Source organism: Lycium ferocissimum, chromosome 10 (genome assembly GCF_029784015.1).
Source record: "Lycium ferocissimum isolate CSIRO_LF1 chromosome 10, AGI_CSIRO_Lferr_CH_V1, whole genome shotgun sequence".
NCBI lineage: Eukaryota > Viridiplantae > Streptophyta > Magnoliopsida > Solanales > Solanaceae > Lycium > Lycium ferocissimum.
The window spans coordinates 22,891,646-23,035,824 of NC_081351.1; the positions used below are offsets into that span (position 1 = coordinate 22,891,646).

General features: G+C 33.7%; 8 protein-coding genes, 1 long non-coding RNA gene and 1 pseudogene across 10 annotated transcripts in view; 5 read left to right on the top strand and 5 right to left on the bottom strand.

The window, feature by feature from the left end:
- The first annotated feature begins 23,827 nt into the window (after positions 1-23,827).
- On the top strand, positions 23,828-26,681 carry LOC132032851 (protein PLANT CADMIUM RESISTANCE 2-like). The gene is made up of 4 exons (XM_059422621.1): positions 23,828-24,070; positions 24,703-24,774; positions 25,502-25,714; positions 26,445-26,681. The coding sequence occupies exons 1-4, from the start codon at positions 23,941-23,943 to the stop codon at positions 26,519-26,521; spliced, it is 492 nt and encodes a 163-aa protein (XP_059278604.1). The 5' UTR covers positions 23,828-23,940; the 3' UTR covers positions 26,522-26,681.
- On the bottom strand, positions 23,908-24,339 carry LOC132032852 (uncharacterized). Its single transcript, XR_009408609.1, has 2 exons — positions 24,152-24,339; positions 23,908-24,114 (listed from the first exon to the last, which is right to left on the bottom strand). It is a non-coding gene; the product is annotated as an uncharacterized LOC132032852 (long non-coding RNA).
- Positions 26,682-30,367: 3,686 nt separating the features above from the next.
- On the top strand, positions 30,368-32,433 carry LOC132032853 (protein PLANT CADMIUM RESISTANCE 2-like). The gene is made up of 4 exons (XM_059422622.1): positions 30,368-30,627; positions 31,252-31,323; positions 31,459-31,671; positions 32,274-32,433. The coding sequence occupies exons 1-4, from the start codon at positions 30,486-30,488 to the stop codon at positions 32,348-32,350; spliced, it is 504 nt and encodes a 167-aa protein (XP_059278605.1). The 5' UTR covers positions 30,368-30,485; the 3' UTR covers positions 32,351-32,433.
- Positions 32,434-48,943: 16,510 nt separating this feature from the next.
- On the top strand, positions 48,944-53,893 carry LOC132032855 (uncharacterized). Its single transcript, XM_059422625.1, has 2 exons — positions 48,944-49,323; positions 53,604-53,893. The coding sequence occupies exons 1-2, from the start codon at positions 49,084-49,086 to the stop codon at positions 53,757-53,759; spliced, it is 396 nt and encodes a 131-aa protein (XP_059278608.1). The 5' UTR covers positions 48,944-49,083; the 3' UTR covers positions 53,760-53,893.
- An 813-nt stretch (positions 53,894-54,706) lies between these two features.
- LOC132032854 (F-box protein SKIP28) lies at positions 54,707-58,508 on the top strand. Its single transcript, XM_059422624.1, has 3 exons — positions 54,707-55,217; positions 56,383-56,741; positions 57,882-58,508. Exons 1-3 carry the CDS (start codon positions 54,846-54,848, stop codon positions 58,138-58,140), a joined length of 990 nt encoding a protein of 329 aa, XP_059278607.1. The 5' UTR covers positions 54,707-54,845; the 3' UTR covers positions 58,141-58,508.
- A 12,232-nt stretch (positions 58,509-70,740) lies between these two features.
- Positions 70,741-75,952, bottom strand: LOC132032856 (protein TIFY 6B-like). 2 transcript variants are annotated; one of them, XM_059422627.1, is made up of 7 exons: positions 75,651-75,952; positions 73,722-73,819; positions 73,060-73,166; positions 72,454-72,544; positions 71,822-72,134; positions 71,527-71,584; positions 70,741-71,168 (listed from the first exon to the last, which is right to left on the bottom strand). In XM_059422627.1, the coding sequence occupies exons 1-7, from the start codon at positions 75,733-75,735 to the stop codon at positions 71,036-71,038; spliced, it is 885 nt and encodes a 294-aa protein (XP_059278610.1). In that variant the 5' UTR covers positions 75,736-75,952; the 3' UTR covers positions 70,741-71,035. The 2 variants fall into 2 exon arrangements, with proteins under 2 accessions (XP_059278610.1, XP_059278609.1); XM_059422626.1 differs by having other exon boundaries at positions 73,060-73,238; positions 75,651-75,950.
- A 25,358-nt stretch (positions 75,953-101,310) lies between these two features.
- Positions 101,311-110,645, bottom strand: LOC132032857 (plant UBX domain-containing protein 2). The gene is made up of 3 exons (XM_059422628.1): positions 109,493-110,645; positions 102,890-103,168; positions 101,311-101,832 (listed from the first exon to the last, which is right to left on the bottom strand). Exons 1-3 carry the CDS (start codon positions 110,405-110,407, stop codon positions 101,578-101,580), a joined length of 1,449 nt encoding a protein of 482 aa, XP_059278611.1. The 5' UTR covers positions 110,408-110,645; the 3' UTR covers positions 101,311-101,577.
- Positions 110,646-114,302: 3,657 nt separating this feature from the next.
- On the bottom strand, positions 114,303-116,673 carry LOC132035210 (probable inactive receptor kinase RLK902). Its single transcript, XM_059425492.1, has 2 exons — positions 115,770-116,673; positions 114,303-115,036 (listed from the first exon to the last, which is right to left on the bottom strand). The coding sequence occupies exons 1-2, from the start codon at positions 116,113-116,115 to the stop codon at positions 114,462-114,464; spliced, it is 921 nt and encodes a 306-aa protein (XP_059281475.1). The 5' UTR covers positions 116,116-116,673; the 3' UTR covers positions 114,303-114,461.
- A 6,043-nt stretch (positions 116,674-122,716) lies between these two features.
- The window catches only part of LOC132035211 (uncharacterized), a 44,430-nt gene continuing 22,967 nt past the window's right edge, over positions 122,717-144,179 (top strand). The window contains exon 1 of the mRNA XM_059425493.1: positions 122,717-123,164. Within this exon, the coding sequence (XP_059281476.1) occupies positions 123,075-123,164 (90 nt within the window). The 5' untranslated portion in view covers positions 122,717-123,074. The remainder of the gene's footprint in view (positions 123,165-144,179) is intronic.
- LOC132032992 (uncharacterized) lies at positions 130,844-137,260 on the bottom strand (annotated as a pseudogene).

The following is a 144,179-nucleotide window of genomic DNA, read 5'->3' on the forward strand; positions in this document are numbered from 1 at the left end:
ATTTTTGAAATTTGTGTGCAAGGCGGAAGAGGTGTTCCTACTAATGATTTGTGTTGTTAATAAAAGAAAATGTGTTTCATTTATAACAAATTCCATCTTCCCAACTAAAACTAATTTTGATGTTTTTATTTTGTGTAATTGGTATTTTTCAGATGAAATTTACTTAAATCTAATTTAAATTTTTATTTTTATTTTTAACGCTCCTTTAACCTTAAATAAGTTATATTGAAAATATATAATATTATACATTACTTAGAAGTATCATGAATAAACCAAAATTACGAATTAACCCAAGTATAAGTTATTTGTAAGTGTTTCCTTAATCCTCACAGTAAAGATGGAATGATATATAAATTTGTTATATGAACTTGCTAATATTTTTAAGACCGCACGAAGTGTGGAGAAATTCACCAGTTTTAAGGAAACAGTGAGAAGAAGGTATAGATAAGGGAAAAATGGGTTTTGGATGAGGGTTGGTGAGTGGGTGTGGGTATAAAGATATGAATTTATTTTATTGTGAGCCCCACGTCTATATGGCATAAAATAATTAATTAATATTGTCATATATAGTTGAGTGATTTTATGAGATAATAGGTCAAAATTGAGTGATTTTATTGATATGTAGCAAAGTTTAATGACTTTACTACATAATTTCTCAAAGTTCAATGACCTCTTGAGATATTTACCCTTTCAATACCCATATAGAGCGACCCAAAAAATGATCATTAAGTCAAAGCTGACATTTTTATTTTGTTTGATTTGGGCATTTTTTTAAAAATATCAAACTAAATTGACATATATACATATATTTGCACCGTCTCACTCTCTCTTCTGTATTTGAACAAGGGTTTTGCTCTTAGAGATATAGCTTCTCTCTCTCTTTTTTTTAAATCAAAGTTTTTTGTTTGAATTTCTCTTGGGCTGCTGGTCTTCCTTGTTAGATTGTTTTTGAAACTCTTTTATTTCATTCTCTGATGCATACATGTATGTTTAAAAGTTTTTTAGTCAAAGTTTTTGGTTATTGAACACATAATCTAAAAGTTCATGTAAATTTTCCTTTACTCCCAATGAAAGAAAGAGCATTTGAAAAAAATAGTATCGGCATGTGAAAGCCAAAGAATAATGTTTAAAATGGATTATCATTCTCATCTCCAACCAACAGCTTTCCTTCATGTACCCATTTTTTCTAATTTTTTATATTTCTAGAAAATCGATCTCCAAATTGTATTAGTGTTACATGGTTGAAGAAAGGGGGTTTTCCTATAAGGAAAATTGAGACTCCTTTATACAGAATATACCACATATCAGTGTTACATGTATCAGGGTTTCTGGAAAAAAAAATTAAGAGTACCTTGTCGATACCCATTTTTCTAATGCTTAAAAGTACCTTTAATTTTTTATATTGCTAGAAAATTGATCTCAAGAATGCATATCTTCAATGTTTGTGGAAAAAAGGGAAAACTCGCTGGTGAAAGGGTTTCCTTACAAGGAAAATTGAGACTCCTTTACGTTTCACCTGCATTTGCAATTTTTTGGTAATAGAAATCATATTACCAAAAATAATATGTTTTGTTTGTGGTTAGTTTGGACTCCACATATATTAATATGTTTAGCGATCTTATTTCGGCAATAAATAATATGTTTAGCTTAAATGGTTACAACATGTTACTGAATGAAAAACAAGCAATTCTCTGCCAGGAGAACTTACTCACTATTAATGAAAAACAGCATAAAACTTATAGAGACTAGTAGCCTGTTTGGCCAAGCTTATTTTTCTCCAAAAGTATTTATTTTTTTCAAAAAGTGCTTATTTTAAAAAATGTGAGGTGTTTGATCAAGCATTTGAGAGAAAATAAGTACCTTGGGGAGTAGCGTAAAGCAGTTTTTCAGAAGCTAAAAAATGTAATTTTTGCCCATAAGCACTTTTTTGAAAAGCACTTTTGAGAAAAATACACTTAAAAGCAATTTTTAAAAGTTTGGTCAAACGCTAATTGCTGCTCAAAAATATTTTTTTAAATTAATTGACCAAACACAAACTGCTTCTCACAAAAAAATATTTTTTTAAAAAGCACTTTTCAAAATAAGTTGATTTTAGAAGATAGGCCAAACAAGCTATAAGTATTGTTTCTAAATTATTTGTTCAAAATATATTTCAGTGTTCGATAAAACTGTAATTTAAATAATTTGCCTAATTATTTGTGATGCATGGATTAGCTTCAGGAAATGGGCAATTCGCAGGAATGCCCCTTATTCAGGGTGGTCTTTAATTTTTGCCCCTCAAATTGCTGGTCTTTAATTTTTGCCCTTTGCCTAGAATACCCTGAGGTATTGGGTTCGAACCTCGGCTTAGGCATAAAAAGAATTTAAATAAAATTTGGCAAGGCAAGGCTTTTGGAAAAGTCTACCTTATGCGGCATAGGTTGCCTTAATGCATAACTAAAATTCTCCCGAATCCGGCAAAGATTGCCTTATAAGGCAGACTTTTAGTTATGCCTTAAGACAACCTATGCCAGATCCGGCAGAACTTTTACTTATGCCATAAGGCAACCTATGCCGCACAAGGCAGACTTTTCCCAAAGCCTTAACTTGCAATTTTTTTTTTACTAAGAGGGGGGTCGAACGGTATTTTCGATCACTTTTTTAAGCGAAGGGAAAAAAATTAAAGATCAGCAATTTGTGGGGCAAAAAATTAAAGGGAAAACTGCGGATATATACATGTTAAGAAGATATATTTACGAAACATGACGATAGTTTTCCTTATTTACAAAACATAACGATATTTTACGAAACATGACAGATTTTCATATATTTTTCATTTTTTTATTTTATTTTCAGAAAATATTTTTTTTAAAAAATAATTTCATTTTTAAAAAATATTTTTAAAAAATTATTTTAAACATAAAAAAAAATTATATTTTTTTGCTCAAAGGCTTAAAAAATTACCTCAAATTTTTGTGTACGGAAGCTGTATGAAAAATGTATGAAATGTGTATGTGTAAGTGAAATTTTTAATATAGTTTTTCATACACAAAATGTGAATGAAATTTTAAGTCTTAAGCGAGATATACACATTTCATACCATTCTCATACATAAAACTTTGAGCATAATATTTAGGCCTTGATCGAGATCTACACATTTCATACACAAAATTTGAGCGAATTTTTTAAGTCTTGAGCAAGATATACCCATTTCATACACTAAAATTTAAGAGATTATTTTTAGTCTTGAATAATGTATCAAAGTTGTATACAATATTCTTGTAGTTGTATTAATTTTAGAGAAATCTAGCATGAACTTTATACACGAAAATGTGAGCGAAATTCTAAGCTTTGAGCGAGATACAAATTTCATACCGTTTTCATAAATACAATTTCGAGCGGATTTTTTAAGCCTTGAACGAGATATACATATTTCATACAGTTTTCATACACAAATTTTTGAGCGAAAAAAATAAAAATAAAAAAAATATTTTTTTAAAAAAAATTAAATAAAAAAATATATTTTTTAAAAAGTATGTTTGTTATAGGGTTTGTAATGTTATGTTTTATAAATAGAAAACTATCGTTTATTTTGTAAATATTTCTCCTTAATATGAATATATACGTATTTTACCCAAAATTAAAGACCACCCCAAAAGAAGGACAATCCGTGCAAAAAAATGTCAGGAAATCCTCCCCAGAAAGATGACTTGAATTACGGGCCCCAAAATTCAATTTTTTGACCCAACACCAAACCCACCCAATACTAGGTAACAAGTACACATCTTACAATTATCATAGAAGGTGAAGGATAGTAAAGAAGTAATACACTTTTTTTATCATAAGCAATCAACAACCAATGTTTGCGAGGACAAGAGCAATATTTAAATATCTCAACATTTTTTTTTTAAAGAAAGAGCAATACATATATCACACTGAACAAGTCAACATTTTGTTGAACTTCTGGAGCCATTGCTATCCCTTTGTTTTGGTTCTCCATATTTCCCTTCCAACCTATATATATGTTGTAAAACAAGAACCATAAGTATCTTAACAATTTTAGCTAAAAAGAAGAAATTTTGTACCCTTTGTTATTTTATATATGACAATGTTTGACCGAATAAGCAATTTAAGATAGGCAAAAAGACTTCTCATACGCACATATAAAAAATATTCCTAAATTTTATAGTATTAAACATGGCATGGCATTGTTTTTTTATTTATTTATTTAAAAGGATATTATTAAATGTAAAATGAGAAGTTTAAAGTTATATAAAAATGAAAAAAGTGTCATTAATTTTTTTAAATAAATGTTAATAATGTCATATAAAAAGGAAGATAAAGGTTAACTTTTTTGTTGCTGTTGTTTTTTTGGTCAAGGAATATTTACACCAACAAACGTTATGGCCAGAGGTTTCGTGTTTGAGTTCTGGAAATGGAGTCGCCTTTGATATGGTTTCGCACACACCTCCTCTCCCCACGCAAATTCGTATATATGTTTGTGTGTGTGTTGAATCCCTTTGGCTTTTTCATGTGTCCCCTTGACTTTTTCATGTGTTTATTTTTTTATATTTAATTTAACTTATATGTTCCGTCACTGTGTGTGTATATAAGTAACCCTCCATCCTTAACTACAGTTCTCGATGGAGTTCGAGTCCTTAAAAAGGAGTAGCCTTTGGCAGAACATACTTTATACCTCCAAAAAGGTAGATTTTTCCAACGCGAATGCAAATTAATCGGGCCCCAAACGGATATTGAACACGGAATAAGAAACAAACATAAAAGAGGAATATTTGTTTACCACTATACATGTCAAATCCACGGTGTTTAAGCTCACGGTACTCTTGGCACAAAGCACAACTTTCACAGCAGAAATGAAGCAAACAATCCCCACAAGAGCTTTCTGGCAAATTGTATTGTTTCCTCATCTTTGTACGATAAAAGCATGAATAGATGCATCCACATCCAGTTAATGATTGTATCAAAAAATACAGAGCTCCACTTGCACCGCAAGCTGAAATCAATATCGATCACACGTCACAATTGTTTTTGTCCAAAAAAAATAAAAATAAAGAAAAGGTTAAAAATTTACTCCCTACATCTCAATTTATATGAGGTTGACTTATTGATTTGGAGTCAAATAACTTTTTCTTTGGCTACGATTTTCTCCACTCTTTTAAAATTGTAATCAAAGAAAATAAGTCTCAACTAAAATAACTTTAATGTTGTTTTGCAAAGAGTTCCTTGTCCACGATCTCTGCAATCTGTCCAAATGTAATACATGGACAAAAACAAGTTATGCAACCTGAAAAAATTTAAAAAAAAAATTAAAAGAGAAGAATAATTCAATAATAAAATGGTAACAAAACCATGCAAAAGAAAACAGTTACTCCTCTCGAACTTGTATTTCATAGTTTGATTGGGAATTAAATTTAAGAAATAAAAATAGCTTTTAAATTTTGTGATTTAAAATATATACCATGTCATAATATTTGTGTGCACGGTTCAAAAGAAATTTCATTGAGTAAACGTGAAATATGAGTTATTCTGAAACTTGGACATTCATTGAGGATGTTTAACTTTCCTTGTGGAAAAAAAATTAATAAGAAAATAGTGTCATGCTCAGTATAACAGGTGTTCAACATACCTATCTTCTGTTAATGACTTTGCTACTGACAGGGCGGAGCCACGTTAGCTCCTTCATCTTTGTATTTTAAAGTTAAAATTATTTTATTATGTATATAGTAAATGTTGAATCGTATTTACCTTTTAGAATTTTTTGACATCCGTCACTAGCTACTATACTTAATTGTTAACGAAATATACAAAGATACATAGCTATTGTACAAAATTAACACAAAAGAACTTAAAAAAAGAACAACGTACAGTTTGGGACATCAGAGCAACAGTCACAAAGTCCAGTGGATCAAGTTTCGGGATGATTAGCTTGTAACTGGCCTGGCACGGGGATGCCGGTCGTTGTTTTTTGGCCATAAATTGGAGCTGAGGGGTTCTGCATGACTTAAAAACTTAAATGTTTTCTTTAAAAAAAAATGCTTAAATTCAAAGACAGCAAAGAGAAAAAAATGAAATGAAAGGCACAAAAAAGTAGTATGTAGTTTTTGTGAAAGATATGCAAATTATCAGCTGTATTTATAGTGGAAAAAGAAGGGGGCAAAAAAAGTATTATATGAAGAAAGGGTCAAAAAAGGATGTTAGTGACTTGGTTTTGAGTGTTCGGTTGTCAACAAATTAATCAATTACTTACAAATGTTCTTTAGCGTGTTATTTGTGCAACTTGTTCGATCTCCATTTTTTTTTTTTTTTTTTTTTTGTAATTTTAGGGCAACTTGTTTGAGTCTTTTTTTTTTTTTGGGGGGGGGGGGGGGGTGTAAAGGTTTCCATAATGGGAGTTTATTTCATGTTAGATCAAAAAGGATATAGAGAGGTGGATATAGCCTTTAAACCTCAAGAATTACAAATCGTGTGAAAACCACTCATTTCAATCGAAACACAAAATAAACCAGAAGGTCTCTCCTTTAACAAAATATGAAAGAGCCCTTCTTGACTCGAATTCGTATTTCGAAGAACCTTTTGTTAAATGGACGTTCTAACTCAATAGCTTTGTGTGGAGGGTTTCCCAAGCCATAGAAGGAATCCAAGTATCTCGACCATCTCCAAAATTTCATCTTCACCCCCCCCCCCCCGCCACCGCACGCCCAAACAAATTCGGATACGTGAACAATTGATCTCCATCTCCGAGGGCCCAAGGTCGGTGACTTCGCTTTAATACTATGTTAAATTAACTCAATAGAAGATAGCTCAAAGGAAGATAGGCCCGCCTTACCATATAAAGAGTCCAGGATTAAGGCCGGACGAGATCCTTGGACTCCTATCCTCCTTCCTTTGAGCTAGCTTTTAAGGTTAAATTGGGCCCAAGATCCATTTAACACTTTTGATGTCATTCTTCAAAGTAGATATAATCTGAGTGGGCGTGCAAATTTATAGCCTCGTTGAAGAAAGAATCTCTTTTAATTTGTAGCTTCTATCAAGTTTGCTAGTAGATCAACCATAGTGTTGCGTTCGTAGTGTTGCCTTCACGAACATTGTGGATGAATTGGAATTGATCTTGGAATTTCATAGTCGAGTTTTGTCTGATGTCATCTTTTACTCACATTGCAGACAGTCGTGACCATTAATAAGATTTAGGGTGTGTACTTTACGAAGGAAAATGTTTTCAGGAGAATATGTGGATATCTTATTAACTTTTTTGTGTTCGGTACTTAAGCAAAAAAACATTATAATCTAGACAAATACTATAGGATGGTGCCCCTGGGTGGGTTGGAGTAGGGGGTGGGGTGGAGATGAGGTGTTTTTGAGGTCTCGGGAGGAGACAATCAATATGAAATGTGATTTGTAGGACTGATAACGTCCAAATACACTCCTCAAAGAGAAAGTGTACACGGTCGTATGCAATATATTTACCCAACTATGAGTCGGGGTCGAATCCCACAGAGAACAATATATAGGCGATTAAGAAAAGTATGAAATTTTCACTAACTAAGCTAAAGCCAAACGATGGATAATATTTTGGGTTTTTGAGAAAGATTATGACTAATGCAAAAATATAAACTAACCTAGAAAGCGATAAAATGATCAATGGCCACAAGTTCGGATACAAGGAAATTACACTCAAGTAACGATCCAATGTATTTCACGATATCACAACTAAGAGCGGATTTATGTTAATAGATAATGATTTCTAAAATCTCATTGAAAGTTTTCCAACCAAATCAATGAATTTCACTCTAAGCTTTTCCAAAGAGTGTGATATTAGGCACAATCAATTTACCTCAAGTAACTATCCTCTTCCGAGCTAGTTATAGATGGATTTAATGACCCAAATTCTTGTTAATCAATCTTTCCCAACCCTAGATTTCCTCTTCCAAGCTCAATCTAAGTAAATGGGTGAGTCCTTTAGCTAATCCCTTTGAAACATTCAAGAACGAGATTAATTAAATCAACAAAGACCCACTTCAATAGCAATAAAAATCATTCAATACATAAGCAAAACAAGAGTTTCAATACAACACTTTAATCATAGAATATTTCCATAAACAAGATTCAAGTGAAGAAAGTAAATACTACACACTTAGATATACAACACAAAACAAGAATTGAAGAAAGGATTAAGAAATATCTCATTGAAGTTCTTCCAATCTTCTCCTCCAAAGTGCAGAAACCTAGCCTCAAAACTTGCAAAATGACCAAAGATGATAATGTTTTTGCCCTAGCCTCTCTTTTGGATCAATTTTTCCAAGTCCAAAGAAATGTCAAAATCTGCCCCCATATTTCTGTTTTTGCAATTCTGCGTTTTTGCAAAACTGTCCACTTTTGACAGTTTTGCAAATCTGTCCTGTTTTGGCAAAACTGTCCAGTTTTGACAGTTTTGCAAAAATGTCCATTTTGGCCTCTTTTTGACTTTCTTTTCACGTTTCCGATTACTCATTTCAGCTACTTGGCTTGTTTTGCTCTATTTTGTTCCATTTTGGTCTATTTTGATCCATTTTGCTCATGCATCTTTTCCTACAAAACAACATAAAAACACAAAAAAGGAGTCACTTCGAATATGTTTTCGACTCATCAAAAAAAAGTCTTTGCTTGTCCTCAAGCAAACTAAAACAAAAATTAGGATCCATTTTAAGCACAAAAACATGAGTACCAATAATTAGGCTACAAAGAGTTTCAAAAAAATTTCAAGAATGCAATAGCTATTTAAAACCATCAAGCAACAACACTCAAGCCTCAATGAGTGATCAAAACCACTAGCTTTTTGTGAAAGAAAATTTTTATGCAAATATATTCATATGCCCTCACAAGAAAGAAAGTCCCAAAATCACTATATTCAAAAACGACACAAAGGACAAATACGCAAAGTCATTATATAACAAAATCACACCATAAGCTTGCCCTTATTTTCAATCATCACTAACTCAAGAACATTCGGTTGGAGATCACATAGGGACTTTTAGTGAGCTTAGGGAAGGGTAGGATAAGTATTTGGGATACAAGTGACTACGTCCTCCTTGGCTTTCCTCTTCATTTCAAAACAACACTCCTTCCTTTGCATACTAGTTTCCCCAATTATTCCAACTTCTTTTATAAAGTTCCAAAATATAATGTGTTCTTATTGTCCTCGTGCACATAATCAAAACAAAACATAAAAAAAAATAGAAGGAAATTTGTGCAACTTGTGCGAGTCGATGATGTCACCCGCAATTTTTTTTTTTTTTTTTTTTTTTTACAAAGATACATTTTTTTGCACAAAAAGTTTGCAAACTTTTTGTATTTTTCAAAGTCTTTCTTTTGACTTTTCCACAACACCAACTTTCACCACTCTCAAGCAACACTAACACCCCCAACTTAGGCTTTTGACCTCAAATTTACAATTTCATGTTCAAGGAGGGAAAGGTTCAAAAGAGAGACTTTTCAGCAAAAAGGGTAAAGGCTTGTAATGTGGCCAAAGAAAAGGTTATAAGCTCAAATGGGGTTACTAGTGATATTATTTATTGGTAGGCAAAAAGGCTAAGAGAGGCTTTTTCAAACATCACAAAGATAGCCCAAGGTCATCTCTCCAACCAATATGATCAAAATTAACATTGAAAGAAAAGGGCAAGTTCTAGATGATAAAAGTAAACACAAGATTTATTCAACAAACACTCACACACATGGCATATGAACTAGTCAAGATGGATCAATTTCACTTCCCAAGCAAGAACAACACAATATCTCATAATCCAAAGTCAACACAACTAGAGGTAAAGAGTCACCACAATGAGCCAAAAAGTTGTCACAAAGATCATTCTTTCCTATGCACCTTGCTTTTTAACTTTCACAACAACTTGGAGAGGTATTCACATTTCAATTTCACATGCAAGAGACTAACTCTATTAGTACCAAATAAGCCAAGCGTTTTCACATTTTCCCTCAAGGAGAACCTACACCTAAACTTCTAAGAAAGAAAGTAAAACAATAAGAGCGACTAATCCACAACATGTCAAAAGAACAAAATTTTGTTCTAGTTTTAAAATATAATGTGTTACCGCATGCCACCCCAACTATCGTTGTTCTCGCTGCACATAATCAAAACAAAACAGAAAGAAAAAAAAAAAAAAATTTTTTTTTTTTTTTTTTTTTTTTTTTTTTTTTTTTTTGTAGGATTTTCGCGAAGCAGGCACGACCTGCGAGTTTGTCACCGGATGCGACGCCACATGCGATTCGCATGTATGACATGCGAATCGCATGTTATGACACCGTAAAAAAATACTCGTCCGGTATCCGATATGCTCAAAATAACTCCAAAAAAAATCTCGAAACTTTGCATTAGTCAAAAACCATAAACTAAACTATTCTAAGAAATAAAATTTCAAAAAACGATTTAAAAATTTTAAAACGATGGGTTGCCTCCACCAAGCGCTTAAGTTAACGTCGCGGCACGAGGTTACCTTTACCACTTTTCCTTCCATTTGGAAGATATGAATTTGCGCCAACTTTGAATCAAGATTCCGTGATGATGCTCGTGAGGCGGTGGTAGGAAAGCAAAGAGGCCACTCTCGGTGTCGCATTTTGCACTTCTTGGCCCTTAAGTGAGGCATGCCATTTTGTCTTCTTGGCATAGCAAACTTCAAAATGAAAACGCTTTGATCTTCATCTCCAAAATTCTCCATTGGCTCGGTTAGTTCAACTTCCATATCATCAACCAAGCACAATGTTGAAAAATGGTTGGAATGAGGTCCAACGTGCTCAAATTCCAAATTTGCATGAATTTTGACATCCTCACCCAAAAATGAACTAGAGTCTTCAAAAACCATTTCATGAACTTTTATGCAACTCTAGTATCATTTCTTCAATCTTGGCATCATTCACTATTTTCCGCAATTCACCATTAGCTCATCAAAATCAATCTTGACCTCTTCTTCATTGGAAACCAACTCAAAACTACAATCCATGGCCCTTTGATATTGAGCATCACATGCCTCAATCTTTGCATTCAATTCGGCCTCCAATTTTTGATAGTAATTTCAAGTAGCTCCACTTCTTGACTTTGCTCAACATGTATTTTGTAAATTCTTCCATTCCATGAAATGCCTTCACGGTGATTTCCATAGGCTTCAAGTTGTTGAGCTTGATTCATTAGCCAATCTTGGCTCAATATTTCCATTTTGTCAAGATTTTCTTCATTGTGAGAGTCGTCCAACTCTTGTAAAAATCCATCCATGGTAGATATACCTTTTGGATAGTTTCATCGTCTCCATGTTGAACTTCTTCCCACAATTTGGTCAAGATTTGCCCATATTGTTCATTCCTCCCCATTATGCTTTTCAAAAATTTCCTCAACTTCTTCTTTTTTTGAGAATTAGAGATTTCTTCTTCAAGATTATGCTCTTCTTCTTCAAGTTGAACCATTTCTTCAATTTCACAACTTTCGTTGTCACAAGAATCTGCCCATCTTTTAAATTTGAAATCTCTTCTTCAACCAATTCATTTTGAGGAGTAGAAATTTCCATGACAATTGAGGAATTGGCATCCTCAAGTGAATCATTCATTCTTTTCATAGCTTTCTCCATTTTCTAAAATGGATTCGGACGAGTTTTCGCTCTTCCTCCATTTTAGCCTCTCGATCTAAGTATGTTTGGAGTATTGCCATGATGCCTTCATATCCGCACTTTGTCCTTCATTTGTCATGTCGTTGTCCCCAAGTCAAACCTAAAAGCACAACAAGATTTTTTAGAACAACTTGGGGGGAAGCTTAAATGGGACAATCACCCCAATGTCCACCTTGACCACCACATATATTACAAATACTCTCATCATAGGATTGAGACGGGCACACATCTCTCTCCGGGAGCATATTCACAATCTTGCCAAAAGTGGGGTCCTCACAATATGGAGTGGGTCATCAAAATATGGACAACTACCATCCGACCAACTTTCATTATATGATGCCATTGTTTTTTTTTTTTTTTTTTTATTTAAAAATAAAACTAAAAAGCGGATTAGTTTTGTGAAGGTATAAAAAATCGGATTTCTGATGTTTTCGGGAGCTTTTGGTAGCAAGAATAGATGCTTTTGCAGACTTTTTGCTTTTTTTTTTTTTTTTTTTAAAAAGATAAAATAAAAGCAAAGAAAGTTTGAACAAAAGCAAGTTAGCTTAAATCCCAAACTAACCCAAATACGCCAAAGTAGAACGGCGCCATTTTTGGTAACGTCCAAATACACTCCTCAAAGAGAAAGTGCAATATATTTACCCAACTATGAGTGGGTCGAATCCCACAGAACAATATATAGGCGATTAAGAAAAGTATGAAATTTTCACTAACTAAGCTAAAGCCAAACGATGGATAATATTTTGGGTTTTTGAGAAAGATTATGACTAATGCAAAAATATAAACTAACCTAGAAAGCGATAAAATGATCAATGGCCACAAGTTTTACAAGGTCAAGTAACGATCCAATGTATTTCGATATCACAACTAAGAGCGGATTTATGTTAATAGATAATGATTTCTAAAATCTCATTGAAAGTTTTCCAACCAAATCAATTTCACTCTAAGCTTTTCCAAGCCTTAGAGTGTGATATTAGGCACAATCAATTTAACCTCAAGCAACTATCCTCTTCCGAGCTCAAGTTATTAGATGGATTTAATGACCCAAATTCTTGTTAATCAATCTTTCCCAACCTAGATTTCCTCTTCCAAGCTCAATCTAAGTAAATGGGTGATCCTAGGGTTAGCTAATCCCTTTGGAAACATTCAAGAACGAGATTAATTAAATCAACAAAGACCCACTTCAATAGCAATAAAAATCATTCAATACATAAGCAAAACAAGAGTTTCAATACAACACTTTAATCATAGAATATTTCCATAAACAAGATTCAAGTGAAGAAAGTAAATACTACACACTTAGATATACAACACAAAACAAGAAATCAAGAAAAACATTATAAGTTCTTCCAATCTTCTCCTCCAAAGTGTAGAGAAAAGCCTCCAAAACTTGCAAAATGACCAAAGATGATAATGTTTTTGCCCTAGCCTCTCTTTTGTATCCCCAATTTTTCCAAGTCCAAAGAAATGTCAAAATCTGCCCCCATATTTCTGTTTTTGCAATTTGTTTTTGCAAAACTGTCCACTTTTGACAGTTTTGCAAATCTGTCCCTGTTTTGGCAAAACTGTCCAGTTTTGACAGTTTTGCAAAAATGTCCATTTTGGCCTCTTTTTGACTTTCTTTTTCACTTGGTTTCTTCCGATTACTCATTCAGCTACTTGGCTTGTTTTGCTCTATTTTGTTCCATTTTGGTCTATTTTGATCCATTTTGCTCTTTTAGGCATCTTTTCCTACAAAACAACATAAAAACACAAAAAGTAACAACAAAAGTGCTTAAGGAGTCACAAAAGCTTAAGGAATTAGCGTCGAATATCGCGTAATTTCACGACTCATCAAGGACTTGTTTTTTCTCCTTTCATTAGAAAAGTCATTTTCCTCATTTTAACTAAACGTAGAATCTTGAATATCAGAGAAAAAAGTATCTATTATAAAGATAAATCTCAGACGAGACATAATTTGCTTTTAATATATACTTATAAAAGAAGCCATTGATTTTTGTATATCGTTTGACATCATTTGTCACCTAAGGTAATTTAGCAGAAAATTGCCCTAGCAAATGATCATTTTTTTATTTATTTTAAAATTTATGGACCTTTTATTATACTGTTCTAAACGTTTTTTATTTTTTGAACAAATTAAAAGTCGTGTGAGAAAATGTTAGGTTGAGAAAAATTAAATATGAATAAATATCAAACCCAAGTCTAAGTTATCCGAAACGACGGCAGACGATTGTGTATGAGATTGAGAACACCAACATGACACTCTCTTAAGTCTTAACCCTACTAACAAACTAGTGTGCAATGATGAGCGGCTTGAGCAATTCAATTTTTAATTTTCTAAGGACTATATTCGTACAAGTTTTAAGATTTTTTTTTAAAAAAAATTGAACCTATAAAAGGGATGTTCGCATAAATCAGCCAGAATTGAGGGAGACGTTTTTTTAATGGCCAAAACAGAATTTTCTAAATATAGTTGAGTTGGTACAAGATATAGTCAAGCCAATGATATTTCTACTACGTATTTTTTAAGTTTTTTTATGGCCAAACAAAATTTTCTATATATAATAATGACTTGGTGTACAAGATATAGTCAAGCCAATGATTTTTCTACTACGTATTTTATAAGTTCACTCTTAGTAGGAAAATTCGTTGGTGTCTACAATAAGATTTTTTCCAGTCCGCTCCTTTTTAAAATTTTCCATAAGGAAAAATTTGGAATACAAATGCTAATTAAAAAAGAAATGGCACAAAACCTTAAAAAAAATGGAAAAATAGAGTTCAATGGGTAATGCAAGATAACCTTGATGGTGGAATTAATTAGAATGATCGTTATGACTTCTTTGATATTTCAGGAAGGGCGTTGAGGCAGGGGCGAATTTACACACTAAATTTGGGGCACGTGAACCCATAGTCTCTCCGTAAAATTAGACATTTATGTATATATTTTTTAAAATTGGTATAATATTATCCGCTAGAACCCATGTTACAAGAAAGCTAAATGGTGCACTTGGTCACTACAAAAAAAAAGAGAGTAATTTGCGGAGGTTGAAAGTTGTAATTCGCGGATGTTTTAGCCTCCACTAGTTGCTAGAAGAGGCTAAAACCTCTGAATTACAACTTTCAACCTCTGCAAATTACCCATTTTTTTGTAGTGGTTGAAGGTTGAGTTATTTCCTTGGAGGATTAGGGATCAATTTCCATTTAATACATTTTTTTCCTTTTTTTAGTGCTGAACTCATGTTCTAGAAATCCTAGATTCGCCTCTACGTTGAGTTTAACGTACGCTATCTGAACCAATGTGCTAAAATTTGGACTGCAAATTCTGTGAGAGTCACCGTCATACTTTTTAGCATTTGTGTGTGAGCAAGAATTGCTTGCCATTTGGAACATAGGAACCCAAGGAAAATAATGTAGGGAAAGATAATGCCAGCTATTTTAACTTAAAGAGTAGGTTACTACAACAACAACAAAATACCCAGTGAAATCCCACAAAGTGGGTCCGGGGAGAATAGCGTGTACGCAGACCTTACCTCTACCTTGGGAGGCAGAGAGATTGTTTTCGATAGACCCTCGGCATAAAGATCCGTTATTTATAAAAGCAAATATCGATATAAGTAATCTTGAATATGCCATTAAAAATGAATGTGGAGTGGTTTGCCGGACCTTCTATGGATTCGATACTTACCTGCTAAATCTTTGAAAATCATGTCACATTGTCACTTTGAATCTTATAGCTAGCTAGTTCCCCTTTTATTTTCCTCATAACTGTGTAATAGAAGAAGGAACTTTAGCTTCAATTGGCATTTTTCACAAAATTCAACGGTTTTGTGCTGGCAGTACAAGCCATTTTTACCCACACTATGAGAATTGCTAATTCTATATTGAGGCTCATTACCCAAAATTATGCAAGAAACACAAAATAAGATGACCTTTTTTTTTCTTAATAAAATAATGGCACAATACATAAACATGCCCTCAAACTTGGCCACTCAGCTGACAAGTATGTCCTCCAACTTTAGGTACAAATAGAGTGGAAAGAAGTTCCTAAAATTAAGGTAATCGGATCAAGGGAGATTTTTGTTACGACGTTTTCTCCTAACTATTTCTAAGTCTTCTTTTTCCTATTTTTTTTTTCACAGTTTGTTTATCTCTTCTAAATTGAATTTAATTTTGGTCTCAACTCAATAAAATACTACAAATTCTAAAGGTGGACGTCACAATTAAATTTCAAACAGTATAGGTCAGAAATTATAACGTAGTTTACCTAACGATTGTCTTAAACTCTTAGCTAATACAATCCTTCAACAGAAAACTATAGTTATTATTTATAAATCTTAGTTTGATAGAAAAATATAATTATTAATTTCAAATATGTTATTGCGTTATTTTCACACATTTATGACTACAAATAAGAGGGAGTTAGCAGGCACCAGGTCAACATGTCTACTTAGGATTTAGGGATAATTTGGTCAATTGAGTTAGATAAGAGTAATATAATTGGCTGAAAAATAATATTGCTGAAACTGCTATATAAATTTAAAATGTGTTTGACTAATTTGCCCATTTGCTTATGTCTCATCATAGAAGAAACTAGAAGCACAGTGCTGTCACGGGGTCATTTTTGGTCTTCAGTAATTTCAAGGCTTCAGGAATATTGTAACATCTTGCTCCATGAATGTATTTTTCACAGCTGACCAAGAAAACCGTTAAATTACTTCTTACTAGCCGAAAAGTTGTTTTTCCATTTCAAATCTGCTAAAAGTCAATTTTTCCTGTATCCGACTAATAGCCATTTCATACACATGTTTACTACTTCAGCTCAAATCAATAGTAGTTCTTGCCATATACTTTATTAGGGATAAGAAAACAAAACTAATTCAAATCAATATATGTTTGACACACCTTAGTACAATAAACTTATTTAAAAGGAATAATTACCCCCTAAATTTGTGTCATCTCATATGGGAGAGTGACATATCGTGCTTTTGCCACATGTGTATTTATTTGTTTTCTTTTTTTTTTTTTTTAATTTTTTCAGCTTACGTGTCAATTTTTTTTAAAATAAAAATAAAAAACTGAATTTTCATTAAAAAAAAATGAGTTTTAAAACCCGTCTTTTTTTTTTAATTTGAAAATTTGATTTTTTTAAACCCATTTAAAAAAAAAAAAAAAACTAAAAACATGGATTAAAAAACTGAATTTTCTTTTAAAAAAAGGATTTTTAAAACCCTTTTAAAAAAAAAATTGAAAATTTGTTTTTTTTTTAAAACCCGCTTTTGAAAAGAAAAAAACACTCAAAAATGATTTTTTTTTAAATATGGAAAAATGGATTTGTTAAAAATATAGAAAACTTGATTATTTTTTTAAAATGTCTTAAAAAATCTTGATTTTCATGATTTCATTTTCTTAGGACACTTTTATTTTTCAAATAAAATGAGGAAAAGTGTTTTTCTTGCCAAAATGTGAAAAAAAGCGAATTTTTATAAAATTTTGAAAAAATTAATTATTTTCTTAACATGTGGAAAACCCGTTTTTAAAACTAAACGTGGAAGACTAGATTTATTTTCAAATTTTTAAGAAAATGCAGATTTTTAAGGAAAAAAAATTAAGTTTTCCCCTTTTTTATGTTTCTACTCTCTCAAAGAGAGTGAAACACACTCTCTTTGCCACATCGGCATTGAGGGGGTAATTATTCCGTTTTAAATAAGTTTAGGGGGGTAATAGGGCCCAGGGAAAGGTAAGGTGTGTCGTAGCAAATTCGGGTATAGTTCAGGGGGGTAATGGTGCCTTATCCCTACTTTATTACTTTAAGTATTTATTTGAAAAGTAAGAAAACAAAACTAATTCAAATCAATATATGTTAATGTGAGTTTTATTATTGTTTTTCATTTTACAATAGTATTTCAAAGGAAAAATAGACTTCTAAAATTTGTGTCATAACAGCTATGTGATTATCAGGCTTTTGAAACCTTTAATGTTAAATATATCATAATATTTATTTGATAATAATAAATTTGTTATCCAAAATAATATTAAAACATAAATATTGTATCTTGCTTAAGACAATTTGAATCTAGTCATTTTATAAAGGGCAATAGGAAATTTTTAAACTTAGTTATTTTTATACAAAAGTTAAAGTTTAATTTGGACCCATGCTAAAGCAACTAGTGTAGTAATAGGCTGCGTGGCTGCTTTGAAATATCAAAACTATACACTCAAACAAGTTGCCCCAAATTACTAAAATATAAAATAAAAAGAGAATAAGTTACACAAACTTTACGTTGCGATTTTTTATTTTTTATTTTTGATTGAGCGAAAATTCGAACTCAAAACCAAAAAATTTTTAGCGAAGGATAAAAATTAAAGACCACCAATTTAAGGGACAAAAATTAAAGACCATGCCTTTGAAGGAAAATCATGCAAATGACCCGCTTTGAAATGTCGGGCCTAGCGCCACTAGCGTAAATTGTAATAAGGGCAAAGGGTCAAAAATACCTCTCTACTTTGAAAAAAAGGCTAAAGATATCCTCCGAATTTATTTCGGTAAAGCAAAAAACCCCTCCAACTCTCTTAAAGTTTTCAAATATACCCCTATCTTGACGGAAATTATCCCCCAAAATAACCAATCATTTTTAAACTTGCTCATCATTTAAACCCGACCGTTAACTAAATAATAACCCATAAGATCCCTTATTCCCCCAATACGTAGGTTTGAAGTTTGAGGGAATTAGGGGAATAATGCAGGATCTTATGGGTTATTATTTAGTTTGGTTGGGTTTAAATGATTTAAACGGGTTACAAAAAAAATGATTTCAAGTTATTTTGGGGGATAATTTCCGTCTTTTCATTGATATTTGAAAATTTTAATGATGAGAGGGTATTTTTTATCCAAAATAAGTTTGGAGGATATTTTTAGCCCTTTTTTCAAAATAGAGGGGTATTTTTTACCCTTTTCCCTTGTAATAATAGGCTGCGTGGCTGCTTTAAAGTGTCAAAACTATACACTCAAACAATTTGCCCCAAATTACTAAAATATAAAATAAAAAGAGCAAAAGTTGCACAAATAATAAGTAATTCATTTATTGACCGTAGACCCAAAACCAAGTCACTTGACATACTTTGTTGACTAATATCAAATCCGCATGTGAGACAACGTATTTCTACACATATAATAACGCAATCTATATATAATATAAAGTTAGGCATAGATAAGGTGATATGGCACCTCTCTATGACCGCTATTCCTATTTGTCTTTTTTCTCCTTTTTTTTGAATTTTCTCCTCAATTTGAAATAATTTATTTGCTACATATGTAAAGCAAAAAACCAACAGCAACTCTCTTAATCATACCTTTTCCTTTAATGCTCTTCAGTTTCGCCCAGCTTAACCAACACCAACATTCATAGTGTCAAGAATGGTTATTACCGTTACGACCTTCCATAATCCGTATTTATGGACCATTACAATCCTTCATAATAATGCATATTTATATCACATTTACATACTTACAACAATGCAGAACGTTAAGAATTTATTTATAATTAGAGGTGAAAACTAACAAACCGCATCATGCTCCCTACATTGGCTTATTCTCCGTCCAATCATATTTCTTCTACAATCCTCCTTTTCATTGAGAAGATGTAAAATTAAGCTTTTGGGTAACTTTTGGCTTCACCGCAGCCTATATTTTTCTTTTCTTTCTACTACTGAATAGTATTTACTTTTTTTTTTTTTTTTTTTGGTATATACTGAATATTTACCACACTTATCTGTCTTTTCTTAATACAATAGAATGCCTCTTTATTGTTCTATGGTTCTAGCTATCTTGGTCACCTCTCTCCCCCCTTCAATTTTGTGCCATTTCATTTTTCTTCAATTTAACATATTCAAAAACTAGCTGGAGACTTTTCACTCATGATTTTTTTTAATAGCAAGGTTAATTCATAATTGATTTTGCTCTTTTATGGTTAATGACTTTGGTACGAGGGTCACAATATTTTTGCTTACGCTTTTAGTTTTGATGGCTACAGTTAGTCGCCACTATTGTCATAATAACTAGCTATATGAATTATATATATATAGGTGTGTCAATGTGTATATGTTCTGTCCTTTTATTGACCATGCATGTTTTCCTTTGGGAATGGCGAAAGCTTTGTTATTTGTTCTTGTGATTATCGAAAGCTTGGAATTCTTCGGAAATGAATTTTTTTCTTTCTTCTTTTCATGTTTTTGAAATTGGAAAGTTCTCTCGTTTGGTTCAAGGTATAAGGTGGGTTATCCAGAAAGCAAATATTATAATGACGATATTTGGTATAAGGTATAAAATAATGAAATTTATCTTTATCCCAGGAAAAATTGTGTATTTGAAAGGGTTTTTTTCTAATATTGATGCAATTCTTTTTTTATGTGGATTATTTTATATGGATATCTTTTAGATGGTATAAAATAATCCACTCAAATGGGAAAATTAATAGAGATGGGATTATAATTGGTTTTCCTAGCAACCAGTGACATGACATCCAACAAAGTTAATTCATACAATTTTTTTCTTATTCCAGGAAAAAACTGACAATGCAACATGCCACCAAATGGGTATAGTCATATATTTAGCAGCGGTCAAGGGAGTTGAGGAGAGGGAAACAGTGGTAAGAACAAGGATGGCAATTCTATCATAGCTTATGACAAATGAATGTGTCGATGTATGAATCGTAATATATGGATGTCCATTAGAAAACGGTAATCTTACACATTTTTTCCATGAATCACACATATCAAATGAGGCAATTGTTGCATTTACCATCATAATAATATGGGTTTACATTCAATATTTTCCCCTCTTCCTGGACTTTTTTAGTCCAGATATTAGGTGGTTGTAGTCGAATATATGTTTTTGAACTTGTATGATTCATTAGCTTCCTTAATCTTCTATCTTTTCATAATCTTCTATCTTGTCATTTAATTTTAGATATGTAAACTTAAATATGTAATATCATATTTATATTGATATCATTTTTACATGCCTACTGTCAAATAATTTATATAGAATGTTAAGAAAATCATGAAGTTATGTTTCTCAAACCTAATATGAACAAAAATTAATTAGTTTAGTTTAGGTCCATGTATATGTGCTAAATAAAAGCGCCAGAAGTTGATAAATGAAGGTTCTAAGAATAACATTTGAAACAAATCAATGAGACTAACAGATATGTAGTAAGATGTATGAAGTTGGGTAATATTACTTCAGCCTTGATAATTTGCTGAAATTTCATTAACGAGCAACTTTGTAGGGATAAACCTGTCTTACGAAAATCATAACAAAACATATTATTTCCATACAAGTCTATTATAGAATCATGAAGGTTTTGTGTTTGATATATATTTTGCATTAAAAAAAAATGACGTTTAAATATTTGAGAAAGAATGATCTACTTTATGAAAAATATTTATTTTAAAGCGTAACACTCATGTGTTATGACTACAATATATACAAGACCAACAACAACAATAAATATACCCGGTAATCCCACAAGAACTATAAATTTACATATTAAAGAATAGTTCGTCAAAGAGTATCACCTCGGCCTCACCAATTGGAGGTATTAGAGATATGTGACAATACAAACTTCTGTAGATTTTACTTCTTATAATTGTAAAGGACACATGCTATTAAAGTTGATATTTCACTAGTTATATATAAAAGCTTAGCAACCTTATCCACATTCTCAACACGCTTTGGCAACCCTGCAACTCAGCAGCCACGCACACTGAATTTAGAAACAATTTTAGTAATATAAAAAAGTTGGATTTTTAGTGCATAATTTCTAAGTACGTTTGTGACTAACTATATTTAATATTCAATTAATTGAAATGTGGATTTTGTCCGTGTACGAATGAGTTCATACTAATCTATTAGATCGTTTTGACTATGAATCTTCAGACTGATAGAATTAAGGCCTCGCACTGATTAATTAAGTCTAAATCCATTGCCTTAATATTTTTAATATATTAGTATAATCAAAGTTTGATAAACCTATTTTTTTCTCATTTCGATCTTTATCTCCTCTCTTTTTTAGCATACTAGTTACTGGGCTAATAATATTTCATTTTTTTTTTTTAATCACATTAGACTTTTCTCTCATAATAAATCTCAAACACAGTTAATCATCCGCTCCATTTTAATTAGTCACCTTGTAAAAATCAATGTTCTAAAAGGCAATTTTAGGTGAACGATATTCAAGGCTAGAAGTACTGCGAGTCTACAATTTTGGGCGTATGCCTAGGCGTTAGGCAGATTTTTAATTTGAGACATAAGCCCAGAAGACTTCTCCAAATGAAAATTTTAAGTTGCTAAACAAATTTTAATTCAAATCGAAACACTACATTCGCACTTATTCAGGAAGATTACTTGTTTAAACTTTAAGACCATTTTTTCACTAAACTTTTCTAATTATGTAACGACAAAAATGTACTCCCTCCGTTTCAATTTATATGAACCCATTTAACTGGACACGACATTTAAGAAAGAGGGGAGACTTTTGAAACTTGTGGTTTAAAATAAGCCTTGAAAATTTGTGTGGCTGTAAATCATTCATAAAGTGAACTTGTTTCCAAATTAGGAAAGATGTCATTCATTTTGGCACGGATTAAAAAGGAAATAGGTTCAAACAAATTGAAACAGAGGAAGTAGTTTACAAGAGTATATTAAATTAGGTTCGGATAGACGATCAATCGGATGTATTAACTGTTAACTCACATGTCAGCTGGTGATATAAGAAAAAGTTGACTAAATGCATTAAAATGGACAAAACTAAAGAAAAGGATAAGAAACTCAGCAATAATTAGTGATGTAAAAGAATCGAAAAAATGTTATTTTAAATACCAACGAATTTCCTACTAAGATTGAACATATAAAATACGTAGTAGAGAAACCATTGACTTGACTATATTTTGTACCAAGTCATTGTATTTAGTTAGTTTTTTTTTTTTTTTTTGTGCGGCCACTAAAAAAGTGACGTCTTCCTCAATTCTATCTGGTTTATCCTTTTTTCGATTTTCATTTAAATTTTTTTTTTATTCTTAAACGTTGTGTAAATATAGTCTTAAAAGTGACTCATCTAATATTTACTCATACATTTTTCAATCCAACAAATAAATTATTAGATTGTTGTCTATAAATGTATAATTCTCCACTTTGCCATTTCTAAGTAAGTTTCATCTCAAATCAATGTGAGTAAAAGATAAGTTAGGGAAAAGCTGATTATTTCGAAAAGTCTAAGTTTCATCTCAAATCAATGTGAGTAAAAGATAAGTTAGGGAAAATCTGATTATTTTCAAAAAGTCATTTAGCAAATGGTTAAAAATACATGTCAGGAAAAAAAAATATGCTTGGCCCTTTCCACAAACAACAAAGGAAGTTTTCTTTTCTTTTCTTTGGTTCTTCGCGGATTGTTGGATATCCATTTTAAAGCTCCGATTAATATGAATTCGTACTGCGTAAAACCCAGTAGAGAATAAACCGCTCATGCCAAGATTATTTTCATTTCAAGACTAGAAACTGAAGTCTTGAATTAAGGGTGGAGGAATATTATCTATCTCACCACAACCTAAAATGTATATGAATATAGTAGAAAGAAGTTCCTAAAATTAAGGTAATCCTCAAGGGAGATTTTTAGAAAATGATTTTTCTCCTAATTATTTCTAAGTCTTCTTTTTCCTATTTTTTTTCTTAGTTTATTTATCTCTTCTAAATTGAATTTAATATTGGTCTCAACTCAATAAAATACTACAAATTCTAAAGGTCAGAAATTATAACGTAGTTTACCTAACGGTTGTCTTAAGCTCTTAGCTAATACAATCCTTCAACAGAAAACTATAGTTATTCTTTATAAATCTCAGTTTGATAGAAAAATAAAATTACTAATTTTAAATATGTTATTACGTTATTTTCACACATGTAGTAATAGGCTGCGTGGCTGCTTTGAAATGTCAAAACTATACACTCAAACAAGTTGCGCCAAAATTGCAAAAATTTAATAAATAAAAAGAGAACAAGTTGCACATGTTTCAGTAATTCATTTATTTCTGACCGTAGGTAGACCCAAAACCAAGTCACTTGACATCCTTTGTTGACTCTTCCTTCATACAGCAAGTTTTATTTCACTATAAATGCCAACGATAATTTGCATTTCTTTCACAAAAACTACATATTTCTTTGTGTCTTTCATTTCATCATTTTCTCTCGTTGTTGTCTTTAAATTTAAAATATTTTATTAAAAAAAACTCAAGTTTTCAAGTTATGAATCCCTCAGCTCCAGTTTACGGTGAAAAACCGATGACCGGCATCCCTGTTCCGGGCCAGTTTCAAGCTAATCATCCCGGAACTTGGTCCACTGGACTCTGTGACTGTTTCTCCGATTTCTCAAACTGTACGTTGTTTCTTTTACTCTGCTCTATTTCAATTTATATGACACTATTTTTTTAATGCTCTATTTCAATTTATATGACACTATTTTTTTAATTAGTAAGTGGGAGTTTTGGAATATCAATAAAGTTGTTTTCACGTAATTTATAAGTTACGGGTTTGAACCGTAGAATTAGTTTTTGATACTTGCGTCAGAGTAGATTATTTACATCATGGCTCTCTAGAATATGGTCCTTCGCCGCACCCTACCAGGATGCATGATTCGTGCACTGAATTGTCCTTTTAATTTATATTAGTCCGTTAAACAAGATGTTACATTTTAATATTTGGAGATAATTTAACTATAAATTTTGCATTTTATCTTTAAAGAGAAGATTCGGGTTTTAAAAGTCGTTTTTAATTCTTAAACTCTTTCCTAATCAAAATATTGTACAAATTTGAATTGGAGCTATTTTTTGTCCGTTTGCGTGATTTATTTCTTCTTTTTGGTTTTTAACATAGTGGTTAGTTCTGACTTTGGTTCCGATTGATTCAAATTTGGCCCGAAATAGATAATTTATTTCCATGTATGGTGATGTTATTATTGGAATTCTTTTCTTTAATTTTGGTTTATTAACCTTGTTTTATTTTTTGCAGGTTGCATAACTTGCTGGTGTCCATGTATTACATTTGGACAGATTTCAGAGATTGTGGACAAAGGAACTGTTTGTAAGCAACAATAAATTTAACCAGCCGAACATATAGTAGTAACAATTAATTATTTTGTTTATCGTTTTTAAAAATGGAAAATGTGAATTTATCCTCATTATTATTAATTTCCAAGTTACTTCTGTTATATTTTTAAAAATAATTATATTTGAATTTTATGCACTAACTATATAAGAAATAGTTTCACAGCAAAGTTAATTGAAAGACAATTACAGGTCACACTCTATAATATTCATTGATTGATAATCTCAAAAAGGACAAATAATCTACTATTATCCATATGAAACTACACCGTAAAAATTCTTTATATATTAGTACATATAACTTAAATTCTCTTAAATTATACCTTATATAATGTGCTTCACTTCTCATTTCCTGTAGCATGTTTATTCTTTTATTGTATAGTACTAAAATTCATTAATTTATTTGACCTTACTTTATAGTATTATTAGAGCTCTTACATACCAGTTTGGACAAACCCAATAGCTCTATTAGTCGAAACATTATATTTGTATTAAAAAAACTCACTAAATATGTATGAAATTAAATCCAGAATTAATCCAGCTACTAATACTTGATGTCGACACTATCATACGAAACTCATAAAATTCAAATCTCAACTTCGTCTCTAATTGTATAGTCCTCGAGTTATATTTTATGATACTTTAATTTCTTTATACTTTTTTTCCCCACAAAAATGATAGTGACGTGTGAGTTTTTCTTGCAGCTTGTGCGGCAAGTGGAGCTTTGTATTTCTTATTAGAAGTATTAACAGGCTGTGGATGCATGTATTCATGTTTCTATCGTACAAAGATGAGGAAACAATACAATTTGCCAGAGAGCCCTTGTGGGGACTGTTTGCTTCATTTTTGCTGTGAATGTTGTGCCTTGTGCCAGGAGTATCGTGAGCTCAAACACCGTGGATATGACATGTCAATTGGTAAATAATATTTCCCCTTTTTTGTTTGTTTCTCACCCGATACCCAGCATCTGCGTTGGCCCGATCGACTAATAGATTTATCCGGGATGTCCATTTTGTGGAGGGTGAGGTGCTCCCTCTCAAAGACAACTGACTCTATTTTTAGTACCCCCGCGAACTCGAGACCCTAGTTAGAAATGTGGAGTCTTGCCACCCCACACACCAAAGGCAGATGCAACTATTTAGTTGAGAATTTTTGTGGATCGTAAATTTCTGTTTAAAGTTTACTAGAATTACAATAAATAGCAGGTCTAAACTCATAATTTAAAAGTACAATGAATTCAATACTAAGAATCTTAAATATTGAAAGCATAGAGGTTAAACTCTAGATCTGCGAACCATACTTTAGTCCTTGACCACAAAACTAACAAAAAATTAATTTCAGTGTTGCATTTTATTTGACACTTTTTAATTGTTTAAAAGAGAATGATATTTTTTCATATTTGAATCTTTTAATAACTTTAAACTTCTCATTTTACATTAATTAAACAGCATGCTCTTGAAACAACTGAAAAGGCATTAAATATTTAAAACTATAAGTTTTAAGGATATGTTTATATGTTCTGAAATTTATTTTCAATCAAGCACCGCTATATGAAGTAAAATGGACAAAGTATTTTTTTTTTTTTTTTTTTTTTAATCTAAAATTCTTGAGATACTTATCGTACTTGTTTTTACAACATATATGTAGGTTGGCAAGCAAATATGGAGAACCAAAACAAAGGGATCGCAATGGCTCCAGAAGTTCAAGGAGGAATGACTCGATAAATGGATTAAACTTTGACTTCCTAGTGTGATATATGTATTCCTCTATTTTTGTTTTATAAAATAAAAGTGAAATTTGTTAATCAGTGGATTGTTCTTGTCCTTGCAAGATGTAATATTGGTTGTTGATCTGGTTTAATGTATATGATGTATAATTTATTTACTCTTCTTCTTAAGCCTTCACCTTCTATGATAATCTTCTTTAGTGAAGAATTGTAAGACTTGTAATCTTTAATTTGGAGTGGATGAACAAAAACTTTCCCGGTAGGTATTGTAGCTTTGGTAGTTGGATCAAAAAAAATTCTCACTAAACGAAGCAATTGTACGAGAAAATCTCAAATTAAGAATATTCTCCATCTAATAAAAATAATCAATAATTGCTTACCTACTAGTAGACCTGTGATAATGAAGATGGACCCTTAAATTTATGATAAAGTACTACGAATAGTGCCAATTTTTCGTATACCTTTAGCTCGAATCTTCATTGAAATGGTTATTACAAGGTCATCTAAGAGGGTGAAGGTACAGGAACTTAGTGGGAGAATATGTGATCAAGAGGTAGTTTATGATTGGAAGCTGAAATATATTGATGGAAAATATGATCAAGAACACACAGTTCCGTCAAGATCCATGTAATTTTGTTTCACGAGTTGACGACGTAATCACATACAAAAACAAACTACACCGTAAGTTCACAATCTAAAATCGTACCTAAGTTACATAATTAATTGCTCCAACGAACAACGATTCCATAAAAGTTCTTCACCAAAGAAGAGAGAGTTTTCTTTGTCGGAGTTGGAGAGAGAGGGAGGTGTAAGGAAGGAGAAAAAAATTGACAGAATTAACTGAGGTTCCTTTTAAGAGAAACCTATTTGTAATTCTTTAAGTGACACAACTATTCAGAAATTATCCAAAAACAGCTATGACTCTTCTCATTTCTTTACTATTAATATTATAATAAATATATAAGTCATATATATATTTATATATTTAGACATGGATAGTTGATCCACTTAGGTGACCCAAATTCAATTTCCAACTGTGCAACATGTCTATGAATTGGGCATAATTTTGAAATTATGAATGTTAAAAACATTAGCGTAAGCCACCCAAGGAAATGACAAGAGTGGCAACTAGGGGATGATGAGGGTGACACAAATTCCCTTCGATTGAAATGTGAGAGAAATGAATAAAGTATAGTATAAGTAAAAGGAGTTAAAAAGATTTATAAAGAAGAATAAAATGGGGTTGATAGCAAACATTCAATGCAAATAAATATTTACCATGCGCTCACACACATATATATAATTATGTATAATAGAGGCCAAGGTATATGATTTTTGGAATATACAGGTTGAAGTCAAGCCTAACTCCTCCATTACGATATGGAACCTTATTTTTTTAAAAAAAAAAATTGATTGAATAAAATTAGACAAAAAACCTATTGAGGTAAGGGTTTTTTTTTTTTTTTTTTTTTTTTTTTTGCCACCATTGACCGCACCCTGAATTTAGTGGTCAATTTTAGTATGCCAAACGGTCAAGACATTTATTTATATTTTGTATTTATATTAAATTATAGTAACAATTTATTATGTTAAAATTAAAAATTCATGGAATAATGTGTATTAATTAATATTATTTAATGATAAAAGTAAATAAAATGGGTATGATGTATTCATTGGTTTTGTGTAAATATTGGGTACAAAAATAATGGCTTTTTGGTTCATCAGTTAACCCATAAGTTTTTGACTATCTATATTAATTTAATGTTCAATCAATTAAAATGTAGAATTTGTACCGTGTAAGTAATTCATACTAATCTAGTAAGATCGTTAAATTCTGAATCATCAGACTGTTAGAACTAAAACCTCCAGTGATTAATTAATCACTATATGTAAATTAATTGCCTTAAATTTTATCAATATATTTGTATAGACAAAGTTTGATAGACCTTTTTGTCGTCTCACATATCTATCTTTGTCTCCTCTCTTTTTAGTATACTACTTGGCTAATTATAATTCTTCTGTGTTTCAACTTTTCTTAACCAAATTAGACTTTTCGATCTCTCAGAATAAATTCCAAACTTAGTTTGATAGACCTTTTTGTCGTCTCATATCTATCTTTGTCTCCTCTCTTTTTAGTATACTACTTGGCTAATTATAATTCTTAACCACATTAGACTTTTCGATCTCTCAGAATAAATTCCAAACTTAGTTAATCATCCGCTCCATTTTAACTATTCACCTTGTAAAAAATCATATTTTAAAGGCTTTTTCGGGAGAGTCTCAAAGCGGGACATAATAAAAACGCACTGGGACGATTTGAGGATGAAAATATCGTGGAACGTAAGCTCATTGTTCTGAGCGTACACTTGTGCGTTACGCAAATTTTTGATTTGGGGCATAAGCCCAAATGACCTCATTAAATTGAAATTAAAATTGCCAAATAAATTCTTAATTTAACTCGAAACATCATATTCTCACTTATTCAGAGAAGAGTTCTTGTTTAAACCCAAAATCGTGTTGAACACGTAAGACAGTTTAATAGCTAAAGTTCTCTTATTAATGTAATTTTATAAGATTCTTTTATTAATCTTTTTCTTTTTTACGCTTAGTGTTGCTCCGACTCTAACACGGGGTCTTCAGTGGTTTTGGCTTCCATTTGTTGCGGGCGTGACATGAATTTGTCCAAATTCCGCAGCTATGTTTTTCCGTCATGGCCCCGCGACGCGGGTCCAACACCTGACTAGCTCCCTGTAACGCGGGGTTGGCACATTTACTGCCTCCTTGTGTCTTCATCGGTTCCAAACTTTAGGCCTCTTATCTCGTCACCTCGTGTAAGCTTCATTTGTCCCAAAGTCAACCAAAATTACCCGGTTTTTCATCATTTGTCCTCGTTATACTTGATTACACAAAATACACCAACATATATACGCGCAAATACAACGATTTCAACATATAATTAGCGATTAAAGTCTTAAGAACGAGAGGTAAAATGACACCTAAACATCGATATTTGTGCCAAATATCACGGATAGCACCAAGTGCATATTTTAGTTCTTAACTCATGATACTGATATAAGAAAAAGTTGACTAAACGCATAAAGGGACAAGAACCTTTTTTTTTTTTTTAAAGAAAAAAAAAGCAGATAAGCAACCCAGCATTAATAAAATTAGTAAATTTCTTCAATTCGACAAACTGCATAGGACCTTTTATCCTAATTATTTCCATGTCTTCTTTTTCCTTAGTTTTTTATTATCTCTTCTAAACTGAATTTACTATTGCTCTCAATAAAATAACACAAATTCTAATGCTGGAATTCACAATTAAATATTGAACTTATGTTGAATTTTTGGTTAACATTAATGACACACTCGGATCCACAATTGTTAATATGAGTATACGTGAACCTAATAGCTTTTATTCAAATAGTATATATGTATTAAGAAATTCACTAAATATTTATACCTATTTAATTGGGAACACAATTATTCTTATACATTAAATTGACCTCGTTTTATAAACACATAAACATCAAATTCTAGATTAATATAATGAAGTTTCAAACAAAGTTTAGTTTGATAGAGAAATATAATTATTAATCTCAAATACGTTATTATTACGTTATTTTCACACATGTAACAATAGGTGGCGTAATAGGTGGCGTGGATGCTTAATTAGAACAGTCAAAACTATTGGACAAATAACACGCTAAAGAACATTTCTATGTAAAATTCGCTACAATTTGTTGACCGTAGACTCAAGACCAATTCAATAACACCCTTTGTTGGCTCTTCCTACATAGTACTTGGTTTTATTTCACTATAAATACAGACGATAATTTGCATATCTTTCACAACTACATACTTTTTTGTGTCTTTCATTTCATTTTCTCTCGTTGCTTTCTTGAATATTTTTGTTTCTTTAATTCTTTTTTAAAGAAAATCTCTAAGTTTTTGAGTTAATTATGAATCCCTCAGCTCCATTTTACGATGAAAAACCAACGACCGGCTTCCCTGTGCCTCCAGCGAGCTACGGCCAATTTCAAGCTAATCATCCCGGAACTTGGTCTACTGGACTCTGTGATTGTTTCTCCGATGTCCCAAACTGTACGTGTTTTTTTATATGCATGACACTATTTTCTTATTAGTCTGTACATATGGTATTTTTTTTTATTAGTGAAAGGAGAGCTTTGGAGCAATGGTATAATTATCTACGTATATATAATGGGGAGCAATGGTATAGTTATCTAAGTATATATGACCTATAGGTTACATGTTTGAACTGTAGAATAATTAGCCACTAATATTTGCTTCATGCTAGGTTACCATACCCCGGACGCAGTCTATTCCCGAACCATATGGGAATGCGAGATGCTTTGAGTACCAAACTGCATTTATTATCTTATTAGTCCATTCAAAAATTAAAGAATGTCAGCTTTCTAATATTTTTAAATTATTTAACTTTAAATTTAGATTTAAGCTTGAAAAGAAACTTCAACAGTCACACACAAATGTTATAATATGTTTAAAGTCACAAACTTTAGCGTTTAGCCGCCTTTAAAAAAAAAAAAAAAAAAAAAAAGTTCGTTTCGAATAGAAGTATGCAATACAAGAGTGGAAGGAGTAACTTTTTGCTTTTTTTGCATGATTTTGTTTCCATGTTTAGTGATGTTATAATTGAAAATCTTTTCTTTAATTTCTGATTATCAAACTTGTTTTTATTTTTTGCAGGTTGCATAACTTGCTGGTGTCCATGTATTACATTTGGACAGATTGCAGAGATCGTGGACAAAGGAACTACTTGTAAGCACGCAACACTAAATTAAACTCTTTGTCCAGTCAAATACTAACACACAAATTGCGGCGAACAATGAAATTCATTAAAATATGTAACTTTTTTTCTTTGTGACAAAAATGATTCTGTTGTTTGGATTGCAGCTTGTGGGGCAAGTGGAGCTCTGTATTGCTTAATAGCAGCATTTACAGGGTGTGGATGTATTTATTCATGCTTTTATCGTACAAAAATGAGGAAACAATACATGTTGCCTGAGAGTTCTTGTGGGGATTGTTTGCTTCATTTTTGCTGTGAAAGTTGTGCTTTGTGCCAAGAGTATCGTGAGCTCAAACACCGTGGATTTGACATGTCAATTGGTAAGTATTCCTTTTTCTTGTTTGTTTCTGGTACTCGTTTTGGGTCCGACTAATTTATATTCGCGCCTGAAAGTCTCAGTTTAGGGGTAAAACACCTTCCTATCAAATGCGATTTCATTTCCAGGACTTAAATCCGAGACTTCTGGTTAAGAATGGATGGTGCGTACTTAGCACCCAACCATAAAAATACAATGGATCCAATACTAGAATCATAAACGTTGAATCCGTAGAGTATAAATCTTGAATCCACCTCTATCTACCACAACCTTTAGTAGTGAAAATATTCCTTGGTCAAACAACAAAACCCACAAAAAATAATCTTTCTATTTCATTTATAAGACATTTTTTTTATAATTTTTTTTCTAAACTTCTTATTTTACATTTAATAACATGCTCTTGAATCAATAACAATGTCATCACGTGTTTAATACATGACTACATAAGTGATAAGGATATTTTTAGTAGGTATTTTTAGTAGGTATCAAAAAGTCTTTCTTTCTTAAATTGTATATCTAATCAAATATATAAGGTAAAACGGAAAACATAACGTATTTAAATTTAAAATTGTTGAGATACTTATCATCTTGATTTACAACATATAGGTTGGCATGCAAATATGGAGGACCAAAACAGGGGGATCGCAATGGCTCCACAAGTTCAAGGAGGAATGACTCGATAAATGGATAATAAAACTTTGACCTGTTCAGTTGCGATAGTATTGCTTTATTTTTATATTTTTAATGTTTTTACTTAATGAGAGAAATGGTGGTTTAATAACCACTGTGATTGTTCTTGTCATTGCAAGATGTAATATTGATTGTTGAGTGATTGAATGTATATGATATGTAAAATGTTTTACTATTCTTCTTTAACCTTATGCCTTTTAATTTATTTTTTTCACTTTCTAATGATAATCTTTTTAAGTGAAGAATTGTAAGGCCTGTACTTCTTCCTATCTTTTGGAGTGGTAATTGTAGCTTTGGTAGTTCACCTAATATAAAAACATTCTCACTAAACAAATAAAAAATGAGACAGTCATATGGGATCTTTCCATGTCATCACTCCTTTTTTTCTTTTCTTTTTTGTTTCCCACCAGGTGTCTGGTACCCGCATTAGAGCCCGATCATATCCGGATTCGTGCCGCGTAGGGCCTCATTTGGGGGAGATGTGCTCCCTACCATGAATTTTTCATACCCAAGACTCGAATCCGAAACTTCTGGTTAAGGGAGAAGCAGCCTTATCCGCTGCACCACATCCTTGATAATCACTCCTTTTAATTAGTGCTCAACTTATAAACATCTTGTTGTAGACAAAACCAAACATAAGTCAAAAAATATCTTTATTCTTTTGTCTCATAAAAGAACTTCCCCGCATAAAATGATACTAATATGTAGTTTATTGGAGAAAATAAGAAACGATTCCTTATGTTCTGGGGTAAGTCCAGAGTAATTTCTTAAATATAATTTTGAGCAATTTTAGTTTTTTAAGTTTGTCCAAAAATGAACATTTTAAGTTTCAGTTAAATATTTAAACTATGTCTGTTTTTTAACAAGAATAACTCATATTTGGAGGTGTGATTTTTTCAGCTTCTACTATTTTTATCTTATTTCTAGAATAGATCTAATCCAGATTTTTGACGTACAACTTTTTGTTATTTTTTTATTTACTTTTTGTGCTTAGTGTAGTTTTTTGTGTTGTGATATGATTTAATGGATTTTTATGGTATTCCGGTTAAAGTTTTTTCATTTTTTTTCCTCAAATTTAGCAGACAAATTTATTAATATATTTGCCAAAAATAAAGATGTTCATTATTGACAAACTTAAAGAACTAAAATTGCGCAAGAATATGTTCAAAGGATTATTTTGAACTTATCCCACACATACGTGACATTTTTGTCATTTTCTCTAGTATAGTGATATACTATAGTGCTACCCCACTTAATTTGTCTTTCTTGTGTTCATGTGATACATACAAATAGGTAAACCTATATATGTTATCGATTGTCCAACGTTGTATCTCTACAATGAAATAGTGCTATGTCGATTAGAAAGAAAATTGATTAAAGACATTGTACAAAAGGACATTTGTTGCCTATTATTCCAACTATTGAGATAATGCGGCTTTATACACCAAAGAATTTGGTCACTTTATCTTGCATCACAAATAGTTTCTAAAAAGAATTTAGATGACATTACATCTATTACATGAATATTCCAACGACTTAGTATGAAATTGACCTTTCATCTACCCAACTTTGGATTATTTTTCCACTTTCCATTTGAAATGATAATGATCAATCTTATCAACATATATGGGGCACGGTGGGATGGTTGAGGTCCCTCCACGCTCCACCCTTAATGTATTGCACGATTCAAATTTAGTCGGGCTTCAACGCGGATACCGAACACCGAATGAAAAATTTTAAAAAAAAAAAAGAAGATCAATCTTAGCTTTTCTGTATCTTTTTTGGCTGTTATCTAAAAACTGACGTATTTATTACTTGTTTAGATTTAAACAAACTTAGTGCAGTAGTAGCAGTGGTTGAAGGTAACTACCGTGCTAATCACTGATAATGATTAGTCTAGCTTTTCTATGTTTCCATTTCGAGCACGTCATAATGACTAGAAACAATTTTCAAAGGGTCAAACTTCAAGTGTGCCCTTTTAGTTTCTACTTTTTACTTTTATGACACATGCTTTTTCTCAAATTTCAACATACACCCACAACCTTATAAGTTTTGACCTACGTATCCAAACTTCATAGTTCAACAATTTTTAAACTCTTAATCTAAACTCTGTCATTAAGTAGAAAGATGTGGCACCAGTTTATTTAATCAATAAATTTGCAATCCGTTCCGATGATTATGCATAATCCTTAAACTCTTAATTTAATTTCTAGTAAGATAAGAAAAGTTCTTTTCCTTTTCATGAAATTAGTTGGTATAAGAAACATGTAATATTCTCAGTTTAACCGATAAGGTGACATTATATTTAAAAATAATAAATGTACTCCAATTATATATTGCAAATAATTTTTTTAAATAGAAGTTATATATTGTATATGTATGCGCATGAAACTTCTTTTTGACATTCTCTTCATTTGCTATACCAAATTAAGGGTGTAAAGTGGGAATCAATGAGAAATAATAGCATTCTTTGTCTTATAACCTAATTATGGCTTCAATAATTTGAACCATTATCAAGTATCATCACGAATTATACAACTACTCAAATTTAATATAAAACACCACATTCAGTAGGCGCTTGAAAGAAATTTAAGTTGAAGTTGAGAATGAGAGTATTTAAAATTTAAGAAAACAGGTTATGCGTAAATTAAACTCGTGTTTCAACACGAATCTCCCTAGAATTTGTTTTGTCGTTATGAAAATTAAGGATGTGGAAAGTAAAATATAAGTATCCCACTAGACATATACATTAATTCAAAGCACTGTTTCAATATTTCGTTTGAAATCTAAATAAAAAAATTTCATTAAAATAGTACTTATTTCGAGCATAAATAGACCCCGAAGGACCAAATTTTAACTGTCCTTCCTCTTGGGAGCTAATCGTCAACTCGTCGTCCGCTATAAAAGTGACCTATTTTGAGCAAAAAAATAAGCTTAAAAACTTAGTTTGTTTGATCAATTTTTTTTTACAAAAAAATTATTTGAAAAAGTGTTTTCTATTTGACTAACTTTTGAAAAAATATTTGTAGAGAGTAGCAATTTTATATCTGGCTAATAAAAAAAAAAACTTTTGTCAATTAGAACAACAATTTATGCTTGACCAAGGTTCTAAAAGTGTTTCGCAAGAAAAATTACCTTTTTTTCTCGCTTCTGAAGAACAAGTTTTTGCTACCACTCATGTAAGTATAGGCTATTTACGCGAGACTAATTATTATAATTCTACTGCTAACACATGATAGCAAATATGCAGAGATAGAGCAGATTTTGAAGAAGTATCTAGAGAGAGAAATTTCTATATTTTCATTGAAGAAGAATAGAAATGCAAGTTATGTTTTCTTTACAAGTGACTTGGTGACATATACACACATCACCGACCTTCTAACAAACTCACGTGACCAGCACATGATTGGGGATTAACTAACTAACCTAACTAATTACTCTTAACTCAGCACTAACTATCATTTGACAGCTAAGCATTATGACAGCTAGGCATAGTGCTTTTCTTTCCTATCTAGCTGAAACTAGTTACAATTCAATACTCCCCCTCAAGTTGGAGGGTGGAAGATATCTAACACACCCAACTTGGATAGCAAAAGTTAATGTTGTCCTAGTCCTAGTCCCTTGGTTAGAAGATCTGCAGGTTGCATACTTGAGCACAAATACTGTGGATCAATGAAGCCTGATTTCACCCTTTCCCTGATAAAGTGACAGTCGATCTCTATATGTTTAGTCCTTTCATGAAACATAGGATTCCCAGCTATTTGAATGGCAGACTTGCTGTCGCAATACACTTTGATAGGAACAGCCACCTGTATAGTCAGTTCCTTAAGTAAACCACACCAAATCGGTTCAAAGAACTAATCGCCATCCCTCTATACTCGGCCCACCGAGCTCCCTTTCATCGTATCGTTGTTTCTTGGATTTCCAAGATATTAAGGAATCTCCCAACTTCACCACATATCCTGTCACTGACCTCCTGGTATTAGGATAGGAGGCCCAATCTGAGTCACAATAACCTGTTAAAACTGTGTTGTCTCCTCTCTTCAGCAATATTCCCAGACCAGGTGAGTTCTTTATGTATCTAACAACTCTAAGAGCTGCTTCCCAGTGTGAAATCTTGGGATGTTGCATAAATTGGCTAAGAACTTGAACACTGAAACAAATATATGGCCTTGTGATGGTCAGGTACAGCAGCTTTCCAACTAATCTTTGATAGGCAGTGACATCTTCAAACTCTGCATCATCAGTTTCTTTAGTTCCTTGATCACTTTTCTCAATGCCTTGGTCATATTCCAAACTGGTGAGTTTCTGATTAAATTCCAATGGAGTGCTAACTGGCTTAGCACCACCAAGTCCTGTCTCTGATATGAGTTGTAGGGCATATTTTCTTTGGTTAAGAAGAATGCCTTTCTTGGATCTCAGCACTTCTATACCAAGAAAATATTTCAAATCTCCCAAATCCTTCATCTTGAAATGATGATGGAGGGTAGTTTTTGCTTCTGTGATCAATTGTGAACAATTCCCAGTTATGAGAAGGTCATCTACATAGACTAGGATCACAACAATAGCACCTTCTCTCTTTTTTGTGAAGAGTGAGTGATCATATGGGCTCTGACAATATCCAGAATTCAAAAGAGCATTGGTGAGCTTAATATTCCACTGCCTTGAAGCTTGCTTAAGCCCATACAGTGACTTCTGTAGTTTGCACACCTTATACTCCCCCTGTCTATAGAAACCTTGAGGAAGGTCCATGTAGACATCCTCAAATAAGTCCCCTTGCAGAAAAGTATTATTTACATCCATTTGACAAAGAGTCCAACCATGAGAAGCTGCTACCCCAATGACTGTTCTAACTGTGACCATTTTGGTCACAGGGGAGAAAGTCTCATGATAATCTAAGCCCTCTCTCTGAGTGTATCCCTTTGCCACCAGTCTAGCTTTGAATCTATCTACCTCCCCATTTGCTTTATATTTAATTTTGTACACCCATTTTTATCCTATAGCCTTTTCTCCTTTAGGCAGGTCCACAATGGACCAAGTATGGTTATCCTCTAGGGCCTTAATCTTTTGTTGCATAGCCTCTACCCACCTTGCATCTTGAGAGGCTTCTTTGAAAGACTAAGGTTCAACAATGGCCGAAAAAACACTCAAGTAACTCTGATAAGTAGGGGACAGGTGATCATAGTTCAGATGATCACAGATAGAGTACAGACTAGTTTTATTAGGCACAACATAATCCTTTATCCAGATGGGTGGTTTGGAGGTTCTACCTGTTCTTCTATGATCAGGAGTAGAGGAGCTTCCAGCTCGAGGGTCAACTTGTCCAAGGATAGGATGCTCAGCCCCTATTGTCTCCTCTGATGCTGATGAAGGCACAACAACAACAGCTGGCGTATCAACTGGTATATCAGCAGCTGAACTATCAGTTTCTCCAGGGGCTGCAGTGGATGATGAGACATCTAGACTCTCATTTGTTGGCTCAGATGTGTCAGTTATTGGACTTGAACTTGTTGGTGTAGGATGTACCATGTCAGTAGTTAGAGTACCTTAAACCCGTCAACCGGTTCAAACCGGACCGGTAACCGGTTACGGAACCGGCCGGTTTCCGGTTAAAAAATCGAAACCGGCCACCGGTGACAAATCCTAAACCAGAACCGGTCCGGTTCAAACAGTCCAAAACCCTTTTTTTTTGTTTTTTGTATAGTATATATATATATATATATATAATATTATAGTATTTATTAGTATATTGTAGGTATATTTACATATGTTATATAAGTTTATAAGTAAAGTTTAAATATTTACTGACTAACAGGCTAACAGCAAGTCAGCAATACAACATATACGTGTATATATATATATATATATATATATATATATATATTAAGTTATATGCTTAAGTTATACTACATATACCTAAAATATAGTAAGAATATACTTATATATATCAATATACTTAGGTTATATAACTTATATATATACATACATACATACATATATATATATATATATATATAATGTTTAAGTTATATGTATACTATAATATGTATACTATATATTATAAGTATATTCTTAGTATATTTTAGTTATTTTTCAAGTATATAACTTTCTAGTTTTTAATTTAAGTAGATGTATATTATAAGTATATTCTTAGCATATTTTAGGTATATTCCTAACTTAATATAAGTGAAAATATGAACACAAGTAAATAGAAGAAAGCTCAATGAGCCATATATTTTATTCATTCTTGGATAACATTTATTTGCAAGTTGTAGTTTTTTTTAACTTGCAAATAATACATGAGTTGTAAAGAAATAGTAGAATAATAAAATCACCAATTCTCAATCATTTCGTTAATTTCCCCATATCATATTCGGTCATGGAGATATCTTCAAAGTCTTCCATTTGGTCCGGTCCACTTGCTATCAAATCTTCAATTTCTTCCTCTTCGCCTTCCTCCGCTTCTAAGTTTTGGTTGCGTCGCTCCGATCTAATCCAATCGCGAATGCACACTAGTACTTGCAAGCTAAAGCTGGATAATGAGTGTCTATGGTCTCCAATTTGCTGTCTTCCTTGGCTAAATGCGCTCTCCAAAGCCACAGTTGATACTTGAACCGTAAGGATATCTCGAGCCATTCTTGAGAGTATCGGATGACTTGCCTTGTACTTCTTCCACCATGCTAAGACATCCAATTCATCCAGTTCCTTGATATCCGCATTTCGCTGCATCAAATAAAAGTTATATTCATCAAAGTTTGCACTACAAGAAGGAGTTTGTTATATCCCGTATTTTGTACATTAGGACAATCCGAGCTAACCATGATAAGTTAAGGACAAGACTATTCCGGGATACGAGGTTGAGACTTTTGACCTCCGATTTTGTTTTAAGGCATAAGTTGCTTATGATTTTATTGGTATGGAATATTAAGAAAAATTTGAGGTTAAAAGTGAATTATGGAAAGTTAATTATTCCATAAAAAAGGGCCAAGTTGGCCGTGTGGCTTATGGGTGGTTCCCACCCATGGCTTGGCCAAATTTAATTCATCCAAGCCATGTGTGGGCCATGGTACACATGGATGAATTATATATGTGGATATTAGATGACTAGCAAGTCATAATTCATCATTTTTCATACCTTAGAAGCTTGGAGAAACATGGAGAAAACAAAGGGAGAACCATTCGGCCAAGGGCTGGCCGAACATGGTGCCACAAAAATGGATCAAAAAAATATTTTCTTCTAGCTTTTCAACTCTTTAGAAGGTGTATATTAACGTGGAGTAGTTGTTGGAGCAAGCAAACTATTCATTCTTGCAAGACACAACCCTAGCCAAGTTGAAGAACTAAGTGAAAAAGGTAAGGTTTAATCTTCTTTTACATGTGTTATGGATGGTTTATGCATGTTGTAGTGTGTGGAAATGGATGAAAATCATGAAATGTTGTATGTTGGTGCTTGGCCGTATATATTCATTTTGGTATGACAAGGATGAACAAATTTTACTTAGTGTTTTGGTTGTTGTTGTTGTGGATTCTATGATGTAAAATGAAGGTTTAATGATCCAAGTTGAAGTTGTAATCGTGTGGGCTGTTTTGGAAGTTAATGTGATTCTAATATAGTTTCTTGAATTTATGAGAATGATGTTGTTAACATGTGGATTATTGGTATAGTTCATGAATTTGGAAGAAAGAAATGTGTTGTTGTTGTTCTTATTGAATTTGGAAGGTTTCGGGTTATGTTGTATGTTGGTTGGGTTGTTTTGAATGTTGTGCGGATTGCTTGAAGTGTTCTTGAATCTTGTTTGAATGGTTTTGGATTAGTACTTGAATGTGTGAGCATTGGTGTTGGCTTGATTGTATGTGGTTGATTTAAATGTAAATGGATGTTGTCGAATTATGTAGAAAAGAGTTACTAACGTTAGAATGCGTTTTGAGTTACTTGTTGACGTTGTTAGTATGGGTGTTGGTATTGTTGTTGATGATTTGGTCGAGTTGAATTCTCGGGGTTGTTGAATTTACAGGGGAAATGCTGCCCAAATTTCTGTAAATAAAGTGATGGCTTGGAATTGAATTCCTAAGTACTTACAGCTAATGTTTGGTATCTAATGACGTTATTGTAGATCTTGGAAAGTCCGAGACTTAAATTCGGATTAGCTTAGGAAGCGAACGAGGTATGTAAAGCCTAACCTTTCTTTCTTTTGGCATGTCTTAGTCGTAAGTAGGATATAATACGAACCTTGGGGTAACTCTATTCATAAGATCCGAGCATGTCTACGATTCTTATTCACTTCTTGATGATAGTGTTCCTAATATAGTCGAGTTATGGTCCTTATGTCTTTTGTATGATTGGATTTCAAATCTTTGCATAAAGAGTTTTGTTCCTAAAGGATTCTATGTCGAATAAAGTCCGTAACTTTCATAGACGGGTTCGGATCGCTTCGATATGTTCGTAGAAGATTATATAACGAATAATGTCTCTAACTTTCATAGGCGGGCTCGGATTGGTTTGTTACTTGTCCGTGGTCCCCGAGACTTTCCTTTGTATAGTTCTGACGACTTTTTGAAAGAACTTAACATGACTATCGTTTGATACTCGAGTGTGATTTGTCTACGTAGCTATTGAGTCTTAAAAGCTGATTTTTATGCATATGGTTACTCACGACTCTGCTCGTGCATACTGTTGTTACATCTTTCGCCGAGTCCCGGGCCGGTTATGTCATCGTGCGCACTATGCTATATTCTGGAGTATGATGTGTTACGGTTCACCGAGTCCCTCGCTAGAGGTATACACCGACATGTATATCACCGGGAGTTATGATGTGTTATGGTGTTATGATGTGTTATGATGTTATGATATGTTACGGGGATATGTCGGGTTATGGAGTTATGAAATCTTCCGGAGTATGATGTGTTATGGCGCCAATGTCGGGAGGGCGACCATATTCCCTGAGCCCCTTGCATGATTTGTGTTTTTAAAAGTAAGCATTTTGATATTCTGGATATTGCACTTATTTTCTGTACTTTTTGTTCCGATTATGATCCTGTTTACTGTACTTCATGCTTTGCATACTCAGTACACATTTTTCTTGCATGTTATCTCTTTATTCGGGGGTTGCGTTTCATACCGCGTGGTGACGGATACTCGTCTCGGTGATCCGCCAGCTTAGGATTTCCATTCAGCTATCTTCGAGCGCTCCCTTGTTCCGGAGCCTATATTTTGGGTACAGACACCTGTGTTATATATGTGTATGTATATGTCTATTCAGGGGTACGGCGGGGCCCTGTCCCGTCATATGATTCTGTTATTACTCTTAGAGGTCTGTAGACACATATGCGTGGGTTGTGGGTAGTCATTGTTCAGTTGTGTCTGTGTGATTTGTGTTCTGGGCGTCCCCCTATATTATGACAGCCTTGCTGGCTTATGTGCGATATCATCTGCTAAAAGTTGTGACAACGATATATATATATATACATATATTTGTGACAGCTTTGGGGCGACGTTTCACTTTTCTGTATGTATAAGATCTGGTTATGTTAGCTATGATTTGGTTATGTTAGCTATGTATAAGAGTTGGCTGTGAATGTAGAACTTTTAAATGCGACAAACTCGACAAGCCCTTTTTGCTACTTTGAGAAGTAGTAGGGCGTGGAGCAACGGGTGTAGCACATTCTTCCAAATTAGAATAATGAGTAAAAACTTTTCTAAACTCGTCATCAATAGCGAGTTTGGCTTCAGCTAAAGATGGTTGAACTCCCTCTTCAATTTCTAAAAATGTATAAATTTGACCAACCAATGCTTTAGTATAAGACACTTTTAAATAAGGATTTAATAGAGAACCCAATATAAATAAAGTTAGGATGGGAAAAAAATACTTCTTAAATTTGATTATCATATCAAAAATAGTCGCTTGATAACCGGGTTTATATTTATACTCTTGTAAAACTCGAGCTATTTCCGGTAAGTAGGCTAAAATTTCGGTTACCGTGGGATAGAATTGTTTAGAAAAAGCAAGAGTTGCATTATAAAAAATTTCTAAGAGTTCAACACATTCTTTAACATCTTCCCAATGTGTAAAATTTAACCAATCATCACTATTAATATTATATTTGTTGTGAACTTGTTGTATGGGAATCCTATACTCATATGCTTGTTGTAGCATAATGTAAGTGTAGTTCCACCTAGTCTCAATTTCTACTTGAATTTTCCTAGGTCTAAGGTTATTTTCCACACAAGCATTCTTAAAAATTTTAAGTCTTCCCCTATTAGCATTACAAAAAAAGAAACGCAACCGCATCTCTAACTTTTTGAATAGAATCGTCAAAACACACAAGACCATATTTAACAATTAAATTTAAAATGTGACAACTACATCTCACATGAAAAATATTTTTTAGCGGAGAGTTTAATTCTCTTTTTAAAAGACCAATCGCCTTTGTATTATTAGAAGCATTATCTAAAGCAATACAAAGTGTTTTTCTATAAATATTAAAAAATCTCATAATAGTAGACATTGAATCCGCTAAAAAATTTCCATCGTGATGACATTTTCCTTCATCATATAAAAAAGCTATAATTCTTTTTTGCATAACCCAATTGTCATCAACCCAATGACATGTAATAGCAAAAAAATCTAACTTGTTAAGACTAAGACCCAAATCAGCGGTAAGAGAAACATTACAATTTAAAGAATTAAATACATGGAGCAAATAAAATCTATTTTTTTTATACAAATCTATAACATCCGCTCTATAAGTACTTCTAGGAATACCCTTAAATAACAGATTATAACAACGTTGAATGTAAGCAACAAACCCCAAACCCGAAGGAAAGGAAAATAGTAAATAATCATAAGCTACCATTTTAGCTATTTCTACACGCTCTTTTTTCTTGTCATACTTAAAATTTTTACCTGTTCGTGGGTCTATCGTCATTTGAATACCCCCCACATTTCAACCCGTTTGCTCTCCCCAAACATCCATATGTTCTTTCTCATATGACCATTTAGTATACCCGTTCCACCATCCTTACTAGTTCCTTGCCTAAAAGCAAATACTTGTCCACATAGGATACATTTAACTGTTTGGCTTTCCCTATCCTTAGTCATAAATTTCCAAATTTTAGCGGTTGGCTTACGAGTTCTAGGCGGTTTTTCTTGTGTATGTGATTGTGCAGGACATGTATCTCCTATGGGATTTTCGAGGGCTTGTGTTTCATCATCATCATCATCATCATTAAAAGTGTTGGTATAATGTTGTTGCATTGCCTCATGACCTAAAAGGGGATTATTTCCACCAACATCAATACCTAAATTAGGTGTTTCTTTCACAAATGTTTCCTCATTAAGCCCACCCCTAACAATACCACTACTACCGGCACCACGTCTAAATCTCTTTGCCATTATTAAATAGAATTAATTTAAATCACACTCAAATAAATCACAAGAAAATAAATTGCAACAAATTAAATTGCTATAATTAAATTGCGTAAATTAAATTGCGAAAAATAAAGATAGAGTTGGAACGAAGGTACCAAATTGCCGGATTAATTTCCAACAAAGTGAAGGCGGCTAGAATTGCAAATCACCAAATCTACTTCGGATTGTTGCAAAATCACTAACTCCACCAACAATATTATAATTGCAAAATTAATAATTGAAACTATAATAAGACTTTATAATATTTATTTGAGAGAATTTAAAGTGGCTAATTATTGCAAAGGAACTATAATTGAGAGATTGAGATTTGAGAGAAAGAGAAGAGTGAATTGGTGTGGATTAAAATGAAAATGAAGAAGGGTTTATATAGGGGTGGGGGATGGGTTAAAGTGTTAAAAAAAAAAAAAGTTTGGGGGGTTGGGGGGGGGGGGGACCAAAAAATGGGTTTATGGCCGTTTGGCAACGACCATTTTTGCAAATGGACCGTTGCCAACGGTCCAATAACGGACAGCCCAGCGGCTATATTAATTTTTTTTTTTTTAAATTTCACCTGTTTAACCGGTCCGATTCCGGTTTTACCGGTTCCGATCTCAAAAAAATCGAAACCGGACCGGTAAGTAATTTACGGTTAATCGGAACCGGTTCCGATTTTACCAGTTTGAACCGTTTAAACCGAACCGGTTGACGGGTTTAAGTGCCTGTATCAACAGCAAATGGTGAAAGTAATGGCAAACACATATCTTCCTTGTGGGAGCCTTGAAATGGAAAGATATGCTCTCTAAAGCTAACATCTCTATTAACAAATAGAGTCCTACTCTCCAAATCATACAGTTTATAACCCTTTTGGGTAGTGGAATAGCCAAGCAAAACTGCTTTCTTTGCCCTTGCCTCCAACTTATCCTTCCTTGGCAATACACTAGCAAAGCATAAGCAGCCAAACACCCTGAGGTGATCAAGTCTAGGTGTTCTTCCATATAATATTTCAAATGGGGATTTGCCTTTCAAAACGACTGATGGCAATCTATTGATTAGGTAGACTGCAGTTTGAACACAGTCACCCCAAAATCTTCCTGGTACATGGGACTGCAATTTCAAAGCTCTACCTATTTCTAAAATATGTCTATGTTTTCTCTCCACTACACCATTTTGTTGTGGTGTATATGGACAACTACTCTGATGGATAATGCCAAATTGAAGCAACAGTTCATTCACTTGGCTATTAAAAAACTCAGTGCCATTGTCTGACCTCAAGACTTTTATTCTAGCATCAAATTGATTACAAATCATTGGGATAAAATTTTTCAAAACAACGACTTCCTTCTTAGACTGCAAAAGTGTCACCCAAGTAAATCTACTGTAATCATCAACAATAGTGACAAAATACTGTTTTCTATCATATGTAAACTGTTTGTGAGGTCCCCAAACATCCAAATGTACAAGTTGAAATATACTAGTTGATAGTGAACTACTACTAGGGAATTTTAATCTGCACTGCTTAGCTAAGGGACATATCATGCAGTCCTGATGCATTCCTACATCAAGTTTATTCTTCAGAGATAGAATGTGACTCATGGATCCAAGTGAGGCATGTCCTAGTCTGTAATGCCATAGTGTCTGGTCTTCCTTCTCTTTCACTACTGCTCCTATAACAGGTTGAATGTGCTTCTTTAGAATATAAAGTCCTTCTGAGTGTCTACCAATCCCAATCACCTTCCCATTGAAGAGGGCCTGCAGCACACAGAGGTCAGGATAAAAAGAAACAGAACAACTTAAATCCCTTGTAATCTTGGACACTGATAAAAGATTAAACTTAAAATCAGGAACATGAAGAACATTCTTTAACTTAAATCCACCTAAAATGATTGTATCTCCTGTGTGTTCAATCTTAATTTTACTTTCTGTTGGCACTTGTACTTTATTACTTCTTGAGTCGGATGCCTTTCTAATGTCAGTTAACACTTCTTGACATTTTGTTATATGATGTGTGGCACCTGAGTCAATAATCCACTCCAGTTCTGCATCATTATTATGTAAGGAAGTCATACCTCCTGCATCATTTCTGCAATTTCCTGTTGGTGCAGGGTACATCTTGTTCAGCAGGTCCTGATACTGTTCTCTAGTGAAGTAACAACCACCTTCATGTATCTGCAGTTTTGGACCTGAACCATTTCCTATCTGCACAATTGAGTTGTTAACCCGTGATGCTTCCACAACAGAACTGTTAGCCTGAGGTTTGAAACCTTCATTCTGTCCCTTCTTTTTGCTTCAAAAATCTACAGGAAATCCAACTATCCTATAATAGTTCTCTTTGGAGTGCCCTTTGTAACCACAATGCTCACACACCACACCTGGTCTCTTTTCATGAAAAGCCTGATTTGGGAAATGTTGATTCCCTTGACGGTTGTGATTCTAATTTCCTTGAGGTGGGAAATAGTGGTTCCTTCCTGCAAGTAAAGTCACAGGTTCCTTTCCTCCTTCTGCTACACCTAATTTTCTTTGACTCTCTTCCTGAATGGCCATGGCATATGCTTGGTTCACACTAGGAACAGATGCATTGAGCAATATAGAACTTCTTACTTGGGCAAAACTGTCATTAAGCCCTACTAAAAACTGCAATAGACGTTGTTGTTTCATGTGCTCAACATAAGGCTTTGATTCCTCACATTTACATAAAGGTGATGGAACCATAACATCAATTTCATTCCATAAATCCTTCATTTTTGTATAGTAGGTTGTAACTGTGTCTGTGCCTTGAGTTAAAACACTGATTTCCTTCCAAATATGAAAATTCTAGTCAAATTCAATTTATCAAACCTTTCTTTGAAGTCCTCCCAGATTTTCTTCGAGCTCGTAGCATTATGCAATACTCGTCATCAATTCTGGCACTACAGTTGCACTGATCCACGACAGAACAACCGCATCACACCTTTCCCATTTTGTAGCCAAAGCTCCTTTGTATGAGCTTTTCACACATGTGCCATCCACAAAACCTAATTTATTCTTGACTAGAAGTGCAAGCCTCATAGATCTACTCCATATACCATAATTTTCTGGTCCACTTAGCTTCATAGGAATTAATGCTACTCTAGGTACATCAGATGCTAGTAAATGCAATGGATGATTGTGATCTGTTTGTGGATCTTCTTCTACCTGCGTATTTTGTGTTTCCACCATTGTTGAAGCTTCGAGCTTCTTTAATGGCGCAACTAGAAATCAACAATTTTAGTGGTTCCCGATCGTAACGAGAAGCTCTGATACCATATTAGAATTCTACTGCTAACACATGATAGCAAATATGCAGAGATAGAGCAGGAGAGAAATTTCTATATTCAATACTAATGAAAGCATGGAACTTCTTGAAACATATGATGCTATCATTTATGTTTAAGTAATGTACTATTTAATCATTAAAATTACTTATCTACAATAAGTTGCACTAAATTGGTATGTGACACACGATACTCAAAGCCATTTATCTTTTTTTATAAACTTAATCAAACACATTAACTTTCTAAACTAAGCAGTTTTCAAGAAAACAAGCAATTTGAACTTGTCAAAAATTTGGCCAAACAAACTAAATGAATCATCAACCTTGACATCTAGGGAAAATCCTAAAATCCCGTTCTGAAAATACTACATACTAATAATTGAGCCAATCTAGTAGGAGCTCGAGTAAATAGCGGAGACAAGTTCCAGACAAAGTAGTCAAAGTCATAGAATCAATCACTCCTTTCGTTTCAATTTGTTTGTCAATTTTTGACTTGACACAAAATTTAAGAAAGTAAAAAAAACTTTTAAATCTTGTTATTTTAAATTAAAGATAGGGAAAAGTGTTCAAAACACACTCTAACTTTGGCCGAAATTGCTATAACACACTCCAACTTTGCGGGAGTCTATGACCACGGACTATTTTTTTGTGTATTATTGAGGGTATTATTGGTGGCGTGGACTCAATAATACCCAATATTGAGGACTCACTTTTTTGTCCACGCCACCCAATAATACCCAAAATAATACAAAAAAAAATAGTCCAGGGGGTCATGGACTCCGCAGTTGAGGTGTGTTATAGCAATTTTGGCGAAAGTTGAGTGTGTTTTGAATCTTCTCCCTTAAAGATACATAAAGTATACCAAAGTACCATTTAAGCTTGTGATCTTAAAATATGTCACATGGAAAGTTAAAACTAAAAGCTGCCCAAAAAACAATTCTTCTTGAAGTAGGCTAAAAAGAAAAATAACACAAATAAATTAAAACGGAGGGAGAACTGATATCTAATAACTCCTTAAATTTGAATATTCTCCCCGCCACGTTTAAGACACTTGTATAAATTGAAAATAAGTGTACATGCTAAATTTTTTAATCATATACAAGTATATACAACATATAAATTTTGTTCTCCAACGCCGTACCTAACGTCCTGGTCGTTAATAAAGATCACACATAAATATTATAAACATTTAATGAGGAGAGATTATAACTTAGACATAAATAAGGATAAAATTAGTCAAGTATCCCTCCTAATTAATATTTCTTAAGTAGCTTGTAAAATAAAAAAGCGACAAATAATTTAAAATAGGGAGTAAAACTTATTATTTTGGTACAAGGGAGCTATAATTGAGGCAGTCTAGTAGGAGCCGGAGTAAAATGGAGACAAGTTCAAGACAAAAATAGTTCTCCCTCCCTCCCAATTTAAATGATATTATTTGACTGGACATGAAGTTTAAGAAATAAAAAAAGACTTTTGAATTTTGTGGTTTAAAACAAGCCACGGATATTTATGTGGTTATAAATTATCTCGTTTAGTATAAAAATTAAAGTTTAAAGTTAAATTATTATCAAATAAAGAAATACATCATTCATTTTGAAAGGGGCTAAAAAAAGTGTATCGTATAAATTAGAATAGAAAAAATATTTTTTAAAAAGCGTGTAAAATAAAAAAGATAAATAATTTGAGATAGAGGGATAACACTTAACAAGTGAGCTATGATTGAGGAAATCTAGTGTGGAGGCAAGTTCAAGATAAAAATAGTTAATAATCAATCATGTACAAGTATGCACAACATTTAAATTTTGTTCTCCAATGCCGTACCTAATGTTCCTAGTCTACAATCTACTCTTAATTCAATTGGTGCATTAAAAGAAACAATAACACTTGACCGAAAAAAAAGAAAAAAAAAAGCCTAACACCCCTTTCTTTTTCTTTATACTTTTTTCTTGAAAAAAGTAGCACCTTTTTTGTTTGTCTGTTGAGACTAATTAAAAAAGAGAAGAAATGATGATGAGTTAGTTGTGTGTGAATGGCTATGGAGAAAGCAGAGAAAGAGTTGGAGAGAAGGACTAATTTCTTGAACAGTTTGATACTGAAAAAGAAATCAGTTGATGAGAAACAACAACATGAGCATTTGAATGTTCGTGTGAGAGCTTCAGATATGTCATTTTCACTACAAAATCATGCTTTTAAGTGTGCAAGAGACAATCTTGATGCTATGGGTTGTGGGAAAATTGACAGTAAACACCTTGCTTTGGCTCTCAAGAAGGTGTACTTTTACTTGGTTATTTGTGTTATACTGAGTTGTTGCTTCTTGTTTATGGTTTTCTTGGAATTTTTACATTCTTGGTTTTGTTTGATTTGCTAAGTTCTATTGGATGTATGTTCAAAGTTAGCATTTTGATAGTTGTGTTTGTCTTTGTGGAGGTACTACTTCTACTTGGTTATTTGTGTAATACTAGGCTTATTGCTTCTTGTTTATGCTTGTCAATTTTGAGGTTTGTGGTTTCCTGGATTTTAAATTCTGGGTTTTGTTTGTTATGCTAATATCTGTTGAATGTATGTTTGAAGTTGGGTGTGTGTGTGTGTGTTTTTTTTTTTTTTTTTGGGGGGGGGGGGGGGGGGGCAAGCAGCTCTACTTTGTTATTTGTGTAATACTAAGGTGATGGTTCTTGTTTTGTTTATGGCTCTCAATTTCTGATGTCTGTGGTTTTCTTGGATTTTTGCATTTTTGGTTTTGTTTGATTTGCCAATATCTATTGAATATGTGTAATACTGAGCTAGTGCTTCTTAATTCTGAGGTTTCGTGGCTTTCTTGAATTTTAAGTTTTGGGTTTTGTTTGATTCACTGATTTCTGTTGAATGTATGTTCAAAGTTTCCATTTTGATATTTGTGTGTGTGGGGGTGGGAGGACATTACAATCAAGAAATACTACAAAAACTACCCTTAAAGCCAAACTATTTATTTGTAAGCAACTATAATGATGTTAGTATTAAGTCAACACAACAATCAAGAGATACTACAAAAACAACAATAAAAACTACCTGGCTCATTCAAGTTGCTCTATGGTTCTCGCTTTTCTCTGCAAAATCATGCTTTTAATGGCGATGGAGAAAACAGAGAAAGAGTTAGAGAGAAGGGCCAATTTTTGAACAGTTTGATACTGAAGAACAAATCAGTTGAGGAGAAATAACAACATGAACATTTGAATGTTCGAGTGAGAGCTTCAGATATGTCATTTTCTCTTCAAAATCATGCTTTTAAGTGTGCAAGAGATAATCTTGATTCTATGGATTGTGGGAAAATTGACAGTAAACACCTTGCTCTTGCTCCAAAAATGGTACATCTTGTTTATACTTCTTAATTCTGAGTTTTGTTGTTTTCTTGAATTTTAAGTTTTGGGTTTTGTTTGATGTGCTAATATCTGTTGAACGTATGTTCATAGTTTGGTTTTTGATACTTGTGTGTGTGTGTGTGAGGTACTACTTGTACTTTGGTTATTTGTATGCTTCTGAAGTAGGTTTGTGGTTTTCTTGGATTTTAAATTCTGGGTTTTGTTTGATTTACTGATTTCTAATGTATGTGTGTTTAAGGTTTGCATTTTGATAGTTGTGTGTGTGGGGGTAGGGGGGGGGGGGGGGGGGAACATTACAATCAAGAGTTACTACAAAAACATCAACAGAAACTACCCTTAATGCCAAACTAGGTATGTGTAAGTACCTATAAAAATGTTTAGTAATAGTCAACACCACAATCAAGAAATACTACAAAAACGTCAATCTACTATAGTAGGAGAATGATGATGAGTTAGGGGCTGTGCATGGCGATGGAGAAAGCAGAGAAAGAGTTAGAGAGAAGGACTAATTTCTTGAACAGTTTAATATTGAAAAAGAAATCAGTTGATGAGAAACAACAACATGAACATTTGAATGTTCGTGTGAGAGCTTCAGATATGTCATTTTCTCTACAAAATCATGCTTTTAAGTGTGCAAGATATTCTTGATACTATGGGTTGTGGGAAAATTGACTGTAAACACCTTGCTTTGGCCCTCAAAAAGTTATACTTTTACTTGGTTATTTGTGTAATACTGAGTTGTTGCTTCTTGTTTATGTTTCTTAATTCTGAGGTTTGTGGTTTTCTTGGATTTTTTTTTTTTTCATTTGTTGATATCTATTGAATGTATGTTTAAAGTTTGCATTTTGATAGTTTTTTGCTCTGGCTCTTAAAAAGGTACAATCTTGATGTTATGTGTAACTAAGCTATTGCTTCTTTGTTTATGCTTGAGGTTTGTGGTTTTTGGATTTTTGCATTTTGGGTTTTGTTTGGTTTGCTAAGTTCTATTGGATGTGTGTTCAAAGTTTGCATTTTGATAGTTGTGTTTGTGTGTGTTTGTGTGTGTGTGTGTGGGGGGGGGGTTGATGCTTGTTCAAGTTGCTCCATGGTCTTGTTTTTCTATGTAAAATCATGCTTTTAAGTATGTAAGAGATAATCTTGATGCTATGGCTTGTGGGAAACTTGACAGTAAACGCCTTGCTTTAGCTCTCAAAAAGGTACAATCTTGATGTTATACGTATAATACTAAGCTTTTGCTACTTGTTTATGCATTTTTAGTTGCGATGTTTTGTGGTTTTTTTGGATTTTAAGTTTTGGGTTTTGTTTGTTTTGCTAAGTTCTATTGGACTTATGTTCAAAGCTTGCATTTTGATTGTTGTGTGTGGGGTGGGGGTGGGGAACATTACAATCAAGGAATACTACAAAAACATCAACAGAAACTACCCTTAATGCCAAACTAGGTATGTGTAAGTTACTATAAAAATGTTTAGTAATAGTCAACACCGCAATCAAGAAATACTACGAAAACGTCAATCTACTATAGTAGGAGAATGATGATGAGTTAGGGGCTGTGAATGGCGATGGAGAAAGCAGAGAGAGTTAGAGAGAAGAACCAATTTCTTGAACAGTTTAATACTGAAGAAGAAATCAGTTGAGGAGAAACAATAGCATGAGCATTTGAATGTTCGTGTGAGAGCTTCAGATATGTCATGTTCTGTTCAAAATCATGCTTTTAAGTGTGCAAGAGATAATCTTGATGCTATGTCTAGTGGGAAAATTGACAGTAAACACCTTGCTCTGGCCCTCAAAAAGGTAATATTTCTAGTTTGGTTATTTGTGTAATACTGAGGTGTTGCTTCTTGTTTATGCTTTTCAATTTGGTTTTTCTTGGATTTTACATTGTGGGTTTTGTTTGCTGTGATAAATAAAAATGATAATCTTGTAAGGGTCAGAGGAGGTTACAGTTCATTTTCTTAAAATTTAATATAAAGATCTTCAGTGTCAGATCTTGCTGAAACTATACCTGATATACTATTCTGATACTTGGAGCATTTATATTTCTCTAAAAATCCCTTGATCATACTGTGTGAGTTTGATAAGTAAGTGGAAAACACGAAAAAGAATATGGTCGGACCAAGAAAAGAATTGATACTAGAAGTATTACGTCAAGGATTTCTCCAGCTTTGCTATCTGAGTTTTCGACTTCATTAGAGAATTCTAAGAATTTGATAGGATTACTTTTAAGATAATTCTATTATGTGGTTAGTAAATTTCAGAGTTTGATAGGATGACATGAGTTTAGTAGTGAGGATTCTATAGCCAACGTTAGATTATCCACTATGTATGAAACGTCTTTCTTTAGCGCATGTTGCTTTTAGGTTTTTCTACTCCCTGAGTTGGAAGGTTATTGTTCCTTAGAAAGTATATAACGAACAGTCAAGTAGAAGACTGCCTGAGCTCTGATCTTATGAGAAGTATACCTGTGCAGACAAAACAAAACTTGCAACATTTAAGCTTATGTAAAACCTTAAACTTGGTTCCTTTCCAGATGAGGAGTTTTTATCTTTTAAATCTGCTTGCACCAGTTAAAAGGATGTGTGAGTTTTGTTTGAGTGTTCATCGATCTGGTGGATCTACATGCTTGGCGTGGTGAGACGAGGGCAGACCCATTTCCTAGTCACCAGGTTCAGCACACCTTCGGTACTTCAACAGAGCGTGTTGTTTGATAGTGACTTCTTTCGTTTGATAGGGAGACAAAAAGCTTCTTCTATCTAGGAAACAACCGGAAACTCGAGAGGGTCACCTTTGGAGAAGCATTTTCCAGTAAAATATGCGTAGGAACCACTTTGCCTTAAACTCTATTGGAACAAAGCTAAAAAGGAGGCAGAATGGACAAAGGAAAGGGAATAGTGCGGGTCTTGCTTGGCAAGAAGGCTGCTGGATCGGGGGTAGAATACAGGAGTAAATGTCCTCGAACTTTCGTGGTTGTTTTTAGGAAGTTGTTAACTGTAGGATCTCGCCAATATAACCTCTATATTTTTCGTTACCGATATATTCTTAATTGATGGTCGATCCTAGTAGTTCTTTTTGAGTCCTTCATGTCTGTCAATGAACTTCCAAATTTTTTTTCTTTGTAAGATAGTTGGCACTTGGCACCAATATGTGTTAACTATGGAATGCTAATCATTCACTTTTTTTTTTATTTACTTTGCAGGAATTTGACTCAACATATGGACCAGCTTGGCATTGTATTGTGGGAACTAGCTTTGGTTCATATGTCACACATTCCATAGGAGGTTTCTTGTACTTCTCAATTGATAAGGTTTATGTTCTTCTATTTAGGACTGCTGTTGAACCTTTAGATCATTGACAGTACAGTTCTTGATTTCTACTCTGTAATATCTGAAAAGTTAATTTATGAGAGGTTTTAGTTTGTATGTTGGATTGTACAATCACGAAATGCTTTACTTGAAAAAACTGGAAATGCACATGTTAAATGCATTATTCTTTTTGTTATTTTGTTTAGCGAGTAAAAAGAAAAAAACTGGAATTAGCGATAGACAATTTTTGTTGCTAAACAACAAAAGTCCATCACTAATTCTATTTAACGACGGATTTGGTACAGATTATCCAAAAAAATGCTAATTACTAGCTAAAAATAAGCTGTTTTTTAATTAGAGTTGCATAGAGTGGTACACTCATAAGCCTCATCACAAATAGGGTTATCTTTCCTATTTCTGGGTTGTATCACACAACTAATGTGTTTACCCTTCCAGAATTGAAGTTGTCCTTAATAGTACTCAACATTTTTTTTTTATTTTTTTTACTATGATTGAGAAGGATAGTACGAGAGATTTATAATCATCCCTTTTATGTCTATGCCAAGCAGTTCCCAATTCTACAAGGACGATGATTTATCAAACCTACAAGGATAATGGTTTTCCAAAACCTACAGGGACAATTGGTTTCCCACACTTGCTAGGAAGTATGACATAATTAGGACTCACAGTGATCAACACAAACAACATTTTCAAGCGATTTAATTTTGGCAGATAGAGTTATCATGTATCTTAGTTGGCAGGAAATAGTAGGTACCAATGAATTAATGTGCACGCAAGCTAGTTTTGTACGATTTTATAAGTATGCACTTTATTTATTTTGACTTATAAGCACTTTTAATATTTATCAAATCCGTAAAAAAGTCAAAATAGTACTTAAAAGTTAGTTTGACCAACTTGTAAGATTAGCCAAATATCCTTCGATTCAAAGCCGACATAAAAGTTTCAATTGGTATATATATGACAAAAAGTATCCAAGTTAACGTGTGAAATCGATTTTTCTTCTCTCATTCTAGCAAATAAATATATCAACAAACTTGCTTCCTCTATATTCCTCTATCCCCTTTCACTTGAGCTTCATTATCTTCAAACTTAACAATTATTTTAGTACAAATAGCATGAACATGCAAACTTCACTGCCAATATCAGATCAGGGAGAAGAACATAACACAACAATCATAAAAAGTCCTTCACAATTAGGACCACCTCATGAAGCTATGTTCTTTATCTTGCCTTATCTCCCTTTATTTGAACTTCTATCCATGACTCAAGTTTGCAAGTCATTTAGAGATGCCCTAAAAGATGACATACTCCCATGGCTGAATATCATCATCGAAAAGCCGTTAAGTAGTCGTTTTTCTGATGATTTTTTGGTAAAAATAACGTCTAAGGCAAAGGGTCGTTTGAGAGTTGTTGCTCTGAAAAATTGCTTTAAGATAACAGATGATGCACTTCTACAAGTTATTGCAAGTAATCCTCATATTGACAAGGTACGTATGGTGTAGATTTTTGCTTATGATGATTGTATTAATGGATAAGATATGGTTGGTTGGTAGAGTCTTTCCTAATTTCTTCCCATGATTTTGTCCCCTTATACAAAAAGCAAAAAGCTTTATACATAGGATAAATCGGAGAAACTTATTGATAAAATATAATATCTAAACAAGTGTGCCGAATGAGGGGCGAATCTAGTCCTTTGGCAACGGATTCATCTGAATGCAGTGTTTTCGACATGGAATATAATATTTATGTGAAAACCTACTAAAACTTCAATAAATATTAGACCCGACCTCATAATTTTAAAGACACAATGAGTTCAATTCTAAGAACCTTAAAAGATCGAATTCATCGGGTTAAATCCTCAATCTACACCTTTGTGCCGAATAATGAATTCCATAGGTTTGATTTTCAGTTGCAATTTCTGTTATATTGTCAAACTCTATCAATTTAGACGTTTTTGAATGATTTCAAGCTCTTAAAGCACAGAAAAGATTTACTTTTTCATTTTTTCCCTAGTTGAATTTGTTTGATGAGTTAGAAACCATGTCCGTGCTTCATTGATGTCAACTCTAGATTTTCTAGATAGAAGAAGCAAAAATTATATACATAACTTTTGGTTTCCCTCCCGATGTAGTTATAAAGATCGTACCTGTGAACTGACGCCTTATAGCGAAATAGGCATAAGGATAGAGCAATGAACTAAAAACGAAAGGGTCCACCCATAACCAGTTATCCATAGTATCAAATGAATCATTTTCATCTTTGTGAACTTATCAAAGGCTATAGTCATAGTGATCCTCTTATTCAATTACCCCTTCGATCATTTCCGAGCACCTCGTATCTTTTTCAGGGTGTCTGAAGATCCCATCATTTGCATAATTTCTCTTTGCATTGCCCTTTCCAATGGGTTTCAAAGCTAAAAATCCGTTATTGATTAGCTCATAAACTGCCCTAGATAAATTCATGATCTTCATCAAATTCGACCTTCTGACTGAGCATATGAACCCTGAATTATCCTGCTTTGGGGCCTCGACTTATATGAATTCATGTTGAGTGAGACCCATTAAAGGAGGAAGCGCCCTTTACCAGTATAAGATTGTGTGATTTGTGTCCTGATTGGCTGATTTCTATATTATTTTCCTCTTCTTTTTGCAGCTATTTTTACCAGGGTGCACAGGCTTAACCATTGAGGGAGTCATTGGGGTAGTGAAGTTGCTCACCAAGGCTGACCACAGGTTAAACAACTTAAGTATTTCTGGCATCTATAATGTGAAACGAGAGGACTTTGAAACACTCTGTCATCTAATGGGAATAAACCAGATGCAAATGAAACAAGGAAAGAACAACTATTACCACAGGCGAGGTGAATTATTAGCGTTTAAACAAGAATCTCAGCCTTCAATGGACGTAGATATCTGTCCAAAATGTGGCGAAATTAGGGAAGTTTTTGATTGTCCAAGAGATTCTTGTAAGAGGAAAATGCAGCAGCAGCAACAACTTCTTATAAAGTGCAGGTAGGAGTGTCAATAATTGTGTTTGAGGACAGGTCAAAATGAATGAAATGGTGCTCACTAACCCTTTTTTTAGATCTATATTTGAAAAATAATCACTGTCATAGAGTTTCAAGTTCTACATGTGAGATTCCAGGACATTGTCTTGAAGTTTCATTTGTGCAATTAGAAGCTCCATGACAAATAGCTATTTTTCAATTATAAGAACTGAAAAGTGGCTACTATTTCTGAATTTTATCCTTCAAAATGGACGAAGTAACACCACTGGCCACTTTTTGGTTCTATCTTTGAAAAACAACCACTTTCACAGAGTTTCAAATTCCACAGGTGAAGCACCATGACAATGTCGTGTAGTTTCTCACTTAAGAAATTTGGAACTCCACGACAGTGTCTATTTTTCAATTATTACCGGAGCTTAAAAGTAGCTATTTGTGAATTTTACCCGCCAAAATTGGTTGAGACTTGATTCAAAATGGCTAAATAGTGAATCATAGCTCAACCTGCCCAACTTTTATCAAGTTTTAGTTATTGTTTGTTTTTGTATAATTTGTTTAATTACCTATTAATTTTGTTTATGATTATAGCTATATATAACCAAAAGAAATCTATTTTAAAAAATTGACAAGATTTCTTGTAGGTCAAGTTGGGTTGTATATTTAGCCTGGCCAACTTTAGAAGGGCTAGAATTTAGAAGGGCTTAATTGAACGGATCAAAACAACAACATTTTAAAAAATTGACAAGATTTCTTGTAGGTCAAGTTGGGTTGTATATTTAGCCTAGCCAACTTTTAGAATGAATTTAAAGGGCTTAATTGAACGGATCAAAACAACAACATACCTAGTGTAAGGACATGTAGGCGAGGAGGGTAAGTGCGCACGGACCTTACCCAACCTTGTGGAGGTAGAGAGGGTGTTTCTGAAAGACGCTCGGCTCAAATGACGCATATCAAAACAGTTTTTTTAAAAATAAAATAAAATACATAAGTAAAACAGACATAGCAAATAATAGAGAAATCATTACATATCATTCATAAAAAAGAACAAGCAGAGTTAATAAATGAACGGATCATTTACCCTTCCAAACTTGAATGAATTAAACAGATCATATTTTTATGCACTAATTTTGCCACCCTTTATATGCAGGGGCTGCTTCTTCTGTGTTCCAAGGTGTGAAGAGTGTGGTGTATGCACCAAAGATGAAGAATTAGGTGAAGCAGCTTGTGCAGATATATTATGCTTAAATTGTTGGCTTCATCTTCCAAAATGCAATTACTGCAACAAGGCATATTGCAACCAACATGCTTACCAGCAACAGTCCCAACATCCTGCAGATTTCTCAGGGTTTCTGTGTAGTGATTGTAGTTTTCATGCAACAGAAATTTCACATTATTCAGATTGTTAACTGACTAATCCCAACATCCTGCAGACTTTTCAGGGTTTCAGTGTAGTGACTGTAGTTTTCATGCAACAGAAAGTTCACATTATTCAGATTGTTAACTTACTAATCCCAACATCCTGCAGACTTTTCAGGGTTTCTGTGTAGTGACTGTAGTTTTCATGCAACTGAAAGTTCACATTATTCAGATTGTTAACTTACTAATGCTAAGATAGGTATCCAAATGTATTACTTCCACCGTCTATAATTTATATGACGGTGTTTGATTGAGTAGTGATAGACCTACCTTTGTCCAAGGGATGTTCGGTGGAAAAATTACCTTTTGTGTAAATAAGTATATTTTTTCTCTTATTATATATACCATGTATTGAATCCCTTTGTATTTTTCATTTTATATTTGGAATTCTCTTAGTGAATTTTGGCTTCACCACTAGACTTGGCATAGAGTTTTAAGAGAAAAAAAACATACTTGTTGAAACTTGTAGTGTTGTGGTCTAAAACAAGTCATTGTATTTGTATAGTTGTAAAATCTCATGTAATCAAAGAGTCAATGTGAGGCTTAAAGTGTGGTTATAAAATCATGTTGAAGTTAAATTGTTTCTATACATATAGAAGTGTATCACTCCTTTAGTCCTTTTAAGAACAAACTAAAAAAAATGTGTCATATAAAATGGAGTAAAAACAGAGTAAGTATCATAGTTATTCTTGCATTCTACTATTGGTTGTTTATTACCTATAACTCTGCACTACATCCCTTGTAGAAAATCTATCCACAATGTTACATCAAGTATAAAGAAAAACAACAGATTTAGCACAGGTATAATTAGAGGACAAAAGGGCCATGGATTTTTTCGAGTTTATGACACAACTGAAATGTTCTTGTAATCTACAATGCAGAAACCACTCTAATTCAAAAGCAAATAGAAAATAAATTGCCTATGAATCAAATGATCAAGAATATCCTATGCAACTGTTCTACGACAAAGGCATATCACAATTGCAGCAAATAAGGTGTGGGAGGCAGAACACATGCAGTTTTTAGAGAAATTAAGTTGAATATAAATGTGAAATTAGACATACTTTAATTTCTTCGGATCAATTGTGTGTTACCATTATTAATTGCTTTGGCAATTTAAATTTTTCACGGCAACCACATTCTTTAATACAAAAGGATTTTTTTCTTGAAAACTTATTTGACCTCAATTCTTTTTCTTTATAATTTTAGTGTGATTTTATGTCTTCCATAACTCCCACTTTCTCCCACCAAATGACCATTTGGAGTTATATAGGAGAATTAACTTCTCATGTTTAACTTGAATAAGTTAAAGGTCATGTCTAACTAGAACATGATGGGTTATCACATAAAACCTTTGATAAAATAAATTTCATTTTGGGCTTTTAAACAGTGTGTGTTGAAGGGACCACTAATTTTGGGAGCTTTTAAATAGAGTTCTTTTTAGGATAAGCGTAAGAATCTATCATTATTTTATCACTTATGAAATCTTATCATGTTATATCGTTATGTAAAGTATCTCAAATGCTCTAGACCTGTCTATATACGTATGGTTTCTCTGACCCTTATGAGTTCAAATTACTTTGGGCCTTATCATTCTCATTTATGATATGGCATTTTGCACACTTATGATGTCGTTTAGAATAGGCTTTATAATGGACCGGCCTCAGGCACAAGCATAATGTGTATGCATTTGATATGGGCTTTCGTTTGCCCAAGTATAACTAAGATTAAGATTAACGGCTTTCCTAACATTACTCCTTTAGGTTGTTTTATTATTAGGTAAAATTACTCAAATGACTACCTTATTGTAACTTCCTACCATTTGTAGCTATCCTTTTAAATATTACCATTTGTAGCTACATTTTGGCAAAATAGTGAATGTTTTCGCGTGTCAACAAATACACGAGAACATGGTTCAAAAAAAAAAAAAAAAAAAAAAAAGGATCGTTTTGATTTTAGCCTTTAACGGTGGAGCTATTAAATTATATATTAATATTATTATTTTTGATGTATTTTAGTGATTTTTTTTTTTGATTTGATGTATTTCAGTATTTTTTTTTTCTACAATGTATTTCCGTGTCTTTTTTTATGTATTTCAGTGATTTTTTTTTAATGTATTTTAGTGATTTTTTTTTTATTTTTTTGTTTTTGATGTATTTCAGTGGCTTTTTTTGACGTATTTCTTTGATGTATTTCAAATACATTGTGTACATTCCAACTACATATGAAGCCAAATACATTCAAATTTTCGTATATATATATATTTCAACAAATACATTCAGATGCAAGACAAAAAAATTCAAATACATGATAAATACATTAAAAAATAGTGTGTTTGGCTATTAACAAAATACAATAAAAGATACACTCAAAAAATACAAAAGAGAAATACATTAAAAAACAATGTATTTGTGAGATGTAGATTTTTTGAATGTATTTGACTTTTAACAAATACACACAAAAATCCAAAATATACACTTGTATAATATGAGACACCACCAAAAACCCTAATCTCTCCACCACCACCAAAACCCTAATCTGAGACACCACCACCACCAAAAACCCTAATCTGAGACACCACCACCACTAAAAACCCTAATCTCTCCACCACCACCAAAACCCTAATCTCTCCACCTCCACGTCATCCTCTCCGCCGATCTCTCAAAATGGTTCATCGCTCCACCATTCAAAAATACACATTATCCGTATGAAATGCCATCGCTAGCTACATCTGAATCTTCCTCACCGAGTCTTTTTCGTCGTTTTCCGCATAGTGTGCCGTAGATTTGTACAATCATAAGGGTGTTTAAGTAACGATCCGACCATCTTCTTCCTTGAAAGTAACAATGTGAATAAGACACTAGATAAGTATGAAAGAGAGAGAGAGAGAGAGAGAGGGGTGAGCATACAGAGGGAGAGGGAGAAGAGAGAGAGAGAGCATGTACTCAACCGTGGTGGTGGTCTTTGCTATGTTGAGACATATTTTTAGAGTTTGAGAAATGAAAATCCGAAATGGGTAGTAATTGGGAAAAAAAGAAACATATATGTATTTGAGTATGTATTTTTGATATAGCTATCAATTGTAATTTAGAAAAGCTACACACACTAAATATAATTAAATAAAAGGGTAGTTAATATTAATAATTAGGTCTTAAAAAACTACAATTTATGGTAAAAATTCCTTATTATAACCTTATGTAAAGGTGGCAATTTGAGCCCATATTTAGAAAGTTAGCCCATTTTACCCACATGTAAGTGAGTTGGGTATCATATTTATGGTAAATATGATATATCTCTTTAACCCATAACAATATGGGCAAATATGGGTAAAATATGGGTATCCGTATAAGAACATGACTATGGCGGGTAATAACAACTCATTTGAAAATAGAAATTTTTCTTACCTTGGCATACGCTTACCCCACCACCCACCTCGCCATGCCCCCCACCCCCACACACTTTTTTTTTTTTTCATATACTTTATTTTTCTTTTATAAAAAGCTTATAAAAAGGGAAAAAAAAATTCTTAGCTACATTTCGATCCGTACACCACCCCAAAAACCATACAACCCCCCCCCCCCCATCCCAAATTCAATTTCATATATTTTACCTTTATAAAATGTTATAAAAAATGGAAAAAAAAAAAATTCTTACCCAAACTAGTTTCTCCACTACCCCCACTCCACTCCTCTCCGCACCCCCCCCCCCCCACCCCCATACAAAAAATCAATTTCAAATATTACTTTTATAAAAGTTTTATAAAAAATGGAAAAAAAAATTCTTCCCCGAACCCCACCCCCTAGTAGACCCCCCCCCCCAAAAAAAATTTCAATTTTCATATATATATATTACTTCTATAAAAAATTTATAAATAATGGAAAAAATTTTGGTCCCCCACCCCACCCCTCCCCTACGTCCCTCCCCCCCCCCCCGGCCCCAAAAAAATCAATTTCATATATTTTAATTTTATAAAAAAATTATAAAAAATGAAAAAAAAAAAATCTTACCCCCTCCACGACCCCCACCCCTGAAATTTATATGAAAAAATTAATTTAACTTGACAAAAAAAAAATTATAAACATACACTTGAAATAATATTACACTTGTATAATATGGGTTAACCGCAAGTTTAACTGAGTCATTTATCGTAACCCATATTTACCCACATAAATATGGGGCGGTTTGAAACCAACCCATTTATGTTCAAACCATTTTCAAAAACCAAATAAAACCAAACGGCGAGTAAATCATTCATTTGTAACCTAAAACCTTTATGCATATTAAAATAGCATACACTGGCCATCACCTCATGATATTATCAACGTCATAAGTGCACCAATAACATGATTTAATTTTTGTCTAGATCTCATAAACATGGTTCATTTACTTGCCACCCAATTCAGAGTTATAATGCACATTATCCAGTATGAAATGCATGCTAGCTATTGCTGAATCTTTGTTATTATTCTTTTTTCCTAAGTTTTAAAAATAGACTAGTAAAATTAGATTTGTACAATCATAAGGTTACTTGTAAACTACTTATGTATCGGTGATTGCAACGTGTTAACAGGTTGTCAATGTGAATAAGACACTAGATAAGTATGAAATGTCCAAGCTTCTCAGGGAGCCATATGATATGGAGGGAGCATACGACGCCATTTAATCTGGAAACGAGAGCATGTACTCAAAGGTATTCACCCGTGATCTCTTTGCTATGTTGCGACATATTCTTGCAGAGTCAATAGCAAAGGTCGTACATACCTTAGTTTTTTTCCTTTCAAAAACAGCAATATAACTACTGCATAACTGTATCTAAAAGACAACATCTCGAATCACATTTCTTACACATCCTAAAAACACACACACACACAAAATAAAACTTTTCTATTGCAGCTTCACCATCCTGAGTGATATATAGAAAGAAGGGAAAATTTCACTTATAAACAATTTATGGGTCAAAATTACATATTCATAGCCCATATTTTAAATTACAAACCCGCAGCCCAACATTTCATGACCCAGCTTGAATATTCACCTTTATACAATAATATACAACTTTATACACCTACTAGTATATAATATTATACAACAATATATAATTTTATACATCTACTGTAGACAATGTATAAATAGAAGTGTATAATAATGTATAAGACTAGTAAAAAACTGAAGAGGACAAAAATGACTATGGCGGGTAATTAAAAAAAGATGGGCTAAAACGGGTAAAATATTTTGCCATAATTGGCATACAGTGTAAAATTTCCTAGAAAGAAACCAACATTCAAGTTCAAATCCTTGAAAGAGAGTAAAACAATATCCAAAATAGAACATCAGCATCCAAAGCCAGCTTAAAACAACATGATTTTTAGCTACATTTCGAGTTCAGCTTCAACGTCCCAAAAACAATACAACAGTTTCAGCAGCATCCCAAATTCAATAATAAGCTCTCAGAAGTAGCAACACAGTGGTGAAATAGCTTGACACCCCGAACAAAAATATTTTGAGCCAACCTAGTTTCTGTCAATAGGATCTTTAATTAGTTTTATCCATAAGTTTCTCCATCAGCCTACACAAAAAATCAGGAATAATGCATGAAAAGCTTCTATAACTTTAGTTAGAGTTGGTTGAACCCCACCAGATGGAGTAGGCGGATGAGCGCATATATCTCACATAAATTTTATAAGACGTAGTTTTGGACGATCTACTTGTATTGGTGGCAAACTCGAGTACAAGCTACTATTTTTGAAAACTCGTCATACCAATCACTGACTCTATCCCCCGATGCATTGTTTGAAGCATTAGATATGATTTTGCAACTTTGTCCAAAAAAATTGCGACTCATTTTATTTGATAAATATCCATCCACCATGCAAACGCATACGACATTGAATATGTACATAGGTTTTCTTATGAACCTAAGTTTAACGTCACTGACCTGATGAGGCAGATATTTGAAATTGTTTGTCTTGCCCGTGTAATGAAATAGAGAAAGTAATTTTGCCAATGTTTTATAGTCCTCCTCTAAACTTGGCTGGGTATATTTAGTAAACTTCATACTAACAAGTTTCACCTCATGTCATCGCGGTTAATCAGCACAGTGGTTGGATTAAGGTCCCCGTGATAGATTCCCAAACCATAAAATTGCAACAACTTGTCCAACAGACCACGTAGGACTTTCTTTTCCTTGTCAGCACGAGGTGAAATCTTCATTAATCCAATCCCAACCGACAATGTTTTGTATTTCTCTCCTGCTTCGAATGAATCTGCAATAATGTTTGGCCACCTGAGCTATAGAGGCCAACTTAAAGTCTTTGGCCACCATCCGAAGATCTTTGATCACTTGAAGGTCTGTCATCCTTTGTCATTTAGGTATGGGAGAGAACGTTGTATATAGGGTTAAATTTAGGGTATATAGGGTTAAATTGAGGGTATATATGTCAGGTGCAAATAGCTCCAGTGGTGCAAATTGCTCCATATCAATTTTACCTATACCTTGACACTTGGGCTTTATTAGAATTTCTACCCATTTTTTAAGTCATTCCTCTGTATATTAAATGACTTAATTTCTTTTAGTTTTAATTTCTTCTCAAATATATATTAATCTTTATTCTGCGGAGATCTTTAATTTACATGTTTTATTACTTTCTTCTTTTATCATAATTATAAAGTTATAGTGATATTTAAAAAGATTTGTACCATCTTATCCTCTCCTTATCCCATCTTCAAAAGGAAACTCCCATAAAATAAAGGTGGTGGAGAAAGATACTCCTTATTCATTTAACTAAATGGCTCTTGATCGCTTAATATGTTTAATATTTGCCAAGATTAATAATAATAGCTAATATTTTATATTTTTAGATTATATATTTATAACATTTTCCTAAATGACTCATTTCGTTTCATTCTGTCTTTTTGTCAAATTTTATGGACTAATACGCCACATTGATGTTGAAATAGAAAGTGCTAAGTCGAAGAGGAGCCAAAGGAGAGGCTTTCAATCTATTTTCTGGAGAACGACAATTTTACGGTAATTCATTCTTCTTAATCTCCTTTTTTGTTTCATTTAAATGTTGTAGACAATGATATTTTATTAAATTTAAATCCACAAAAAATTGGGACTATATTAGTCCAAATAAATATTATGGGTTATATAATTGAGTTAATCATTTAAGTCCAATAAATATGGACTTGATTAATGATCCAATGTTGTCGGGCTAGTCCATTAATTTGAAATTTATAAATGATAGCGAAACTTCTTACGTTCTCAAGATGTCAAATTATCGTGAGGCGGTGGTGCCACGTGTCAAATGACGTGACACGCCAATTCAAACAAATGAACCAATAGAATCATGTCACGTGTCAAAATGATGCAGCATGCCTAGTCAAATCAAGGGCCAATGAAAGTGTGCCACGTGCGCAGGTGACATGTTCTGACCAATCAAATATCGCCATGTCAACTGAAATCTGATTGGCCGGAAGGAGTTCGTCCTTATCACAACTCCTCCATCCTACAACTATAGATAGGGGCCTCATAATTCAGAAAAAGTGACGAAATTCTAACAAGCAGGGAGAGGCTCGTGGATCAAACGCGCGCAGATTTCTCCACAAGCTAAAAGCATTCAAGCACTCCAAGTATTTCTCAGAAGTTCTAGAGATCCGGATTTTAAGATTCAAGATCAAGCTTCAAGCAAGTGAATCCAAGTACAAGTTCAAGATCAAGATCAAGACCACCGGAGATTGTTCCAGCTCAAAGCTCGAAAGCCGGCCGAATTGATACAAGTCGAATCAAATCCATCGTTCAAGATCAAGCTCAAAAGCCCTTGAATTTATTATTGAAAAGGCGAATCAGAGGAATCATAGAGATTGTAACACTCATATTCTGAAATCAAATAATACGATTGTTGCGATATTTCCCTGTCTTGATCATTATTTTCTCGTCGCGAATTTTATTGGCTACAAATGTTTCTTTAGTTTTTTTAATAAAATATGTATAGTCAGATTTTGATGCGGTAATATTTTTTATCGTGGAATTAATGGAGCCACAAAACACTGACGTAGTAAGTGATGTGTCATAGCCCGGCACTAAAAGTCTAACCTTCTAATTATTTGTAAGTTTTGAGCAATTTACACATAATTCAGTTACTTTAACGTAATAAGAATCGTATTGTCCTGTTATAGAATCGTATTGTCCTGTTATAACCATAGTATAGTAGTGTAGATTGCAATTATTTGTAATTATTTGTAAGTTTTGAGCAATTTACACATAGTTCAGTTACTTTAACGTAATAAGAATCGTATTGTCCTGTTATAACCATAGTATAGTAGTGTAGATAGCAATAATTGCATGATGCATATTAAGGGAGAGCATAATGTGTCTTTTGTAGGCAATTATCTGTTGCAGCTTACCTAGCTTGTAATAGCATTCTCCATACTAAAAATGATTGCTTTGTAGCTCCATGTCACATTAATTCAAGTTTTTACTAAAACCAAAAACTCTCATCAACTTGATAAAAAAAAAAACCAAGACAGTCAATAATGTTTTTTATTTACTCTACAATTGAAGATCTTACTGATAATTAATGATCAGTAATTAATGATCGGTTGCAATGGATTAAGTCCAAATTTGCTCGCTCTGAATTTTTGGACTGAAGTAGTTAAAAGAGTGTAACGTATATAAAATGGCAAAATACATCAAAACCCCCCTGAACTATACACGAAAAGTCGATATCTTTGCTTTCTAAACTATACGGACGACCTATTACACACCTGAAATATAAAAAAGTGATATTATTTACCCCCTCACGGACATTTAACCAGTCTCATGTGTGGAGGTGTTCCACACGCGCGCGACACGTCAGCGACACGTCAGCAACACGTTATTTGCTTTTTTCTCTTACTTATTTATTTGTGGGCCCCACGTTTTAAAAAACTTTTTCCCTTTTCATTGTGTCTTCTTCACTGTGCCTTCCCCTGTTTGTTTCTTCACTTCATCTCCCTTAGCACAGCCCCCCCCCTTCTTTTTCATCTTCATTTCCTCCACTCCCATTCCACCACCACCATGACTTCTTCTCCTCTAACGCCACTCCCAAAATCCTTCGTCTTCTTTTTCTCCATTTCACAGAATTGAACAAATCCAAGAAGTATTTTCGTCCCACTTACACTCAAATTTATCCAAGATTAAGAAACAATGCGTAACTACAATGAAGAAATTGCACGAATTGCCCTTCAAATGAACTTTTAACAACAATGAAGATATTGCACGAACTGCCCTTCAAATGGGAAATTTTCATTGCACGCACTGCCCTTCAAATGGAAAATTTTCTTCATTGTTTAACAACAATGAAGAAATTGCACGAACTGCCCTTCAAATGGACTGAAGAAGGGTTGCACGAACTGCCCTTCAAAGAATTTCAAAAAAAAAAAAAAAAAACACCACAATGGGGCGGCGGCGTGGTGGCATGAACGGAGGAGAGAGAATAAAAAAAAAAAAAAACAGGGAATGAAGAGAAGGGGGAGGGGGCATGAAGATGGAGTGGGGGCTGGCGGGTTGGGTTGGGGGATGAAGAAGATGAGGGTGGCATAGGTTGGGGATGAAGAAGAAGAGGGTTGGGTCGGGTGGAAGGGTGGGGATAGGGTGGGTGGGGATTATAAAAATATATATTTTGTAATTAAAAAAGAAAATAATAAATAAATTTTAATTAAAACGCGCTTATTTTTCAATTATTTTTATAATTTGTGCCACATCGCCTGTCGGGTGGTATTAATATCGCTTTTAGATGTTCAGGTGTGTAATAGGTCGCCCGTATAGTTTAGGTGTGATATCGACTTTTCGTGTATAGTTCAGGGGGGTTTTGATGTATTTTTGCCTATATAAAATACTACTTGTCCTCCAGCTAAAAAATAAAAAGAAAGAATGAAATAAAAGGATAGAGATGAATTTTTTATCATGTACAACAAGAAATTGCATCTTCAAGATCAATCCATGTTTGTTAATAACCTTTATTAATTACTTTCATGCTTTAATTTAAGCTCCTTTATTCAGAAGAAAATTTCTTTTGAGCCGAGGGTCTATTCGGAAACAGTTTCTCTACCCCGCAAAGATAGAGGTAAGATCTGCGTACATCCTACCCTCCTCAAACCTCACTTCTTGTTGCAATTCAGAAGAAAAAGAAACAAGAAATTGTTTGAGTTGGATATTGATTGGGAAACCCATTTATGTCTCAGCTTAACTCTTCATCACTTGACGTCTCTAGGAAGTTAGTTAATAACTATGGTGCTGGCAATTGGCAAAATTGCACCAGAAAAGGATTTAAACTACCCTTTAACTATTGAAAATAGAACAGTTTTGTCCTCAGTTATCTTTTGGTATTCGTTGTCTAAAAATTGGACCACTTCCACCCACCTTTATCTTTTCAGGGTTGGATCTTAAAGGTTAATTCTTGTCTAATTAGATTAATTAACAGTTTAACAAATGATTAGTTAGCAAAATTAAAGGGTAATTTTGAGGGCAATTCGCAAGAATGCCCCTCAATGCGCTGGTCTTTAATTTTTGACGCTCAAATTGCTGGTCTTTAATTTTTAGCCTTCGGCACTTAAGTAAGAAAAAAGTGACTGAAAATACCCCTGACATAAAAAAAAAAATCAATTTTTTTTAAAAAAAATAGGATCTATGACCTAATTTAGCAAGGCATTGTCGGGAAAAGTTACATAGAAACTATGCCTTGTCCGGCATAGTTCTGTAGAAATTAAGTTATCAAAATTTTGTTTGTATGATGATTTCCTAATGTTTGTTAGGTCAAGAACTAGGTATATATGTTACAGAGCGTGAAGTTGTTTTGCGAGTTGATAATTTTGATGTAGTTCATATGTTGTGGCCTGAAGGATCTGTGTGTTATCGGAATAATAATATTATCAACCGTATTTATCACCTCTAAGTCAGGAACTAGATAATCTTTATTGCCCATGCCTAGAAGCTCTAAAGAGGCTAATTCGATAGCTAATGGATTGACCAATTAATCTTTAGCGACGAGTATCGTTTTGAATAACATGTACACGTGTTCTAGTATTTTCTTCGCATGTCACCGGAGATGTTGGGCTCATTCCATTGCTTGATTTCAAGCTGATTTTTTCTTGTTCTGTTTCTCTTTCGGCAAAAACAAAAATAAAAAAAATTACACACTATGCAGGGTAGTTAGTAATTACATTCAAAAATATAAACCAGTCTATTTTCTTATTGCCTACAAAGAGGGGAATTGCACTCAGAAACCTGATTTATTGCCTTTGATTTTCCCCTTTATTTTTCACTTATTTGAAGTAGGGACAAGTGGACAACCAATGAAAGCATGTTCTTTGGTCAATTAGTGACAGACAGGAAATGTCTCAACTTGCAAGCAATCACCAAACACTTGGGCCCATAAAAGGGAAAGACATTTAAAAACGTGTTAAAATTTGTAAAACAATATCCACCAATAGAGGGGAAGGAATTATATAAAGATTTTCAACCACTACCATATAGTAATAAATAAATAAATATATTTCACCGTTTGATTTATGTGAGCATATTTAGCGAGCAACGATATTTAAAAAAGAGTGAAAACTTTTAAAACTTGTGATTCAAAATAAATCTGGAATATTTGTGTGGTTGTAAATTATTTCATAAAGTGAATTTATTTTCAAATTAGGAAAGAGGTCATTTATTTTAACACGAACTAAAAAGAAAATAGGTTTACATAAATTGAAACAGAGGGAATATATAAATGTAAGATATAGAAGGTCAGCCACTAAGAATTGGTTGGATCCTATGTTAAGCATTTAATGATTTAGACCCCCTTTGCACGTGAAAGCTGAGTATGGACAACTTGTTAGTAGTGACATTAAATCAATCCCTTCCTATCTCCACCACAAAAAGTATCCAATTTTAACATATTTGGTCCCAAAAAAAAAGGGACCTTTAAATAGAATAGTTTGTTGTTTCACTTTCCAATAAATTAAGATTCTTTTTCAATTTATTGCTAGGAAGGAATATTGTTTGTATTAAGATAGTCGAAATATTTGTAACATTGGTACACAAAATGTTAGACTCATAAACAAGTGCATAAGTGAGTGATTTTACCGCTCGAATCCACAATATTAAACTTGGATAAGGCCAAGTATTTAGTCTTTAGTTTTGATAGGACCCAAAAGCAATTAGTTCATCTTTGAATACCTCCTCTGCCTTGATCTTTCCCATGCCGTGTAGGTAAGGCAATCCTTCGACTGGTCAAGCGCAATGCAGTCGTATTGGCTCCCACCAGCCATTTTTTTACGGAGTTAGCAGATCAAGAAAAGTAAAAGGTAGAACGTAATATCTTTTGTTGGTTCAGCTCATCAAGCTGTTACAGAAGAGTCCAACAAAGAGGTCAATGCTACGACCCCCTATTTTTTGGTCCATTATTGAGTAAAGACGAGCCCTCATAGATCATACAAAGATAATTTTACCATTGCACCAAGACTCCTCTCCTTGTCATTGGTTTATAGTTTTCCTTAACACCTCAAAAAGATTTAGAACTACTCCCAAACCACACATAATTATAAAAACTATAAGCATGTAATGACTAAATAATATTAATATATACTTGTGAACACAATGTAACAACAGAATAAACAGTTACAAAGTGAAGAAGTTATTTGGATGGGAGGATTCCATCAGGTTCAGAAGAAAGAGAATTAAATACAGAGCAAAAGACCAAGTAAATTGGACACTAGGAAGTCTTTGGCTAGAGATAAATCAAGTTGACATTACAATTAAAACAACAAAACTTGATAGCTACACAGCTTATAACTTGCTGAATAAAATAGATTATGCTTCACTGATTTACGGCGTTAAACAGCCTTCGGAGATCATAGCTAGATCTCCTTACCGGGTAACAGAGGACTAGTAGCGACACTGGAAGTTGCAGAGAAACCAACTCCGTTGGACTCCGGGGTAGAGCACTCGGGTGATTTCTTGTTGAGGCTATATGGTGCTAAGTTCATCACCCTGCAAACATGATCGGAACTTAAATCTCAATACTACTTACATTGTGTTTGCGAGAATCCAATAAACATAGATTCAGTTATATATGTCTCGAATACAGAGGTACAGCCAGAATTTTTAGTTTATGGGTTCTGGACCATAATTAATTTTGCAGTAATTTTACATTTTCGATGGGTCTTCTCATCTACTATCCAAAAGATTGATCCTTTATACTAACGCAGAAACTTGCGTCCACATCAATAGTTTCTAGAAAGCTACGAGAGAGAGCTAGCTAACGATAGTGATCCAGTAAAAGCACACCTAAACTGAAGCATAAAAGAAAAACAATAACTCAAAAAACAAGAAAGATTTAGCAGTTTACCTTTCCTTCCGCTTCTCCAGAAACCGAGCAAGAGATGCTTTCCTAGCCTGTGGAACCGCTGCACAAAAAAGTAAATGATAAGAAGCAATAAAGTTTGGGCTAAATGAGTCGCACTGAAACTAATGAAATTCTCCAAGGACAGCTAAAGAATTCAAGAAAGTAATTACTTCCACTTTGGAGCAACATAAATAGTTATTGCAATAACTGGAACAGAAAGATACTTAAGTTCTGAGTTTCAAAAGGTAAGCTTTTACGTCAAAAATATGTTCCGAGTTTCCAATCCGGCATGTCATACCTGCTGTCATTATGGTAGTCGTCCCAACAGGTCCTAGTGATGTCACAACCTTTGGAGTCTCCACTGAAGTGTTTGCAGTTTTAGATATCTTCATGTCATCTTTGTTTCCAGAACTGCCATCAGATTGGCCAATGGGATGGGAAGAAACGGACATAGGGCTGGAAAGACCCGAGGCAGGCAGCATATTTGGAGCTTGGTTCACACAAGCGCCATCTGCAGCAGCAGGTTTGGGTGCAGATGCCTGAAGTTGAAACCTTGGTTGCACCACATTAGGAGGGCAACCACTTCCAGCCAAAAACATAATAGCCTGTGCCTGCGTAACATGTCCAGGCAAATATAAACCTCAGAGAAACTTGTCAGCTTGTCGCATCTTTTTTTTTTATTATTATTTCTGGATTAATGGTATCCTCTCTTTATATGGTCAGACCTTTCTAAAACAGTAATTCTCTATAACAACAGTTCACTATAATAACCATGTTCTCTGTGGAACCGATCTTTCATGTTATGCTATGTTATATTATATGTTCTCTATAATAGCGTTTCACTATAGCAGCCAAAAAAATCGAAACAAACGATGCTGTTATAGAGAGGTTTTCAGTTTGTGTGCATGAGAGAGCGAGAAAGAGGAGTACCTTTTCAGGAGAAATATCATCGAAGACATTGACCGTCCCACCATAGAAGATGGTCAGTTGAGCAGGTGCTGCAGATCCTTTGGAATTAAACCTGCAAAAAGATGTACGAAATGTTAGACAAAGTTTCAGTTTCTGTTCTAATTCACTGGGGTTTTTCAGCCAAGTTGTCTTATGATTTGTATGTTTTTCAATTAATAGTGTTTCAAGCAATGCAGGGTAAGACTGCATACAATAGACCCTTGTGGTCCGGCCCTTCCCCAAACCCCCACATAACTGGAGCTTAGTGCACCGGCCAGCCCTTTTAGCATTTCAGGCAACTGCAAAACAGTCATCATTATTTTTTTAACTTTTTGATAACCGTGGTGTCGGGCCAGCTTGCGCTCACCTCGACTAATTCCACGGGATACCTGCTACCTCCCACAAGCAACAGGTATCAGGTAACTTTGTCCACCAAGGCTTAAAGACAGATGGGAAGAAATCGTTTTTGTCTCTGTTGGGATTTGAACCTGAGACCTCATGGTTCTCCTCCCACTTCATTGGCCACTAGGCCACACCCATGGGGACTTATATGCAGTCTGTTCTGTGTGCACAAAATGGTGAACTTACCAATCAGTAGTCCCAGCCACAGAGCCACGGGATGGAAGTATTGAATGAGGAGCTGTAACGGGAATCCCAGCAAGAAGCTGCTGGTTCATCGTCGCAGCTGCAGAATTCTGGGCAGCACCACCAAAATGAGTCTTGTAGGAGGGATTGCTCATGTTAAACGGAAGCATTGCATGCACATTCTGTTGCAGATTAATAGGTGTCAAGCGAAAACACGTTCCTTGTCACCCGGGGTGATTTAGTTTTTCTTCCCAAATGGAATTAAAAGCGGTGCAATTCATTTTGAAGGGAATATATAGACAATAAAAGCAGGAGATTGTTCACAATTCAATGAAATTGGATATTAATTCGGAGTATAATTTCGCAAATGAATTACACAAGAAGTCGAGATAACTGATAAACGGAAGCAACTTTTTGGTTAACCTTCCTTCGGTTACTTGAGCTAAAACTTCGGCAAAGCATTAATAACAAATAGTTTCACCAAAACATGGAAATTTGAGCTTTCTCATTTGCACATGTCATACAGTTCTTATACCAATATATATAAATCAACAACTAGTTTCACCAAAACATGGAAATTTGAGCTTTCTCATTTGCACATGTCATACGGTTCTTATACCAATATATATAAATCGACTTCGTGCAATTAAAGGGACAAGAAAAACCTGGATTTCACCAGCTTTGAAGGGTTTTTCATCTTGAGAAGAGTTCAAAGATATGAAATGGGGTCCACCTACCTTGCTCGACAAGTTCCAGCGAAACCCTGATACAAAACGAGACCTCATTTTAACATAACACATACAAACAATAACAAAAATAGGCACAGAGCTAGAATATTTTGTATGGATTCGGCCGAACCTAGTAATTCTAGTCCAAATCTTGTATTTTTATTAAGAAATCTACTAAAATTGTACAGAAATTAAATTCAGATGCCAATTACTGACACCAGATGTTGTTATCCTAGAATTTATCATCCATACAGTTCATATCCTGGCGCAACAAAAACTACACAATCAATTCAAAGTGCTTATTACCTCAGAATACAAATGACAGAAGAAAATCTTTCGTTTTGTCCAATTCAACCAACGATAATTAAGAGTAGTTTCCTTCAGAATAACTAAGGAAACATTAACTACCAAAAGCAAAATTCAGCAAAAACTACTTAGGTCATATTTACATCTTTCGCCACGGAAAATGGATCAAATCAACAATCATCCTGAGATTAAATCAACTTCCTTATATATTCTATATCAAAAGGATCTTCTTTTAAGGCAAAAAGAATCTTTATTCATAAGCTTTATACCTCAAACTTATGGAAATTTAACAAACTACTAATCAGAAGTTAGCTTTTAGCAATTAGAAGTCTAAGCTAAAGTTTCATCTTAAACAGGAAAACTAAGACACCAAGCAACAAACTAAGAAATATAAATCCCAATAAAAGAGGAAAGAAGAAACTTTAACACCACCAAAATACTAAATTTAGCCAACACATAAGTACATAGAGCCAAAACAAACATTTTTCTTTCACCTGTTCACATTAAATTCAACATAAATCAACACTCATGCATTAAAGAACTTAAAAAATACTACACAATTCTTTTTTTAGCAGAAAATTCAAAGGCAAACCAATTTCCAAACCCATAGTTGAACAAAAAGAACAACTAAAAATCAAATTTTTAGGCTCACAACAAAACCAAAATTTCAAGAAACACCAATATTCAGTTTAGTGAACAACTAAAAATCATTTTTTTATGCTCTCAACAAAACCAAAATTTCAAGAAACCCCAATATTCAGTTTAACGAACAACTAAAAATCTCACCCGAAATCATTTTTTTATGCTCACAACAAAGGCAAAAGAACAACAAAAAATCAGATTTTTATGCTTAGAACAAAGCCAAAAATAACAACAAATTTTCACTTTATATGCTCAAAACAAAGCCAAAAGAACAACTGAAATTCAGTTTTTTATGCTCACAGCAAAGCCAAAAGAACAACTCAAATTCAGTTTTCTATGCTCACAACAAAGCCAAAAGAACAACTGAAATTCAGTTTTCTATGCTCACAACAAAGCCAAAAGAACAACTGAAAATCAGTTTTTTATGCTCATAACAAAGCCAAAATAACAACTCAAATTCAGTTTTTTATGCTCACAACAAAACCAAAATTTCAAGAAGCACCAATATTCAGTTTACTGAACAACTAAAAATCATTTCTTTATGCTCACAACAAAAACAAAATTTCAAGAAACACCCAAAATCCAGTTTTTTATGCTCACAACAAAGCCAAAATAACAACTAATATTCAGTTTTTTATGCTCACAAAAAAACCAAAATTTCAAGAAACACCAATATTCAGTTTAATGAACAACTAAAAATCATTTCTTTATGCTCACAACAAAACAAAAACTTCAAGAACCACCCAAAATTCAGTTTAATTCACAATTTTAGTCAAAGAAAAAGAATACAAAGGCAATAAAACAACTAAAATTCAAATTTTTATGCTCACAACAAAGCCAAAACAACTAAAAATCAGATTTTTATGCTAAAAAAAACAATTTAATTCACAATTTTAGTCAAAGAAAAAGAAAACAAACCAGTTTCTTTGCAGCTTTCAACAGGTTCTTCCTTAACAACAAGTAGAGAATCTTTAATATTCAATCCCATAAAGTCTCTCTCCATTTTTCACAATTTCAAGAACCACCCAAAATTCAAAATTACAATTATTTTTAAGCAGATCAAACACAAAAATGTTTTAAAAAAACAAACCCCAAAACCCAAAAGCAAAGGAAAGAGAGAATAAAAGAAAGAGAAATATGGCAAAGTTTGTTTGTTTGTTTTTTTAAAAGCTTAAATGCTTCTAACTGCAGCAAACAGAGGGAAATAGGGGAAGTTGATGGCTTTTTTCTCTTTTTATAGTTTTGTAATCCTTTATTTATTATTAGTGGTTTAATTAATTTTTTTTTCCTTTTTGGTTTCTGGGGTGCATAAGCACTTCTTTTTGTATATTCGTTTTCATTTCTTTTTTATCATGGGTTTTTTAATAATTCTGGTATCCGGATCAGTTTGTATATACGTTCTCTTAGTTTCATTTTCATACTGCTTTGAACAGTTTGTCACTATAACTTTTTTCGCCATATTTTCTCTTGAACCGAGTGTCTTTCGAAAACAACCTCCCTACCTTTCGAGATAAGGGTAAGGTCTGCGTATAGTTTAACCTCCCCAGACTCCACATTATGGGATTTAACTGTGTATATTGTTGTTGTTGGGTAAGTTTGTATATATCTTGATTAATTTTATCCACAACTACCGCTATAACTTTATCTAGTAAAGCTTAGATAATAGCTACGGCTATTCTATAGGGAAAAATTCGTAGACACTAAGTGGATGTATCAAAAGGTGACACGTGGTGGTGGCGATAGGTCAGATCCGAGTCAACTAGTGAAGGGTTCCAAAAAAACATATGAAGCTCCGGATAAGTAATTTGGTAACTCACTTCCGGAGGCAGAAACTACAAAGGATCCGAAGGAGCGTGTAAACTCACCTCCACAAACGTCATTCAATGCACGGCCGTTATAGAAGGCCCTTAAGTTTTCTCCGGCCTTTATTACCTTTTATTGCAATATTAACATTAATAATTAAGGGGGCACGTTCTAGGAATCTTTACCCTATAACTCAGTAGTACGCCCTAGTTAATTACAATCACGTGTTTTTTAGCCTTTCGATGCATACTGTTAAAGAAATTAATAATAGCAAAAGTACGCTCTTCATCCAATTTGAGGCCGAAAGTCAGTTGTACTCTACCATGTCTCCTAAAAAAAACAAAAATAAAGTAGGGAAATCTACATGGTGTGGCAAACACTAGTAGGTAATTATATTTAGTAGCTATATTTTATTTTAATTACATCTCATAACTAAATTTTGTATATCAATTACACAATGTAACTATTCTCCTCTTATTGCATTGTATCAATATTTTTCCCTCAATCCCCCCCCCCCTCCCCCCAAACCCTCTCTCTCCTCCCTCAATTCTAATTTGATGAGACACTCCCTGCCCTCCCTCCCTCATTATCCATCTGCTTAGTTCTCAGCGTCTCTCTCTAAAAGTATTGGATTGAAAGGACAATTCTTAGTTGGCTTTCTTTAAAATAACACGTATTTCCCTTTGCCCCCACACGTTTTCCTCTCTGATTACCTTTGCAAAATCCAGAAGAGTTTTTAGTAGAGTTTTTGACCCTTCTCTCTCTCTCTCTCTCTCTTCTCTTCTCTCCCCACTGTATGTACAGGACTCTTCGTTCCCTACTTCTTCTTCGTCTTCTTTGTCTTGTTGCTCATATTCTTCATAGAAATTAAGTTCAGATCTCTGAGTATTTCTCAAATCCGAGTGTAATGGCGTTGTTGTGGCTCAAATCTACCTGGCGGTGATGGGAGCAAAAATGGCGGTGATTTTTTAAATTTTCTGGTTGTTTTGTCGTTTTCAGCAAGCATGGTCGGTGTTTTGCATGGTCGATGTTTTCTCACCACCGGTAATACCAGATCCGGTCGTTTTTCGACGCCGAATTTGGAAAATAGTTTCTTTTATGAGTGTATTCATTAATTTTTTAGCATACAATGCAGTGTATTCATTAATTTTTTAGCATACAATGCAGTGTATTCATTAATTTTTTAGCATACGATGCAGTGTTTTAGGGTGTATTTTATTTCTTGTATTTCGTATTTGAGTGTATTCATTAATTTTTAGTGCAAAAATGTGTTTGGGGTGTTTTTTGTTTTTTGTATTTTGAAGGATATTTTTTTGTATACAACTAATTTTAAATATAATAAAGTGAATACACTGTTTAATGTAGCTTAATTTGAATACATCAAAATCTGACACAACCAAATTTTGAATACAATTCGAATTTTGAATACAATCTACTGTAGCGCGCGTCTACTGTAGCTACATAATGTAAATATTGAAACTGTAGCTATGGCAAATTTTAAACCCCCGAAATGTAGTCATTTATGTAAAATTCCCAATAAAGTACCTATTCGTATGTATTTAAAAATTTTGAAAATTGCACCCCATATGTTATGGGTAAAATAATTTTCGGCGCTCAATATTTACATGAAGTCAATAAATGTCTGGGGTGCTTTTTTATTACAGAAAACACTTAATCATGTATTAACATATATTTTTACATTATTAAATCATTTAACTAAAGTAGATTTATAGGATTTGGTATAATTAGGATGAGCTATTTATCATATTTGAGTCATTAACATGTGTCAATAAATTAAAGCAATTTTACTATGTAGACTTAGTTCTATAACAGTCTTAATGCGAAAGAAATTACTTCAATATTATGGTCAACAAAACTTGCTACATAATTAGGTATCTTTGATTTTCATTCGGTGTTCGATAAAGCGTTCTCTAACAACAATAATAATAACAATGTACCAAGTGTAATTTCATAAAGTGAGGTTCGAGGAGGGCACGAGGTACGTAGACCTTATCCATGTCTTTGTGAGTTAGAGAGATTGTTTTCAATGGACCTTCAGCTCAAAAAAAGTAAAATCAAAGCAAGATTGACGCGAAAATAGCGATAACAAAACAACAAGATAAACAAAGCAAATGAAGCAGCAAGTAATAGTGCAAAATGAAGAATATGATATCACGCGAATACTAAATAATACTAGTACTAGATAAGAAGAAGATGAAAAGAGAGGAGACTAGCCCCCTGTCTCTCCCACATAAAACTACGACAACACTCGGATAAAACGTTATCTAATACAGTAGAATCTTTTTCATTTTTAGATTCATATCCGAAACCTCTAATTAAAAATGGAGCGAATTTTAACGCTTGCTATAAAGAAAATGACCAAGGCTATCTTTGACATTTCATAATGGAACTATTTTTTTTTTTTTCATGGAATGCTACTAAATTAGTGGGGTTAACCTAAAGAACCGGTTAATAACCAGTCGTACCGGTAAGGTACCACGTAGGTGGATTTAGATAAACACATGTTACCAAATATACTTATCATTTCAACCCCCACTTGTCAGTGGTGCGACAAAATAATGTAATGTCATCCAATTAGAGATCGAAACGTGTCACAACCACTTTCAGCAAACTCGTGAGTTTCACCTGGCCCAAGACAACTCAAGTATTTTAGGATTTTATTCGATATTTCTTGGTCGTAAAAAGTTTTATTCTTTCCATTTCAATTTATGTGAAATTATTTAATTGGATATAAACTTTAAGAAAAAAGAAACTTTAGTGTTAAATAAGTGATATATTTTGCGTGGCTATACATCATTATATAAAGATAAATGTTTCTAAATATAAAAAATGATTTTTTTTTTTTATACAGAGTAATGAAGAAGTAGATTTACATAAATTAAAAGGGAGCATTGGCTAGAGTCACTACCAGAGGCACCAAGTTTTCATGCCACCATTGAAGATGACACTTCTCTTTCGGAGAAAATTTCATAAAAATTAACAGTTTAGAGCATAATTATAAAAATGTGGCTACAATTTACGTGTTTATAAAACATAGCTATAATTATTGTATCAGACGGAGAGCAGTATCAGGCGAATATCTGTTGCATGTATCAGAGAAAGAGCTTAATCAAGCAGTGCATATCAGCTTTATTAGCCCTGTATCAAGCAGGTATCAATTGTATCAGCTGAATCGTACGAAAGAGTTGTATCAACACATACTATATCAGCATAAACATTTATGCTTGTTTATTATGTATTTACTACAAAACTCAAAATATGAACGTTTCTTAATTTTTTTAAAACTATAACCATATTTATATCATAAATACAGTTTAAATATTTGTCTCGTCGAACAAGAAAGAGAAGCCAATATTCTCGAGATTGTTGATACGAGATATTAGATGTGTGGATAACTATTGGGTATAGCTGGGGACCACGTCCCATGTGTCATGATCGACTGACCAATTTGTCTTTCGTACAAAAAAACGTGCGAATTTATTAAAAAAAAATTAAAAAAAAAAACAGAGATGTGGTATAGTTGTTATTTTATGAAATAATCAGCCCAGTTTGACAACAAGTTGGATAATAGTCAATCATGTTAGATGGGAAGTATAAAATAAAGTTTAGTTATTAGGTAATAAGAATTTTTTTAAAATTAATTTACGTGTCATTATTGTTAGAGTTTCGTATATGTTGTGAGTGAGTTATTTGGTCGCGTTATAAAATCTTGAATAATCTCTATCTTAATAGCTAGTTGTTATAGCTAAGTCAGGTTTAATGTTCATTTTTCTTATCATGATATTAGAGCTAGATTCTTTTCAATTCTTGATTTATCTAGAGTATAAGAGGGGAAGTGTGGACATCCCGCATAGTACTATAGCAGTGACTGAGTTTTTTAGTTTTTTTAAATATATAATTTTGGATAATCATCACCTTATAAGCTATTCCATTAGTTCACTTTTACTTGTTCAATTTAGACTTTACACATCTTTTAAGAAACAATAATTGATATGGCTATTTTAGCACGATACTCATATTAATTAATATTTAGTCTTGGTCCCTTCAAATGATTTAGGGACTAAGTAATAAATGCTAAGCGTAAAAAATGAAAAAGAATATGTTTCTCTCTTGATATGCTAAAAGTGATAAGTAAAAGTAAAAATATATTTTTAATATAATAGATAAGTAATAGCGAACGGAGGAACTACCTCTTGAGAAATTCAATAAAAACTTTGACATTTTCTTCTTGAGATATCCAATGTCCTAGTATTATTAAATTATTAATCCAATCAACCGATACAGTTAGGTCTATAGTTATCTGTGTGAAGAGTTTTGAAATTGCGTCCACTTGAATATGAATATGAGTTGAGTTTTAGTCAAATCGAGCTAATTCAATTTCTCTAGGCACTAATCCAAGCCATTATTTTTTTGTTTTATTTTTGGTTGGTAATTAAGGTAAATTATCAAAAAAGTTGGACCTTATAACCAACTATCATCAGCTTAGTCAACTCGCCAATACATGTAACCTAACTACAGTTCATGATAGAGTTTAGACTCTGCAAATTTAATCATGCTTATACATCTAACTTTAGATAGAAGAAGAGTGTTAATATCTGGATATGAGAATAATACTGAAAAAACGAATCCAAAAAGCCTAATTTAAAGGTTGTTGGACATTTCATCACACTCAAATTCCATACCCATTCCCACATAACCAGAAAAATAATGGCTTAATGCATATGTATGGCTCTCTAAACTTGTCCCTTTTTTTTCCATTTTGGCATCTCAACTAAGTATTGTTTCTATTGAACTTATAGACTAGTCTTTAAGTGTGTCTATCAAACACAATCCGACTTACATAGTATTCGATCTTCAATGTAGCGACAAGCTAATATATATTATAATTTAACTATGCCATATTTTAGCTAAGAATAGCAGCAATTGAGAGGGAGAAAAAAAGTAGCTCTTAATTAAGCTGGCAGTGGAAGAGCAGAACCTGCAAAAACCGACACAACCATGACCTAAAGAATAGCTTACCACATGTCTAAAATATTATTCCACCTTTAGTTCTCCAATTTAATTTCTGCGACTAATAAAAATTAGATTTATGGGGTTTAATAGACACACTTGTGGACTAGTTCATGGGCTCAATAGGAACAACACTTAGTTGAGATGTCAAAATGAAAAAAAGGTACAGGTATAAGGGCCGCATATGCATTAAGCCAAAAATAATTAAATAAAAAAGGCAAAAGTCTCAAAGAGCAAAGTTCACATCATAACCATAATACAAAGGCCTAATACATAGTCAACCCCTTAAAGTTGTTAGACTTTTTCATTTAGACACGGCCGCATATGCATTAAGCCAAAAATAATTAAATAAAAAAGGCAAAAGTCTCAAAGAGCAAAGTTCACATCATAACCATAATACAAAGGCCTAATACATAGTCAACCCCTTAAAGTTGTTAGACTTTTTCATTTAGACACTCGAACCACCTCAACTATTAATAAATTGTTCCAAGCGGACAATTTTGATTCAAATTTTGAAACTTCTTTTGCGTGTCCTCTCATTCGTCTATTCGGTAGTTAAGTTAACACATAATATATGTCATCTCCTTTAATTATACGCATGCCATAATAGGTCGTAAAACTCCAATCATTTTCTACTTGATGTTGATGCGTAGGATTAAAGGAGATGACATATCTATGTAATTAACTAAATAGACTAATGAAAACATGTGTAAACTTTTTTTCAAAATTTAAACTGAAAGTGTCTAATTGGAACACTTTATTAGGAGCAGAAGTGTTCAATTGGAATAGAGCTTAGTTCGAATGTATAAATGGAATATGCTGACAAGTTTGAAGGGTTGACTATGTATTAAGCTTAATACAAACAATACATTTACTTAATTTTCTATGTCTTCTTTTTTATTTTTCAAGTTTCTTTTGGTTGGGAATTGGGTGGCACCAAATTCTAGTATATTATATTTAATAAAATCATGTGCTTAACCCTTTGAAATTAGAATTTGTTGTCTTTTTCGAATTTGGAGTTTGATAGGCTTGATCAATGAAAAGGTTGAGAACCACCGCGGATGTGGTGCAGTGGATGGGGCTGCTTCTCTTTTAATCAAAAGTTTCGGGTTTGAGCCTTGGGTATGAAAAAATCCTTCGTAGGAGTGATTCCCACCGAATGAGGCCCTACACGGTGCAAATCTGAATGTAGTCAGGCCCCAATGCTGATACCGGACCTCGGAAAAACCAAAATAAAACAAAATGAAAAGGTTGAGAAATCAATAATTCTGTGTTATAAAACAATAAAACTAAAGCAAGAATATTTGTAGAGAAAGACAGAAGAGAGTTCTTATTTCTTTTCAGGGATCATATACAATGAAGAGAACATCTCTATTTATAAGAAAAAATTAACTTGGTCCCAAAGTTACACACCCTAAAGTTTCTCCTAAAGATAGACATCCACAATATTTGATAATATCTATAACACTCCCCCTTAGATGTCTATTTTGATAGAAAATAGGCCTCATTAAAACCTTACCAGAAAAAATCTAGTGAAAAAAATTCTAGTGAAGGAAAAAGAGTACACATTTTCTAATAATACACATTTTGATTGCCTCATTAAAAATCTTACAAGAAAAAACGCAGTGGGATAAAACCTTGCACGGAAAAAAGAGTACAACATGTATTAACTTCCCCTATTGAGAACTTCAGTCCAAATGCTTGAGTCTTCGCATTCCAATCTTGTGCACCATCTTCTCGAAAGTTGCAGTTGGTAGAGACTCAGTGAACAAATCAACCATATTATCATTTGAACGAATCTGTTGCATGTTGATATCACCATTCTTTTGGAGCTCGTGTGTGAAGAACAACTTTGGTGAAATGTGCTTTGTCCTATCTCCTTTTATGAATCCTTCCTTCAATAGAGCAATGCATGCTGCATTATCTTCATATAATATTGTGAGTATTTTGTCACATTTCAAACCATATCATTGACCTCAGCCACACAACTTCTCGTCTTGCTTTATGAATTGCCATGATCTCAGCATGATTTGAAGAGGTAGCTATGATAGACTACTTTGTAGATCGCGAAGCTATGGCAGCACCCCCACATATTAGAATATAGCCTGTTTGAGATATAGTTTTGTGCGGGTCAGATAAGTACCCTGCATCGGCATAACCAACAAGATCGGGACTACAATTATTAGAATAAAATAAGCCCAAATCGATGGTCCCTTTTTGATATCGCAATATGTGTTTAATTCCGTTCCAGTGTCTCTTTGTAGGAGCACAATTATTTCTTGCTAACACATTAACTGAAAATGTTATGTCAGGCCTTGTGGTATTGACAAGATACATTAGCGCACCAATTGCACTAAGGTATGGTACTTCAGGGTCAAGAATTTCCTCATCCTTTTCTTGAGGTCGGAACGGATCCTTATTCACATCAATGATCGAACAACCATCGGAGTACTTAATGGATGTGCTTCATCCATATAAAATCGTTTCAATACTTTTGTTGTATAGGCAGATTGATGAACTAAGATACCATTTGTCAAATGTTCAATTTGCAAACCAAGGCATAATTTTGTCTTTCCAAGATCTTTCATCTCAAATTCCTTCTTTAAATAATCAATTGTCTTTTTGAGTTCTGCAAGAGTTCCAATGAGGTTTATGTCGTCAATACATACAACAAGTACAACAAACTCCGATATTGTTTTCTTTGTAAAAACACATGGGCATCTTCAACAAGTGCTCACTAAGGCGGTTATACCACATGCGCCCGAATTACTTCAAACTATACAATGATCTTTGCAATCTGATTGAGTACATTTCATGAGACTTTGAACTATATGCTTCAGGCATCTTAAATCCTTCAGGAATTTTCATGTATATTTCATTTTTCAAGTGATCCATAGAGGTAGGCTATAACCATATCCATTAAACGAATCTCAAGTCATTCATGAACAACGAAACTAATGAGATAACGTAACGTTATTGCATCCATAACGGGTGAGTACGTACGTCTTTTCATAATCGACACTCGGCCTTTGTGAAAATCCTTGTGCAACAAGGCGTGTCTTATATCTTTGTATCTCTTTTTTCTCATTTCTTTTACGCAAAAAACCCATTTATAACCAACAGGTTTAATACCATTAGGTGTTTGGACTACAGGTCCAAAAACTTCCCGTTTGATAAGTGAGTTTAACTCTGATTGAATTGCCTCTTGCCACTTTAGCTAATTACATCTTTCTCGGCATTCTTTAACAGATTGGGGTTCAAGATCCTTACTATCTTACATAATTCTAGTTGCAACATTATAAGCAAAGACATAATCCACATTTATTTCCAAGCGATTCAAATTAGTCCCAACATCAATTGGATTTATTGATATTTCCTCATTTTCTTGAGTCTCGGGCTCATTGATTTCTTCAACAACATTAGAATTGTTTAAATCTTGCGTTTCATTATAAGATTCTTTGATAGTGTCATCTTGACCATTTATTTTTCTTTTTCTAGAATTCCGATCCTTAGAACCCAATGGTTTACTACGCTTTAGGCGTGCTTTGGAGTCATTTGCTATGACACTAATAGATGGTCCTACAGGGACATCAATCCGAATTGGGACATTCTCGGCAGGGATATGTGATTTGGTAATCCTTTTCAAATCTGTAAATGCGCCTGGCATTTGATTCTACAAGTGAATAATCTTTTGGACCTCTTGCTCACAAATAAAAGCACGTGGATCAAGATGAGACAATGATGGATTATTCCACAAAATTTCCCTTTTTATTTCATTATTCTCTCCCCCTAATTGGGAAAATTGTCTCATCAAATCGACAATCAGCAAATCGAGCAGTGAACAAATCTCCTGTTAATGGTTCAAGGTAGTGAATAATGGAGGCCGCTTCAAACCTAACATATATTCCTAATCTTCTTTGGGGACCCATCTTGGTGTGACGTGGTGGTGCTACATGCACATATACGACAAATTCAAAAATTCTTAAATGGGATATATTAGGTTCTTGACTCAAAACCAATTGCAACGGAGAAAATTTATAATAATTTTTCGGTCTGAGAAGAACAAGTGTTCTTTGCATGCAAAATAGCGTGACCCCAAACAGATGTGGGCAACCTCGTTTTCATAAGTAGTGGCCTTGCAATCAACTGCAGACGTTTAATTAATGACTCTGCAAGGCCTTTTTAAGTGTCCACAAGAGCTATAGGATGTTCAACTCTTATCCCAATTGATAAACAATAATCATTAAATGCTTGGGATGAAAACTCTACAGCATTAACAAGGCGATTAGACTTTATCGGATTATCAGAAAACTGTTCCCGTAATCGAATTATTTGTGCCAATAATTTCGCAAACGCCAGTTGCGAGATGATAGTAGGCACACATAAGACCATCTAAAAGAAGCATCTATTAGGACCATAAAATATCTAAATGATCCACTAGGTGGGTGAATAGGTCCACAAATATCCCCATATATGCGTTTCAGAAATTCAGGAGATTCAAACCCAACCTTTGTAGGTGATAGCCTAATAATTAACTTGCCTTGATAACAAGAAGGACAAGAAAGTTCATTATTTAAAAAAACCTTCATGTTCTTTAATGGATGCCCATTTGGATTTTCTATAATTCGTCTCATCATTATAGATCCAGGGTGTCCTAGTCGATCATGCCAAAGTACAAACATATTGGAGCCAGTAAACTTCTGGTTTACGACAGAATGTGCCACAATTATACCAATTTTTGTCCAATATAAGCCAAAAGACAAAGCAGGAAACTTTTCTATAATAACTTTCTGGCCAGAGACATCCTTGGTGATACTAATATATTCAAGATTCATCTCATCCATTGTTGTAATATGGTATCCATTTTTACGGATATCTTTATAACTTAATAAGTTCCTTCGGGATTTAGGAGAGAACATGACATCGTTTATAATGAGTTTTGTAGGTAAAATTATGGTGGCTCTTCCGAATTCTTCAATCAAATTGGTACTACCAGAAATGGTATTAACATTTACCTTACCCACAAGTAAATGAGAAAATATTTTTGGCCTTTGAATATCGTGTGAGTAGTAGTAGAATCAATCAAATAAATATCTTCATAATTGAATTTTAATTCAAACTTACTTTGAGAGTTATTCATATCTTCAAATGGAATGATATAAACAAAGCAAATTAAATATTAAATATTAGTACTTCAAGTGAAAGTAAATACAGACCAATAATGTCGTACAAACAAATGGAACTTCACATCAATACAATGTTTCAATATAATAATCCAAACCAATATTCGCGTAGGATATTCACTTAACTTATATGGTCAATAAACTAATTTAATAATATATTTCAATGGTATCCATAAATTTCAGTGTTGTCTGCTCTCAACAAAATACGTGGGATAGTAGACTATTCTAGTAGGAACCCAATAAATGACGGAACGATAAATATTAAAATATCTAATGAATAGCATAGTTAACTTCTAATCCAACCCAACCATTGAATTCCTGAAGCCATTAGAAAAATGGTCAGCAATAAAAATTTTGATAGACTGGAAAGCATATAGTCCTGTTACCGTGACATGTTCAATTAAAAATACCCACGGCACTCATTGAAGTTGGTGAATAGTCTTTCACTTCATCTGAAATATAGCAGGTTTTAAACTTGGATAGGGAATTAAATACTCTTTAAGTATAGTTCATTCTTTATTGAAATTAAATGAACCTACCTACTATCGTACTAAAAGATTCGTACTACTAATCTACAATGAAGATATAAGAGTAATCACTAATTAGCTTCAATATGCAGCACGAATAGAAAATCTAATTGAAAATTGCAAATCCAGACTCCTCATTCAATCATCATTTATAACAGGGAAAAAAGGCACTATATTTAAATGGTCTTTAAATGTCCTCTGCCTTGTAAACAAGCAACTAACTCCAATATTGAATCATTATTTAATCAATACAAATTAGATTAAAATTTTATTAATAACAAACTATAACAAAATGACTAAATCTAGACTAATTAAAACTAGTACTCATGTAAACAACTACTGTTACATGGTCTTTTATTCATCAACTACTACGACTAGCAAAAATTAAAATAAAACTACTCAATCATCTCTAATAACGGAGACATCACCAATCAAGTGATCTATCTTTCCTTCAGGGTGTTCAAAGAAATCTGCTACATCCAAATGTGTGACGTCAACTTGATTTTCAGAGATAAAATTAGCTTCGGGATTTTTCTCTTTCCTTTTCATTGATGCCTGATAAAGCTTAACCAAGTGTTTCGCCGTACGATAGGTACGTGCCCAGTGTCCACTTCCACCACATCGATAGCATTTATTTTCTGAGCCACATGCTTCTGGCACTTCATGCCTCTCATCCTTCCTTTTCCCCCTCTAGTAGTCATTTTTCTTTGATGAATGATTAACACCAAGAAAAGATTTTCTTTTTTTTACCATTATCATGACCTTGACCATGACCATGACCACGACCACGACCACTATCACGATCACGACCATGACCTCGACCGGGGTCACGACCTTTTTCACGCCTGGAGTAGTGGGCGTACACCTCATTTACTTTGGGGAGTGGTGCAGCGCCAGTAGGCCGATTCTTGTGATTTTTCATTAACAAATCATTAATTTGTTCAGCCACAAGAAGATGAGCAATCAAATCACAATACTTCGTGAAACCTTTCTCTCGATACTGCTGCTGCAGGAGCACATTCGAGGCATGAAAGGTGGAGAACGTCATTTCTAGTTTATCAGATCACTAATCGTTTCTCCACATAGTGTCAACATAGATGTAATTCTGAACATCGCAGAATTTTACTTCATAACTAATTTGAAATCTTGTAGCCTTAGATTGATCCATTCGTGTCATGCTTTTGGGAGGAAGACCATCTTCAGGTGGTCATACCTTTCTTTCAAGTTTTTCCATAAAACAAGCAGATCCTTAATAGTAAGATAATCAATCTTTAGGGCCTCATCAAGTTGATTACGCATGAATATCATAGCGTTGACATTTTCTTGGTTGGATGCTTTATTTTTTTTCGTTAAAGGTGTCTCCAAGACCCACAAGATCCGATGGGATTTCAAAGATTCTAAGACCCATGATAGGTAGTTCTTGTCCGAAATATCGAGGGCAACGAACTCAAGTTTTGTAAGGTTAGCCATAAAATAAAGAGAATAAACATAGTACCTTAGCCTTCGAAAATTTCTTGAGACGGCAGTAGCCTCTTTGATAACGTATTATAAAATAATAAACTAAAGCAAGAATATTTGTAGAGAAAGAGAGAAGAGAGTTCTTATTTCTTTTCAGGGATTATAGAAAAAAATTAACTTGGTGTTAAAGTCACACCCTAAAGTTTCACTTAAAGATAAACATCCACAATATTTGATAATATCCATAACAACGTTATTATTTTATATTTTTTTTCTTTAAATATTTGGTATTTAGAATTCAATGCAATCCATGTTCTATCGCCCGTTACTCTTAACTTATCTCCAATACAATAAGGAACGTGGCGTTTAGTGCTATGAAAGTTGAGATTTACACGCAATTTGTGAAACATTCATTAGACATGCCTAACTAATTAACTTTTCTTCACGTGTTGGTCAAACAATAGAATAACAATTATTATCTGTATACATGATTGAGGTGCCGGTGTTTTTTTCTTTTATTAAATGAAAAGAATATTTTGGTCCCTCAACTTTACTATTTCTTGCGTTTCACTTCATGTATGATTTGGACTTTGGAGTACAAAAAGTCAAATTATCTAAACATGATTTTAAACATGTAGAACGTACAACATAAATGTATTTCAATAATTCTCACCTAATATTTATGGCATGCGGACAATCACATAGCTAGTTTAATAGCGTATATTTGTTAAATCATTAAAATTATTCAAAGTCATAGGCGAATAGTGGTAGAGACAAAAAAAAGTAAAATAATAATAATTCATCATCTATTATACATTAAAAATAATTTTCTGGCAAAGAGATTCGTCCAAACAATCTTGCGTCCCCTAGCTCCTCTGAACCTCCTTTCATCCCCTAATTCCTCCCCTACAGGTGAATGGATTAAAAAAATATGTACACATACTTTAATTATCTAAAAATTAAATATATTTATCTCAAAATTACAAGAACGAGATCATAAATTATGAACAATCAGGCTACCAAGTGTATAATGATTGTACTTCATCCTTCTATTCTTCTCTCTCCTGCTTTTATTATGCACCAAAGCCATGAATGTCACTAAATCTAATAGAAAAGAGAAAAATTAACATTAGATAGTTAGACAAAAAAAGATGAGAAGCAAAAGGACAAGTTTCACTTCTTTGTTTTAGAGAATTGGAAAATTACGGCTCAATATCTTTGGGTGATTTAATTTATAAAATAGTCAATAATCCAATAGGTTTTTGTATATTTATACTTATATATACATATAACATACATATAATATAGATATACTATACTTATTTATACATATCGGTGTACAACAACAACAACAACATACCCAGTGAAATTCCACAAGTGGGGTTTCGGGAGGATAGTGTGTCTTGTGCTTCTTACCGCTACCTAGGAAGATAGAGAGACTGTTTCTGATAGATCCTCGACTCAAATAAAAGCTTTCAAAGCAAATAGAAAAAAAAATCAACATGACAAACGCATCAGTGTACAAATTTTATATATTTAAGCTACTACTAGTAATTAAGTTAGGCGAACAGTAAATGAGTCCAGAACCAAAATACCCCAAGAAAAAAAACTGTGACAGAAATACCTTTAACGCAGTATTTTACTGCGTTAAAGGACTTAACCGTAATGGTGCGGTTAAGTCCTTTAACGCAGTAAAATACTGGGTTATAGGACCTGGTAAAAAAGTTTTGGTCAACTTTTGGTCAACTTTTTTTTTTTTTTTTGCAACACTTAGTGTTTTTTTTTTCCATACTTTGACCAACGATTAGTCGTGTGTCAAGACTCCGAAAAGTCAATATTTTATATAGAACCTGATATTTTTTTCTGCGTACAATAATGTAGGTTCAATACATCAAAGATACTTAAACGTTCGGATCGTTATTTTAGGGCTTGAAAAGGTGCCCGAAGTAAGTTTTGTTTGAAAACTTTAGGTTAAGTGTTCTATATACATAGACCTCCACTTTAGGTTAAGTGTTCGAAATAAAGTTACACATTAAAAAATAACACACTTAAGGAACACTTAGTGTTTTTTTTGCATAAAAAGATCGCAATATCTTATTATTTTTAATAAATCATTTTTTTGCAACACTTAGTGATTTTTTCCCATACTTTGACCAACGATTAGTCGTGTGTCAAGACTCCGAAATGTCAATATTTTGTATGGAACCTGATATTTTTTTTCTGCGTACTATAATGTACGTTTAATACATCAAGGATACGTAAACGTTCGGATCGTCGTTTTAGAGGTTGAAAAGGTACCCGGAGTAAGTTTTGTTTGAAACTTTAGGTTTAAGTGTTTTATTTTTTAAGGTTTTGATTTAAGCGTGTTATTTTTTAATCAAGACATAATTTTATTTTGAATATAAATCTAATTCAATTAGATAAAAACGTATTTAAAAAATATAAAAAATACAGGAAGAAAAACTAGTTGTAAAGTGATCAAACTTTAGATGGTCATAACTTTGCGCTCGGATTACGCGATTTTTTCTTTGATCTTGCGTATTTTTTCGAGATCTATGCGAACAAATCACGCGCAAGGCGGTTTGGCCGAGCCCATTTTTAAAAAAACACTTGTTATCCTATTCAATTTCAATTTTCCCCCAAATTGGCTTGAAGTTTTTAGTTTTCTTTACTTATAATATGATGAATTGATGATACACAATAGATTTCAACGTAAAAATCCCGGGGCAATGTAGCTGTGAATGTTAATTTCACTTTTGCGGTTTCAATTTTCCAAAATATAGCTGACTAATTTTCTCGACATATAAAATTGACTAAAATAAGCTTCGGGCACCTTTTAAATTCCTAAAATGACAATCCGAACATTTATGTATCCTTGATGTGTTGAGCCTACATTATTGTACCCAGAAAAAAATATCAGGTTCTATATAAAATATTGACTTTTCGGAATTTTGACACACGACTAATCGTTGGTCAAAGTATGAAAAAAAAAAACTAAGTGTTGGAAAAAAAAAAAAAGTTGACCAAAATTTTTTGTTTTTGTTTTTACTGCTTCTATAACGCAGTAAAATACTGCGTTATAGAATTTTTTTTTTTTGCCGGGTCCTATAACGCAGTATTTTACTGCGTCAAAGGACTTAACCACACCGTTATGGTTAAGTCCTTTAACGCAGTAAAATATTGCGTTAAAGGTACTTTTGTCACAGTTTTTTTTCTTGGGGTATTTTGGGTCAACCCCTTTTTTTTGGGGGGTATTTTGGTTCTGGACTCACAGTAAATTTACCTAGGAAGGCCTTAGGAATTTATGGTGTGGCACGGGGATAATATCCCAACTGCGACCCGAGTCTTATTAGAAAACGTTAATTTTCTAAGTTCTTAAAATTAAAAGGATTAAAATATAATAATAATAATAAATAAATAAATAAAGGAATAATAATCTTATGAAAACATTACTTTACTTTTGTTGTACTCTAGTGATAACCTTTTGATAATAATGCAAGAAAACTAGTATCAAGGTAAATAAACAATGTTATACTGCTTTCAAACGAGGCATTGATACTCTGAAATGTCACGCTCCAAACAAAAGCTGGCACGTGATGGTGTTGGCTTACACCAAGTGAATTATATTAATTTATCTATTCATTTTACAAATATTCATATGCATGAAACTTTACATATACATTTTGAAAGTTTTATCTTAAACATTTGGTATGAGTAATCTCATCATAAACTCAAAATATAGTTAAACTCATAGCTAAAACATAAATGCGGAAATAATTAACACCATCATGTATAACATGAGAAATAAAAATTAGAGTCCTCATGTACATAATTAAGCCTCCCACCATGTTCCTGAAACCTGTAAGAACCAGGGGCGGAGCAAGGTAGGGAAAGGGGTTCATCCAAATCCATTCGGCGAAAAATTAAATTGTATAGATAAGGTCACTTTTTATGTATATATAATATATGTTGAACCCCTTGGCTTATTCATGTATTTACTTATTTATATTTTTGAAATTTTTTGGTGAAAATCCTGACTCCGCCATTAGTAAGAATGTACATGAGAATGATGGCACGAGACATAAATTCCAACTTATCCTAAAGAATAATATTTATAATTCTTATGAAAGCAGTTGAGTGATTTAAGAGTTCTTCGAAACTTAATTCGATTTAGGTGCATATTAGAAGATCCTAAGTCTTTTTTTGAATTAAGAAAACCTATTATTCTTATGACCAAACAAAACTTTAATAAAAGGTATAGCAACAATAAAATGAATAAAGATATGACAAAAAATTTAACTTTAGGAACGAGCTAAATTGAAATTCATAAAAGAGAAATTGTGCATCATCTTTCTGAAACTCGAAAGCCTTTTTAAGGATTTAAGTTATATATTGATAGCTAAAATTTGTCTGCATTATCGGTGCATTTTAATATGTGATAGCATATTAGTTATCTTTTAACAGATTATTATGTTTATCATGAGATTATCGATACGTAATTACCTAATAAAACCTAATTGAGTTAAAAAATAATTTATATCATTAGTGCCATAAAAGTTAAACTCAAAGTTAAAATAATAGGTCACCATTAATTAGGCTGTGGTCTTACATTTTCTCATAAGATTTTCAATTTGCTCAAAAAGAATCTCTAAATGTGGTCTAAAGTCCATAAATTGCAACAAAAATAAAAAGATGGTCATTTACTAAACAATCATCCAAAAAGAATAACGGACGAGAATTTCTGGTATATTTTCCCTTTGGATACTTTCATCCATTTAGATTATATTACATGCTCAAATCTTTTGAAATCGATTACGACTCACTATTTTGAGAAAAAAATAAAATCTAGTGGGACATTGACGACCAACATATCTAAGCTTACTTTGTGTTTTTATGATAAGATTTTGTTTTTTTCATGGTTTAGGAACCCGCAAATTCTTTTTGCGTAATTAAATACTCCTCTTCTGTTTAATTTCCTTGTTAGAATTGGTCTTGGCAATAGAAACGGAAAGCGTGTATGATCAAACAATAAATGTGTTGCCTTTTTAGCTGGGGCGGATATACTTTGTTGTCACGGGATATCACTTGGTCGAAATCTTTCACTATAAGCAAAACAAAATATTTGGGTACAAATATAAAAAATAACATTGCTTGTCATTATAATAATTTATTCATTTGTTCGATTCTTCAAATTTAACATCGTTTGCGAAAATTTCTGCTTATGACACTTCATTTTTAATAAAAAGAAATGTTAAAAAAGTGAAGAAAGACAGATACAAACAAGAATCATAACCATACACAGGCTTTGTTCTTCAATTGGGGAATAAAATTAGCCACGTTGTTCATTTAAACCTCGACGTCCTTCTAAAGCTATATCATCCAATGTCTCAGTTCAAAAAAATATGTGTTTGACATAGAAACAATTCACAGTCTAAAATTGTATATGAGTTACAGAAGATTGTTCTCTCTCTGTATTCTTTCTTCCCTTTTTTTTTTTTTTTTTTTTGTGAAAATTCGCCATCCTTTAGGTTGTGATTAGCATTATCATATTCGATTCAAAATAATACAGATATTTTGTTTACAGAAAATATTTTCCAGAGTTGAGTAGTGGTCCATCTGGAGTATCCATCATCATATCGTGTTACATTGAAAGCCTCAAATTATTAAGACATATACACAAACAATATCGAAGCTTTATTAACCCCTGTGACATGCTTGCTCATTTTTATACAAAGTACAATATTAACAAATCTTGGTCTCCCTCGTACGATTAAACCGAATACTGATGATAGTGTTAAAATTCAACTGGAGATATTGTTTTTGGATAAATTTAAAGATAATTAAAGAAAGCGGGATGTTGGGATTTTCAGGTAAGATGAAGCTTGATTAGTTCGAGCCTCATTGTAGAACTATGAAGCATCAAACAAGAGTTACAATTAGCAAAAGAAATGAGATATAAAGAATTGAAAGTAGCAGCGGATCGACTGCCTATTTTGTTGCGAACGTCAAGTTTATAAAAAAAAAAAATAAAAAAAAATGTAGATATGCATTATCACTCTTTTGCTATTATTGAAGATTGTAAATGTTTGTTGAAAGCAAATAAGACCTCCATTATACGCATCTAAAAGAGACATACGAAGGTGCAGATTTTTTGACAAATAAAGAATACATCCATAAAGACGATGTGTTAATTTTGGAATAGATGCGGTCAAGAAAATGAAGTTTTTACCCTCGACGGACTTAAGTCATATAGCTTAGGAAATATTATAAGAAATTTTAATTTGTTTTCAGTGGGAAAAAAAAAAAAAAAAACAGAGAGATACCACCAAATCTTGAAAACTTGGCTCCGAATATGACATCAATTGTAGAACAGATTTGTATTCAAGTGTCGGTAGATACATCTTCATCATTTGTCAATGGCTATAATAATGCAATTGGCAAAAAGACACAAAATTCCCACGTGCTTTTATAAAATTCATCTGTATGAGAAAGAAGTACATAGGACTGACACTGGTTCAATCAAGACGACATTTTTGTAAAAATTTGATCCATAATAGCATGGTTTAATCTCGAGAAAATGAGATCTTTTCAAGTCTCTTATAATTTGAATAGAAGAAAATAACTTTTTAAAATCTCTTATCTGTTTTTTACAGATCTCTTATGTTTAAAAAATGAAATCTTTAGTAAAAAGGTCATAAAACTAAAAAAAGCTTTATCATGGACTAAAAATTTATTTCTTCCATATAAAATCCAACATTAATTTATATAATATGGTTACCACTTTTGTTTTTTTTCAGATCAATAATATTACATAAGTTATACGGGAATTTATACGTTATTTATCCTCTTTTTTAGATTTCATAAAATTTCGATACATAAAACTTTCATTTATAATTCTAATTTGTCTTTTAATATTTATATTTTAATATAATTAGTTCTAGATATACTTCAAAGTGGGTGTAAGTGTAGAATTTCCATAATATAGGGAGTGTAAGTGTTTAATTTTAAAATACAGGGGGTATGTCCAAAAGTAAGTCATATTTCAGGGGTGTTTAGTGTAATTAACCCTAAAATAATATTAATTTAATCTCAAATTAAACAAGTGATGAATTTAAGAAAATTTAATCTAAAATAATTCACCTAATACCTTGAACCAAACGGCCCTTTGAAGATAGATGTTGTTCCACATTCGATAAATATCATGTGTATACATATTATGGATACGTTCGAAACTTTTAAATTGATATGTCATGTATTCATCAATAAATTGAAATTTTTTTGTCACAATTTATGTGGAATTTTTTCTTTACTCCATCGCAAAAAGAATATCGTCGTCCTTGTAAAATTTAGATAGAGGAAATATTACTTTTCCTAACTTGTATTTCCGGGACAAGATTTTCGATTAAGGATCTTCTTTTCTATATATACAGTAATACAGTATACTATATGGTACTGTATTCCCAATATCAAATATGCTAATTGAGCTGGATGCACGAGCAAAATTATCCACGAAGCTTTGATTAATATGTTGACTATACGGCTATACCGTCCCTTGCATGATAGTTTCTGCAGCTTCACCTGCATTGGTTTCGAATTAAGTTAGAGGTGGGATTCAACATGACAAAAAAAAGATTTTTAGCGTTGAATCCATTATATTTTTATATTATAATTATGGATTCAAACTAATCATTTATTGCAGTTTTAATGATGTTTTTTTACGCATAAATTTATGTTTGCTTTGAAAATACTAGGTTCGGATGAACCGGGCGCAACAACTCTACGTCCACCCCGAAAAATAGAGGATTCTCATAAAAGCTAGGCAACTAAGAAGAAGAAGAAGCGAAGGAGGCGATAATTTTTGTATGACAAAGTTTGCTTACACTGATTACCAATTAAATAATTCGAAAAGTTGGATATAATTTAAGGGTGAAAACAGGCTACCGGGTGCAATTCCCACATTTTTATGGTAGTTTTCGCAAAACCGCAAAATTTCATTAATTGTTCTAATTAACGCTTCTTTCAAGTGTGGCGCCAAATCTATTCCATTAGACTATTGTCCAATAAAATTATAGTGAGATTTATAGTTTTTTTTTTTTTTAATCATAATTCTTGCAACATTCGAGCAAATTTTCGGCCAATTGTTCCTGCATTATTGTAACAACTGTTTACTTTTCTATATTTTCAAACTACTTACCACACTCAAGTTTGTTTTTTTCACCTTAAGAGTTTGAAAAAACGTTCCTCCTAGTAATCTTGATCATATAGAAAAAGCTTTAGAATAGCAAGTACTATTTTTAATATCAGAGTGATATCTCCTCATCAAGGTCATATAATATCCGCTTGTAACAAAGAGATTATTTTCACAAAAGGCAAGCTCACTCTTGCATTCAAAATCTTCACACTGCTGATTGATTAGAGAGACCAACCCAGCCCTAGTACGAAGAAAATGTTTAGGCACAATTGAAAAAGTGGTAGTTTTATGACTTGTAGTTTGAAGACAATCACTAGTGTCGTAGCAAAATCATAGAGTTAGAGAATAAAAATGTACAACAACATAACTAATCTAATAGTATAATCTAAACCCGTCAACCGGTTCGGTTTAACTGGTTCAAACCGGTAACAGGACCGGTAAAACGGGAATCGGAACCGGAACCGGTTCCGGTTAACCGTTTATTAAATACCGGTCCGGTTTCGATTTTTTTGGAACCGGAACTGGTTAAACCGGTAAAACCGGTCGAATTATTATTATTATTTTTTTTTTTAATGTAGCCATCGGGCTCCTTAGTTGGACCGTTGGCCAACGGTCCATTTGCAAAAATGGCCGTTGCCAAACGGTCCCAAACCCACTTTTTGGCCCCCCCAACCCCCCAAACTTTTTTTTTAACACTTTAACCCATCCCCCACCCCTATATAAACCCCTCCCCATTTCTATTTTAATCCACACCAATTCACTCTTCTCTTTCTCTCAATCTCTCAATTATAGTTACTTTGCAATAATTAGCCACTTTAAATTTCTCTCAATTAAATATTATAAAGTCTTATTATAGTTTCAATTATTAATTTTGCAATTATAATATTGTTGGTGGAATTGGTGATTTTGCAACAATCCGAACTAGCTTTGGTGGATTTGCAATTCTAGCTGCCTTCACTTTGTTGGAAATTAGTCCGGTAATTTGGTACCTTTATTCTAACTCTATCTTTATTTTTCGCAATTTAATTTACGCAATTTAATTTGTTGCAATTTATTTTCTTGTGATTTATTTGAGTGTGATTTAAATTAATTCTATTTAATAATGTCGAAGAGATTTAGACGTGGTGCCGGTAGTAGTGGTATTGTTAGAGGTGGGTTTAATGAGGAAACATTTGTGGAAGAAACACCTAATTTAGGTATTGATGTTGGTGGAAATAATCCACTTTTAGATCATGAGACAATGCAACAATATTATAGCGACACTTTTAATGAAATTGATGATGATGATGAAACACAATCCCCCGAAAATCCCATAGGAGATACAGGTCCTGCACAATCACATACACAAGATAAACCGCCTAGAACTCGTAAGCCAACCGCTAAAATTTGAAAATTTATGACTAAGGATAAGGAAAGCCAAACAGCTAAATGTACCCTATGTGGACAAGTATTTGGTTTTAGGCAAGGAACTAGTAAGGATGGTGGAATGGGTACACTAAATGGTCATATGAGAAAGAAACATATGGATGTTTGGGGAGAGCAAACGGGTTCAAATGTGGGGGGTATTCAAATGACGATAGACCCACGAACCGGTAAATTTTTTATGTATGACAAGAAAAAAGAGCGTGTAGAAATAGCTAAAATGGTAGTTTATAATTGTTACCATTTTTCTTTCCTTCGGGTTTAGGGTTTGTTACTTACATTAAACGTTGTTATAATCCGTTATTTGAGGGTATTCCTAGAAGTACTTGTAGAGCGAATATTATAGATTTGTATAAAAAATATAGATTTTATTTGCGTCATGTATTTAATTCTTTAAATTGTAATGTTTTTCTTATCGCTGATTTGGGTCTTAGTCTTAACAAGTTAGATTTTTTTGCTATTACATGTCATTGGGTTGATGATAATTGGATTATGCAAAAAAGAATTATAGCTTTTTTATATGATGAAGGGAAAGGTCGTCACGATGGAAAATTTTTAGCGGATTCAATGTCTACTATTATGAGATTTTTTAACATTTATAGAAAAACACTTTGTATTACTTTGGATAATGCTTCTAATAATACAAAGGCGATTGGTCTTTTAAAAAGAGAATTAAACCCTCCGCTAAAAAATATTTTTCATGTGAAATGTATTTGTCACATTTTAAACTTAATTGTTAAAGATGGTCTTGTGTGTTTTGACGATTCTATTCAAAAAGTTAGAGAGGCGGTTGCGTTTCTTTTTTGTAATGCTAATAGGGGAAGACTAAGAGATTTTAAGAATTGTTGTGTGGAAAATAACCTTAGACCTAGGAAAATTCAAGTAGAAATTGAGATTAGGTGGAACTACACTTACATTATGCTACAACAAGCATATGAGTATAGGATTCCCATACAACAAGTTCACAACAAATATAATATTAATTATGATGATTGGTTAAATTTTACGGATTGGGAAGATGTTAAGGAATGTGTTGAACTCTTAGAAATTTTTTATAATGCAACTCTTGCTTTTTCTAAACAATTCTATCTCACGGTAATCAAAATTTTAGCCTACTTAGCGGAAATAGTTAGAGTTTTATAAGAGTATAAATATAAACCCGGTTATCAAGCGGATATTTTTGATATGACAACAAAATTTAAGAAGTATTTTTTCCCATCTCAACTTTATTTATATTGAGTTCTCTTTTAAATCCCTGTTTAAAAGTGTCTTATACTAAAGCATTGGTTAATCAAATTTATACATTTTTAGAAATTTAAGAGGGAGTTGAACCATCTTTAGCTGAAGCCGACCTCGCTATTGATGCCGAGTTTAGAAATTTTTTTAGTCATTATTCTAATTTGGAAGAACATGTTACACCCGTTGCTCCACGCCCTACTACTTCTCAAAGTAGCAAAAAGGGCTTGTCGGGTTTGTCGCATTTAAAAGTTTTACATTCACGTCCAACTCCTTTTTGTAATGCAAACTTTAATGAATATCACTTTTATTTGATGCAACCAAATGTGGATATCAAGGATGATTTGGACGTCTAGCATGGTGGAAGAAATACAAGGCAAGTCATCCGATACTCTCAAGAATGGCTCGAGATATCCTTACGGTTCAAGTATCAACTGTGACTTCGGAGAGTGCATTTAGCCAAGAAAGACAACAAATTGGAGACCATAGACACTCATTATCCGGATTTAGCTTGCAAGTACTAGTGTGCATTTGCGATTGGATTAGATCGGAGCGACGCAACCAAAACTTAGAAGCGGTGGAAGGCGAAGAGGAAGAGATTGAAAATTTGATAGCAAGTGGAGCGGACCAAATGGAAGACTTTGAAGATATCTCCATGGCCAAATATGATATGGGAAAAATTAACCAAATGATTGAGAATTGGTGATTTTATTATTCTACTATTTCCTTGCAACTCATGTATTATTTGCAAGTTAAAAAAAATTACAACTTGCAAATAAATGTTATCCAAGAATGGATAAAATATATGGCTCATTGAACTTTCTTCTATTTACTTGTGTTCATATTTTTACTTATATTAAGTTAGGAATATACCTAAAATATACTAAGAATATACTTATGATATACATCTACTTAAATTAAAAACTAGAAAGTTATATACTTGAAAAATAACTAAAATATACTAAGAATATACATATAATATAAATATACTTAATTTATAAAATACGAATTTATAAACTTAGAAAAAAATTAAGCATATATATATATATATATATATAACCTAAGTATATTGATATATATAAGTATATTCTTAGTATATTTTAGGTATATGTAGTATAACTTAAGCATATAACTAATATATATATATATATATATATATATATATATAACCTAAGTATATTGATATATATAAGTATATTCTTAGTATATTTTAGGTATATGTAGTATAACTTAAGCATATAACTTATATATATATATATATATATATATATATATATATATATATACACGTATATGCCGTATGCCCGTATTGTCGTTAGTCAAGTAAATATATAAACTTTACTTATAAACTTATATAACATATATAAATATACCTACAATATACTAATAAATACTATAATATATATATCCGTACAAAAAAAAAAAAAAAAAAAAGAGGTTTTGGACACTTTTGAACCGGACCGGTCCGGTTTCGGTTATAACTGGTAAACCGGAACGGGTGGCCGGTTCCGATTTTTAAACCGGAAACTGGCTGGTTTGTTAACCGGATACCGGTCCGATTCAAACCGGTTAACAAGTTTAATATAATACCATAAGTAGGGTTTGAGGAGGATAGGATGTACGCAGACCTCAGTCCTACCTTTGTGAGGCAGAAAGGCTATTTTCGGTAGACCCTCGGCTAAGAAGAAAATTAAAATGTAAAGCACTAAATTAGATGTTGCTTAATATTGGACAAAATATAACACCTACAAAATAGATTTGTCTTGTATTCATCAAATGAACAAGTTTCCAATACACTTCATCCCTTATTCTCTCACTTTGAAACCAATTTCTGCCAAAAACTAATGTATCAATCAAACAAGACAGCCTGACTATACAGTTAACCTATCATTTGCACAAACAAGAACATGTAGAGAAAAGGTAAGAAAAGAGAAAAATCAAGAATTACTGGTCTGGTTTACAACATTGTGATCCATTCCAGAAAAATTTAACATTCACTTCAAAGCAACTGATCCAGTCTCGAGGGGCTCGCTGATTTCAAGAAGCTCATTGCAAAGACCTGTGAAAACAACGGAATCTGTTTCGATAGGTTTAAATTTGAGTAGAGCTGAAGGAATCAAATCCTCCTCCTCAAGTGTTATAGCCCTCTCCCCGGCAGCTGGAAAATGGGGAATCACCCGCCTCTTAACAAGCACCGGATGTAACAATTCAAACTCTAAGCTTGGTTCCTTTAACGCCGAGCTCACAAACTAAAAAATAAAAAAACAAAAAAGAGAACAAAATATGAGGAAGAAAAATCTAAGAGAAAAAAATAAAAGTAAAAGCATGTGTATATGTACACGGTGACAAACACTTAACTGGAATATATAACATGTATATGGACACCAGATTACCAGTGAATGGAACAATAGATATGAAGAAAGAACCGCACAATAATAGCCTGTTTGGCCAAACAAATTGTAAGTTATGCTTTTCTACGTTTCTTTCTCAGTCGGGCACGGTTGTTGTTCTTGTTTCATAATAACATCAGGTTTAAAATTAGAGCCCTTCCTTGCATTGCCGTGAGTGACTATTTTTTCGCAAAATATATCCAACTTATTCGACATTTTTTTTCAGATGGAGATAAAACGTGGAACTCTCCAAAAACAATCCATTGTTTCCGTCAAATCTAACTGACAGAGTTCGGTAAATATTTTACGGAGACTAAAAGTGAACTTTTGGCAAACTTAAAGTACCAAAACTGTTAAGTGCATACTTAAAGGACTTTTTCAACCTACCCTCAAACATAGGGGACCATTTTTGTCATTTTCTCGCCACCAGATTACCAATGAATCATCACATTGGAACAAATAGATATGAAGAAAGAGCTGCACAATAAATCCAGAAATATACTCGGAAAATATGTTGACTTGGGACTCTCCATGTGTCGTATACCTAAACAATTATGGTGGCAGATAATCTATGTTGCTAGATTCTTCAAAAATGTCAATGGGCGAGTGTCAGATCCTCCAAACGTAGTGCATCTTTTGGAGGACCCGACACGGCACGGGTGCGGCAACATATTGGAGAGTTCAAGCAACATATCAGATAATATATTAAGTCTAAACAAATTGTAACTTTATGCGATTCTATGCTTAGTATTCTGGAAAGAAATGAAGTTTTTTTTTTGTCATTAAAAAAAAATGAAGCTTTACTTTTGAATCTAACCTAGGTTCTTTGAAGAGAATCCATTAAGTTCTTACCAATTTAGATTTAGTAATTTGACCATACATATATAGTAATAAAAATAAAAGGCAAAGTACAAACCTCATAAAGTGCACTAGTTGGCTCAGAAGGTAGAAAGACACCTTGAAGCAATACTCCATCTGGAAACTGTATTCGGATAATGGATTTTGTGTACTTCTTTCTTGCAGCTTTTGCTTGCTTTTCCCGATAAGATTTAGGAATCAATAATTTCGACTCTTCTAGTTTCTTCCTCTTCATCTCTGCCTCTCTTCTCAATTCCTCGCTTGAGAGGTTAAAGAACGAGTCAGGTAGCACAATTTTTGCTGCTACGCTCTCGGAAACAGAAAAGAACACCTTAATCTGTTGGTAATAGAAATAAAAGAATGTCATAGGCAGAAAATGGCGCGAGTGCTGAGCAAAATGTCATACGAATAGGATATCACTATGTAGTTTCAAAAGTCTTCAGAAGTGTTAAACGTAACTTAACAAAATTAAGCTTGACCGTATTCATCAAAGTAGGTAATGTTTCTGTATTCACCAACATTAAGCTATGACCACATTCACCATAAAACTATCTTCTAAACTTCTATAGAGGCAACATAATTGTTCCATTTTCAGAAGAATAGACATACACATAATGAATTAATTCTAAAGCAAAATTCATGAAGTTTGATCACTACACAAATGGTAAGAAACAACAACATACCGAGTATAGTCCCACAACGGTCTAGGGAGGGTGGGTGTACGCAGACCTTACCCCTACCTTTGTGTTGGGTAACCTAATGTTATTCACTCTTTTCATCTCTGAAAAATGATTTTTTATATACTGATACGCAAAACTGCGTGAAAATAGAAGACATTGGTTGAGGTTTCTAGGCATTGTTAGGTTGTTCTATAACCAGGACTAGCACCTATTACAGGAAGTCCAAGGTAATTAGACACTTGAAGCACCTTGAAAGCAAGGTGGGTAATTATTTCAAAATTACTAGTGTGAAAGGTGGCAAGTTATCCGGCATCCAAGGGTGTGGCCAAGTGGTCAATCAAGTGGGAGGAAAACCATGAGGTCTCAGGTTCAAATCCCACCGGAGACAAAAACACTAGGTGACTTCTTCCACCTGTCCTGGCCTTGGTGGCCAGAATTTACCCGTTACTTGCTGCTGGTGGGAGGTAGCGGGTATCCTATGGAATTATTCGAGGTGCACGCAAGCTGGACCGAACACCACGGTTATTTAAAAAAAAGTGCTGCCAAGTTATCTAACATGCAACCTTAGGATCCTAGGAGATAAGATGTGAAAAGAGGGTATGGAGCTGAGAAGCAACCCTGTGTCGGGGTTTGGAACCCAGAAAAATTCGAGGAGAGGCTACTTTTAACTCTTTCAAAAAATCACAGTCCTTGAAGACTAGCTCATACATGAACAGTGATGAATAGAATGAAGAAGTACTTCTAAGCTGAAACAAAGGTCATCAAATGCTTTGACATGCTCTTTCTTTTCTCTCTTTTTTTATATGTATCTCTTAAGATGCTTGAAGGGAAGCATTGGGGCAACGGTAACGTTGTCTAGGTATGACCTATAGCTCATGGGTTCAAGCTGTGGAATCAGCTACTGATTTTGCATCAGGATAGGTGGCCTACATAGTTGTACCCCTTAGTGTGTGGCCCTTCCACGGATCCTCCGTGAACGTGGGACACTTCGCGTACCAGGCTGCCCTTTATTTTTTATCTCTTAAGTGGTCAAAAGTTTTGCTAATTTAATGTAATTATTGTAGCTTTATTTTATTTTGGAAACTTGTGTGGCTTATAGAAAGTATGATTTAACGTAGGAAACTGTCGGAACTGATTTAATGTAATTATTGCAGGTTAAAAGTCTTTTCTCTCTTCTTTTATATGTATCTCTTAAGATTCTTGAAGGGAAGCATTGGGGCAACGATAACGTTGTCTAGGTATGCCCTATAGGTCACGGGTTCAAGCTGTGGAATCAGCTACTGATTTTGCATTAGGATAGGTGGCCTATATAGTTGTACCCCTTAGTGTGTGGCCCTTGCACGGATCCTCCGTGAACGTGGGACACTTCGCGTACCAGGCTGCCCTTTATTTTTTATCTCTTAAGTGGTTAAAAGTTTTTGCTAATTTAATGTAATTATTGCAGCTTTATTTTATTTTGGAAACTTGTGTGGCTTATAGATAGTATGATTTAACATAGGAAACTGTTGGATCTATATTTAAGGCAGCATATTCGAGTTGAAGTTGAGACAGATAGTCATGCCATCGCGTCAAAAGAAAAGGAAGAAAACAAAAATATAAGGAAATAAAAAGGAGTACAAAGACAGTGGGTGTTACTTGCTAGTCACATCCCAGCTACGTGAACCTGAGCAGCACAAGAATCTCCTACCCCTCCCCCCCCCCCCCACACACCCCCCAACCCCCCCCCCCCCCCCAAAAAAAAAAAAAAAAAAAACTCAATAATTAGTTATTTTTGCCAATCTTGCTTATGGATAAATTAGACTGAGAAACAAATTGTTACAACAGATTGTGAGTAATGTAGCTTTCTTTTGGTTGAAAATAATGTAAAGCACTGGGTTTTATAAAAAAACGATAAAAACATCATTAATTAGCAAACAACTAAAGGAATTTTAGTTCGAAATATCCAGCGTACTCCCACTAAAACTTTCTTTCCTAGTATAGATTTATAAAACAACTATGCCTTAGTCCCAAACAAGTTGGGGTCCTGGTACAGATTCATACATACAGAATATGATCATAATTCAAAAAGCTGTGTATCATTTGGCTAAAAGAGGCGGGGTGATAACTCCAGTTCAAAATGCTAAAAGTAGCATTTGAACTACATAAGTAGAAAACACCTAAACAAATAATACTGAAGCTTCAAATGTTATTTATCATTCCTAGTCACTTGATCCAAGGGCCTAAATTTATTGGTTGATTGCAGACTCAGTAATAATTCTTCACCAAATGTTTTATTGTCCTCAATGTTATAAGACGAACAAACTTGTGGTAAATTCTCAACAGAAACTAAATGATGAGTATAGGGGGCAACATTTAAAATATCTAATTGAATATAGCAAAATGTAGTATATTTATAGCTTATAACTGTAGCAGCTAGGTAAAATCTCTTATAACATCCAGTTAGTTTATACATTGGAAGACATAAATGACATTACTTTGACACCAAAGAGTAGTTTTATGTTTATCATGCATTGTGATAACATGAAAAACATAAATGACATGCTCCATCAATTTCATAGATTCTAATATCTCAGACAATAGATTTGACTCATTCAACTTCACGACAAATTTCAAGCATAATTCATTGGATTATTCTTTTGAAGATTTTGTTTTAGACATCCAAGAGAAATATTGTGGTAAAATCAAAAAGTGAGGTCCCGTCTATGTCCAGTGGATTGATAAACATAAAGAAAGTTATGGAATCAATGCATCCAACAGTTCATCTCAGAAGCAATACGCAAGAAAATGAAGGGAAAAGGTATAAAAATCCCCCTAAACTTGTTCGGTATTTTCAGTTACACACTTACTCTTTGTGAGGGTCCTATGACCACCCCCCCCCGGGACTATTTTGAAGTTGTCAACAATAGTGCTATTGATGCACCAATTTCAAGTGTTATTCCACTTTCTCTAAAACATATTATGTCCAGTTGAATAATACACCAAACTAGAAGCTATAGTACCCCGACACAAAAATAGCAGAATTTCCTCATTAATTGGCTAATAAGAAATAAAGTAGCCTTTAATTTTTTAAGAAGTTATGGAGTTAATGCTATATCAGGATGACAACGCCATTCATCAATTCGCATGAGAAAGGGCTTTACTTGATGAGAAGGATAAGTAAAATAGCCAATTCATGATGACCTCCTTGATGGATGAGTTTGGACAGTTAATTCATACAGAAAAGGATATTGAAGGTGTTGTTAAGAGATTCTATATGAGACTCTTAGGAGCTGCTCCCACCCAACTACATGCAATCAAGCTAGAAGTGATGAAAGAGGGACCTATCTGATTAGAAGCCAGCACAGCAATTACAATTAATAGCATCTATTCCCAGGGAGGAGGTTTTTACAGCTCTGAGTAGTATTGGTGATAGAAAAGCCCCAGGGTGTGATGGTTATAATGCTTTGTTCTTTAAAAGAACCTCGCTGATCCTTGGGAATGACATAACAGAAGCAGTTATTCAGTTTTTTGAGACAAGTCTCCTATGCAGGTCTGTCAATTGCACATCAGTCACCTTGGTCCCTAAGGGAAGAATCCTACCAGTATAAGATAGTATAGACTTATCTCATGTTGCTCAGTGGTATACAAGCTAATCTCAAAGATCCTCACAGCAAGAATGCAAAAGATAGTGGATTTCCTAGTTGATAAAGGTTTTGTTCCTGGAAGGTCCATAACTGATAATATCATTTCAATTCATGAGCTTGTCAAACGCAAATGAAAGGAAATAGATTTCTCCTAGATGTTTGATCAAATTAGATATGCAGAAGGCATATGATTCAGCGGAATGACCTTTCTTACAACAAATTCTGACTGGTTTGAATTTTCTTTTACAATTTGTTGAGTGGATTAGGAATTGTGTAACAACTGTCTCCTATTCTATCCTTGTCAATGGGAGACCAACTAAGCCTTTCCCAGAAGTTACAGATTGTTCAACTGGGGTTTGCAGATGATTTTCTACTCTTTTGCAGAGATGACAAAATATCAATCAAGTTGATGTATGACTGTTTTGAGGTGTTTTCATGTGCTTCTGGCCTTCTTGCAGAGAAGGATAACAGCTCCATCTATATTGGAGGCATGGACATGACAGAACAACTAGAAGTTTTGACTAGTCTGGGATTTCCTAAAGGAGATCTACCTATTAGATACTTAGGTGTTCCCTTGAGTACAACGAAAATGGGGGTGAGGCAGTATCAACCATTGCTTAAGAAAATACTTGCAAGGATTTCTGTCATATGCTGAGAGGATCCAACTCATCAAGACTGTTCTTTTTGCTATCCAAATATACTGGTCATGGATTTTCATCTTGCCTAAGAAGGTGATTCAAAAGATTGAATCAATTTGTAGGACTTATCTGTGGACAGGTCGCTGTAATCTATCAAGAAGAGCCTTAGTGGGAAAAAGTATGTACACCTAGAGTGGCTGGAGGCCCGAATATCATGGATATTACTACATGGAACAAGGCACCAGTGTGTAAATTACTCTCGAATCTTTGTCAAAAGAGGGATAAGCTATGGCTGAAGTGGATGCACACTTACTATGTTAAAGGGAGACAAATTTTAGAGTATGAACCTGGGCAGCCAGCTTGGATGACAAGGAAGATATGCAAGGCTAAGAACTACATGAATGAGGCAGGCATGAGGCCTGATGACTTGCTCAGGCTATCTTGCTTCTCTATCAAAGACATGTATGCTGAGTTGGGAGGTAGTTTTCCCAAAGTACGATGGAGGATGTCAATTTGCAACAATCTTGGGGCCCCTAGATGGATTTTCATCCTATAGTTGGCTATACATGGTAGACTGAACACCAAGGATTTACTAGCTAGATGGCGCATTCCAACAGATAAGCTATGTGAGCTCTGCAATGCAATGGATGAGAGCATGGACCACCTGTTATTTAGCTGTCACTATGCAGCCACTATTTGGGACAAGCTCCTGTACTGGCAAGGTATTTCAAGAAGGGCACAGAGTTGGTCTGATGAAGCGCAGTTGTTAATCTCTCAAGCAAAAGGAAGAAGTGCAGGGGTGGAGGTATATAGAATGACACTCGCTCACTGTGTATACTTTGTCTGGCTGGAGAGAAACCTGAGAATGTTTCAAAGCAAACAAAGGCAAGCTGACACCATCACAAGAGTCATTATACAGCAACTATTTTGTAGGGGTAGATTGAGGCCAAGGCTGGCCAGAAGTCTTGATGAACTTAACTACTTTTTTTTTTTTTTTTGACAAGGTAAATGTATTATTGGAAAAGGCACCAAGAAGGTACTCCAAATTACATCAGAAACAGACAGACCCTACAAGAGTAACAGATCACAAATTTCCAAGAGAATCCAAAAAGTCCATACTGATCCATTTTCTCTAAAATACTCTTCCTATACTATACGAACAATTGAGCAGACAAAGGTTCTTAATTCTAGAAATATGATTCTTTTTATTCTCAAAGCAAGCACTGCTCCTTTCTCTCCAAATAGTCCAAAAAATACACAAGGATGAGCTTAACTACTATCCGTAGCTAGCTGCTCTAGGATGAAGTATTTAGAAGACTGATGCAGACTATGATTGCTGTTATATCAAGATACTAGGTGTGTAGCCATGTAGGAGTGCATAGGGATTGAGTAGTTAACATCTAGGAGTGGGGACGCCCGGACTTAGAAAATTTTGTTTTGTTTTTCCTTGAGCTGTAAACATTTGGACTCGGTAATAAAATCATTTTAATAAACAACAAAAAAGATAGCCAAGGTGCTAAATCATGTTCAACTAAGATAAATAACAGGACGCCAAGGAAATTTTATCGCTGAAGCATCAAGAAAAGTAATATTAAATAGTATCCAAGAGTTTCAGTATTCAAGCACTAGTAAAACTAAAGCTATGACATTCTACACAGGAATTTAAGAGCATATGGAAACTAAAACACCAAACTATTATCAAAAGTAATCCAAATTCTACCTGTCTATCAATCTTCTTCGGCACGACCGGTTCACTTGCCTTAACTTCAGACACCGACGCCAACTCTTCAACTTTCTTCGGTTCCAATAGCGACACCACATTCTTAAGTACAACAAGTTGTTCTTCTTTCGGAACGTCCATCACAGCCCAAATTTCACCACCTTCTTCTTTCAACTCAAATCCAACAAATTCCAATAACTCCACTCCTCCAACAACATCACCTATAGCTTCCTTTATCTTCACATTTCCCATCCTTATTTTCCTAAACTTAGGATTCTCCGGTTCCTTAACGATATTCTTTAACAACTTTATAACAACCTCAACTGACCCTTCTTCAGGCTTTCCAGAAACATATAAACTAACACAACTTTCCAATTCACTTTTAACTTCAACTTTACTTTCAACATCACTACTTAAACAACTATCAACATGAATTGTCACTTCTTCTTCAGATACAAAACCACAACCACAAACAGGACATTCAAAAACATTTAATGAATAACCATTTTTGTTCCTTTCACCACTAGTAATTAACTCACCATATGGATCAAAACCATCCTTTCTTTCACTTCTTTCACTTTTAACCTCAATTCTTGAAACAGAATTACTTGGTTTTTGAGGTAAAGTTTGTGACTTTAAAGGTTGGTTTTGCTTATTTTGGGATGAAGGATCAAAACCATCCATTTTTTCAGTTTTTTCATCAATTCTTGAAACAGAATTACTTGGTTTTTGAGGTAAAGTTTGTGTTTTTAAAGGTTGGTTTTGTCTATTTTGTGATGAAATATTATTAACATGATTTGAAGAAGTATTAGATGAACTAGTACCTAATACTCTACCTTGACCTTTAAACTTACCTGATGAAGAAAATGAAACTTTTTTCATGAAACCTTTCATTTTATCCTTCATATCACCCATTTTTCAAGAATACCCTTTTCTTGAAATCAATATATCAATCAATTGGAATCAAATTCTTGAAAAAATTCCACTTTTTCCTCTGTATATTTTGTTTTTTTTGTGTATATCAAGAAAGTGAGAAAAGGGGTTCTTTTTTTCCTTAGATATCTTTGTTTTTGTGGAATTGAGATGTGAATCTAAGGAAAAAATTGGGGTTTTCTTGAAGGTTGAAATTTGGGAAGAAGAAACAAGGAGAAAATGGTGGAAATAACAGTTTTTTATTATTTATTTTTAAGAAATTTGAAATGGATTTTGTTATGGTGTGTTTGGGTGTAATGATCTTTAACACGGTATTTTTGGAATATGTGGTTGTTCATGTGCTGTGTGGGTCCCACCATAAGGAGTTTATGACGAATCCATATGTTACATTTGGTAGCTGATCAGAGTTATGCGGATATTAATAATACAGGGATTAGTTATGAGTGTCTGTGTATTATTTTATGTCAGGGTTAGTTATGCAGGGTTTAGTTATTCCACCTTTTATATTGCATAAAATAATGCATAGATTTCCTAATAACTTATATAAGTATTAGTTATGTGTGTTTTAAAATTGCAAATCAAATACCGTATTAATTTTATACTTGAACAACTTACCTCCTAACGAGATATACCAAACGTGGTATTACTTATGCAGGATTTAAGACCTACATAACTCACCTGCAAGCCAGGTATCAAACGATCCCAAAGAGGATTAACTATGTAGGGTTTAGTTAATGATGTATTAATTATTTCACCTTCTTGCACAAAAAATAATACATAAATTCTCCCATAATTTATACATGTATAGTTATTCGGGTTCTAAATTACAAATCAAAAATTATATTAATTTTATAAATAAATAATTTACCTTCTAACCGACCGTCAAACGTGATATTATTTATATAAGATTATATCTGCCTAACTCATCTCCAAATCGGCTACCAAATGATCCCTTAGTTTTTTTTTTTTATAAGAAATCTGTTACTTAATTGGATTGTGTTATTATGTCATGGCGCGTTTGGGTGGAATGTTCTTCAACACGGGATTTTGGAACATGGAGTTGTTCATGTGCTGTTTTCGCCACCTCAGCAGGCAGAGGTGGGTCACACCATACGTGCTCTAGGGTTTGGTAAATTGATTTGGGTGATTTGAAAATGGGGAAAAGGGTCAATAATATCCATCGACTATGCGAAAATAATTAGAGAAAAGACATCATTTGACCCCTGAACTTGGCATGAAAACTTAGTTTAGCAATTAAACTTAAATTGTATTTATTTACCTCCCTTAACAACTTTCAAGTTAATTAAATACCTATGCGGCCGAACCAGGTTGAGATCTAGGTTTTGTTCACCACTCGCCTGGTGATTGGTCCACGTCATTAAATATTTTTTTAGTTACTTTTATTTATTTAGTTTTTCTCTTTCTTCTTCATTCTTTCCCTATTTTATTATTTTATTAAAAATGGACCCACCGCAGCCACCACGCCACCACCATTAACTTAGCCTCCACCACACCACCACCGCCGCCACCACCACGACGCCAACCCCACCCCCAACCAAACAACCAAACCCACCTTCTTCCGCCCTCCACCCCCACCCCACTCGCAATGAAAAAAGAAAACTCAAATTTATTGTCATTTACCTCCATTATCATCAACGCTCCATCAACAACAATGACTACCTTTCGTCTTCCATCAACAACCATGGAACTCCAAAAATCCGGAAAAATCAACAACCATGGAACTCCAAAACTATCAATAACATTCTTAATTACAGAAAAACAAGAGGAAGCAGTGATAAAATAATCCAGCGGACACCCATTGAGATTAAGATAATAAAAAATCACCCCATCGAAAAAAATGGTGCCGGCGAACTTTAATCTTTCCTGCCAATTGAATTTTTTTTTCTCAACCTTTAATCTCAATTGCATTTTTTCTCTTTTGCTTATTTAATACCTGAAAGAGGCTATGTATTTAATGGAGAAAAGACATCTGGGAAGAAGACAAACATGAAAGAGGGAGAAAAAATGACCAAGAAAAATGGAAAAAGAAAAAGAAGAAATATTGCAATTTGGGGAAAAGACATCTGGGAAAAAAGAAGAAGAAAGAAGGAGACGGAGGGCGGGTTTGCGGGGGGGGGGGTTGGAAGAAGGAGAAAGGGAAAAGAATAAGAAAGAAAAGGAAAAAGTTAATTTAAAATGGAAAATAAAATATTAAGAAAAATCTTAATATATCATCCAATTAGAAGATGACATATCTACAGTTGGGACCAGTTGAGACCACTTTTAGTGTTATTTGTTTTTTTTCCACGCATTTTTTAAGAAATTGAGTGACACTTTCTTTCACTTCACCCGCTAAGGGCGTATTTAATTAACTTGAAAGTTGTTAAGGGGGTAAATAAATACAACTTAAGTTTAGTTCTTAAAACTAAGTTTTCGTCTGAAATTCGGGGGTGAATGATCTCTTTTCTCAAATAATTATTTAAGTCTTTCCTTAGACTTTCAGTTCATCATTATCCTTGACGTTATAAAATCAGTTAAAATATACCACTTCTCCGTTAGGATCTTCTGTCATGAACGATAGTCGTTTCGATCCTAGCTGATTTCAAGATCTAGGAAGTTAATATAATTTCTTTTTTTTTTGCCTTGCTAAAAAACGGTGTAGGTTGAGAATCGAATCTGTATGACATTATCTCATATGGTGTGACACATTAATGAGGTGGACGCCCTCAATCCTATTTTATCCCTTTCCCACTTCTTCTTTCACCGCCACCAGTCCACCGCTTCCCAAGTGCCCTCCCCAAAATTCAATGTTATAATTATTGCATTTTAAATAAATTTCTTAATACAAGTACGTTATTTGATCAAAAACTATTGGGTTCGGTTGAATTCCATATTCGGACTTCTAGCTCCGCCCATGTCCTCCTCCACTTCTAAAACATCAAATTTCGTCCTTTTTTGGGGCTATAGTTTCAACAACAACCCATTTTCAACCCTCAAATGATCATCCATAACCAAAATCAAACATCTTACTTGAATTTCCAACACATAATATCAATAATATGATGAATTTAAATCGGAAAATGTAACTAAAATAATAAAAATTTCAAAGGACGTAACAGGAACTATCGTGGGAATATATGATGCACGTCTCCTTAAATTTTGGAACAAAGGGAAAAACGCACTTAGGAAGACGTTTGAGTCTGAACAAGCTTTCTCCATTTCTTGATTTATTTTTTTGTCTTTGCTTATAATGTAATACTAGTTGACTTTGGACCTGTTCATTACTTGTTAATATAAGCTGGTTTCTATCTGATTGAAATTCTTTAGACAAGAATCCTATTCACGTTGTGAGATTGAATTTTTAAAAAGAAATAAAACTAGAAAACCATTAACACGTAAAAACAACATACAGAGATGAGTTCTTATGCTTAAGTATCACTCCCTCTATTCTAATTTATTTGTCATATGTTATTTTTTTTTTTTAGTCTGCTCCAAACAAAATATTATACTTGTTTAGAAAAAATTTATCAATTTGCCGCTACTTCGATTCAAACAGTAACCGTCGGTTACTGAATTTCTCCAAAAATATATTTGGGCTCAACTGATTCACCAAAGTGCTTGACCTTCAGAGCTACTTTTTAAAATTTTCATTTTAAAGAAAATGTTTTTCTTTTTCAAACTTCATGCCTAGTCAAATATCATCACAATTCACATAAATTGAGACGGAAAGGTAGCTAATTGAAAAGAAAAAAAAAACATTTTCAATTTTTTGTAGTCACTATAGTCCTCATACAACCAAAAGTGATTCAATGGATGAAGGACTGGAAGTGTTAACCACCACTTAAATCTCAATTAGGGAGAATATACAGCCTCTGTTTTATCCAAAGTACAAAATTGGCCAAAATTGAATTGACATGAAATTCATTGTACTCAATATACACAGAGACAGTGCATTATAAATTTCTAGTCATTAGAGTTGATGAAACTTAGAATTTCAGAACGGTTCTCAATGATTATTAACTACTAATAACCATAATCATGATTTAAAACTACATGTCCTTTTTATTTGATCAGTCACAGCAACCATTGAAGGCCTTTTATTAGGATTCTTGAAAGTACAACAAATTGCTAGTTGTAACAATTGAACCGTTTGATCTCCAAAATTCTTGTAATTTTCCAGCATACTCTTGTCAAAAACATCCATAATAGGCCTTTCTTGGAACATTATTCGAACCCAACTAGGCAAATCAATCCCTTTGTGCTTGCCAACGGCGTCTAACGGGGCCTTACCGGTCAATAATTCCAACAACAGGACACCGAAGCTGTAAACATCTGATTTTTGAGAAACGTCGTAGGCATATCCCACTTCTGGTGCCTGATAGCCCACGTTGAGCACAATTAACATGGTGTTTGGCATGAAAAGTCCAAATAATCCTTGATCTGAGAGATGAGCATCGAAAGAATTGGTGAGTAGAACATTGGATGACCTTATGTTACCATGGCAAATGCCAGGACCCTGAGAATGGAGAAATTCGAGACCACGAGCAACTCCATAAGCGATTTTAGTCCTTACTTCCCATGTGAGTTGAGATTTCTTAGCCACTCCATTTTCTATGTAACATGTCAGGTGAAGAAAAATTAAGGAATAAAGTTGTTTGTCAAGAATGTAGTCAGAAAGATTATGATAATAAAACTGATGCATGTTTACTACTTACTAGTTACGTGAAAAATCTTGAGAATTTTCATAAATAAGAAATTTGTTTTAAAACTTCAATAGGAGGCGTTTAACTTCACTAACACCTTCTAAAAGTTCAATTTTGATATTCTTTTTCTTTTAATTATTTGTGAAGAAAATACACCTTGAACCAGCTTAACTTCAAAAATTAACTCATGACGTGAATATTGCCCAAGATCATATAAGGAGATAATAACTCATTTTCTTGTTCAAACTTTGACATCTTGTTTGTGGATAACATAATATGAGGGACCAATATTGGGTAAACTATGAATAAAATTGAGTCTGATTCCAATACCATGCGAAGAAAATGCATCTTGAAACTAACTCGACCTTAAAAACTAGCTCATAAGATAAGGATTCTCCATCATATAAAAATACAACAACTCATTCCCTCAATGTGAAATGATATTATACGATTGCTCATTGATCTTAAAGAGATTCTTGAGTTAATTTGTTGACAAAATAAAATTTATTTTTTAATGTAACACAGGATTGAATAGAATCCCGTGATCTTGACATTCAAATGATTACTTACTTAGGAAAAAGGAGAGGGATCTTAGATAGAAAAAATGTATTGCAAAACTAATACTAGTTTAGAACACTTACTATGCAAAAGGGAAGCCAAGCTCATAGGCATGTAATCAAATACAAGAAGCTTCTCATCTTTTGAATAATAATAAGCTCTTAGAGGAAGCAAACTATGGTGATCACTCAATTTTGCCAATTCTTGAATCTTTTTGCTGAAGTCCTCTTGAACCAAACAACAATCTTTTAACCTCTTAACAAACACAATATTCCCATTTTCCAATTCTGCCTTGTAGCTACTTCCAAAAGTTCCCTTACCCATGAGTTCTGCTTCTGATCTCAACAAGTCTACTAAATCATATTTTTCTTTAGTATTATCAGAAAACTCTAGTTTTTTATTCACAAATGTTGTTTGGCTTTGTGCCATTTTGTGCCCAAAAACACTTAGGACAAGAAAATTAGTATACTTCTAATGTCAGAATCAAGATCAACTAGGATAATCAGTCCATTGCAGTGCGCAAGTCAAGGCAATATGAATAGGATGTTGAAGGTACATAAGGTTCAACTATGGTAAGGAAAGACTCCTGGTAATAGGGATATCTGTGAGAATGCTTACCCATATCTTATCATTTCTTCGGAATTTTCCGCTCATAGCATGATGAAAGTGTCCGATTATAGTACGACGTGCTGCTTCAATAGCTCGATATGAAAGACGATCAGCTCTACTTGTCGAACTCTTCTTTGGTATCAAAGTAGCTGTAATCTCATCATCCAATTATCTTTCTTGTTCCACACGCGTCGAGGGTTCTAATGTTGATGCCGAAACATCAGGGATGTGCAAATTAATGCAGACTAGATTAGGAACCCTGCTATAGCCGACAAAACTTGATGAGTGCTCTGAAACTCTATTGAGCAAAGAAGAGAAGAATATAGGTGCCACTTGTTCTTTGTGTGGCCTAATTAATACAAAGGTTGTTAGTTGAGGATTCAAAGAGAAAATACAATGTCTGACTTTTTTTGTCCGTTAAATATTCCAAAAGTCAAATTGAGATGTATATTACATTAATGTAAAGATTAATGAATCAGAAATGATGAAAATGACTTGTAAGCCACCTACTCTATGTTATAAACTTATTTAATTTTTGTTTTAGGGAATATTACTCATAATTTGACCAGATATTTGGCCTATTATTTGTTTTTTTATTGTCAAAGAAAAATGAAAATGAGAAGTGGCTAGCAAAATGAAAATGAGAAGTGGCTAGCACGTGCAATAGACAGCCTTATATTTGGACTATTGTTCGTTTTTTTTCTTCTTTTCTTGCTAAAGATATAGAGTATTTATTATAGCATCATATTACAGCTAAGGACATATCTCAAAGACACCTTTTACTCATATTGCGATTAGGGTTAGGGGTGACAAAATTAACTAATGAAAATATGATCAACACGGTTCAATTAACTTAGCATATTTTGAACCATCCAATCCAGCTCATCTAAATGTTGGATTGATATTAGTCTAAATTGATCCATGAGAAATCTTGTTATATATAAACATAATACAGAAAGCAAAAGTTTTAATAAATACTTAAACAAAGTATAAGAAAATAAACCAAAAAAGTTAAAATTTAGAAAGAATTAAGTGTTGTAAGTTATGACCTGTTTGTTATCCCATTTAAGCCCAAGTAATTCTTAGGCGGACAAATCATAGAAGAAATTGCACAGTTGCCCTTCAAATAGGCTAGTCTCTTTTTGCCCTTCAAAATCGAACTTATGCCTAGCAGGACATAAGTTCTTTAAGGGATCAATCATAACTTGTGGGATATTATGATACGAGAATACAAACTTATGTCCTGCGAAAATGTTGTTTGTGAGGGACAAAAATTAAACCCAACACAAAATAGGGGCAAAGGTGCAAATGACCCCCAATAATCCACCAATTTGTTAACCGCCCATTTGACACCCCTGCTTATGGTGATAAAATTATCTACTGTAAATCTTGGTCCTATACCACCAAAAATTATTATGGGGTGGTAAGTACTCTTCAATTCTTAATCAGAAATTTCGGGTTCCACTCTCAGATATGGAGTCGCATTTGATAGAAAGCGCTTTACCTCCGACGTAACACTTTACGACGCGAATTCGCATTTGATAGAAAGCGCTTTACCTCTGACGTAACACTTTACGACGCGAATTCAAATTAATCGGTATAAAGTTTATGATATTGGATGTCGGTCACATGACTCCGGAATCTGGGTGGCAAAAGTTGCGTATCTATTATTGATATACCAAAAGAAATTTAATGTAGGTGCATTTTATGAATTCAACTTTTAAACTGTCCGCCTAAAATAGAAAAAATTGCCCTGCTTATTTGGAAGGAAAAATATTCTATTGATAATTTCTGAGAAAATGCGAAAACAAAATATCTGCCCTCTTTGTTTGGAAAAATAATTATGCCAAATATTTTGTGAATTCTTATACTAGTAAACTATTAAATGGGTAAATATGAAACCCGATTATCTTTATACAATTGGTAAAACAATCAAGTTAGTAGATTAAATACCAAAATTTAACATCTTCTTGTCCAACAACATAGTATATAAGAAGGAATACTAGAGAAAGTTAAAACTAGAAAAGTGCTTAAAAGCCAATAAGCACTTAAAATAAGCCAATCCAAACACCCTCTTAGTACATTTTATTGACGAATTTTCAAAATGGCAAAATTCATTAACATACTCTTCATTGTAATCCTTATAGCTTTTATGTCAGGTACTATTCTGTCCCTTCTCTTCCAAGATTTCTACAAAGAGTAAACAATTACAACAAAAAAGAATTGAAATTAGCTGCGAACTTCATTGCTAATATGTCGCAAAATAGCTCGTTAGCTCGTAGTTAACAATTTTTTTTGATAATTTATCGTTAAATCATGTTGCTTTTTGTATATATCAAGACGGTCAAAGAAGGTTTTCTTTGATCATTCTTTTCTTGAATATCTTTTTAATGTTTGAATTATTAACTATTTTGATTTATTGTATTCTTTATGTAGTTTTCAAATATGCAAAGTTTATTTCTAAAAACTTATAAATTTTATTGATCCCCATACACCAAACTATGCCAAACAAAATGGAACAGAAGCGGCATAAGCAGAGAAGGGGGCGCAAAGGGTTCATCTGAATCCCTTTCACCGAAAAATCACATTGTATATTAGGTTAAAATTATTTTTTATATACATATAGATGCTGAATTCTCTTAGCTTAATTTTTCTTATATTTATTTCTTTATATTTTGAATTCTTTTATTGAAAAAATCCTGAATCTCCCATATCGTATTACCACAAATACAGTCGGACCTCTCTATAACAACATTTCACTATAACGATTATGTTATTTTCTTAAACAAATTTTTATGATGTTCTATCATATTATATGTTCTCTATAATAACATTTCGCTATAGTAGCTAATAAATATTCACACAAACAACTGTTACAAGGAGATTTGACAGTAACATATTTGCTAATAATGCAGATGAGGGAATCATTGGTAAAGTTCAAGGGGAGGAATGCTCAATTGATGTTGGCTTTAATATTTGCACCAGTAATCATGATAGGTGTTTGATGCAGTGTAGACAAGCTAGTTTTTATCTGGTTTACAAAGCTCTATGTCAAATAGAAAGTGATGGTTCTACATATTGTGAATGCTTTTTTAATTGCATTGATGGTGGTGGGGGGAAATATTTGATGGTTGCAAATTCACCATCTCCTCAATGATGTTTTGTATTTGATCAATGCCCCTTTTTATTTTATGCATCAAGAGAAAAAAATAAATATTAATTTATCTCTTCTTTATTTCTTCCTCTGTATTTGAAGTAATTTTGGATTGGTTACCTTACAAAGTTTCAATCTTTTCTTTATCGGGCGAGTTGCGATTTTAGTCCCTGAATTATTCGTAGATTCTAATTTTAATTCTTGTGACAGCCGGTTAAGCATATTTAACCTTCAATTAATTGAAGCGTTCAAATTTGATCCTTCTATTTATGAATATTCAGGAATTTAATGAAATATTAACTCTTAAATCATTTAATTATGTGTGTTATGTTAAGTTTGTAATGCCGTTTCATATCTGAGCCTGAAGGTAGTATATTTTCTATGTAAAAGAACCAAAAACACATATCTTAAATATTTCAAGGTTAAATATACTTAGTGAATTGAAATATAAAGGACCAACATTAGAATTTACAAGTAATATTAGGGGATTAACAGTGTTATTATATCTACTTTATAATTTGCCTCTAATAGACAGTGGCAGATTCAATGATTCGACATTGAACTCATGAGAACTCAGTATTCTCGACACGAAACATATATTATTATATGTTAAATAATCCTACTAAAATATTAACAAATATTAGTCCGAACCCTTAATTTTAAAAATACAGTTAATTAGTTATTCTTGGAAAGTATATTGGATAATTATAATTATGTCCGACTAAATGCATTTAATCTTTTACTAGTAATGAGTGTGTGTTATATCTAATTACAATAAACAGAATTGCTCCAAGATTTAGCACATTGTTGATAGCCAAATCTTGTTGCTACACGTGCTTGTTAAGTTCTTAGTACAACTCAATTCACCCAATTAAGCAACTCCACTAGAATTATTAATCAATTGAAAGGAAATTACAAGAGAATTTGAGCTAATCCGACAAATAATTCCTCAACTTAGCCACAATTCAAGGAACTCAATGACTTAGATTAACAACCCACTGCAATTAGCTATTGGAAATGAATTACAGGAAAACAAATATAAAGCAGTGCAGCCATTCTCATTTATTCTAATTTGACTTGTACTATATGAAAGGAAAGTCATTTTCTTGATTCTTTAAGAGTCTGTTTTCTGTTTGAGTTAGATGATTAATAGTAGTTGATAAATATCGGCATTGAAGCTGATTTTATAAATAAGTAATTACATGTTTGAATATAAGTATTGAAATTATAAATAAACATTTTGTGATAACTTTTTTTTGGTAAAATCATTGAGATGTACTTAAACTTATTATTTAAAACAAAATAAGTTTAAAAGTATTTTTAAACTTATGCCATTGTATGAGTGCTGCCAAATTTAACACTGACTCCTGCCTCAACCTATCTTCAATTCATCGTCATCCTCGTATAACTTTCATAATGACTTTGTCAACTTATCATCAATGATCCGAATTAAAAATAGTCGGTGGATATTCATATTAAATATTGTGTATAACCATATAAATAACTAATATATATCGGCTAAAAAGGGACCAAGTGAATTCAACTGACTATTTGTGAAAAGATCCAAAGAAAAAAAGAATCAAACTAAATAGCCGACCACCCAACAAATTAAACTAAAAGATAATAGACGAATATATAATATATGTATAATATCATGTTATAATTAGTCTATAATTGTATATAACTAATATATACTAGCTAGAAAAAGTAAATAGCAAATCAAGTCAACTATTTGTGTAAAGATAGCTGAGAATTATTTAACTGTGGACAATAATCAGAATGAATTCTAGGTAGTGTTTTATAAAAGCTTCACTAAACATGTTAACCCAACTAGGGTTTACTAATATACTATTTAGTCTTTCAAGAATAAGATTATTTTTTGTTTCTTGTTTATTAAACTTGCCGAGGTATAATATAACGAGGTAATTATAAATGTTTACTCTTTTCCTTAACACTTTAATTTTGGAGTATTCGACGACTTATAAAGTCTCAGGGGTCGTTTGGTACGTAGTCAAAATTATCTCAGGATTGGGACTAATTTATCCCAATCTCTTGTGACTAATTTATCCCATCTAGGAGATGGGATAAAATAATTTCAGGATTAATGGGATAAGATGGGATATCCCATCTTTAAGTTTGAGATGCATTTTATACTTTATTTGGTACCTGATATAAATTTATACCTTCTATCAGATATGATATAAAATTAATCTCACAATTAGTATTGGAATATCTCAACTAATACCGTGTACCAAACGACCCCTTACTCTCTTCTCTCTTTCATTATTTGCTAGTCTTTTGGAGAAAAAATGCGTTACGATTCAATTAACATACATTGACGTCAGTCAAGTCATTATTCATGTGGACCTTACAGCACATGCCTGAGTACATACAACACATTGAACTATGTGGGGACCGAATATAGAACCGCGTTTTTGAAGTGTGTGAGGATCTCATTTAGAAAATTAAAATATTAGAGAAAATATACTTGTAGTTATTTAATATTATATGTCTCAAACACATCTACTCTTACGTGTGGGTCTAGTTTTCTTTTTTATGTGTCAAACACTTGAAAAAATATTCTTATCTTTTCGGTGGCGGTCATGAGATTTGTATTAAGTACTTGATCATGAGATTTGTATTAAGTACTTGATCTGCTTACTTTGATACCATAATATATTGAAGTGTGCAGGGCGGAGGGAGGAAGGGCCAAGGGAGTTCCGAATCACCTTCTATTGAAAATTATACTATTTATACATGATTAAAATTATTTTTTATGTATATATAAGAGACGAACCTCTTTTTCTTCTTTCTTGCGTGTTTACTTTTTTCATATTTTCAACCCCTTAAATAAAATTCCCGCCACGAATACGGCGGCCATCTCATCCAAAAGATTAAAGTATTAGAGAGAGAATTATTTCTATTTACTTAATTGTATGTCTCAATACAGACCTTCTTATGTGTGAGCTTGATTTTTTTTCATTAGTCAAAGACATGGAAGATTATTCTTGTTTTTTTTTTTTTTTTTTTTGTGTGTGTGTGTGTGGCGATGAGATTTGAACACATGACCTTATCTATCTGTTTTACATCTCATCTAAAAGTTTAGGCTGTTAGAGAGAACATACTTTTATTTACTTAATTATATACACATATGTCTCAGCACACGCGCGCTCTACGTGTGACTGGCTTGATTCTTTTCATGAGTCGAACATGTGGACAAATATCTTTTGATACGTACCATATTGAAGTGTGTGACTATCTAATCTAAGAATTTAGGCTGTAAAGAGAAATCACAATTTTATTTACTTAATTATTATGTCTGCTCAACACCTGTTACATATGATTGTGATTTCTCTGTGGCCATGTTCTACCAATGCTGCCAATTTTTTCCCTAGCACTGACTAGCTTATCAATTTATCATCATCAGCATAGATTAATTTTCCACATTGACTTGATCAACTTAAGATATCGTCAGTATAGCTCTTGTGGTCCTCATCCTCCTGGAGTTTTTATAAATTGGTAACTTAGGTCAGCTGATTTTTCATATTGCACCTTAAAATATTAGAAAGAAGTTGTCACGAAAAATTGCTTCTTGAAACTCATAATAGTACGTGCACAACTAAATATGGAGGCAAGATGCTTATATGTTACTGTTCACTCTGCTAGCGACCTCCCAGATGTCCGAGAGTTGGGTCGAATGAAAGTTTATGCGAAGGTTATGTTAGGGTCTGTTCTGAATTTTCTACATTATATTTCCATTCTATCATTTTCTCAAGGAGAGAAGACAGTGAGATTATTCTTCATTAATTTTTAAGTTTTTTTTATATTAGCTATAACATATTAAATTAATTAGCTTCCGCCATCGTCCAAGAAGATCAACACGTTATTTCAAAATTAGAATCTACCATGATACTTGATTTCTTTTATCATTTTCTACAAAAATTCGTAGGAGAATTTTTTGAATTTCTTCTCATTCTTCAGATCATCATTTAACAGAGCCGCCATCGTCCAACAGATCAAAACGAAATTGATCAGGCGAAAGTGTGTTAGGGATGATATATAAGAACTACTTTTGCTTGAACATTTTGATCTATTATGAATTGACTTATGGCAAAGCCCTTGACATGAAGGTAAATATATTATCCTAAAGAGGTTTCAGATCGCTAAGAATATATTATGTAAGGAGAAAACTCGGATACTAGTTGGAATTAACGCTGAGGGTGGAGATGAGACAATTAATTGGAAAACCTTCCTTCAACTAAACTTAAGAAAATGTTTTATCCTAACCAAACATTTTTTAAAATATTTTTCAAAAAAATATTTTTCTCACACCGCACCTTAACAAGAGCAAAATAGGATCGACATAACTGGATTTATAGTTACGTTAACAACATCATCCCTTCTATGTTCTAGTATCTCTAACATTGGGGTAGCTACCTTACTTTCAGTAATTCAATTGTAATTATGTCATTCAAGTATCAATTTTATTACTAGCTTATTGAAATTGAATAAGTTCCTATCAATACAAAGACTTGGGATGAATGTGTTTGTTACAATATATGTTTATAATATATATAGGGGCAAGTGCGTGTTTCACATAACTAAATACGTAATTGTCAAGAAAAATGCAACAAATTGTAGCTAGTATGTAATTGTCAAGTACAACTTTGTAGTACACTTTCACTAAGTTCGAAGAAAGTGTAGTCATCTGGTGTTTTCTTCTTTATAAACTAGATAGTAACGGCCCGTGCCAGCACGGGCCCAACACAATAAAAGCTGAAACTATTACTTTTATCAAGTTTTTCTTGATATGGGATTGCAGAGAGTAGAAATTAAAGTGATTACGAAATTAGATATAGACAACATAACATTCAATGTTAATTGTTCAGATACTGTTACATACATTTTGGAGAAAAAATATAGTATGGTTTCCAAATTTTTCATTGATTAGGAGAATATTATACATATATCTGCACATACTATATTTTTAGGCGTTTATCCTGAATTCTCTTCCTCAACAAGAATGTGTATCCAAATATTACAGTGTGAACATCATGAGAATTTTTACTATAATAGAAGCATGGGTGGGGACTTAAGGATCGTCGTCGACCAAGGGTAGAATAGAGGAGCTTGGGGTCAATGTGAATTGACCAAAAAGCCCTCGCTTTCAAGCTTTAAAGATATTCTCCCACTTACCCACAATCTTTTTTTTCCAAATATTTTTCTCTCACCTATCAAATTTATTTTCTCCCTCACCCCTCTTTCTCTCTCCGTTCCATCTCCTAGTCTTTTAAATTGATTTTCTCTCACCTACCAAATTTATTTTCTCCCTTACCCTTCTTTCTCTCTCAGTTGGCGCACACAGAGATTATGGAAGTAGAATTCTCTTCACAAGCAGACTCCAAGACATGGCTTCACAAGTTAATTGCGATCATCTCCTTCGATTCCTCTCAAAAGAATAATGTTGGGAATTGCTCCAGTTGAAGATATTCCCAAAAGAAAGTTGTCCTTTGGAAGAACTAATTGAAATTGGATACATAATTACGTGTTGCCAAGGCCTTCCTCTTTTGTTGTTCTAGTACTGGACTTCTATCAAAGATAGAAAGATCTGAGATTGTTGGGAAAAGTTTGAGGTAAATTTGAGTTCAAAACAGTTGATGGACTTAGTAGATATGAGCTATCAGAATTTACATCCACTCAAGTCATCCCACGCCTCTAACTAGTCCAATTGAAAGTCTTTATCTCCAGATAATGTCCTTTTTGTAGCAATCTGAGACGACTCGCTTCTTTCCCATGAGAACACCATTGATGAGAGTTGTGGAGCTTCATGCCCACCAAGTGTTTAATAAAATGTTTCAATATATACTTCAATGTATTTCTGTGTATTAACAAACAATATATTTTAGTATATTATTTCGTTGTATTTCAATGTATTTATCTTTTTTTCGTGTAAATATAGTGAATGTTCCAAATATAAAGCCGATTTTTACTACACTTTGTTTTCACGACTTTTGTATTTCGCTGTATTTCAATGTATTTCTGCATTTTGTATTTCTAATTTATAAAACAGTTTCTGATATATTTCATTGTATTCCATTGTATATACGCATACTACAACTTTATATTTCTTAAACAATTAACCATATTTCAATGTATATTTTTCAGTGATAAAAGTTGAGAGAGATACGTAAGCTTTTATGGAAGAACAACCGTTATGTGTGATTTATGGGAAGGTTTAAATTGAATTCCATAATATTTTTTTTTTTTAAAAAAATGTTCCATAAATAGGGCTTGATTTTACTCTTCAGTGATTTGTGTGAAATATGATTGATTTAATTTGACTTACTATTTAAAAAAGAAAAGAATATTATGTTCAAAAAATATAACCTATTTTTTCTCTCAGAATTTTTTAAAAAAAATATGTTTCAAAAATAGAGCCTAAATTTACTCTAACGTGTTTTATATTTCTCTGTATTTCGCTATATTTCACTGTATTTCAAAAATGCGAGATACAACTGAAATATAGCAAAAAACAGCTACGAATTGCAAATGTTCAACTTGTAGCCATAACTAGTTAGAAGCTATTAAAAGATAGCTATTTGTATAAGTTTTACTTCATTATACTCTGTTGTATCAGCTTTTTTGCGGCTGTGGACCCATTTACTTTTCCCTATATTTGTTGGATTTTGTAAAGCACTTGTGGGCCCAATCTTTGTTTTGCCTGTCAATTTCATTTCTCCTTACCCTTCTGTGCCTAACAACTCTTTATGGCGAAAGACAAAATCATTTTTGGTATTTAACTATTCAATTCATTGTGGTGTTAGATTAGAGTAAAGAAAAGTATCCAAGTCACTTGGCCTTTATCTGATCATTTTTTTCTTTCTGCATATATCCAGTGGATGTACTCTATTGGAATAAAAATAACTCATCCGAATGCTACTCTTCGTAAAATATTCGTCTAGGAATGTCATTTCTTATAGAATTTTACCAGGCCCTACTTTTATTCCTAATAGTTCTTTCTAATCAATTCTTCAACCAAATAAAATAGCATATTATAAATTTATAATTGTATGATATATAAGTTTGAATTTTAAGGTCATATTAGTACTAATTATAGGCAAAACTCTTAATCATAGAATACAAATTTAATAAACAAATGTTCATCAAATGTACATTTTGTAGGAACAACAAAAAATTAGAAGATTCGTATAATGAAATATTTCCTTGCAATCAGATTTTAGGTTATTCTATTTTTTAAGCATAGTTTATGCACGGTATACTTAAACAATATTATTGTACTCATACAATTACAAAGACTTAAATTAGCATATATATTTCACCAACACGTCAAACTAAACTATTCTTAAGGGATCGTTTGTTCAGAGACAAGTTATGTAGGGATTAATATTGTAGGTATTATAGTAGGAATTGTAATGCAATGATTAGTAATGTATGATCTATGCGATAATACATAAATTTCCGTATAACTTATACTATTATTTATGGGAAAACAACCAAACGTTATAATAGTTAATAACGTTTTTTATTGTATTTTTACTAATTTTTAAGTGAAGAAAATTGAATATACAATCTTTGACATTGCTTTTCAATTTAAAAACAAAGGACAAAAAATATCATCTTAATAATATGTAAATATTGGGCCCGTGCACAGCACGGGCTAATCGCGTCTAGTATTATACAGAAACCCAAGCATAGCAAATGAAAAAGTATTTATCCTGAATTCTCTTCCTCAAAAAAATGTGTACCAACCGATTCTTATTCATTCAGTCAAAGTCTCCACTTTTCATGTCCCTCTACTAAAAAATAAACCTTGTTTATAGGACTCGTAATTTTAGATTGGTGAATGATTATGGCAAAGAATCCAAGAAAAACAATGGAAATTGGAGTTAGCAATGTGTCACCAACTTGCCTTCAACTGTCTTTCTTCAGTGCTCTCTCCCACAAACTTTACATCATTTCTTTTGAGTCATGCACTAAAGTCGCCACTATCTTATAAGGAAGCGCCAAATAAGCCTGCCATTGAATCAGCTAGAACATAAGTTTGTAGAGACGACATCAATTTAGTAGTGCAATATAGTATTTTAGCAGGGGAAAAAAAAAAGAATTACTTACACTTAGTTCTATGCCAAACTCCTACTTCATTATCAAAAGTAATGTTTATATTGTACCTAAAATGTAATGTTTTTATTAACCATTTTCAAATGTTCTGGGAACATATTAAGCAAAGAAGCAGTAAATAATCTAGATGATCTTGTCATGAAGTGTCAAATTTCCAAGTCAACAAGGCAAATAAATCTTTTGACCTCCAAGTATAAAGGATTTGAAGGCAGAGGGAGTAATAGTAGTGGTAACAGCAGAGAGTAAAATCCAAGTATAAAAAAGTTTACCATAACATTAAAATAATATATCTGGTGAAATCAAGCAAGTGAAATGCTTACGGGTTAATATTCATATCAATAGACATCAACTCTCCTTCTAAAACCCTCCTTGCTCCCTTGGTAAGGAGCCGAGTTTTACAAGACGACCAGAGACCCATTGGATATTTATGTACATTCTATTTACATATTAACAAAATGCGATGCATTGACAGCAGAGGTGGAGGCACTTTGTTATGATCTTCCATAAGAACACTAGGACCTGTTATATAAGGTAGACAAGCTGAATAATTAGTGTTTGTAAAAGTAAAAGATTGAAAACTAATAGTTTCAGATAATGTTGCCTATAAAATTTGGAGAATCATTAAAGCACTGAGAAAGATAACATTATTTATCAAGAAAACATACAGCAGGCATAAAGAACTTTATACACTTGCAGTAAAAATGGAAAGGAAATTGTACTCGATCCAACTACAGCAGCAAAGGGATAATACATTGATATTGCCTTCAACAGAACAAAACCTAATTAGGTGAAAAAGGTATCCCAACAAAGGGAAACATATCCTCAAGCACACAGAAAATTCAGGGAAGAAAATATATTCAGTAACAGAGACATTACAGTGGAGCTTTTATCCGTTTGGAAAGAAGCAGAATGAGACAGAAAGATTGAAAATGATATTGTAAACTTCAATATTTTGATTCATTTGCTTAAATAAAGGCGAAGAATGAACAACTGGAGGAAAATTCATATGGCTTTTGCATGTAACAACGAAGGGACACTTCACTCCCAATATCGAAGGTATAAAGAGTATAAATAATATTGATCTATCGTGAAACAGTGGATGTGCCTGTCAAGAATAGAGGCCATGAATAGTTTAAGGGAAATATCCAAATCCATGTCTTATTATTTCTATCCCTTGCATAAAAGTATAGACCGCACCAGAAACCCAACATCTGTATATGTGCGTTGTCAATTAATATTGTAAAATAAAGACGGTCGAATGTAGAAAGAAAAACTAATAATGCTTAACATGTGATAAAATTAAAGCTCAGGATTACCTGTAAATCTAAAGACTTCAATCACGTATATTTTTAGCTATAGAACTCAGCCCCACATTTAGTAGAGCACCACATTAAGCTCAGCTTTTCAAGCTTAGCAGCCACAACAGCGAATTCAACATCTGACAAACAGTAAGATTCTATTCCATAGTCTTCTGAGCCATTTTGTTGCAGCCAGAGAGTTGAACCTGATCAGTGTCATTTCTTCTTCCCTGCAACAGCTATACTAAAGTAACACTAAGCTTAGGTTTTCAAGATCAGTGTATCATCCAGGTAGCAAAGCTCAGAAAAGTATCTGTAGTAATACACTGCCTAGCACTATATGGAGAATATCCTAGCAAGTTCGGAATGTAAAATACTAAGAGGGTGTGTATCAAGATATGAAGCACTACCTTAAGTCTGCTAGCAAAATCATTAGCTATTTAATACTCCCAATCAATGATATCAACTACACACGACAATCAAGATGCACATCTTCAATCAAACAGTTACTTGATACAACAACTTTACAGATTTATTCATGTCTGATTGAAGATGTGTCAGAAAACAATATATGAAGTAAGTATACATACCGCTCATATGATCTTTATCTAGATAGTAATTGACACATACAATACACCCTAGTCGCTTATCGTGGATTTTCATCTCCTTTTCTCTTTCTAATATCAAAATATCGTCTGTTTTTCACATCAATCAAGCAAGAGGTCAAACAGAAAGAATAAAAATTTCTCCTAGAATCAACTGATGAAAAGTTCAGTCGATCTTAATAAACTGCTAAGCCCCTTGGCAACCCAAAAGACCAAAAAATAAGAGCGGAGGAGAGATTAGGATAAAATGGGCACATATAGCTGCAATGAAGCAGAAATACTAAGAAATATCACAAGCTAATTCAATAATACATCATCAAAGGTAGAGCTTACATTGTAATTTCTGGAAGAACCGAAAACAACTTTATCCACAAGGAAACATTTTTTATCATCACCCTGGACAGATAATGGGCTTCCATTCTAACATATCCTTACTTTTTCTCTTATATCAGAAGGAAGGTGTTATCAAGAAACCACCTCAAGAACTAATTCATTAAATCTACAAGATATATTTCTAAATATTTGCCCGCCCATTCTCTCTAGTCACAAACATCGACCCTTGTAAATCTGAAGGTAAGAGGCATTCAATTTTAAAATGATAACAATACCTACATAACACTCTAATCGTCATTTTTCTTCCACATATAAGTAAAAAACTTTCATTACTAAAACGTAATTAAAGAGGGCAAGAAGATTAAAAAGAAATCGTGATGCGGCTCATGTTATACCAGTGGAAGAGACCTAACAATGCTTGGCGAAAGTTGAAAAGCATATCAGAAAACTAAAAAATGTACATCATATTCATCTCCCCTTTTCTGTTCAAATTTAAATAAAAGTCATGAATTACCTTTCTTGTAGATTTGGGTTTGGCAGTAAAGTAATCTTTTCAACAATCCAACTATCAGCCTGCACAGGAAGAAACCAAAAATGAAATCCTTCAATTTACTGCCAAACACAAATTAATATAGACCAACCGAAAAGACTAACATGGGACCTACAAGTTCTGAGTTTCACAGCAACACTAAAAAGGTCCATGAAAATGATTATTTTTCAACCACAAAGCCAAACCTTTTTTTTTTTGCCTTTTCCCCTCTTTAAACCCCATTTTCTTTGCTTTTCTCATCTTTAAACCAAACTCCTCTGTAATATGCTTGTTGAGACTTATTGAAAGTAATAAAGAGGTTTTAATACAAAGTACTACACCTGTACTGACTATAATAATATCGCGAATATTCTTTCGAACTTATATATCATAAAAGCACGTTGCAATCATGTAGGATACTACTAAAGAAGCTCTATAATATTCCTTCATAAATTTACGCTCTATAATATTCCTTCATAAATTTAATGTATCTTAACAAATATGGCTATCAATTTTACATGATGGAACCACCTATAATCCTAGGCAAAATTGCCAAGACTATATACCGTCAACTTTGATCATGTTGACTTAACGATCAACTTTGGAAGGATCGATTCCTTTTGACTTGAAATAGGCTTTCTCTGCATTTGCTACCCAAGATTGAAACACTGTCCATTCCTTTCTACATCTCTCCCTCATCTGCCACCACAACACACAAGCTTAATAAATCACACTGCAATTCACCTGCTCCAAGTTTTGGAGTGGAAAAGGATGAAACACAAGTAGCTAAACAGACATATTACAAAGGAAATATGTAGAGCTACTTATAGTAACAAATGTAACATAGAATTACTTACCCCTTTCCAAGGAGCCTGTCCATCTTTTGCTTGCCCCTGTATAGAGTGAATGAGGAAAGGGAAAACATCGTCACTTTGGTGTAAAAGCCAATAATTATGTCAGATGCCTAAATAAATTTCATAAATTAAAGGTCGCTCAGGTTTGTCATGCTTTTCAATATTTATAAAAGCTAGGATTACATCCACTTTTACCAAATAAACATATAACATGTCACCTAATGTGCGGGAACGGAGTTTCAATAGTTGGCTACATTCACTTCATCATGTTACCTCATTTCCAAGGGAAGGGAAAGCTTGATGAACAATCCATTGAGCATCTACAACTCCAATTTTCTTATGAGCAGGCTACAAAAGAGAATGTACACTTAGCACCTTTGAACAATTTGGTACATGACAAATGCACGTGAAAGAAAGCTGCCAGGAGATTGAATTCATTGGATGAGCTGAACTTACCTCAACGCATTTACGGAGCGCAAAGTCAAGTCCCCAACCGTGTACCAAGTCATTCTACAAGTTCATACGCTGCACATGGAGGCAAATGGGGGTCTGAGCACCAGCCTGGTTTCTCTTCTATTATTCTGATCAGAGAAATCAAGAAAAAGGAAGAATTAACTGAGAGAAACTCAAATATCAAGGCGTACATAACAGTTTAAAGGATGAGAACGAAACAGGACTCCTGAATAAATAATAGGGGATTTTTTCATTTTGGGCCCCTCGGCCGAAATTAAAATATACAAAACCTATACATTTGCTGGCTATTGTTCTTTTGAGCGGTCCAAAAATGTAATTATCCCTAAATATAATATCATGGGATTCCAGTCTCTTACGTGTGAACTTCACGATCACCTCTTCTCTTTGTCATTTGCCATGTTGTTCCTCTCTTTGGATAAAAACCTGGCTGCGAAATTTCCAAACCATACTTTTTGACAAGTTTAATGTACCTGGAATTGGACGGATCAGTTCAGAAAAACTAAGATATTGAGTCAAATAAGGCTGTTAATCACAGGAAATTACACGAAGCTTACTCCTTGGCATCAAAATGCTCAACTCCTAGGTCGTCATCCCAGATAAATATATAGTCATATGGGGCAACAATGTCTGGATGCAGAAACCTTTTCGCATACCACGTATTAAAGAGGTAAAGTTCTTGTCACTTACAAGGTTAAAAGAATCGCTTAAAGTTGATAACAGTTCCACACCAAAACTACTTTATCATATTACTTACCATTTTGTTTGTTTTCGAACACTCATGTGGATGGCTCGTTTTGACCACTCAAATTCATCCCATTCAGTTGTGTTACCATCATAGCGAAAAAGAAGAATTGTGAAATCTTCTGAGAACTGCACAGAGAAATGGTCAGGATGACGTGGAATTGGGAATATAGAGAGGGAGAAGGAGGGACCTACTAAAGTTAACAGACTAATATACCTTCTTTACAGCAGCATCAATGTTATGCTTCTGCTTAACACCAACAGTAAATGTTATCAGATATTTTGGCTTGCTGGGTAGATCCTGCAGATAAAATATGATAAGAAGCTGCCTCTTTCAAAAAAAAAAAAATTCTCGGTTTGTCCGTAAAAATGTCTTCATTCATAAGATTTGCAAATTGCAACATTGATCTGGATTAGCGCGCAGCAAATAAAATCAAGTTTTGTGATGTAGTTTGCTAAGGAAAACACTTGGATTTTACCAAAATCAACCCGGGACGGAGGTGGGTAACAAAGGATAAAGTTGCAAGAAGATAAGTTTTTTTTTTTTTAAGCTTATAAGAGTGTATTCTGCTATAAGCTAATGTGACAAGAAGCAACTGTGAATGTCCTAACATATTATTTATCCTACATTTTGTAAGGTGTATTATAGCGAGATTTGCAGAACAAGGACTCCAGAAAGACATAAAATGTTATACTTCCAACTCTTGCCAAGCAATTTTGAATGAGCTGGACTAATAGAATGGATCTTAGTAAAGAAATAAGTGTTTTAAGACCCCATCATTCATGGGTTAGCACCTGAGGCTAAGAGTGTAGGTCGATAGAGTTCATACAGAAGTTGTATCAGGACACTTACCTCACTGGGTTTTCCCCACAATCTTCGGGGATAGTAGTCGGACTCAGAAGCAACGATCTCTGGAGGTAATCTTTCTACCTCTCTTGGGTTTGAAGGGACCCAAATCTGATCAGAACAAGGATAACTATCAGATAAAAATGTGATTTTATCTTAGCTTGCATAATCTCAAACATCAAACACCCAGTCACATACATGAAGAAGTAAAGAAGATAAAGTTGGAGAAGCTTTATTAGCCACTTGAACTTTCCAATGTAGCATTCTAGAAAGCTCAAAAACTCCTGGACTCCCTAATAATACACATATAGGACTAAAGAATAAGTTCTTCCAACAATCCAACTTGGACTGGTTTTCTGCAGTTACAAATGTCAACTGAGGCAAACATGTGCCTGCCGGTTATGCAAAAGCATCTATTGAGAGTGCAACTCAAAAGTTACATTGAAAATAAAAAAGGTTGGAAGATTGTTATGTATTATTGCTATGTAGGATAGGCTTGAATTTGGAGTGTTTAGCTTCGATATAGTGTTGATGACCGCCCCCGGGGCTTTGGTGTAGCTCTAACAGTGCAGTGCATGATGTAAGGGTAGGCACATGACATGGTTCAAACCATGCCAAGATAAAACCCGGGTATTTAAGTGGAGAAGGGTAAAGGCCCGGGCCTATTATCTGCTGAGTTTCGAACTGTGTTCCCCTAGCCGTCAGTGATTCTCAGTTAACCAAAAAAATATAATAGTGTTGATGACCATATATTCAGCTCGATCAGGGATCTATGGAAAGCCATCTGCCACTCACTGTGCATACACACTCTTTTAAAGGAAACAGCAAGAAATATGTGTTTGCACAAGTGTCTTCACATTTCATGATTAGAAAGCTTCAGTATTGTATATGTTAAGTGATACACAGGAGTAGTGAGTATCCAAACTGTACATATTCATTTACTTAAAGAGATCCTGTTCTCCTTGCTATATTTCACAATCAAGAACATGACAGGCTCAAATTTCTTTAGAATTGTCACTTCTGGAAGAACTGAAGGAAGAAGGCATACGAAAATAAATATCTTAAGCAATTGCAGTCAAAGCTGCAAAGTTTAGTTCCACGACATGCTTGCAAAGGCCAAAACTTCAATTACTCCACCCGCATTTATGAAAGTTTTCCTTGAAAATGCATCATTTTTCAGTGGATAACACATTAATTGTGAAAATTGGGCAAAGATGTATATGGACTGAAATGATACACTATCCCATATTAAGCATGAATTCTCAACATGAGAATTTAAATTTACCTGGTATGACATCGCATATTTCTACCAGCGATTCGATGTCCTTTAGTCTTTTGAAGTCTACGCAATGTCATTAGTCTGTCGACATTCTGATTCCAAGCAGTTCTTGATTTTGTTAAAGTAATATTTACAATTTAGTTTAGTGCTAAAAATTTAAACATTGTATCTGAATTTTCTTGATAACACAAAATTAGACTAATCTCAGCAAACTGTAATTGAAACATATGCAAACAAATAGTAGCAGTTACAAATGAATTTCTTGAAAACAAATATAAAGAATGCACATCCAATAGAAATAAGTGATGTACCTTTTGGATTGTTCACTGACAGAGGAGTATGTTGTAGAATATCTGAAAAAAGCAATAAAAAAATTTCAGTTGCTTTAGGCATACTATCAAACACCTTTGGTTTCTCAGTTAAATTATTTTTGCCCCTGATCGAGATCAAGGCTCTGCTATAATACAGAAATTATTGTTCTCAAGGTTTTGATAGCTACTTCTTGAGTTTGATTTATTTGTATTTTAATTTATGAATTCGATGGTCTATTCGACACAAACACTTTGATGATCGTCCACTAATAGTAATAATCATTAATCTAATGCCATGAACAGCTAACTTTGTGATATTGAACCCAATAACATTAATTTGTCTTCATTCTTGATCATGAATGTTTAAAATCTATAAGAAGATGCTTTATAAAACCTATATATGAAAATGCTTTACTTTTAATTATACCATTCGCCAGATTATATTGACCCGACGTGATAGGTGTTTGACATAAATCCCTATCTTATATACTAGTAACAAAAGTTAGTACAAACAAGAAAGGGGACATAAAACGTTTTACAAGAAAAGGAAAACTAGGAGGGTTGAACACCTCCTATACTGGTTCCGATCCGTGTGAGCTGATAATTATTTCTAGCAATAAATGTCATTTTTTGCCCCATATCCAAAATGGGATTCCCACAATCTTCGACCAAATATATACACCTAAAGTTTGGTCGATTGAAATGTGTTGGTAAATATATCGAGAATTGAAAATTACAATAAAATGAATAAGTAAATATTCAGGCTAAGGCGCGGATATCTCGCTCTCTTTAAGGAGATTCAAGCCCATGCGCGACATAATCTTCATCCACCAAGAAGATAACTCGACTTCCCTCCAGCATACAACAACCCGTCAATATCGTGTGACTCAAGCAACTCCAGACTAGTTGAAGAGTCCAGAGCTCCACCATAAAAACACCTTCCTTCAACTAAATAAAAATCTCTTTTATCCTCACTTTTTCATGAACTCTCCAATATTTAAGGAGATTCAAGCCCACTGCGGCATAATCTTCACCGATCCAAAGAATATAACTACGACTTGTCCTCCAGATCACCCCAACATCATGTGACTCAAACAACTCCAGACTAGTTGAAGACTGAAGAGTCCAAAACTCCACCATAAGAATACCTTCCTTCAACTAAATAAAACTCTCTTTTATCCTCACTTTTTCAAGAACTCTCCAATATTTTCACACACCGCAAGGTTAGGATGACTAACTATTTATAGTTAACAACATCATCCTTGAATTGAATAAGATAAGAGTGGGGTTGTAATGTGAGTAAATAATGGGAGAATTATGCCTCAGATGTTACATGAGTTACAAGACTAAAGAGGATGAATGTGGGTAATAAATGAGTTAGTGGGAAGATGAAAGTAAGGCCACATTCAGCCATAACCGAATGTTGATAATGTGAAACTTTAATATGACAATTGTAATATTAAAATGCTCAAATATCCTACAATCCCCACTCATTTTAATATTAAATTAAGAGAGTATACCAACTGAAGGTAGACTATTATGCATAATGAAGGTGTGCTCTACATTGAACCTCCACTAAGTAAAACAATAATCTTTACTCCAGAGTCAGTAGTGGTCTCAGACTTGAACTATGACTGCTTAAGGGAAATAAAGAATCACTGCTTACACATAATAATCAAGGTGTTGACGGTAGCTTTAACAGCCAGTACATTACGGCCTTGTGCTGTCCCGAATTTCATCAGTGCTTCTAAGAACGAGCCCAATTCTCATAGGAAGCGGCCTACTTCCACACTCACATAGGTGAAATCTGTCAAGGATGCTTTTGTAACTTAGCACCCCACTCATACGAGCTACAAAATTTCATTAAGAGTTTATAAACTCAACCTCCACAAATCGTTACAGAATAATGCACTCACACCATAGGGAGGAAATAAATAAAATAGTGCATTTTCACGACGAGTCATCATATGATTCGTTTTTCCCATTGAACCTGGTTATAGGATCTCTAATCCCCAGGATGGGTTTTCTCATATAGGACTCATGAATTTATGGGCTTCAATCCCATCTCCCTTGATGTGCTCCAGACCCTTTCTCTTGCCAAGGCTTTGGTTAGTGGATCTGCAAGATTATCACAAGATTTGACATAATCAACGTTAATGGTTCCACTTGTCAAATATGATCTCACAGTACTGTGTTTTCTTCTTATAGGTCTGGATTTACCGTTGTAATAATGGTTTTGAACTTTACCAATTGCAGCGGTGCTATCACAATGAACTAAAATAGGAGGAATTGGTTTTTCAAAATAAGGTATTTGAAATAATAAATCTCTTAACCAATTCGCTTCTTCACTAGCTGAAGCTAAAGCAATTAGTTTAGCCTCCATGGTAGAGTTAGCTCTCATAGTTTGCTTTTTGACTTCCAACGAATAGCACCACCTCCCAAAGTATATAGCTAGTGGTAGAACAGGAATCACGAGATAAAGTGTTCCAATCTGCATCAGAAAAGCCTTCAAGTACAACAGGATAGTTTTTATAAAACAAGCTATAAGTTTTTGTACCAACTAAATATTTCATAACTCTCGTTATGGCATGCCAATGTTCATTATCTAGCTTGCTTATAAATCTGTTAAGTACTCCAACTGCCTACGCAATATCGCCACCGAGTGCAATCAGTTACATATCTCAAACTTTCAATTAAGCTAGCATGTTCCTTTTGATTTATCACATCATTTTCACATTGAACAGAAAATAAGTGAACACTTGAATCAAAAGGAGCTACAACATGCTCGCAATCAAGAAAATTATATTTTTTCAATAATTTCTCAACATAATGTGACTGGTCAAGAATACTTTAATCACATGTTTTTTATATTTTTCATTCCAACAATGAATTTGCCTCACTCAAATTTCTCACGTCAAAATGGCTGCTACACATTTTTAGTTTAATTTAACAACACCAATGTTAGAGCCAAAGATCAACAAATGATCAACCTTTGAGGCAAAAATAACATGTGAATTTATTCAAGATTAATACATGCACTTGCCACACTTCTAAAAGCATTCTCAAAGATGTAGAAATCACTTTTCATGATAAATATTTTTCTCATTTCTTTAGCCCCCACTATTTTGAGAATTTAAGTAACAATTTATACTCTTGAAATGTAGTATCACTTTATTCATAAAAATATAAGGTAAAACGTTTTTTTACCTTTCCTCCGTTTGAGTTCAGCAAGTAGAAAAAAAAAAAACTTTACCCTTCTATCTCTTAAAGAGATCTAGCAATGTCGAAGTGGAATGATGTTGTGATCTCCTATCTTGATATCCGTGATTTTTCAAACTGTAACAAAGATGAATCTCATTAAACTTTTTGGTAAATATACCGATAAATCACAGTTGAAAATTACAATAAAATGAACAAAAAATGAATAAGTAAATATTCAGGCTGAGGCGCGGATATCTCGCTCTCTTTAAGGAGATTGAAGCTCACTGCGGCATAATCTTCACCGGTCCAGCAGTATAACTTTGACTTGTCCCCTCCAGGATCCAACAGCCCGTCAACATCGTGTGACTCAAACAACTCCGGACTAGTTGAAGAGTCCAAAGCTCCACCATAAGAACACCTTCCTTCAACTAAATAAAACTCTCTTTTATCCTCACATTTTTTAAGAACTCTCCAATATTTTTCTCACACCACAAGGTTAGGATGACTAACTATTTATAGTTAACAACATCATCCTTGAATTGAATAGGATAAGAGTGGGGTAGTAATGTGAGTAAATAATGGCAGAATTATGGCTTAGAAGTTACATGAGTTACAAGACTAAAGAGGATGAATGTAGGTAAATAAATGAGTTAGTGGGAAGATGAATGTAAGGCCACATGCATCCAACATTCTGCCATAACCGAATGTTGATAATGTGGAACTTTAATATGACAATTTGTAATATTAAAAGGCTCAAATATCCTACAAAATGCAAAACTTCGATTATGGAGCCACCAAAACTTGAGCTCAAGCTACTTCTCTCTCATTTGAAGTATGCTTTTCTTGGCTCGGATAATCTTTGTACCAGTTATTCTCTCATCTTTGTTAAATGAGGAACAAACTCAAAAGGTGCTTGAAGTGTTGCGGGCTTATCGAAGATCTATTGGGTGGACTTTCGCCGATATTAGGGGGATTCCCTCCGGTATTTGTGAACATAGAATCGAGCTTGAGGAAGATAGTTCACCAAGTGTAGAGCATCAAAGAAGGCTAAACCCACCTATGCAAGAAGTGGTCAAGAAGGAGATAATTAAATGGTTGGATGCGGGTGTTGTATACCTAATTGCAAATGGTCCATGGGTGAGTCCGGTGCAATGTGTGCCTATGAAGGGGGGCATCACTGCTGTCCCTAATTCCCAGAATGAATTGATTCCTACAAGGACAGTCACCGGATGGTGAGTGTGTATGGACTATCGAAAGCTCAACACCGCAACTTATAAAGACCACTTCCCTATGCCTTTTATTGATCAAATGCTTGATCGGCTAGCCGGAAGATCTTGTTATTGCTTTTTGGATGGCTCTTCGGGGTATAACCAAATTAACATTGCCTTGGAGGACCAAGAGAAAACCACTTTCACTTGTCCTTATGGCACCTTTGCTTTTAGCCGAATGCCTTTTGGCTTATGCAATGCCCTGGACACATTCCAACGGTGTATGATGTTTATTTTCTTGGATATGGTGGAAGATTTTTTGGAAGTTTTTATGGATGACTTTTCGATTGTTGGCGACTCTTTTGATGAATGCCTTGGCGCCGATCTCGGTAAGGTATTGAAGCGGTGCAAAGAAACCAACCTTGTACTTAATTGGGAGAAATGTCATTTCATGGTGAAGGAAGGGATTGTCCTTGGCCATAAGATTTTCGAGAAGGGTATTGAGGTTGACCAAGCAAAGATTGACGATATTGCCAAGCTTCCTCCACCTATCTCTGTCAAAGGAGTTTGTAGCTTCTTGGGACATGCCGGCTTTTATCGGTGTTTTATCAAGGATTTTTCAAATATTGCAAACCCTATGTGTAAGCTTCTTGAAAAGGAGGCTAAGTTTGTGTTTGATAAAAAGTGCCTTAAGGCATTTAATGAATTGAAGGATAGGCTCACTTCTACTCCAATTATTGTTTCTCCGGATTGGTCATTGCCATTTGAGCTCGTAATGACGCGAGCGGGAATGGCTATCGGTGCGGTGTTTGGCAAAAGACACACAAAATTATGCACCCAATTTATTATGCTAGCAAAACCCTCAATGGTGCTCAAATGAATCATACCATCACCGAGCAAGAACTTCGAGCCGTTTTATATGCTTTTGAGAAGTTCCGGGCCTATCTTTTGGGATCCAAAGTGGTTGTTCACACGAATCACGCGGCATTGAGATATTTGATAACAAAGAAAGATGCAAAGCCGCGGTTGATTCGTTGGGGTTTTGTTGTTGCAAGAGTTTGACTTTGAAGTCAAAGATCGAAAAGGTTGTGAAAACCAAGTTGCGGATCATCTATCTAGGCTTGAGGAAGCGGGAGACCGAGTGGAGATCTCGAATTAAATGATGCTTTTCGATGAAAGACTTTTCAAATCGTGTCTTGTGAAGTTGCTCCTTGGTATGCGGATATCGCCAACTTCTTAGTGACGGGTCTTATCCCCAATGACATCAAAGCTTATCAAAAGAAGAAACATTTGAGAGATAATCGTTAATACTATTGGGATGAGCCCTATTTGTTCCGCACTTATGCTGACAACATCATTCGGCGATGTGTGGCCGAATCCGAGGCCATGAAAATCTTGAAAGCTTGCTATGACTCTCCCATGGGGGGTCATTATAATGGGAACCGCACTGTGGCAAAAGTTCTTGAATGTGGCTACTATTGGCCCACCCTTTATCATGATGCAAACTTGTTGGTGAAATCTTGTGACCAATGTCAACGCCAAGGGTCAATTGGGAGAAAGTACGAAATGCCGATAAATTTTGTCATGGAGGTTGAACTCTTTGATGTGTGGGGCATTGACTTAATGGGCCCATTTGTGAGTTCTCGTAGTGTGCGGTACATTCTTGTTGCGGTTGACTATGTGTCCAAGTGGGTCAAAGCTGTAGCATTGCCCAACAATGACAAGAGTGTCACCAACTTTCTCAAAAAGAACATATTCTGAGGTTTGGCACTCCTAGGGAAATCATTAGTGATGGTGGCACTCACTTTGCCACAAGCAATTCACTAATCTCATGGAGAAATATGGAGTGAAGCATGTGGTGGCAACTCCTTACCATCCCCAAACTAGTGGGCAAGTCGAAGTCTACAATCGGGAGATAAAGAGTATCTTAGCCAAGATGGTTAATGCAAATAGAACCGATTGGTCATTAAAGCTTGATGATGCTCTTTGGGCTTATCGAACGGCATTCAAGACGCCCATTGGTACTTCTCCTTATCGGTTGGTGTTTGGCGAAGCTTGCTATTTATCGGTTGAACTTGAACACAAAGCTTTGTGGGCATTAAAAAATTGAACATGGATTGGGACGAAGCAGCCAAGTTGCGGTTGTTTCAAATGAATGAAATGGATGAGTTTCGGTATCATGCCTATGAGAGTGTGGCTTTGTATAAAGAAAAGATTGTATAAAGAAAAGATGAAGCATTATCATGATGTCAAACTCTTGAAGAGAGATTTTCAACCCGGTGATTCGGTGTTGCTATTCAATTCAAGGTTGAACTCTTTCCGGGCAAATTGAAATCCAAGTGGCCCGGTCCTTTTACTTTGGTAAGTGTTTCACATAATGGTTCGATGGAATTGAAGTCCGAAGATGGGACTCGTACTTTCAGGGTGAATGGCCATCAGGTAAAGCACTACCATTAGATGGTTGATGGGGATAAGATTGTCGATGCTTACCGGTTGAAACATGGCACCGGACCTTGACACCAAAAGTGGTATTACGTCGTGCCGCGACGTTAAATTGCGCGCTTCTTGGGAGGCAACCCATGTTTCGCATTATGTTTCTTGTTTCGTTGGTTTTTATTTTTGTGTTGTTTTGATGTTTGTTGATGTGTCTAGGAACCTAAGTGTTGAATACAGAAATTGTCAAGGAAGCAGATGAACAGTGCGCATTCAACGGACCGTTGATCAGTTCGATGAGCCGTAGAATGCGCCGTCGAAACAGACCGCCTGAAAGATTTATCACTGGAAATGATGGCCTTTCGATGACAGGTTTGACGCTTCATCGAATTGAATGACGGTCAATTCGTCGGGCTTTTTTCTCCCTTGCAATAACAAAAAAAAGGGAGACTGACGTTGCACTCGACGGGACGTCGAACCATTCAACGTTATATCCTTTTTAAGCTTCGGGTAGGGTTATCAGATTATATAACCCGACACCTCCCCTTTCTCTTCCCACTCATTCTTTTCAAAATTTTAACTCTCTCTCCTCCTCTTTCACTCCCATAACAGTTACCCATTTTCCCCTATCTTAAATTCACCCATTAACCACCATTCGTCTCATTAACCACTATTCTCTCTCTTGTTTGCTCTCTCATTCTGTAGTGTTGTAACCCTAGTAGTGGCTCATTATGTGTTCATCATTCCTTAAGTGCTAAAATCTAGTCTCCTTTCAACTTTAAGGTATGCTAGATCATGTATTGTTTGTTTACATGTTCGTACTCGTTTTTTGCTTCCATGTATTATTGTTGTTAGTAATTGAGCAATTCCATATCTTTGTTGTTGTTAGTTTATTGGTGCTAGTGGTTTGTGTGGATGTTTGATTCATTGGTATAAGCGATGGTTGAAAATTGAGACTCGTGGAGCGAGTGCATTGTCTTCGCCGAGTCGGAGGGCATTACGACAAACACACTATTCATGAGATTGTTGTCGTTTTGCTTGCCACCTGTTTGATGAAATGCCCAAATGTGGTGTTGTTTGAAACTTTGGCTTGAAGGGCATTACGACCAAGCAGTTGTTCTGCCCGCCAATTGTTTTCCATATTCTAACCTGAGCCAACGTGGGGTGAAGTCTGAGTAACCCCAATTACGAGAGGGTTTGCACCACGACCCGAAGATCATATTGAATAGATAAGAAAGAGACCTGCAGATCATTCGAAGCTAAGTTCGATGGTCCGTCGATTAAGTCGATGAACTGTCCTTCTTAACGTCGAATAATACCTCACAGATGGTTGAAGCAAAGCCAACTCAACGGTGGACTCGACGGCCCGTCGAATCAATCGACGGGGCGTCCTTTCCACCGTCTTTAATTTGAAATTTCTAGTGACTAAAAAGGGATCGACGATGTGATCGACGAAGGAGACAACTCGGATGCAGCAGCGAGATTAAAGCATCTCAGGTCGGCCCCTCCACCATGGGGTGATGGTATGATTTTGATGCATTGGGGACAATGCATCCTCTTTTCTTTGAGGTGGGGTTACCTGATGTATCTTGTAGTGTATATATGTGTTAAATCTTGCTTAGAGTAATTGTGACTTTAGTGGTTGTTGCATTTTGAACTTATGGCATGGATTTTGAGAACAAATTGGAATGAAAATGATGTTTTTGAACTTGGAAACGAATTGATTTGAAATTGACCCCTCCGAAATTTTATGGCCCATCATAAGTTGTAATGAATTGACATGTATGGTTCTTTTTGTGACATCATAGATATTAGAGTGTGTATGGGTTGAGTGTTCAAATCCTTATGCCATGGTGCGTGTGAGAATTTCTTGTGTTCATTTTTGGCATATGTGGATCTAGAACTTGCTTGGTAAGTTGTGCTATATTGCTTAGGATAATTGGTTGTGAAGTGATCATAGGCTTTCTTTGTAAATAGTCACTTTAGTCGTAAAAAGCTCAAAACCCGTTCTATATGAATATCATTAGTTCCCCCTTTTGAGCCTTTGGCCCATTTTTCTTGATTAGCCGTAACAAACCTTTGCCCCTCTTCATGAATTAATTCCATCTTTGCACCCGTTCCCTCCTTGACGCTATGGGAAAAGAGGCAAATCGCCTAAGTTGGGGGTGACATATGTGTGAAGTAGAGGCTAAGAGCCTGAAGCTGGGGTGTATGAGTTAAAAAGTCGAGAACTAGATGTGATAGCAAAAAATAATAATGTAAAACTCTAATAATTGTCTCATAGAAAGATTTAAATTCTAGTAGGAATCAAATCACATCATAGTCATAAGTTGAGAATTAAACATGAATAGAATGGGCGTTCAAAAAGTGAGATTGTGTAGTGTCGAGGAGGATGAGTCACTGATTCCCAAATAAGTATCCTACCCGTCCCCGAGCTTACATTACAACCCAAGAACAAGTCCTATAGTGATCACAACT

Bases quoted from the DNA above. Each gene is read 5' to 3' on its own strand.
- LOC132032851 (XM_059422621.1), top strand. From the start codon at position 23,941: ATGAATCCCTCAGCTCCAGTTTACGGTGAAAAACCGATGACCGGCATC. The intron at 24,071-24,702 runs GTACGTTGTTTC...TATTTTTTGCAG, and splicing joins TTTCTCCGATTTCTCAAACT to GTTGCATAACTTGCTGGTGT. The intron at 24,775-25,501 runs GTAAGCAACAAT...TTTTTCTTGCAG, and splicing joins TGTGGACAAAGGAACTGTTT to CTTGTGCGGCAAGTGGAGCT.
- LOC132032853 (XM_059422622.1), top strand. From the start codon at position 30,486: ATGAATCCCTCAGCTCCATTTTACGATGAAAAACCAACGACCGGCTTC. The intron at 30,628-31,251 runs GTACGTGTTTTT...TATTTTTTGCAG, and splicing joins TTTCTCCGATGTCCCAAACT to GTTGCATAACTTGCTGGTGT. The intron at 31,324-31,458 runs GTAAGCACGCAA...TTTGGATTGCAG, and splicing joins CGTGGACAAAGGAACTACTT to CTTGTGGGGCAAGTGGAGCT.
- LOC132032855 (XM_059422625.1), top strand. From the start codon at position 49,084: ATGGCTATGGAGAAAGCAGAGAAAGAGTTGGAGAGAAGGACTAATTTC. The intron at 49,324-53,603 runs GTGTACTTTTAC...TTTACTTTGCAG, and splicing joins TTGCTTTGGCTCTCAAGAAG to GAATTTGACTCAACATATGG.
- LOC132032854 (XM_059422624.1), top strand. From the start codon at position 54,846: ATGAACATGCAAACTTCACTGCCAATATCAGATCAGGGAGAAGAACAT. The intron at 55,218-56,382 runs GTACGTATGGTG...TTCTTTTTGCAG, and splicing joins GTAATCCTCATATTGACAAG to CTATTTTTACCAGGGTGCAC. The intron at 56,742-57,881 runs GTAGGAGTGTCA...CTTTATATGCAG, and splicing joins CAACTTCTTATAAAGTGCAG to GGGCTGCTTCTTCTGTGTTC.
- LOC132032856 (XM_059422626.1), bottom strand. From the start codon at position 75,735: ATGGAGAGAGACTTTATGGGATTGAATATTAAAGATTCTCTACTTGTT. The intron at 72,545-73,059 runs GTAAGTTCACCA...ATCTTTTTGCAG, and splicing joins GTGGCTGGGACTACTGATTG to GTTTAATTCCAAAGGATCTG. The intron at 72,135-72,453 runs GTACTCCTCTTT...CATGTTACGCAG, and splicing joins ATGATATTTCTCCTGAAAAG to GCACAGGCTATTATGTTTTT.
- LOC132032857 (XM_059422628.1), bottom strand. From the start codon at position 110,407: ATGGGTGATATGAAGGATAAAATGAAAGGTTTCATGAAAAAAGTTTCA. The intron at 103,169-109,492 runs GTAGAATTTGGA...TATTACCAACAG, and splicing joins CGAAGAAGATTGATAGACAG to ATTAAGGTGTTCTTTTCTGT. The intron at 101,833-102,889 runs GTTTGTACTTTG...TTTATTTTTTAG, and splicing joins CAACTAGTGCACTTTATGAG to TTTGTGAGCTCGGCGTTAAA.
- LOC132035210 (XM_059425492.1), bottom strand. From the start codon at position 116,115: ATGGCACAAAGCCAAACAACATTTGTGAATAAAAAACTAGAGTTTTCT. The intron at 115,037-115,769 runs GTAAGTGTTCTA...CATGTTACATAG, and splicing joins CTTGGCTTCCCTTTTGCATA to AAAATGGAGTGGCTAAGAAA.